General features: G+C 48.3%; 1 protein-coding gene across 2 annotated transcripts; it reads right to left on the bottom strand.

Moving 5' to 3' along the window:
- Positions 1-14567: 14567 nt before the first annotated feature.
- On the bottom strand, positions 14568-85448 carry vsx2 (visual system homeobox 2). 2 transcript variants are annotated; one of them, XM_038774115.1, is made up of 5 exons: positions 84929-85448; positions 44718-44802; positions 43499-43622; positions 21155-21335; positions 14568-17314 (listed from the first exon to the last, which is right to left on the bottom strand). In XM_038774115.1, exons 1-5 carry the CDS (start codon positions 85347-85349, stop codon positions 17001-17003), a joined length of 1125 nt encoding a protein of 374 aa, XP_038630043.1. In that variant the 5' UTR covers positions 85350-85448; the 3' UTR covers positions 14568-17000. The 2 variants fall into 2 exon arrangements, with proteins under 2 accessions (XP_038630043.1, XP_038630035.1); XM_038774107.1 differs by having other exon boundaries at positions 14569-17377.
- Positions 85449-112246: the final 26798 nt, after the last annotated feature.

Raw genomic sequence — 112246 nt, 5'->3', positions numbered from 1 at the left:
ATGGCCTCCTTCTGCACTGTATGTTAATGTTTATCCAGTGTTTATACAGTTTCTATCCAGTGTTTATCCAAAGTTTATCCAGTCTCTATCCAGTTTTTATACAGTTTCTACCCAGTGTTTATTCAGTGTCTATCCAATTGTTTATCCGGTGTTTATCCAGTGCCTATCCATTGTTTATACAGTTTCTATCCAGTATCTATCCCGTATTTACCCAGTGTCTATCCAAAGTTTACCCAGTGTCGCTCCAAAGTTTATCCGGCGTCTATCCAGTGTTTATCCAGTGTCTATCCAGCGTTTACCTGATGTCAATCTAATGTTGATCCAGTATTTATCCAGTGTCTATCCAGTGTTTACCTGGTGTCTACCCAGTGTTTATCCAGTGTTTATCCAATGTTTATCCGGTGTCCATCCAGTGTTTTTCCAGTGTTTATCTTGTGTGTATCCAGTGTTTATCCAGTGTTTTTCCAGTGTTTATCTTGTATGTATCCAGTGTTTATCCAGTGTCCATCCAGTGTTTTTCCAGTGTTTATCTTGTGTCTATCCACTGTCTATCCAGTGTCTATCCAGTATCTTTTCAATGTTTATCCAGTTTTCTTCCAATGTTTGCCTGGTATCTATCCAGTGTTTACCTGGTGTGTATCCAATGTCTATCCAGTGACTATCCAATACTTATCCAGTGTCTCTCCAATAATTAACAAGTGTCTATCCAATGTTTACCAGGTATCTATCCAGTGTTTATCTGTTGTGTACAGTGTCTATCCAATGTCTATCCAGGATCTATCCAGTGTTTATCCAATGTCTATCCAGTGTCTATCCAGGATATATCCCATGTCTATCCAGTATCTATCCAGTGTCTATCCAGTGTCTATGCAATATCTATCCAGTATCTATCTAGTGTCTATCCAGTGTCTATCCAATGTCTATCCACTGTCTATCCACTGTCTATCCAGTATCTATCCACTGTCTATCCAGTGTCTATCCAGTGTCTATCCAGTATCTATACAGTGTCTATCCAGTGTCTATCCAGTATCTATCCACTGTCTATCCAGTGTCTATCCAGTATCTATCCACTGTCTATCCAGTGTCTATCCAGTATCTGTCCAGTATCTATCCAGTGTCTATCCAGTATCTATCCACTGTCTATCCAATGTCTATTCAGTGTCTATCCAGTGTCTATCCAGTATCTATCCAGTGTCGATCCAGTGTCTATCCAGTGTCTATCCAGTATCTATCCAGTGTCTATCCAGTGTCTATCCAATGTCTATCCACTGTCTATCCAGTGTCTTTCCAGTATCTATCCAGCGTATATCCAGTGTCTATCTACTGTCTATCCAGTATCTATCCACTGTCTATCCAGTATCTAACCAATGTCTATCCAGTGTCTATCCAGTGTCTATCCAGTATCTAACCAATGTCTATCCAGTATCTATCCAGTATCTATCCAGTTTCTATCCAGTGTCTAACCAATGTCTATCCACTGTCTATCCAGTGTCTATCCAGTATCTATCCACTGTCTATCCAGTGTCTATCCACTGTCTATCCAGTGTCTATCCAGTATCTATCCACTGTCTATCCAGTGTCTATCCAGTGTCTATCCAGTATCTATCCACTGTCTATCCAGTATCTATCCAGTGTTTATCCAGTATCTATCCACTGTCTATCAAGTGGTCCTTCCGCACCCCTGATCTGCATGCTTCACATTTCACTCTGCACATGACCATCAGAGGTATTCTAACTGATTCCCATCTTGAAATGTGTCTAAACCATTACAATCGTATTTCTTGGATCTTCCGTCTAAGCCATGACGTTATTATAACTTTCTTCACTGTTGCAGCCTGAAAACTCCTCGCATTCCTCTCAACCAATCCTCTGAGCTGTTAGGGTAACTCATGCTCTGACTCTCAGCTCGATATAATAATACAGGGACAACCATCACTTCATAAATTTTACCTTAATTAGTACCAAAGTATTTCTAGTCTTCAATGAGAATACTGAAGTGTTACCTGATAGAGCTCTTTAAAATTATGAGATGGTTTGATGGAATAGATATGGAGAAGATGTTTCTTTCATTTTGCCAGAACTAGGGACTAGAAATCTAAGATAGAGACAAACCACAATGCAACATGCCTTCCCAGTGGGAGACTATCCAGTCTCAGCCTGCCATCCCATGCTGATTTATCACTGTGCTACCTGGAGATACTGAGTCCACTTTCAGTTCTCTGTTTGAAACCTGCCTGTACTTCAGAAATATAACATCCAATGCCCATCAGGGTTTGTTTCTCACAGGGGGCCGTTAAACTTTGGAAGTCTCTCCTCCAGTGAGGTGTGGAGCCTGAGTCATTCAATACGTTCAATACGTTCAAGATTTTAATCGATGAGCTAATGCAGGAAAGTGGAGTTACTGTGCGTAACTTGGCAACCAAATCAGCCATGGTCTTATTGACTGGCATGACTTGATGGGCCGAATGGCCTACAACTTCATGGTTTTATGATCTTAACATCGCAGTTAAGGAGTTAAACCCAGAGAGAGAGAGCCATTCAAAGCCACTTTCACATCCTCCCCGACAGACAGACTCAGAGAAAGCGGCGAATACGTCTTTTTAAAAAGAGGGAGTGTGAACCAAGAAAGGAGGGGTTAGAATTGAGTGAAAGCTTTCTCTGGGAAGGATGCTTTATAAATGCAACCTTTCTTTTTCTGAAAGAAAATTATGTTTGGGATGCAATATGTTGAACTTCGAACGTTCCTTCCTGCGGTACCTGTCATCATGATACACTTGGATTTGATTTACATACTCCTTATATTCTCTTGTAAAACATTGCTTGTTGCAACCTTGTTGCCATTTCTGTGTCAGTAAGCACCATTGCATTTTGTTTCAACTTCAGCTATCCCTGTCGGCACACTTTAATTTGAGAAATATTTATGCCTTACTTCTCTTTAAATTATGCACATTTTGGGCAGTATAGTGACAGAGCGGTTAGCACTGCTGCCTCACAGAGTCAAGGGGCCCGGTTTTGATTCTGACCTTGGGTGAATGTGTGGAATCTGCAAGTTCTCCCCGTGTCTGCGTGGGTTTCCTCCGGGTGCTCCGGTTTCTTCCCACAGTTTTAAATATTTACAGGTTAGGTGGAATGGCCATGATAATTTTTTGTTAATTTTAGAGTGCCCAATTAATTTGTTCCAATTAAGGGGCAATTTAGCGTGGCCAATCCACCTAGCTTGCACATTTTTGGGTTGTGGGGGTGAAACCCATACAAACACGGGGAGAATGTGCAAACACCACACAGACAGTGACCCAGAGCCGGGATTGAACCTGGGACCTCGGCGCCGTGAGGCCCGCAGTGCTAACCCACGGCGCCACTGTGCTGCCCTCATGGCCATGATAAATTTCCCTTTAGTGTGCAAAGATGTGCAGGTTAGGTGGATTGGCCATAACTTTTTATTAAAACAGTAAAAAATATATACAAGGCCAAACGGTACAAACACTAATTTTGTGTTGGAGAAACAGGGTATCCTCCCCTCGGTACCAATGTACGGGGAGGGGGGGGGGGGTGGATACTCTGATTATTAAAACAGTTCACAACACATTTCTACAAAAAACAAATGGTACAAGCACTAAACTTTGCGCTGGAGAGACCAGATATCCTCGCCTCCGTACTAACAGAAGGGAAAGGAAGGGGGTGATGGGGAGATAGGGGAAAGGAGGGTGGTGGGGAGGGAGGGAGTCGGAGCGTTGGTGAAGGGGGGGGGCAATAAGGCACTGCCTGAACTATCTACAGAGGCAAAAAAACAAAAGAACCTTCAATTATGATGTGCCAGATTACGGCAGTAAATTGCCCCTTAGTGTACAAAGATGTGCAGGTTAGGTGGATTGGCCATGCTAAATTGCCCCTTAGTGTGCAAAGGTTAGGTGGGCATTACAGGATGGGGCGGGGGAGTGAGCCTGTGTAGGGTGCTCTTTCAGAGGTCAGTGTGGACTCGATGGGCCGAATGGCCTTCTCCTGCACTGTAGGTATTCTATGATTCTAAGGGAAGACAGCAGGGAAGTGAATAGTTTTCATCTTCCAGACATCATTGATGGGGAACAGACTTGATGGATCGGCTGGTAATTTCCTGCCCGCTAATTTCTTTGTTTTTATATTTCTCACGTTACCCGTCCATTTCTGGAAATTCACGTTTAGACGCTGAGGACCCAGTTTTACCTCGGTGTGAGTGAGTGGGTTTTGAGTGAGTTAAAATCGGAGTATTTGTTGCAATGTTTGGGGGAAGTCTCTGGGAGCAGTCACTGGTGCCTGTTGCCTGAGTGATTTTTAATCATTAAGACCATGTGTGTGGCTCAGTCGGCCTCATATTTTCCCTCATCGCACAATAGCTTCTCATGTACAAGATCATTCCCCAATGTTGCTGGCTTCTTACTGTATTGTAGCTTGTGGCTGCCCCCTGGTGGAATCGCTAGGAACTGCCATGTCTGGGATTTCTGTTGGAGCGAAGAAAATAATTGCGTTCATGTAATGATTTGTCATGACACAAGAGGTCTCAAAGGGCTTCACAGCCAGTCAGGGGATTTTGAAGTGTAATCTCTGTTGTCCTGTCGGAAATGTGCCAGCCAAGTTCCGCACAGCAAGCTCCCACAAACAGCAATGTGATCATCTCGTTTCGGGATGTTGATTGAGTGATCAATACTGATCAGGACACCAAGGATCAATTCCCCCTATCTAGCCCTGTTCGAAGAGATCTCCCCTATTCAGCCAAGCAAGCACAAGAGGCCTTGATTGAACATCGCATGTGGAAAACGGCACCTCTGAAAACGCAGCACTCCCTCAATACTGCACCTGAGTGTCAGCATTGATTTTTAAGCTTAAGGCCCAGAGACAGTTGCCAACTTTGATTAAATGTATTCCTGGAGGCTTTATCACATGATTTCCCCCCACATTCCAACCATTCGTCAGCCAGCACACCCATCCTTCCCCCACTGCCTTCCCAGACCAATTGGAAAGCAAAAAATACTTATTTTCCAATTAGATTTAGAAGATAGAACATACAGTGCAGAAGGAGGCCATTCGGCCCATCGAGTCTGCACCGACCCACTTAAGCCCTCACTTCCACCCTATCCCCGCAACCCAATAACCCCTCCCAACCTTTTTTGGTCACTAAGGGCAATATATCATGGCCAATCCACCTAACCTGCACATCTTTGGACTGTGAGAGGAAACCGGAGCACCCGGAGGAAACCCAGGCAGACACGGGGAGAACGTGCAGACTCCGCACAGACAGTGACCCAGCGGGGAATCGAACATAGATGACGCTGGACTGTCAATCAAGCAGCGGGGTTTTTTGCCATTGTTAATATTTTTAAATCTGGTACACAAAAATGTTCAAAGAAAATCATTATTTTTTAATCTCTCCAGGGTTTCCCACAGCAGCATCCTGGAAAATGCAGACCAATTCTGGAGGGTAGACAACGTTGGGCCTAGAGTGGGTCTTGAATTCAGAACCTTGCGAGCTAGTGGAAAGCGTGCTATCAACAGAGTTTTACTCTGGGACATATTCACACAGCTCCAGAATACATGGGAAATGTTAATGTTTATTGTCAGTGACAATATGGTTGAATTTAAGCCCCATGTCTTCAAAAAGTCAAGTCTCTTTCAGTTAAGACTCTGTGATAAGTGTTCTCACATCTGAGTAGGAAGGTTTAATCCCCTTTCCATGGGCTTGAGCACAATGCTGAGAGGGTGCAGCACTGTCGGAGGTGTTGTTCTTTCAATGAACCATGAAGCCAAGGCCCTGGCTGTCCTTTCCAGTGAATGTAAATCATCCCATGGGACTATTTTTGAAGAGGGGTAGGGGTGTACTCTCCAGTGTCCTGACCAATATTTATCCCTCAACAGATTACCCTGACTATTGTTTCATTTCTGTTTGTGCGTGGCACGGTGCAACATTGGTTAGCACTGCTGCCTCACGGCGCTGAGGACCCATGTTCGATCCCGGCCCCAGGTCGCTGTCTGTGTGGAGCTTGCGCACTCTCCCCGTGTCTGCGGGGGTGTCACCCCCACAACCTAAAGATGTGCCAGGTAGGTGGATTGGCCACGCTAAATTGCCCCTAATTGGAAAAAAAGAATTGGATACTCAAATTTTTTTTTAAAATTCTGTTTGTGGGAGCTTGCTGTGCACAAATTGGCCACCACGCTTGCTATATTAGAAAAGTGAGCACACTTGGAAAAATACTTAATTGTAGAGTAGCAGGGGATGTCTTGAGGACATTAAAAACGCTACTGAAAACAAGTTTTCCTTTCTGATTATTCACCTTTGTTATTTGGCCCCCACAGGTTTCCACTTGTTGCACAAGTGAGAAGTAATAATTTGCCATTCAGATGGGCTCCATGAGAGGAACAGGCTACATATCGGAAATTCCCATCCAATACTGCACCTGACTGATGACACTTTCTGCTGTGTTGCTTACTGTAGCACATTCACACTGTTGCACCAACCTCCGCATCCCTGACATTTTGGATGAAGGTTTGCTGGCTTTGGCCGATGGACAATTCTCTGACTTCAGGAAGCAAGGGGTCAACAGAGGGCAGCCATATGAGGGTGTCCAGTGCTTCACTCGGCCAACGCTAGTGTTTTCAACGTAGTAAAACATCCCAAAGTGTTTCTCAGCAGCGTTATCAAACAAAATTTGCGACTGAACAACAGAAGGAGATTTTAGGCTAGGTGTCCAAAATCTTGGTCAAAGAGATAAGTATCTTAATGGAGGAGTGTGTAATAGGGGCTGTTTAGCACACTGGGCTAAATCGCTGGCTTTGAAAGTAGGCCAAGCAGGTCAGCAGCACAATTCGATTCCTGTAACAGCCTCCCCGAACAGGTGCCAGAATGTGGCGACTAGGGACTTTTCACAGTAACTTCATTGAAGTCTACTCGTGGCAATAAGAAATTTTCATTTCATTTCATTTTCAAAAGGATTTGGTGAGGGAAATCCAGAGCTTAGAGATAGGCTGCCCAAGGTATGATGGAGCAATGCAAAGTGTTCAATTTAATTAGAATAGATGGCCTGGTACAGAAGACACAGAAGGTCAAAGTCAAACAGCTAAGAATTCAACTTTATTAGAATATAGAATATTGAACATAAAGTGCAGACGGTGGCCATTTGGCCCATAGATTTTGCACCGACCCACTTAAGCCCTCACTTCCACCCTATCCCTGTAACCCGATAACACCTCCTAACCTTTGTTAGTCACTAAGGGCAATTTATCATGTCAAATCCACCTAACCTGCACGTCTTTGGACTGTGGGAGGAAACCGGAGCACCCGGAGGAAACCCACGCAGACACAGGGAGAACGTGCAGACTCCGCACAGACAGTGACCCACCAGGGAATCGAACCTGGGACCCTGGCGCTGTGAAGCCACAGTGCTACCCACTTGTGCTACCATGCTGCCCAAAGCAGTCATATATGTCAGCGTGTCCCGGCTCTCGTACCCCATCTCACAGGGATACAGGACATAGCTGTGTTCATGATTGCTCACACGACAACAGTCTCCTTCTCCTGCCCCCTCCCCACCAACCACAGCCCAACCCACCCCAGGAGCGAGGCCCCAGCCAGCTACCTGCCCACATAATGGCTGACTCCTAGAGGCCCAAGAGCAGGCCTCTGCGCCAGTTTATGGCACATGGTCTGTGGATTTGGAAGGCACGCATTCAAGGGTTTGGAAGAGGAATGGGATGTAGGAATAAGAGACAACAATTTGCACAAACAGAGGTTGTCCAGGGGTCTTGAGGAGTGGGGTGAAAACAGCAGATTTGGAAGAGAGGGGAAATTATCCAAAGAGCAAGAACCATTCATCTAACGGCATAAGGTGCAGAGAAAGAACGAGGCCCCTGGAGAAAAGAGAAAATAACACATCCTCCACACACCCATCCCAGAATGTAAAGTAACCAAGGCCCTAATTAACGGAGGCAGGCGTGTGCAAGGAATGGGTTAATTATGTGTGATTCATTGAAATTTCAAAGAAAGCTTCCCAGATGCATAAATGGTGAAATTCAACATCATCAGATTTTAAATGTAAATTAAATTTTACCTCTTCTGTTCAGAGTCTCAGAACCCGGCATTAATAGGTTTCAGCCAAGTTACATGGAATTATCTTTTTTATCATGTTACGTAAGACAACAGGTAGGTGATCAAAGGGAACAAGATAGGAGTTCCTCCATTCCGGGAGCATCTTTTATGAATTCACAATGCCCCAAGGCACTTGACAGCCAATGAACTGCTTTTGAAACATAATCTATCACTGTTGCATTATTGTAGTGATTGTATCCACCTACTGTTCCCTCAATGCTATTCCTAGGAAATTGCTGAACACACAGCTTATCTTCCTGGCTTAGCTGACATTGTTAATGCTTCTCTACCATCAGACACTGCCTGTCCCTCTTCCAAATCTGCAGCCATCACCCCTTCCTCCAAAAAACAACCCTTGACCTACCCCCCCCCATCCTTGCCCCCCCCCCATCCTTGCCCCCACCCCCCACCCCCCCCCCCCCCCCCCCACCCCCCACCCCCGTGTCTGCGTGTGTTTCCTCCGGGTGCTCTGGTTTCCTCCCACAAGTCCCGAAAGACGCGCTGTTATGTGAATTGGACATTCTGAATTCTCCTTCTGTGTACACAGACAGGTGCTGGAGTGTGGCGACTAGGAGCTTTTCACATTGCAGTTTAAGAGATGGGACATGCTGCCGCTGTCTTTGGCGGGTTGGGTGCAGTCAGTCAAGATGACGGTGCTCCCGAGGTTTCTGTTCCTGTTCCAGTGCCTCCCCATCCTTATCCCGAAGGCCTTTTTCAGGCGGGTTAACAGGAACATTACGGGGTTTGTGTGGGCACACGGGACTCCAAGGGTGAGACGTGTGTTCTTGGAGCGGGGCAGGGATGGGGGAGGGCTGGCGTTGCCCAACCTCTGTGGGTATTATTGGGCTGCCAACGCAGCGATGGTGCGTAAGTGGGTAATGGACGGGGAGGGGGTGGCATGGAAGAGGCTGGAGATGGCATCCTGTGTGAGTACGAGCCTGGAAGCCCTTGCAACGGCGCCGCTGCCGCTCCCTCCGACGAGGTATACCACGAGCCCGGTGGTGGCAGCTACCCTCAAGATTTGGGGGCAATGGAGGCGGCACAGGGGGGAGGTGGGGGCCTCGATGGGGTCCCCGATACGGGGGAACCACCGGTTTGTTCCGGGGAGAATTGATGGCGGGTTCCTGAGCTGGCACAGGGCAGGTGTTAGGAGGTTGAGGGACCTGTTCGTAGACGGGAAGTTTGCGAGCCTGGGTGAGCTGGAAGGGAAGTTCAGGCTCCCCCCCCGGGGAACACCTTTAGGTATATGCAGGTAAGGGCGTTTGTCAGGCGGCAGGTGGCGGGGTTCCCCCTGCTGCCGCCGCATGGAGTCCAGGACAGGGTGCTCTCGGAGGTATGGGTTGGAGAGGGGAGGATCTCGGAAGTGTACCAGGTGATGCAGGAGGTAGACGAGGCCTCAGTGGAGGAGCTGAAAGATAAATGGGAGGAGGAGCTGGGTGAGGAGATTGAGGAGGGGACGTGGGCGGATGCCCTAGAAAGGGTGAACTCCTCCTCTTCGTGTGCGAGGCTTAGCCTCATACAGTTTAAGGTACTGCATAGGGCTCATATGACCGGGACAAGGATGAGCCGGTTTTTTGGGACCGAGGACAGGTGTATTAGGTGCTCAGGGAGCCCAGCAAACCATGTCCACATGTTCTGGGCATGCCCAGCACTGGGGGAATTTTGGAAGGGTGTAGCAAGGACAGTATCGAGGGTTGTAGGATCCAGGGTCAATTCAGGCTGGGGACTCGCAATATTTGGGGTTGCAGTGGAGCCGGGAGTGCAGGAGGCGAAAGAGGCCGGTGTTCTGGCCTTTGCGTCCCTAGTAGCCCGGCGGAGGATTCTTCTTCAGTGGAAGGATGCAAGGCCCCCAAGCGTGGAGGCCTGGGTCAACGATATGGCGGGGTTTATTAAATTGGAGAGGATGAAATTTACCCTAAGGGGGTCAGTGCAGGGGTTTTTCAGGAGATGGCAACCATTCCTAGATCTCCTGGCAGAACAGTAAAAACAAAAGGTCGGCAGCAGCAGCAACCCAGGGGGGTGGGGGTGGGGTTGTCTCTTTGTTTTTGTTTTGGGTTGAATATCTGTTTTTTGCCAACGACGGGCGTTAATTTATTGTTTCTCTTTTGTATTTGCAGGGGGAGGTTCTGGGTTTTTTTTGTTCTTAGAATTTTCTGTGATTGTTTTCTTTTTTGTGAAAATGTGAAAATTTTAATAAAAATTATTTTTAAAAAAAACAAATGGATGGAGCTGGCAAGGGCAGGAATGCTACGCTACGTGCAGATTGGCTACCTGCACCCTTATTCTGCACCGGTGAAAATAGCTGGAAATGGGAATGGGGGTGGGAATTCAAGAATCGGGTCCCGCCTTCTGACTCGGTCTGAACCGGCTGAGTGAAAGAAAATTATTTCATTTATAAAATACCTCTCAGAACCATATGGACATGCCAAAGTATATGTTGCATCCACTTTAGTAAATATGGCAGCTAATTTATACACTGCAAAGTCTAACAAACAATCCACTTTTGTGATTGTGGTTGAAGGACCTATGTTGTTCAGGGAACCAAGGAGAACTCCCCTATTTTTCTTCAGAATGGTGACAATCCCTCGTCCAAAATGTTGACGCCTCAGTCAGTGCAGCATACCCTCGTTAGGTAAATTGGCTAATTGAAAGATGAGACGCTGTTCCTCAAGACTAATTCTTTCGTCACTCAATTTCTCCTGACATTCATCCTCCCACAGATCGTTTTGGCCTCGCCCCACCTACCTTTTGCTCAAAATGGGCGGCACGGTAGCACTGTGGCTTCACAGCGCCAGGGTCCCGGGTTCGATTCCCGGCTTGGGTCACTGTCTGTGCGGAGTCTGCACGTTCTCCCCGTGTCTGCGTGGGTTTCCTCCGGGTGCTCCGCTTTCCTCTCATGAGTCCCGAAAGACGTGCTGTTATGTAATTTGGTCAGGTACCGGAATGTGGCGATTAGGTGCTTTTCACAGTAACTTCATTGCAGTGTCAGTGTAAGCCTACTTGTGACAATAATGATTACAAATCTATTACATCACTAACCATTCCCACTTCTGATGAGTCATGGACCTGAAACTTTGGGAGGGATTTACCAAGCACCCGCTGACAGGCCCGCCAGCTGAATCTTCTGGTCCCGCCTTTGTCAGCGGGAGTTCCGTTGACTGTACCCCTGGTCCTTGGGAAACCCATGCGCCATCGTCTGGCCTGGAATATACCGCCGGCGTTAACAACCGGTAAATTCCGTCCCCTTAACTCTATTTGTCTTTTCACAGACGCTGCCGCAACCTGCTGAGAGTTTTCAGCATTCTTTGTTTTTATTCCAGTAACAGAGAGGTTTGCAGTGCGTAGGTGGAAGGAATGGGCTTGATGGGCCAAATGGCCTTTCCTTGTGTTTTTTTAAATTTAGAGTACCCAATGTTTTTTTCCAATTCAGGGGCAACTTAGCGTGGCCAATCCACCTAGCCTGCACATCTTTGGGTTTTGGGGGTGAGACCCATGCAAACACGGGGAGAATGTGCAAACCCAACATGAACAGTGACCCGGGGCCGGGATCGAACCCGGGTCCTCAGTGCCGTAAGGCAGCAGTGCTAATCACTAGCTTTCTTATGTTTTTGGTGACACATTAAAAACGCACAGGCACACACAATGGAAGACTTTCTAAGGCCAGAAATGGTTTGGCGTTTTATAAGGGGACCGGGAGATTGGAGTCTGCCTCCCTTGGTGTTCGTGTGTCTAGTAATATGAAGTGAGCAGCCTAAAAGTGGCAATCATGTATAACTGGTTCTGCTGCACTGATAATGAACAAAATGACACTGTCCTAGGCTAGAGATCGTTCATTGATTGTTGGAATGTAAGCCACTTGCAAAAATCTGGAGAACAAGACATCCAAGTTTTAATCATTTCAGTGAATTCGCATTGCACCATTTATTTTTCTCGTGTGAATGTGATCTTCTGGAGGGGTTTTTTTTTACAGAAATTTAAACAAGAAACACAATTTTAGTAACTACAGTTCAATATATTTCAATATTCAGGATGCCCCTGCAGAACCTGGGTCACGGTATGTACAATATTTACAAAGGTTTTACATTCCAATACTTTTCAGCTCCATTCAGTTAATATCACACCATCATGGAACGCATTCTGAAAATAATGGGTTGAGGAAGAGGGAGGATCGACTTGGTTCGGGAACTGCAATGAGCTGAGGGAGGACTTTGGATACCTGAGCGAGCCACCAGCCGTTGTACTCTTGTCCATCAACGTTCCCGGTTGAGCAGATGTCTTCAGCTATGGTCCGAACCCCCAGTGCTCAGCACCATCTGGTTACAGGTTTGTGGAGATTCGCCCATTTTCCCCACAGTTATACTACGGAATCCAGGCAAGAGAAAATCTGCCTGGAATCGATTTCGACCTGGGGATAGGGGCATGATCAGTCTGACAATGATCAGGTCCCCAATGTAAATGTAACTCCTTTATTTGCTTGCCATGAGTTCCAAATCAGGTCTTACAGGGGAAGGGCTGTGGTCCACGAACAGGAATTTCTTTTTCTAACTTCCTCTGTCTGGCATGGATCTGATCCGAAGCTCAACCAAGAGGTGCCCATCATTGACCAACCTGCATTCTTCCCAGAGGGAAAGAGATAGTTGCATCACCCACCTGTCCTCGGGGGCTATGGGTGAAAGTACAGCGGCCTGGTAAAATGTACCACACTTACACTCCGTGCATGTGGTTCCCCTTCACCAAAACAATTCTGATTTTGAGATGTGAAATGTTATTTTGATCTCAGGGGATGATTGCTCTTGTTTCCTTAACTCACAAACTGAGAAGTGTATGGAAATTGACTGGTGAAATTGACCTGTTCAATAGGAAGTGAACCCTCAGATTGCAATCCCTTTTGCTAATATTCAGTTCTTGTAGATTGCTACTCTCTTACCGAAGCAGCCCGGCAGGAATGTGCCCATTTCTTTGAGTGCAGCTCATTCGCCTATCAATTGACCACTTCAACACACATTAATGGTCATTAACGTGTGGCAATTAGGGGATTTTCACTTAAATTCCATCGCGGTGTTACTGTAAACCTACTTGTGACACTAATAAAGATTATTATTGTAAAAGCAAATTACTGCAGATGCTGGAATCCGAAATAAAAACAGAAAATGCTGAACAATCGCAGCTATCCTGACAGCACCTGCGGAGAGAAAAGGGAGCAAATGTATCGAGTCTGGATCATCCAGGCCTGCTCGAGTGCCACAAGAGGCGCGACAGGTCCATCTGAGGAATCAGAACTACCGCAAGGTGGGGTGGGAGTTGGCCGGGGGGGGGGGGGGGGGGGGGGGGGTGGCTGGGTGGTGGTGTGTAGATGGGGTGGGAGTTGGCGCGGGAGTGGCTGGGTGGTGGTGTGTAGATGGGGTGGGAGTTGGCGGGGGGGGCGGGGGGGGTGGCTGGGTGGTGGTGTGTAGATGGGGTGGGAGTTGGCGGGGGGGTGGTGTGTAGATGGGGTGGGAGTTGGCGGGGGGGTGGTGTGTAGATGGGGTGGGAGTTGGCGGGGAGTGGCTGGGTGGTGGTGTGTAGATGGGGTGGGAGTTGGCGGGGGGGGAGTGGCTGGGTGGTGGTGTGTAGATGGGGTGGGAGTTGGCGGCGGGGGGGTGGCTGGGTGGTGGTGTGTAGATGGGGTGGGAGTTGGCGGGGGGGGAGTGGCTGGGTGGTGGTGTGTAGATGGGGTGGGAGTTGGCGGGGGGGTGGCTGGGTGGTGGTGTGTAGATGGGGTGTGAGTTGGCGGGGGGGGTGGTGTGTAGATGGGGTGGGAGTTGGCGGGGGGGGGAGTGGCTGGGTGGTGGTGTGTAGATGGGGTGGGAGTTGGCGGCGGGGGGGTGGCTGGGTGGTGGTGTGTAGATGGGGTGGGAGTTGGCGGGGGGGAGTGGCTGGGTGGTGGTGTGTAGATGGGGTGGGAGTTGGCGGGGGGGTGGCTGGGTGGTGGTGTGTAGATGGGGTGTGAGTTGGCGGGGGGGTGGTGTGTAGATGGGGTGGGAGTTGGCGGGGGGGGGAGTGGCTGGGTGGTGGTGTGTAGATGGGGTGGGAGTTGGCGGGGGGGGGTGGTGTGTAGATGGGGTGGGAGTTGGCAGGGGGGGTGGCTGGGTGGTGGTGTGTAGATGGGGTGGGAGTTGGCGGGGGGGTGGCTGGGTGGTGGTGTGTAGATGGGGTGGGAGTTGGTGGGGGGGAGTGGCTGGGTGGTGGTGTGTAGATGGGGTGGGAGTTGGCGGGGGGGGCGGGGAGTGGCTGGGTGGTGGTGTGTAGATGGGGTGCGAGTTGGCGGGGGGGGCGGGAGTGGCTGGGTGGTGGTGTGTAGATGGGGTGGGAGTTGGCGGGGGGGGAGTGGCTGGGTGGTGGTGTGTAGATGGGGTGGGAGTTGGCGGGGGGGGGTGGCTGGGTGGTGGTGTGTAGATGGGGTGGGAGTTGGCGGGGGGGGAGTGGCTGGGTGGTGGTGTGTAGATGGGGTGGGAGTTGGCGGGGGGGTGGCTGGGTGGTGGTGTGTAGATGGGGTGGGAGGTGGCGGGGGGGGGGGTGGCTGGGTGGAATTTTGCATGGAAATCAGAGGCCCCTGCCGACCCCCATGTCATAAAGTAAGGGGCGAGCCAGCGCGCATTTGGCTGGCTCACCCCTCAGCCATTTACTGGCTATCAGCCCGTTATTAGGCTTCAGACAGACCTTCCTCCTCCATCAGAGAGGAGGTCCTGCTTTCGAGAGCGGCTGAGCAATCAAATGGCTGGCGTCCCTCTTGTTCCAGCAGCGCCATTGGTAACGGTGGCCACTTCTGGGACTGCAGTGTTGCCCAACACCCATGGGCCGATGGAACAAAGGCTTGGTCTCGGGGTCAGGCGAACGGGATGTGGTGAAGAGGAGGGAGAGCAGGGCCAAGATCAACAAAGCGGGTGGGGGAGGGGAAACACATAGGGGAAGAAGTCCTTGGGGATAGTCACAGGGTGCCTGAACAGAAGGCATCTCCATGTCCCAGAAACTATGTTGCCAGGTTTTACCTGGTGGCCAAGACACCTGGCTCTAACCTCCCCCCTGCATGGGAAAAGTCCCAGCAGTGACAAGAAGAAGCTATTAAATGGCCACTTAAAGGCTTCAATTAGCCCCCAGGTGGGTGGGTCAGCCAATCCTGGCACATATTAATGGTGAGAAGTGGAGGAGGTTTGTGCAGTGGCTACATGTGGGAGCCAAAGGTCTCCTGTGTGAACAATGGGATAAATGTGTGAGGGAAATATCTATAGTTGGACCTTCAATCCTTTTTCCTACAGTCCCCAAACACCATGGACACCCATTGTACATCAGAATGATTATTACTGAGCGCTAATGTGGCGGCAATGCTTTAATTAACTATATTTACACACCTCTGCCCATCGCTAATCTCAACCCAGTTACGTTACTAAACAGGAATCGTTATTATTTTGAAGTAAAATCTGATGGGACGTGATGTGAAGATACATTTTAAAAAATTTAGTGTACCCAATTTTTTGTTCCAATTAAGGGGCAATTTTGCATGGTCTATTCGCCTAGCCTGCACATCTTTGGGTTGTAGGGGTGAGACCCACGCAAACACAGGGAGAATGTGCAAACTCCACACGAACAGTGACCCGGGGCTGGGATCGAACCCAGGTCTTCAGCGGAATGAGGCAGCAGTGCTAACTAGTGTGCCACCGTGCCGCCCATGTACGAAGACACTTTGGCGACACATTGAGGGATCATCATATCCTAACTGAGCAAGAACACCATATTGTATCCCTTTAAAATTGGCGGCTGGCCAGATCCAATCAAATTTCCCCCCTCACCGGTTTGGGTTAAATTGCCCCCCCCCTCAACTGACCCCAAAAGTCTCTGGCTACGTTGCTAGGTACCATCACCAAATACACAATATCCATACTGAGACTGGGAAAATTAAGATGTCAGTGGGATATCAGGAACCGTGGAACACCCCTTTGGAAGAGTCATCATCCTTTCGGAAAACAAAGGTGGTGAGAGCAAACTAAGCTCAAACAAAAGACTCCAACGCATTGTGAAAATACCACTTAGCAGGACTCTTAAAGAAACCTCAGCTTTTTGGGGTTCTACTCCTTCTATAAGAAACAACCTTACTTCAATAAAAATGCAGCACATCTCAAAACCAGAGCCTGCGATGCCAAACGCCGTCAGCCCAGTCGCTAATCCCAGTGCAGCCATTAGACAAGTGAAGCTGAGCCAGCAAGGGTGAATAGATTCTGCCATCTGAATCAAACTCACAGCAGGCTAATTGCTTTACATTTTAGATCGATGGAGTTAAATACCGTAACATGAACTCAGCTGAAACATTTTTAAAAACGGACAAATTTCTAATTGTACGTGGAGGATGAGTTGGAAAGAAAAGGTTCTGAATGGGGCCTCGGCGAATAGCCTCATGTGTGTGATATTTTCATCATAAAGTGCCCCTTGTATCAACGAGGTGCCTACAATGAATCAATAGTTATTGAGGATGTGGGATTTGTTATTATTTCCAACTAAGACTAACGCTGGAACGTCCAAGTACATTCTTTCAACACATTGGGGAGATAAAACAGGGGGAAGAAAAATAAACCTACCATAATCCACCAGTGTTTCACTTTGGTGTAACTCCGAATGAATGATTATAGATGATACTTACATGACAAGTCATTATACCAACAACAAATTGTTAAAAAAAAACCCACATCTGTCAAGAGCAACCTCCGCAAAAATAAAATGGGGGGAGGGAGCTCTGAAAGTTAAGCCAGAGCCAATGTTGTGTAACCTTTGTCTCCGTTAAACAGTCTTGGGGTAACACTGCGTCATAAAAGACCGACTGCAGAGATACAAAGAGCTAAAAGTTTGTGTCTAAAGTTCAGAACTTTTCAGTCGACATCTCGTCTTGCATTGCTTTTGACTGCTCGCTCTTCATCTCCTCCGGCCTCTCCTCCTCCGTCATCTTGACTTGCCCGTCACCGGACACCGTTCCTAACACTTTGGCGCTGTGCTCCTGCGCTTTCGCCCGGAGGGCGGCTATGCTGCTCTCCCGCAGTTCCTCTTTAGAAATGGCCGCCTTGGAATCCTTGCTCTTGACCTCTCGCTCGTTGTCCTCTTGGCTGGGCTGACTGCCGTGCTCAGCTTCCACTTTCCTCACCACCTCAGAAGCCTCGAGGGACTTTTTGTGCATTCCTAGAAAGAATTGTTGGTACTCGGTTTTAGAAAATCGTCTGGTCATTGGTAAGCCATCTTGAACTGAAAACGGTAAGCAAAGAAAGATGCCAAGATTAAACTGTAGTAGGAACCTGGGAGCTAAAGGCTTCATTTAACACAGACACTACAAGGTCAGGTCAGGTCATTAGACACAAAGGTTTCACTGGAGAATAAGCGCATTTGTAAAAAGGGCGCATGATCCCCAGGGTCACACCCAAACTTGGGAAACATAAGCCCGAGAATATACTTCAAATGTCGTACATTTTCAAAAATTATCCATTCCAAGTGTCACTGTTGAGACTCATGTTCCAACCCAGAACTTTAAAAAAAAAAAATTTAGAGTACCCAATTAATTTTTCCAATTAAGGGGCAATTTAGCATGGCCAATCCATCTACCCTGCACATCTTTGGGTTGTGGGGGTGAGACCCACGCAAACACGAGGCAAATGTGCAAACTCCACACAGACAGTGACCCAGAGCCGGGATCGAACCTGGGACCTCGGCACCATGAGGCAGCAATGCTAACCACTGTGCCACCGTGCTGCCCCCAACCCAGAACTTGCTTAGCCTTCATAAATGTTCAGTAAGGAGACAGATGACTTTCTGTCTCTAAATAGGGTTTATCCAGACAGTGCAACCTACTGATTGTAGATCGGGACATTCCGGATTTAGATTGAAACCGATATTGCTACATTTGTAACATTGCTACAAAGTGCCACTGAAACCTCTCGCCTTGCAGTAATCAGGGCAAATACAAGAATAGCAGATTTCAAATGACCGCAGTTTGAAATTTGGCAGTCTTGAGTTTGTCCTGGTGGATTGTAAGACAAAAAGCTTCGGTATCATGTGTCACTTTGCAGCAACATTGCAGTTCAGTACTGTCAAGCAACTGTCTGATAAACTCTCCCCCAAGCTGAAGTGTGGGAGGCGCTGTTTATTTTGATACCACTGAATGTAAAGAGGAGAAAGGCTCCATGTTTGCCCGATAAAGATACGTTCTGCACGTTTTTCTTTTTGTTAAAACAACAGTAGCCTTTCTGAGATAAAATGCTGTTATGCCTCAACAGTGACCGAGGGGGAAAAAAACACCATGGGGCAGAAATTGGTTTGGTCCAATTTAGATGTATAACTAACGGACCTAAATGTTTTTTTCTTAGTTCTGAAAAAATGTTTATGCATTCTCAGTGGTTATAAAAACTGTGGAGGAATTGTTTACCACAGGAGATCTCCGTCCACAGTGATATCGTTGCCTCTGGAGAAAAAAACATTCGAAATAATGTAGCTGTTAAAATCCAGTGGCTGTGTCTCATGCTCTGGATTGCGAAAGGTTTTAATGGCTGCTCTCAATCCATTGAAGATTGGGAAACCCTTGTGATTAACACCTCTGACCGCCTCATGGGTGTGACTTTGATGAAGTCTGGTGGGTTTCTACAGAAGAGGTAGGGAGGGGATGGTTAAAGGGATTGCAGAGGAAGCAAAGGAAATCCAAAATGGAGAACATGCTTTTGCCATATTGTTTGGCCAGGATTTTCCAGCTCCCTCGCACTGCCGGTCAACCCATGGGACTGGAAGATCCTGCCATTGGAAGGGCTGGAAAATCTCGCCCTTTAATGTGAAATTGTTTAAATATACACAACAGCAAGCAAACAAAGCACAGAGCAAACCGCTGAATGTGAAGGCTGCTTCTTAATGTTTAAAATTGCCATACGTACGAAGATAGGAACTAGGAGCAGGAGTCTGCCCCGCCAGTCAGTAAGATCACGGCTGATTAGATTCCTGCCTACCCCCCGATAACCTTCCATCTTCTTCCCGGTCATGAATCTATTGACCGCAGCCTTAAAAATATTCAGGCTCTGCGTCCACCACCTTTTGAGGAAGAGAGTTCCAGAAACTCACGGTCCTCTGTGAGGGAACTAATTTCTCTTCATTTCTGTCTTAAATTGGGTTGGTCCCTTATTTTTAAACCGCAACCACCTGTTCTGGATTCTCCCACAAGAGGAAGCCTCCTTGCCACATCCACCCTGTCAAAACCCCTCATATGTTTCAATGGTTTTAGTTTTGTCAAACGTTTTTTTTCACCCATTGTCAGCGCATTGAGTGAAAGTCTCTCCACTCTGTCCCAGACATGTGCATAAACACAGCCAAAAACACCATTCCTACCACTGCAATAACTGTCCAATAATAAACTATTGGAGTGAGACTTAGGGCTGGTTATTTGGTTGGCATGGCTCCTTCCCCCCACCCGCCACCACCCAAACAGATAGCGGGGAACACATTGCTGCTGATTACGGCGGCCCACGGCCATTTAACAGTCCGAGGAGTGTTAGCGACATGGAGATTGGAGACTTCCAGCCCTCATTGAGAGAAAGTCCTGCCTCAGAGAGTTCCCGGCCAATCTAATTGGCTGGCAGATCTAACAGCACCATGGCAGCAGTGGCCAGGGCTGGTACTACAAGTAGTCCGTACATTCAAAGTCCTGGGGCGTGATTCTCCGAAATGGAGACTAAGTGTTCGCGCCGTCGTGAACGCCGTCGCGTTTCACGACGGCGCGAAACGGGCGTGGGGACAACGATTCTGGCCCCCACAAGGAGCCAGCAAGGCGCTGGAGCGGTTCATGTCACTCCAGCCTCCCTTCCCGGCGCCAAATGGGCGCTGCGTCAACCCGCACATGCGTGGGGGACTTTTTCAGCGCGCCGGCCCCAGCGCAACATGGCGTGGGGGTTCAGGGGCCGGCTGCGCAACAAAGTAGGACCGGGGGGGAGAGGCCGGCCCGCCGATTGGTGGGCCCCGATTGCGAGCCAGATCCCATCGCAAGTCCCCCCCCCCCCCCGGGACGGAACCCCCTCCCCCATCTCATAGGCCGCCCCCCCGACCCCTCGCGCAGAGTTCCCGCCGGCAGCGACCAGGGGTGAACGGCGCCGGCGGGACTCTGCCGTTTCCGCGCGGCCGCTCAGCCCATCCGGGCCGGAGAATCGGCGACCCGGCTGCGGACAGTGGCCCGCGTCAGGTGCTGCGCCAAATGCGCCGGCGCAAATGGCGCCGATTATCCTTACCTCGGAGAATTGTGGCGTGGCGCAGTTGCGGCGATTCTCCGGCCCGGCGCGGGGCTGGGAGAATTACGCCCCTGGAGCCCAGGACCAGGTTAAGTGTAGGGGTCTCATGGCCAAGAGGGGAACAGAGACCCAGGAGTGGGGTGGGACAAGGGGGTTAGGCATCTTGATGGTGAGGCCAGGGGAGGGCAGTGCAACCGCAGAGGTCAGACCTTGAGGGGGGGGGGGGGGGGGGGGGGGGGGGAGGGGGAGGGGAGGCGAAACACTCAATGAGGTAAAGGGGTGGCAGTCCCCTTCTCACCAGAGGCACAAGGAGGGTCACTGGCAGGCTGAAGTAAATCAGGAGAAATCATTTCCATTGGTTGGAGGCTCTGTAACCATAGGACACGGATTTGGCAAAACGACCGATGGGAGGGAGGGGGGGGGGGGGGGGGTGGGGTGGGGGGGGGGGGGGGGGGGGTTGGGGAAGAGGAGGCAGCGAGCTGATGGCGATCTGCAACTCACTGCTCAAAATGGAGCCGGAAGCAGATTAAATATTAATCCGGTAAGATTGGTTATACTTCTGAAAAAGACCTTGGTGAAGGAGGAGGGGTGTGGGGCTAATTAGATTGTTCTTTCAAGGAGCTGGCAACGACACAATGGGCTAAATAGTCTCCTTCTGGGCCATCCATTAGCCAATCCAGCCCCCCATTTTATTTATTGTTTTCTATTTAAAAACCCTCTATTTCCATCGCAACGTGTCTCCAGCGGTGGAAAAATAAACAATTACCGAGAAGCCACGGAGCGCAGGATTCCATGATCCCATCCTTTGCTGACTTCAGGATGGATTCCGGCAATGGTATGGAGTGCCGCACCATGGCTCCGTACAGCCCGTATTCAGCCATGACGCTGCTGCGGCCCCAGCACTTCTCACGCTTCCTCCATTTTGCTCTACGATTCTGGAACCACACCTGTTGGGGAGGCAGGAGAGAGTTAGAACAACGGCAAGGAACCTCCTGCCTAACGCTCAGTGGTGAACATAGCAACAAGAATTTGCAATTATCTCGCACTTGTACGTAGTTAAACCCGCACCCGAGGTGCTTTTCAGTCAATTCACAGAGGTGCGTAGGAAGAGGTATTAGCTAAAGGATGACTCAAAGAATTAGCTTTTAAGGAGCAACGTGAAGGAGATAAGAGGAGTAGAGATCGAAGCAGAAAGGTTTGGTTTGGGGGGGGGGGGGGAATTCCAGGCACCTGAACAGCCATCGCTGGTGGACCAATTAAAATTGGGCTTAGGTGCAAAGGTTGGAATTGGAGGAGTGCAGATATCTAGGCAGGCTGGGGAGAGTTGAAGGATGCTAGAGTGACCCAAGGGGTGAGGCTGTGGAGGGATTTGAAAACATGGATTAGAATATTAAAGTAGAGGTGATGGAACAGTATTATCGGTATGTGCAGCTATTTCTGACGTTATTCTATGAGCTTGCTGTGAAGCAAAGTGAGAGCCATCAGTGTGTGGGGAGTTATTTCTAGACTAGTGCTCTGGTTTCCTCAATCTATTACTCTTGGGTCACATGGGGACCAACATCAGGCCCAAGAAGCCTGAGGCCTACTGTAATGGACTCAAGACCTCGCATTACAGCACAGGACCAGCCAGTTGAGTGTTGGAGGTTCAGACAAAAACTGTGTGCATGACCCGCTATGGCTCCCGAAAATTTAAAATGTGAGGACAGGGGGGGTTTCTAATATAACTAGAGCCCCTTTGTATACTCTAGATGTCTAGAGCACAATTGAAACAGGCACACAGCACTGGAACAACATTGGAACAAAATTGGTGTTAACCAACACTATTGCTGCCACTGCCCTGTGTCCACCACTAGTCCTTCACTTTTTAAAAAGAATTAGAGTACCCAATTATTTTTTCCAATTAAGGGGCAATTTAGCGTGGCTAATTCACCTACCCTGCACACCTTTTGGGGTTGTGGAAGTGAGACTCACGAGGACATAGGGAGAATGTGCAAACTCCACACGGACAGTGACCCAGGACCTGGATCAAACCTGGGACCCCGGCGCCACGAGGAAGCAACGCTAACCAGAGCCCCACCATGCCACTCCTCCACTAGTCCTTCACTGCCACTGTCGCACCTACCCATCATCATCCTGCCATCTCCTACCTGCTGAATCTACCCCATAATGGAAAATACGGTCAGTGCTTGACGGGCAGCCAACAGCCCTTGAATGGCTGCTGGTGCTTGTACCTCCAGCAGCCACATGTGGCCGGAGCTCTCAATGGGCCTTGAGTGACAGGCTCGGAACAGCAGAGAAATATTTAAATCAGTTAACGTCAAATTATCTTCAGGTGAGGTCAGCTTATTACCACAGGTGCATGGAGAACCTGAATAACTGCCCCTCTGCTGTGGCTCTATTCATGGTTGGGCATCCCTAGAGAGAGAACACACGGTGTCGACCAGCGGCAGCAAGGTCTTCCGTACCCAATGGGCACTGCAGGGACCGAGGTACCTTATCGGCCCTCTTAATCACGTTTTGGTTTCATGTTTTAAGTTTCATTTGTGATTTTTTTTTTTTAGTGCTGTATCCCTTTAAGGGGCTGTCCCTTTAATTGGTACCTCGGTTCATCTGCTCTAGTTTAATTGGTTACTTGTTTATTTTAACATAGGAGTACCTGAATATCACAGGCACAATGCAAATTCGGCTACTGTTCCCTCGGTGTGGGTTACACTGTGCTTTAACCTCCACCTCTCCCGTCTGAATGATGGGGCTGACAATTCTGTTCCACGCAGCAACTGTCCACAGTCCAGCTCACTCCTGGGATAGATCTAATTAGCATGGATCTGAATCCCAGTTTACAGATGAAAAGCCAGGAATTAGCCCTAAAAACTACAAAAATGTTCAAGAACTATTTTTTTACTTTGTCAGCCATAACTGTTTCATTTCCTGAGCTCTTTGATGCTAATATTTTAACACTCAAGGCTGGCAGAGTGCGGCTAAAGTGCAGTAAACACAATCAAATGGGTGCCAGAATGCACTAACAGTCAAACAGTTAAAGAATCTTAATAGGATGGTCACACTGAACTGAATCTGTACTCTCAATTGTCTCAGGCATTTGGCTATTCTTCGTGATTGATAGCCAAGTGTTATACAAAACGAAAAGATAATTGCCCTATTTATCATATTCTCCCACTTTGACACATTATAAAAATAAATATCACATCGTGTCTAAATATCACAGTATTTAATTTTCTTAACTCAAACTACTGGACAATTCAATCTTTTCAGATTCAAAGTAGACTTCCATGTTTTATAAATAACAAAATGCAAAATCCTGCACATGCCGAGCATTTAGGTCAGTCAGCCATTACATCACTGGAGGTTATTTGGCCCGTCGAGTCCATGCTAGCTCTCTGCAGAGCAATCCAGTCAGGAGCCACTTTTAAAAATTATTCTTTAATCGTTGAATCCCTACAGTGCAGACAGAGGCCACTCGTCCCATCGGGTCTGCACCAACTCTATGAAAGAGCACCCTACCGAAGCCCACTCCCCCACCCTATCCCCGCAAACTCACCTAACCTGTACATCTTGGGACACTAAGGGGCATTTTAGCATGGCCATTCGACCTCACCTGCACATCTTTGGACGGTGGGAGGAAACCAGAGAGGAAACCCGGGTAGACATGGGGGAGAACATGCAAACTCCGCACAGACAGTCACCCGAGGCTGGAATCGAACCCGGGTCCCTGGCACTGTGAGGCAGCAGTGCTAACCACTTTGCACCCACGTCCGCATGGGCGGGCAAGACCATCCCTAATTGCCCTTGAACCGAGTGGCTTTGTTAGGCCATTCAGGGTGCAATTAAGAGTCAACCACGTCACTGTGGGCGCGGAGCTACATGTAGGCCAGACCAGGTTAGGACGGCAGATTTCCTTCCCTAAAGGTCATTAATGAACCAGGTAGGTTTTGGTGACAGTCAATGGGATCGCCATCACCGACAGTTGCTCTCAATTCCCAACTTTATTATTCTCCCAGCTGCCAGGGTGGGATTTGAACCCATAACACAAGAGCACTAGCCCGGGCAGGTTTCTAGATGACCACTCAGCCACCATTTCCCACTGAGACTGACACTAAAGGTGACATTTCCACTTTGCAGTGACATGGGCTATGACATGTGGCTAAGAAAAAAAATCCTATCGAGTTTCGATGTAAAAAAAAAATGCACCTAATAATTACGTTTTTAACGCCAAAATTAATTGTAGAAAGCTATCCCCAGAGGTAGATTTAACATGGGGATCAGGCTGAAGCTGCCTGACCTGCTGATGCCTGTGAAAAGTGTCAGTCAGTGTTCCTACTGGAGAGGTGTCAACAGTGAGAGATTCCACAGATATCGGCTAAATGCCTGGCGAGGCACTGCCACTTTGTTAAGCTGTTGTTGTTGCTGATGGTGACGTCGTGGTTCGGAGGGAGGAGGGTGGGTGGACTGGGGAGGGGGGTGGGGGGGGACGACTAAAAAAAAAAGCCTCTTTTGTAATTCATGACGGCTCCTTTCCCCATCAAAGACAGCCGCTGATGAAAAATCACTTCAGCTGCAAAAGAGGCAGGCAAGCAGCGACCCAGGGGGCAGCCGGAATCTGATTGAAAAATAAGTTAATTTCTGCATCAATCGATGGCACAGCTTAGCGACAGCCGCTCAAATATCACGGGAAATTAAACTAGCCTGACTCAAGGGAGAGGATGCATTGACCCGTCCTAATTACAGCCATGTAGTTATCATTTTCATCTTAACTGATCCCACCTCACAGCCTCCCGGGGGAGAGCTACATCTTCTGATTTAACTAATTAAAATGGGAAAATTGGGTGTTAATTTTGCGGTGGAAATTTTCGGAATTACCCTGTAATGGAAATGAAATTAAATTGCTGGCAGATTGATGGCGAGGGTCAGGACATAATCTTCTCCTCCTGATTGCCTGATTAAGGCTGTTATCATTTTAGAAATCACCTCGTGTCCTCGACTCCTTGATAAGTTGGATGTGAGGAATCGGTTGGTATAATTTATCACATCTCTATCTCTCTCCCTCTTGCTTGTATTTCAATCAGATGTCACTGAGATGGGGCCTGGGGGAGGGGGAGAGGAAGGGGAAGGGGAAGGGGAGGGAGGTATTGACACCTGTTTAATGCAGTTCAGCTTGAGGTCCTGCTGCTCCCATTGCCGGCAATAGTGTGCTGCCACATCTCCCTCTCGCCCTAAATGGACTTTTAAAATCATCTTTATTGTCACAAAGTAGGCTTACATTAACACTGCGATGAAGTTACTGTGAAAAGCCCCCAGTCGCCACATTCCGGCGCCTGTTCGGGTACACAGAGGGAGAATTCAGAATGTCCAATTCACCTAACAAGCACGTCTTTCGGGACTTGTGGGAGGAAACCGGAGCGCCCGGAGGAAACCCACGCAGACACGGGGAGAACGTGCAGACTCCTCACAGACAGTGACCCAAGCCGGGAATCGAACCTGGGACCCTGGAGCTGTGTAGCAACAATGCTACCCACTGTGCTGCCCACTAGACTTGACACGTTAACGCTGTTTCTCTCTCGCCACGGATGCTGCCAAACCTGCTGGGATTATCCGCCATTTTCTGTTTTTATTTCGATTTCCAGCATCCGCAGTATTTTGCTTTGATTTGATGCCAATGAGCCATCTGCCCTATCCAAGAGGAACCTGGGCTCATTTTCCTCTCTATAAACCTTGAGCGCAAATAGCAATGGTACCTACTTGCTGCCAGCCTTAATTATATTGCCTCACCCGGAGGCTTACAACACCTACTGGGAGTGCTCCACTTTCCTGGGTCTCTGCCCCCACACCCCTTCCCCTCAATACCCCCCTCCAGCAGTAGGTACTTCCATTGCGCATCACTCCCTCCAGTAGCCAGTGCCACAGATAAATCTTCAACGCCACTGCATGGGAAGATGGAACAACATTGTTTGCTGCTGCCAAGAGAACATGCCTTCAAGAGAACAAGCCTCGAGGTCCCAGGTTCGATCCCGGCTCTGGGTCACTGTCCGTGTGGAGTTTGCACATTCTCCCCGTGTTTGCGTGGGTTTCACCCCCACAACCCAAAGAGGTGCAGGATAGGTGGATTGGCCACGCTAAATTGCCCCTTAATTGGAAAAAATGAATTGGGTACTCTAAATTTTTTTAAAAACAGAACAAGCCTATGCTTGATGGTCTCCTCTTCCAGGCTGGCCCATTTTAATTGATCAAATTAAATATCCAGTGGCAGTGTGTTGGCCCTCCAGTGGCAGTTTGGTGGTCCTCCAGTGGCAGTGTGTTGGTCCTCCAGTGGCAGTGTGTTAGCCCTCCAGTGGCAGTGTGTTGGCCCTCCAGTGGCAGTGTGTTAGCCCTCCAGTGGCAGTGTGTTAGCCCTCCAGTGGCAATGTGTTGGCCCTCCAGTGGCAGTGTGTTGGCCCTCCAGTGGCAGTGTGTTAGCCCTCCAGTGGCAATGTGTTGGCCCTCCAGTGGCAGTGTGTTGGCACTCCGGTGGCAATGTGTTGGCCCTCCAGTGGCAGTGTGTTGGCCCTCCAGTGGCAGTGTCTTGACCCTCCAGTGGCAGTGTGTTAGCCCTCCAGTGGCAGTGTGTTGGCCCTCCAGTGGCAGTATGTTGGCCCTCCAGTGGCAGTGTGTTAGCCCTCCAGTGGCAGTGTGTTGGCCCTCCAGTGGCAGTGTGTTAGCCCTCCAGTGGCAATGTGTTGGCCCTCCAGTGGCAGTGTGTTAGCCCTCGAGTGGCAGTATGTTAGCCCTCCAGTGGCAGTGTGTTACCCTCCAGTGGCAATGTGTTGGCCCTCCAGTGGCAGTGTGTTGGCACTCCAGTGGCAGTGTGTTAGCCCTCCAGTGGCAGTGTGTTGGCCCTCCAGTGGCAGTGTGTTGGCCCTCCAGTGGCAGTGTGTTGGCCCTCCAGTGGCAGTATGTTAGCCCTCCAGTGGCAGTGTGTTGGCCCTCCAGTGGCAGTGTGTTAGCCCTCCAGTGACAGTGTGTTAGCCCTTCAGTGGCAATGTGTTAGCCCTCCAGTGGCAGTGTGTTAGCCCTCCAATGGCAGTGTTGGCCCTCCAGTGGCAGTGTGTTGGTCCTCCAGTGGCAGTGTGTTAGCCCTCCAGTGGCAGTGTGTTGGCCCTCCAGTGGCAGTGTGTTAGCCCTCCAGTGGCAGTGTGTTAGCCCTCCAGTGGCAGTGTGTTAGCCCTCGAGTGGCAGTGTGTTAGCCCTCCAGTGGCAGTGTGTTAGCCCTCCAGTGGCAGTGTGTTAGCCCTCCAGTGGCAGTGTGTTAGCCCTCCAGTGGCAGTGTGTTGGCCCTCCAGTGGCAGTGTGTTAGCCCTCCAGTGGCAGTGTGTTAGCCCTCCAGTGGCAGTGTGTTGGCCCTCCAGTGGCAGTGTGTTAGCCCTCCAGTGGCAGTGTGTTAGCCCTCCAGTGGCAGTGTGTTGGCCCTCCAGTGGCAGTGTGTTGGCTCTCCGGTGGCAGTGTGTTAGCCCTCGAGTGGCAGTGTTGGCCCTCCAGTGGCAGTGTGTTGGCTCTCCGGTGGCAGTGTGTTAGCCCTCGAGTGGCAGTATGTTAGCCCTCCAGTGGCAGTGTGTTGGCCCTCCAGTGGCAGTGTGTTAGCCCTCCAGTGGCAGTATGTTAGCCCTCCAGTGGCAGTGTGTTGGCCCTCCAGTGGCAGTATGTTAGCCCTCCAGTGGCAGTGTGTTGGCCCTCCAGTGGCAGTGTGTTAGCCCTCCAGTGGCAGTGTGTTAGCCCTCCAGTGACAGTGTGTTAGCCCTTCAGTGGCAATGTGTTAGCCCTCCAGTGGCAGTGTGTTGGCCCTCCAGTGGCAGTGTGTTAGCCCTCCAGTGGCAATGTGTTGGCCCTCCAGTGGCAGTGTGTTGGCTCTCCGGTGGCAATGTGTTGGCCCTCCAGTGGCAGTGTGTTAGCCCTCCAGTGGCAGTGTGTTAGCCCTCCAGTGGCAATGTGTTAGCCCTCCAGTGGCAGTGTGTTAGCCCTCCAGTGGCAGTGTGTTAGCCCTCCAGTGGCAGTGTGTTGGCCCTCCAGTGGCAGTGTGTTAGCCCTCCAGTGGCAGTGTGTTAGCCCTCCAGTGGCAGTGTGTTAGCCCTCCAGTGGCAGTGTGTTAGCCCTCGAGTGGCAGTGTGTTGGCCCTCCAGTGGCAGTGTGTTAGCCCTCCAGTGGCAGTGTGTTAGCCCTCCAGTGGCAGTGTGTTAGCCCTCCAGTGGCAGTGTGTTGGCCCTCCAGTGGCAGTGTGTTGGCCCTCCAGTGGCAGTGTGTTGGCCCTCCAGTGGCAGTGTGTTGGTCCTCCAGTGGCAGTTTGGTGGTCCTCCAGTGGCAGTGTGTTAGCCCTCCAATGGCAGTGTTGGCCCTCCAGTGGCAGTGTGTTAGCCCTCCAATGGCAGTGTTGGCCCTCCAGTGGCAGTGTGTTGGCCCTCCAGTGGCAGTGTGTTAGCCCTCCAGTGGCAGTGTGTTAGCCCTCCAGTGGCAGTGTTGGCCCTCCAGTGGCAGTGTGTTGTCCCTCCAGTGTCAGTGTGTTAGCCCTCCAGTGGCAGTGTGTTAGCCCTCCAGTGGCAGTGTTGGCCCTCCAGTGGCAGTGTGTTAGCCCTCCAGTGGCAGTGTGTTAGCCCTCCAGTGGCAGTGTGTTAGCCCTCCAGTGGCAGTGTTGGCCCTCCAGTGGCAGTGTGTTAGCCCTCCAGTGGCAGTGTGTTAGCCCTCCAGTGGCAGTGTGTTGGCCCTCCAGTGGAAGTGTGTTGGCCCTCCAGTGGTAGTGTGTCAGCCCTCTAGTGGCAGTGTGTTAGCCCTCCAGTGGCAGTGTGTTGGCCCTCCAGTGGCAGTGTGTTGGCCCTCCAGTGGCAATGTGTTGGCTCGCCAGTGGAATTGTGTTGGCCCTCCAGTGGCAGTGTGTTGGCCCTCCAGTGGCAGTGTGTTGGCCCTCCAGTGGCAATGTGTTGGCTCGCCAGTGGAATTGTGTTGGCTCTCCAGTGGCAGTATGTTGGCCCTCCAGTGGCAGTGTGTTGGCTCGCCAGTGGCAGTGTGTTGGCCCTCCAGTGGCAGTGTGTTGGCCCTCCAGTGGCAATGTGTTGGCTCGCCAGTGGAATTGTGTTGGCCCTCCAGTGGCAGTGTGTTGGCCCTCCAGTGGCAGTGTGTTGGCCCTCCAGTGGCAGTGTGTTAGCCCTCCAGTGGCAGTGTGTTGGCCCTCCAGTGGCAGTGTGTTAGCCCTCCAGTGGCAGTGTGTTGGCCCTCCAGTGGCAGTGTGTTGGCCCTCCAGTGGCAGTGTGTTAATCCCTCCTGTGGCAATGCGTTGGCCCTCCAGTGGCAATGTGTTAGCCCTCCAATGGCAGTGTTGGCCCTCCAGTGGCAGTGTGTTGACCCTCCAGTGGAAGTGTGTTAGCCCTCCAGTGGCAGTGTGTTGGCTTTCCAGAGGCAATGTCTTGGCCCTCCAGTGGCAGTGTGTTAATCCCTCCTGTGGCAATGCGTTGGCCCTCCAGTGGCAGTGTGTTAGCCCTCCAGTGGAATTGTGTTGGCCCTCCAGTGGCAGTGTTGGCCCTCCAGTGGCAGTGTTGGCCCTCGAGTGGCAGTGTGTTAGCCCTCCAGTGGCAGTGTGTTAGCCCTCCAGTGGCAGTGTGTTAGCCCTCCAGTGGCAGTGTGTTGTCCCTCCAGTGGCAGTGTGTTGGCCCTCGAGTGGCAGTATGTTGGCCCTTCAGTGGCAGTGTGTTGGCCCTCCAGTGGCAGTGTGTTGGCCCTCCAGTGGCAGTGTGTTAGCCCTCCAGTGGCAGTGTGTTAGCCCTCCAGTGGCAGTGTGTTAGCCCTCCAGTGGCAATGTGTTGGCCCTCCAGTGGCAGTGCGTTGGCTCTCCAGTGACAGTGTGTTGGCTCTCCAGTGGCAGTGTGTTAGCCCTCCAGTGGCAGTGTGTTAGCCCTCCAGTGGCAGTGTGTTGGCCCTCCAGTGGCAGTGTGTTAGCCCTCCAGTGGTAATGTGTTAGCCCTCCAGTGGCAGTGTGTTGGCCCTCCAGTGGCAGTGTGTTGGCCCTCCAGTGGAATTGTGTTGGCCCTCCAGTGGCAGTGTGTTGGCCCTCGAGTGGCAGTGCGTTGGCCCTCCAGTGGCAGTGTGTTAGCCCTCCAGTGGCAGTGTGTTGGCCCTCCAGTGGCAGTGTGTTAGCCCTCCAGTGGCAGTGTGTTAGCCCTCCAGTGGCAGTGTGTTGGCCCTCCAGTGGCAGTGTGTTAGCCCTCCAGTGGCAGTGCGTTGGCCCTCCAGTGGCAGTATGTTGGCTCTCCAGTGGCAGTGTGTTGGCCCTCCAGTGGCAGTGTGTTGGCCCTCCAGTGGCAATGTGTTGGCTCTCCAGTGGCAGTGTGTTGGCCCTCCAGTAGCAGTGTGTTGGCCCTCAAGTGGCAGTGCGTTGGCTCTCCAGTGGCAGTGTGTTGGCCCTCGAGTGGCAGTGCGTTGGCCCTCGAGTGGCAGTGCGTTGGCCCTCCAGTGGCAGTGTGTTGGCTCTCCAGTGGCAGTGTGTTAGCCCTCCAGTGGCAGTGTGTTGGCCCTCCAGTGGCAGTGTGTTGGCCCTCCAGTGGCGGTGTGTTGACCCTCCAGTGGAATTGTGTTGGCTCTCCAGTGGCAGTGTGTTGGCCCTCCAGTGGCAGTGTGTTGGCCCTCCAGTGGCAATGTGTTGGCTCTCCAGTGGCAGTGTGTTGGCCCTCCAGTAGCAGTGTGTTAGCCCTCCAGTGGCAGTGTGTTGGCCCTCGAGTGGCAGTGCGTTGGCTCTCCAGTGGCAGTGTGTTGGCCCTCCAGTAGCAGTGTGTTGGCCCTCGAGTGGCAGTGCGTTGGCCCTCCAGTGGCAGTGTGTTAGCCCTCCAGTGGCAGTGTGTTAGACCTCCAGTGGCAGTGTGTTGACCCTCCAGTGGCAGTGCGTTGGCCCTCCAGTGGCAGTGTGTTAGCCCTCCAGTGGCAGTGCGTTGGCCCTCCAGTGGCAGTGTGTTGGCCCTCCAGTGGAATTGTGTTGGCCCTCCAGTGGAATTGTGTTGGCCCTCCAGTGGCAGTGCGTTGGCCCTCCAGTGGCAGTGCGTTGGCCCTCCAGTGGCAGTGTGTTGGCCCTCCAGTGGAATTGTGTTGGCCCTCCAGTGGCAGTGTTGGCCCTCCAGTGGCAGTGTTGGCCCTCGAGTGGCAGTGCGTTGGCCCTCCAGTGGCAGTGTGTTAGCCCTCCAGTGGCAGTGTGTTAGCCCTCCAGTGGCAGTGCGTTGGCCCTCCAGTGGCAATGTGTTGGCTCCTCATTGGCCAACTCTCCTCAGATTCTACTCCCCTCCCCACCCCGCCGTAAAGCCTCTTCAGAATCGTGTGTGTTTCAATGAAATCACTTCTCATTCTTCTAAACTCCAGAGAATATGGGCTCAATTTGCGCAGCCTGATAGGTCAACCCTCTCACCCCAGGAACCAATCCAGCGAATCTACTGCCTTCAATGTAAGAACACCTTTCTTCAAGGCCACCTTCCCGCACGCAATCTTGTTTCTTGGTGGCCACCATTCACTTTACGATTGGACCAAATATTCCACAGCGCTGGCAGTCACTTTGCTCGTCTAATTATTAGGCAGCGTTTGATATGATGTATCAAATTTGAACATAAACTTCACATAAATGGGATACATTTGTTAGTGGTTCACATCGTCTGATACCTCCAACACTAATTACAACTTTAAAAAAATAAATTGAAAGTATCCAATTCTTTTTTATTCCAATTAAGGGGCAATTTGGCGTGGCCAATCCACCTACCCGGCACATCTTTGGGTTGCGGGGGTGAGACCCACGCAGACACGGGGAGAATGTGCAAACTCCACACGGACAGTGACCTGGGGCCGGGATCGAACCCGGGTCCTCGGCGCCGTGAGGCAGCAGTGCTAACCACTGCGCCACCGTGCCGCCCTCACTGATTGCTACTTTCGTGAATAAAGGATATCATTCCATTTAAAATAGGTTGGATATCACATGGTTCACATCATGTTCCTCACCCCGATTGCTGCTCACTCAGGCCATCTCCAGCCACCTCTCACTTCAACCACCCAACATCCAAGTTAATAGAATTGAAGGGTCTCTTCACGCTGCACAGACTGGCTTATAGTGAAGCTAAAGGAATGGATATGCCAATCATAAAATGCAGATGGAGCTCAAGTTAACTACACCGTAGCAGTAAATCCATTGGTCCGTCCAATTGCACAATGTGACTGCTTAGCCCATAGGTAAGTGTCTTACCTTCCCCACTTATTAAAGTTTCAATTAACTGATATTCCTTCCTGATAACAAACCTTTCGACCCTTGTGGAACTCTGTTTTGGACAGCAAAGGAATGCATTTGTGTAGCACATTTCCCAATCGCAAGATATCAAAAGCATTTTCCAACCAGTGAACTACTTTTTGAAGTATAGTCGCTGTTATAATGTGTGAAACACAGCAGCCAATCCTCACGCAGAAAGCTCTCACAAACAGCTATGAAAGTGAACATTAGATCATCTGTTTGAGGTGTTGATCAGGACACCACTGGAACTCCATTCTTCGAAATAGAGCAGCGAGATCTTTTATAAAATCATGGAATCATCGAATTCCTACAGTGAGAAGGAGGCCATTTGGCCCATCGAGTCTGCACCGACTCTCTGAAAGAGCACACTACCTGGGCCCACTCCACCACCCTATCCCTGTAGCCCCACCTAACCTGCACATTTTCTTTGGACACTAAGGCAATTATAGCATAGCCAATCCACCTAACCTGTACATCTTTGGACTGTGGGAGGAAACCGGAGCACCCGGAGGAAAACCACACAGACACGGGGAGAACGTGCAAACTCCGCACAGTCATCCAAGGCCAGTCCTATCTCAGTACTGAATGGCTTACCCTTTATTCTTAGGATGTGACCCCCTAGTTCTCAGGGGAGGATGTTTCCTCTTGTCTTGTCGGAGAATCTAGAACCAAGGGGTCACTATGTAAAAATAAGGGATCGTTCAATTAAGACAGAGATGCGGAGAAATCTTTTCTCACAGAGAGTGGTGAGTTTCTGAAACTCTGTCCCTCAAAAGGCAGCGGAAGCAGAAACTTTGAATATTTTTAAGGCAGAGGCAGATAGAATCTTTTTTTTAAATTTTGGAGTGCCTAATTCATTTTTTCCAATTAAGGGGCAATTTAGCATGGCCAATCCACCTAGCCTGCACATCTTTGGGTTGTGGGGGCAAAACCCACACAAACGCGGAGAGAACGTGCGAACTCCACACGGACAGGGACCCAGAGCCGGGATCGAACCTGGGACCTCGGCGCCGTGAGGCAACAGGGCTAACCCACCGTGCTGCCCTGGGTAGATAGAATCTTGATTAACTACAGGGTGAAAGGTCATCGGGGGTAGGCGGGAATGTGGGGTTGAGGTTACAATCAGATCAGCCATCATCTTATTGAATGGTGGAGCAGACTCGAGGGGCCGAGTGGCCTACTCCTGTTCCTAATTCGTATGTTCATATTAAACGAGTAATATAAATTCCATTGTGCGGGAATACATACACTAAAGAGGAAAATAGGAAAGATTTAAACAGGGTATCTAATATCAGGACCATCTTTCAAAAGGGCCTCAGAGTCAGAAGGTCATGAGTTCAAGGAACATTCCAGTACCCTGAGCACTGGAGAGCAATGCTGAGGGAATGGGAAGCTTTCACCATGTGATCATTCATTAAACCGTCAGGACTCAAGGCAAACTCCAGAGATATATCCATTCTCCTTCCCATAACACCAACGTTCCCATCAATCAGTCTTTCAAGGGTAATGCATAAATAACACTCAAAAGAAACCCATACAAGATTAGACATTAAAGATAGCGTTAACTGGTACCTTGTCTTGGATGGCAAAATAGGGGCATATTGAATACAGCAGGGAGTTGTGATCGAGGACAGTATGTCAGTCGGATAATCACAGACTGCCAGGTGATGTAGGAGGGACAGCAGAGCAGGGAAACATTGCAGAAGCTTCAAAGAGCAGTGAGCAAAATCAGCAATCGGGTATTATCGGATAAAGTTTATCGATGGCTCAATGGGCATTCCTAAACTTCAGCTCCGCGGAGAGTGGAGGAGGAAGGTTACGAGTGGCTTCAGTCATTCCTGGGATAGGCAGTGCGAATTGTGATCCCATTTCTGAGCACTAGTCAGTGGGTCTTCCTGGAAGGTGTGTAGGCACCAGTACTCAGGGAAGGACATCTGCAAAGTGCCCCTTTGTTTGAATAGTCTGCCAACGTTTTCTGTGGAACTAAATCCAGAGGAGAAGATTGCAGATGTGTGTCACAGGGCAGGAGAAAACTGTAATAATAATATCATCACAGATGGTAGTAATTTAATGTGACCGTCTGTCTCCATCAGGGAAATATCTCAAATAGACGATGGTGCAGGCTTTACTCACACAGTATATCACCATCTAAGCCCAATTGCACTTCTGCCTTTAAATGTCAATTTAGCCCAGCAGTTGAATTATTCCCTTAATCAGAAGGTTCAAGGTTGAAGCTGCAATCCAGGATTTAACCACGTAATCTAAAGACTCACTTGTTTACAGCACCTTTCACAAGATCAGGGTGTTCCAAAGCATCATACAGTCAATTAAGCACTTTTGAAGTACAGGGCAGAATTTTGCCAATTTAGGATGTAATTGGGAGGTAGGACCATCTCCTGGCCCTGACCCCCGTTCCTTGCCGCGTCTTGCCTGCCAGCTTAACCCGCGTGTCCGAAGTGACGAGCGACCAACAGACCCACTGTGGAGGCTTGGTGATGGTGAGCTGCGTGGGGCAGGGGGCAGGGTGGTGGGCACAATACTGACAACGGGGCTAGCTGCCAATTCCTTCAGATCCAGCACGGTCCAGCCACCCGCTGTGTTGTCACCTCCTGTGAGTTGAGGAGGCGCAGGCAAAGCAGAGAACCCCGGCACCACTGGCAACATTCTAAAATGGCTGCTGACTGCCGGGTTGCTAGCAACGACAACAAACCCCCCAATCCAAGTCTGCAGAGCCGTCTCCACCGGGCCGGGGAAAGTTTGCTCTAGTTATTGTTGGAATGTAGGAAATCAATCAGCACAGAGCAAGCCCCCCACAAACAGCAATGAGATCATAATGCGATCATGCATTTTTGGAGTGATGTTGGTTGAGGGAGCTGGTCGAGAATGCTGGGAAAATTCCCAGGCACTTCTTGGGAATGGTGCTATGGAATCTTCTGTGTCCACCTAAGAAAGCAACTGAGGCCTGTGCTTTGCGTCTGGACTAGACCAGACACCAGATGGGTTTTTTTTTTTAAATTTAGAGTACCCAATAGTACCCAATTATCTTTTTTTCCATTTAGCGTGGCCAATCCACCTAGCCGGCACATCTTTAGGTTGTGGAGATAAAACCCACGCAGACACGGGGAGAATGTGCAAACTCCACACGGACAGTGACCCAGGGCCGGGATTCGAACCCAGGTCCTCAGCGCTGTAGTCACAGTGCTAACCACTGCGCCACCGTGCTACCCCACCAGATGGGGTTTTTACAACAATCATTCAACTTTTAATTCCATATTTGATTGAATTCAAATTTCACCATCGCCGGTGGCAGGATTTGAACCTGGGCCCTCAGAGCATTACTCTGGGTCTCAGGTTAACTAGTCCAGTGATAATACCACTACACCACTGCCTCCCCAGTGCATGTTGTACATAGTGTAAATAAACTAGTTTGAAGTAAATGCCTGAATCTGTCCCTCTGCACAAGATACCAGACTTATGATGTCCATCTAACAGAACTCACTCTTGGGTATACATTCTTCTACAACTGCCACCATTCGAAGCCCAGTATTGTGAAACATGTATCTCTCTGTCAAAGATATGCTAATACTAATATCGCATTGAGTTTGGTCACTAAATAAAATGTGATGTTTTGTCTCTTTCTCAAAGTAAATTGTTAATTTTATTTTGTAGATTTAATTTGGAAGCAGGTAAATGACAAAGGTTATTTAATAGATCTCTATCCACAGGGGCTGTAATGTATCCATCCATATATTGATCCACAGTCCATCCATTATCTGCTGTGTTGGATTTATCATCCATTTATAATGTGGGGGCAATTTAAACTTGCATCGTGAACAGCAGCGAATACTGCGGTATGACCATGCCACCAGCCCGAAGACAATACTCATCGATCTGCTTCTCTGGAAGACCTTCAGCTCATCTAGCCCTATTGCCTCGGTGCACCCTGGTAACTCTGAATCCCAATTAACAACAAGAACCAGTCTCGTTTCTTCCCGAAAACCATGAAGGTTTCCCGTTCGATCCTCTAGTGGTCTGTTCTTCATACTTCATAGAATCCCTACAGTGCGGAAGGAGGCCATTTGGCCCATCGAGTCTGCACCGACCCTCTGAAAGGGCACCATACCTCTGCTCACTCTCCCAGCCTACTCTCCCACCCTATCCCTGTAACCCCACCTAGAGGCAATTTAGCCCGGCCGATCCACCTAACCGGCATATCTTTGGGCTGTAGGAGGGAACCGGAGCACCCGGAGGAAACCCACGCAGACACACGGAGAACGTGGAAACTCCGCACAGACAGTCACCCTAGGTTGGAATCGAACCCAAGTCTTTGGTGCTGTAAGGCAGCAGTGCTAACCGCTGTCCCACCATGCGGTCCTTATGGTAGAAAAGCTCCTCCTCTATTTCCCATTTTTAAAATTGTTGTCCGTAATTTGCAAATTTGACCGGCATATGACAGATAGACTGACTTGGATTCGCTTTGTCAAAATCTTTCACCATTTTAACTACTTCAACCTTATCTTGTCCCGGCCTTCCTTTTGCAGGAGAGAAAGAACTCGGAGCAGTCAATCTTTCTTCATTAGTCATTCCCTAACATTTCCCATCTCACTGTATTCCCTCCACGAACTGAAATTTCCTCCCACAGTCCAAAGACGTGCAGGCTAGTTGGATTGGCCATGATAAATTGCTCTTACTGACCCAAAAGGTTAGGAGGGGCTATTGGGTTATGGGGATAGGGTGGAAGTGAGGGCTTAAGTGGGTCGGTGCAGACTCGATGGGCCGAATGGCCTCCTTCTGCACTACATGTTCTATGCTTGGACCTTTCACACTTCAGTCTTTTTTAAACTGAGACACCGTCCCCACCGAATCTCAACGACTGATTTCTTAGGACTGTGGTGGCCAACTTTAGCATCATCTAGATGGGCCACTCGGTGAGGGTTCAACTAACCCATCACCGCCAAAGCGCTGGTCAACACCAAAAACAAAATGTCACTACACTATTGCTTGGGGTAAGCAGGGCCTTGGAGTTAGAACAGCCTGAGTATATTTGCGAGCTGACCTTCTCTCTGATTCTTTCTGGGGGGTGGGGGGGGGGAGAATTGGCTCGTTATTAGGCACCAGCAGCCTCCCATCATCTTGTCCCACCCAAGGGGCCATCGAGACCACAAGTGCGGGCAGTCTAATGATTTAGAGAGGAGTCATGAAGCACGGAGCTGGCATTGAACCTGGGACCCTCCTGAAGCCTCCGAGCCAGTATCTGTGCCCTTACTCACAAAGTCAGCAAATGGATGCGCTGGCCAATGAACCCAGGAATTTCAGTAATGAAGGATAAAATCAGGAAGGGTGTGTGGATTGGTTGAACCCATTGAATGAGTTCACTGGTTCAATAATTCTCACCCCCTACCCCGTGCATGAAAGCCTCCTCCTATTCCTGTTTCTGACTGAGCTCCTGTTAATACAGTAAAGTTGCTGCTACAAAGCCATCTCAGAAGTTTCAAATGCAAAAAGTGTATGCGTTTCACTGCTGTTTAGCCAGCACCTCCCCCACCACCCCTCACTAACCGACAGCATTTAACTGCCTACTGCAGAATGGGGACCTATGTTTTCTAACGCGTCACTGGCCAAAGAGCACTGACTATCCGGAGCTTTCCTCAGACTGTGGAGTGCGGGGAGAGGGTTTAAGAAACAGGAGCAGCTGCAGACAGTGAGTGCTACACAACAGCAACAACGCCGTTTGAGGGACAGGCCAGTGCAAAGGACAGTAGTAGCAAAAAGGGCAGCAGAGTAGCACAGTGGTTAGCACAGTTGCTTCACTGCTCCAGAGTCCTAGGTTCAATTCCCGGCTTGGGTCACTGTCTGTGTGGAGTCTGCACGTTCTCCCCGTGTGTGAGTGGGTTTCTTCCGGGTGCTCCGGTTTCCTCCCACAGTCCAAAGATGTGCAGGTTAGGTGGATTGGCCATTCTAAATTGCCCTTAGTGTTCAAAAAGGTTAGGTGGGGTTACTGGGTTATGGGGATAAAGGGGGTAGGATGGAGATGTGAGGCTTAAGTGGGGTGCTCTTTCCAAGGGCCGGTACAGACTCGATGGGCCAAATGGCCTCCTTCTGCACTGTAAATTCCACATATGAATAACTAGAATGGCACATTTGAAAATGAAAAAATGAAAATCGCTTATTGTCACGAGTAGGCTTCAATGAAGTTACTATGAAAAGCCCCTAGTCGCCACATTCCGCCGCCTGTCCGGGGATCAAACCGTGCTGCTGGCCTACTTGGTCTGCATTAAAAGCCAGTGATTTAGCCGAGTGAGCTAAACCAGCCCCTAACTATGCGTTCCAACAGACTGACAATGCCGTGCTCTTGGCTTTAGTGACCTGTTCAGTAAAACCTCAAGGTCTCTCTCCTGCTTCAATATCCCAAGAGCATTTCCATTTAGAACATGTTTATTCCTTACGTCACACCATGGACTATATTTCAAAAGCAGTTTGCTGGCTGTAAAGCACTTTGGGGCATTCAGTGGTCCTGAAAGGTGCTACATAACGAACGTTATTGATTTCATAGTCATCTAATTTGTTGATCTGAGTTTGCCTTACAATCCAGTGTATGTACACACAAACATACAAACAAGGAGCCTGTGTAATTCAGCACTTCGAACCTGCACCACCATTAGAGTCATCAAGTCTTACAGCACAAAGCCATCAAGCACCTATCTATTCTAATCCCATTTTCCAGCACTTGGTGCGTCGACTTGTATGCAGTGATTTCCTGCCTTCCCCTCCCTTCAGTAAATTGGCAAGTGAAAGTGGATTCCCTTCCTTACTGTGAGAGATCTTTGGACTGTCAGGAGACACAGGGCACCCGGTTGATCCTGCAGATGTTTTATCTGTGTTTAAACTTGATAACCTGTCAATCTGAGGAGCGGAGTCTGAGGTAAGAAACGCCTGAGCCAAAAGAATTGGGTCCAGCGGGACGATGGCGCAGTGGTTAGCACTACTGCCATATGGCACGAGGACCTGGGTTTGATCCCGGCCCCGGGTCACTGAACGTGTGGAGTTTGCACATTTTCCCTGTGTCTGAGTGGGTCTCGTCCCAACAACCCAAAGATGTGCAGGGTAGGCGGATTGGCCACGCTAAATTGCCCCTTAATAAAAAATAAAGAATTGGGTCCAAAAATTAAAGGGGCAGCACATGGCAAGAGACAGAGTGGCCGTTCATTGATTATTCATGCATTTCTATCAGAGTTCCCAGGGGGAAGATATTTCAGAGACTGCCTTTAAGAAAGGGAGAGGTTACAGTACAAAGGGGAAATCATTTACCCTTAATGATTTCCCTTTACTGATTTGATAGTAGAATAATAATGATAATGTTTAGAATAATAATCTTTATTGTCACAAGTAGGCCTACATTCACAATGCAATGAAGTTGCTGTGAAAAGCCCCTAGTCACCACATTCCAGCGCCTGTTCGGATACACAGAGTGAGAATTCCAGAATATCCAATTCGCCTCACAGCAAGTCTTTCAGGACTTGTGGGAGGAAACCGGAGCACCCGGAAGAAACCCACGCAGACACAGAGAGAACGTGCAGACTCCACACTGGGTCACTGTCTGTGTGGAGTTTGCACATTCTCCCCGTGTCTGCGTGGGTTTCACCCCCACAACCCAAAAGATGTGCAGGATAGGTGGATTGGCCACACTAAAATTGCCCCTTAATTGGAAAAAATAATTGGGTACGCAAAAAAAAAAGAAGTGACCCAAGTCGGGAATCGAACCCGGGCCCCTGGAGCTGTGAAACAACAGTGCTAACCATTGTGCTACCATACCGCCCCACGAGTAATCTTAAATCTGCATCCTGCTTACCCTTGTTAATCTATCACCCCCTTGCTTACAAGAATCTGTCTCGCTACAGATTTAAGAATATTCAGAAACTCTGCTTCAACCACCTTTTCAGGAAGTGAGTTCCAGAAACTCACCAGCCTCTGAGGGAAGGAATTTTGCCTCCTCTCTGTTTTAAATGGGCAATCTCTTATTTTTAAACAGTGACCCCTAGTTCTAGATGGATGTATATATGCTCAAATGTTCATATCTATTTATGCTGTTTTTCTCTCTCGTCACCCATATGTAATTGACTCTACCGATAAGTTTACCTATTTAGTTTAGCACGTATATTGGACTATGAATCTCCCAACCTCATCATCCAGGAGAGTTACCATTGACCAGAAACTTAAAAAAAAAACATTTTCCAATTAAGGGGCAATTTAGCGTGGCCAATCCGCCTACCCTGCACATCTTTGGGTTGTGGGGGTGAGACCCAGACAAACACAGGGAGCACGTGCAAACTCCACACGGACAGTGACCTGGGGCCGGGATCGAATCCGGGTCCTCGGTGCTGTGAGACAGCAGTGCTAACCACTGTGCCACTGTGCCGTCCATCGAACAGAAACCCAACTGGGCCAGCGTATAAATACTTTACCTGAAATAGCAGGTCTGAGGTTGGGAATTTTGCAGCAAGTAACTCACCTCCTCACTCCCCAAAGCTTGCCCACTAGGTACAAGTCAGGAGTGTGATGGAATACTCTCCTCTTGCCGTGCTGCATGCAGCCCCAACATCATTCAAGAAGTTTGACTCCACCCAGGACAAAGTAGTCCCGCTTGATCGGCACCCCTTTCACCGCCTTTTTTTGTTTTTTTTTTAAATTTTAGAGTACCCAATTATTTTTTCCAATTAAGGGGCAATTTAGCGTGGCCAATTCACCTAACCTGCACATCTTTTGGGTTGTGGGGGCGAAACCCACGCAGACACGGGGAGAATGTGCAAACGCCACACAGACAGTGACCCAGGGCCGGGATTCGAACCCAGGTCCTCAGCGCCGTAGGCAGCAATGCTAACCACTGTGCCACCGTGCTGCCCTTCTTTCACCACCTTAAACGTTCACTCCCGCCAACACCAATGCAGAGTCCGCGTTGTCCATCTACAAGATGCACTGCAGCACTGCTGCCTCAGGGTGCCGAGGACCCAGGTTCAATCTCGGCCCCGGGTCACTGCCCGTGTGGAACATAGAACATTACAGCGCAGTACAGGCCCTTCGGCCCACGATGTTGCACCGTCCTTTGATACCCTTCTAAAGTCCCTCTACACTATTCCCTTATCGTCCATATGCCTATCCAATGACCATTTGAATGCTTTTAGTGTTGGCGAGTCCGCTACTTTTGCAGGCAGGGCATTCCACGCCCTTACTACTCTCTGAGTAAAGAACCTACCTCTGACATCTGTCCTATATCTATCTCCCCTCAATTTAAAGTTATGTCCCCTCGTGCTGGACATCACCATCCGAGGAAAAAGGCTCTCGATGTCCACCCTATTTAATCCTCTGATCATTTTGTATGCCTCAATTAAGTCCCCTCTTAACCTTCTTCTCTCCAACGAAAACAGCCTCAAGTCCTTCAGCCTTTCCTCATATGATCTTCCCTCCATACCAGGCAACATTCTTGTAAATCTCATCTGTACCCTTTCCAATGCTTCCACATCCTTCCTATAATGTGGCGACCAGAACTGCACACAATACTCCAAATGCGGCCGCAGCAGAGTTTTGTACAACTGCAACATGACCTCATGGCTCCGAAACTCAATTCCTCGACCAATAAAAGCTAACGCACCGTACGCCTTCTTCTCCCTGTGTCTGCGTGGGCTTCACCCCCGCAACCCAAAGATGTGCAGGGTAGGTGGATTGGCCACGCTAAATTGCCCCTTAATTGGGAAAAAAAAGAATTGGGTACTCTACATTTATTTTTAAAAGATGTACTGCAGCAACTCGCCAAAGTTCCCTCAGCGGTTCCTCCCAAACCCGTGACATCACTCAGGCTCCTTTGACAGCACCTTCTCAACCAGCAACCTCTACCACCGAGAAGGACAGGGGCTGCAGGCACGTGGGAACACCTGCACGTTCCCCTCTAAGCCACTTGGAAATATATTGCCGTTCCATCACTGTCGCCGAATCAAAACCCTGGAACTCCCTTCCTAACAGCACTGTGGGAGTACTCACACCAGATGGACTGCAGCAGCTCAAGAAGGCAGCTCACCACCCCCTCCTCAAGGACAATTCACCCACACTCCAGCAAAGCCAGGTTTCTATTTAAAGAAATCCCATCAATGTGACTGAATTTCACGTTGCTTCCTGAGTCTTTAGCGAATGCTGCCTGGGACCTTTGACTCTTCCCAGGAGGTCCAGCTGAGGAACTGAAGTGAAGTGTTGTTCCCTGTGGATGAGGCCAGCCTTTCAAGCCAAATAGGCGTGAATGGAATTGGTTGAGGAAGTAAAGGAGTGGAAGTGTCTTCCCTCCAATCTGGATATTGTGCACCAAGGGGTTCAATTATCTCCTATGGGCAGTGGTGGTGAGTGATATCCCATCTTCAGCTGCCAAGCCTCACACTCTGACTTCCCCAGCGTTCTCCCGCACGTTCTCGAGGGAGAGTCGTGGGGTGGCCCCTCCGGCAAGAGCCACCATGTTGGTCACTGGCAATGCAGGCCCAGCAGGTCCACAGTGAAGCAAGCCTTGCCTCCAAGAGGCTGCATGAGTCAGAAACAGCCTGCCACGAACACCTGAGCTCCATGAGGCACTGCTGCACTGCCACGCTGAGGAAGCTATATCGGTCTTTCTCTCTATCTCTCCATTTGTGACTGTCTCTCTTCCACCCTCCCTCTCCCTCACCTTCTCTCGCTCTGGCCTTGCTCCCTCCATTTCTCCATCTGGCTTTCTCAATTTGTGCCTCATTCCGTCTGTGTCCGTTACCCCCTCCCCCCTCCCTCTCTTTCTCTCTCTCTTTCTCAATTTACCTGAATCCTGTCCTCTGGTAGTTCTGTTTTCATGGCCAGCATTTCCCGTGCGTAGACATCCGGATAGTGAGCTTCGTTAAACGCCTTTTCCAGCTCCTCCAACTGGTAAGAAGTGAAAATGGTCCTTAAAATTGGAAAGAAATGAAAATTAACAAGTGGCATCATACACAGATAACACTGAGAACCCCTCTGCATGCATATCCAGGTCCTACCAGCAGAGAAACATTTGGGCAAAGCTGCTCTTAAGATACAGATATCAACTCATTTGTTTAATAATGCAGCGCTCGTGTGTAAAAGGAGGGGGTGTCACATCGTCCAGCTTTTTATGAGATGCTGCAGTTTACTCTTTTCTTCATCCTAATTTCTCCCACGTCACCTTGTGGTGCTAATTGCTGACGTACCTGTGAAACCTTTGACCCTTTCTAAAGCAGCAGTGAGGCCAAAGCTGGAGTCGGGCTCCGGGAGATAAATGTGCAGGGCTACAGGGAGGGGCAATGGGACTAACTGGATTGTTTGGCAGTGAGCCAATTTGTGCTTGATGGGCTGAATGGCCACATATTCCCCCCTCTCCCCCCCCCCCCCCTCCCCCCACCCCCGACGGACAGCCTGGATAAAGGCATGGCTGGAATACGGTATGGATAAAGGGCAGCACGGTAGCATTGTGGATAGCACAATTCCTTCACAGCTCCAGGGTCCCAGGTTCGGTTCCGGCTTGGGTCACTGTCTGTGCGGAGCCTGCACATCCTCCCCGTGTGTGTGTGTGGGTTTCCTCCGGGTGCTCCGGTTTCCTCCCACAGTCCAAAGATGTGCAGGTTAGGTGGATTGGCCATGATAAATTGCCCTTAGTGTCCAAAATTGCCCTTAGTGTTGGGTGGGGTTACTGGGTTATGGGGCTAGGGTGGAGGTGTTGACCTTGGGTAGGGTGCTCTTTCCAGGAGCCGGTGCAGACTCGATGGGCCAAATGGCCTCCTTCTGCACTGTAAATTCTATGATAATCTATGATAAAATCAGCAGCTGGAATGAAGCATGGATAGGTAAACAGCTGGAATACTGTACAGACAGGTAAACAGCTGGAATGTGGCACAGATGTGTGCATGGAGTACAGATAGGCAAACACAGTTCACATAAACTATAAACACAATACAATTATGTTGTGATGACCGGTACCATTACACGGGCACATCTGGGTAGCGCCATGGCTGTGAACATCAATACTTACCTGTGACGTCTTTTCTTTCTCTTCTTTGTTTGGCTCAGATTGGATTTGGAAAGTTTCCTGTCACTCGATGAAATGTCTTCAGAATCTGAGTTAAAACAGAAAGTGGTCTCATGCATAAAATATATTTGTAAATAGCATTTCCCATGGTGTGTAACAGTATACCGTTTGGGTTGAGGGGCTGTGCAATATCAGCAGCTACCGGATGAAACACTGGAATTTTACATTTTAAAAAATTCATTCACGGGATGTGGGCGTCGCTGGTTAGGCCGGCATTTATTGCCCATCCCTAATTGCCCTTCAGAGGGTGGTGGTGAATTGGTCTTGAACCGCTGCAGTCCCCGAGGTGTAGGTACACACACAGTGCTGTTAGGGAGGGAGTTCCAGGATTTTGCCCTATTGATAGTGAAGAAACGGTGATATATTTCCAAGTCAGGGTGGTGAGTGACTTGGAGGGGAACCTCCAGGTGGTGGGGTTCCCAGGTATCAGCTGCCCAGATGGTGATGGTTATGGGTTTGGAAGGTGCTGTCTAAGGGACGTTGGTGAGTTATTGCAGTGCATCTTATAGATGGTACACACGGCTGCCACTGTGCGTCGGTGGTGGAAGATTTGAATGTTTGTGGAAGGGGGAGCAATCAAGCGGGCTGCTTTGTCCTTGATGGTGTTGAGCTTCTTGTTGTTGGACCTGCACTCATCCAGGCAAGTGGAGAGTATTCCATTACACTCCTGACCTGTGTCTTGTAGATAGTGGACAGGCTTTGGGGAGACAGGAGGTGAGTTAGTCGCCGTAGGATTCCGAGCCTTTGACCTGTCCTGGTAGCCACAGTATTAATGTGGCTAGTCTAGTTCAGTTTCTGATCAATGGTAACCCCCAGGATGTTAATTGTGGGGGAATTCAGTGATGGTAATGCCATTGAATGCCAAGGGGGGAGGTTAGATCCTCTTTTGTAGGAGATATTCGTTGCCTGGCACTTGTTTGGTGTGAATGCAACTTGTCACTTGTCAGCCTAAGCCTGGATATTGTCCAGGTCTTACTGCATTTGGACATGGACTGCTTCATTATCTGAGGAGTCGTGAATGGTGCTGAACATTGTGCAGTCATCCGCAAACATCCTCACTTCTGACCTTATGATGGAAGGGAGGTCATTGATGAAGCAGCTGAAGAGGGTTGGACCTCGGGCACTACCATGAGGAACTCCTGCAGTGATGTCCTGGAGTTGAGATGATTGACCTCCAACTACCACAATCATCTTCCTTTGTGCCGGGAATGACTCCAACCAACGGAGAGTTATCCCCTGATTCCCATTGACTCCAGTTTAGCTAGGGCTCCTTGATGCCATATTTGGTCAAATGCTGCCTTGATGCCAAGGGAAGTCACTCTCACCTTACCTCTGGCATTCAGCACTTTTTTCCATGTTTGAACCAAGGCTGTAATGAGGTCAGGAGCTGGGTGACCCTGGCAGAACCCAGACAATGACTCCTTCCATCACTTTGCTGATGATGGAGAGTAGACTGATATGATGGTAATTCATTGGATTGGATTTGTCCTGTTTCTTGTGTACAGGACACACCTGCACAATTTTCCACATTGCCAGGTAGATGCCAATGGTGTAGCTGTACTGGAACAGCTTGGCTAGGGATGCGGCAAGTTCTGGAGCACAAGTCTTCAGTACTATTTCAGGAATATTGTCAGGGCCCATAGCCTTTACAGTCTCCTGTGCCTTCAGCCATTTCATGATATCATGCGGAGTAAATCGCATTGGCTGAAGACTGACATCTGTGATGCTGGGGACCTCCGGAGGAGACCGAGATGGATCATCTACTCGACACTTCTGGCTGAAGATTATTGCGAATGCCTCCGCCTTGTCTTTGGCACAGATGTGCTGGGCTCCTCCATCATTGAGGATGGGGATATTTGTGGAGTCTCCTCCTCCAGTGAGTTGTTTAATTGTCCATCACCATTTACAGCTGGATGTGGCGGGGCTGCAGAGTTTAGATCTGACCCGTTCATTCTGGAATCGCTTAGATCTGCCGATTATTTGCTGCTTATGCTGTTTGGCACATAAGTAGTCCTGTGTTGTAGCTTCACCAGGCTGACACCTCATTTTTCGGTATGCCTGATGTTGCTCCTGGCATGCTCTCCTGCAGTCTTCATTGAACCAGGGTTGATCTCCTGGCTGGGTAGTAATGGTAGAGTGGGGGATATGCTGGGCCATGAGGTTGCAGATTGTGGTTGAGTACAATTCTGCTGCTGCTGATGGCCCACAGCGCCTCATGGATGTCCAGTTTTGAGATGCTAGATCCGTTTGAAGTCTATCCCTTTAAGCATGATGGAGGGTATCCTAAATGTAGATGGGACTTTGTCTCCACAAAGACTGTGCAGTGGTCACTTTTACCGATACTGCCATGGTCAGCTGCCTACTTTCTCAAATCATGTGTCCATTTAAAAAAATATTTATTAAATTTGCTCTTCTAATTGTTTAATCAATTGAGGAAAACTGATTTAAAATCCCTACAGTGCAGAAGGAGGCTATTTGGCCCATCGAGTCTGCACCGAAACTCTGAAAGAGCACCCTACCTGGGCCCATTCCCCCACCCTATCCCCATAACCCCATAACCATACCTGACTTGGGCATCGTTTGGACGCTAAGGGGCAATTTATCACGGCAAATCCACCTAACCTGCACATCTTTGGACTGTGGGAGGAAACCGGAGCACCCGGAGGAAACTCACGCAGACACTGGGAGAAAGTGCAAACTCCACACAGTCACCCGAGACCGTCAGGCAGCAGTGCTAACCACTAAATATGGCATGAATTCTAAAGCGGGTGCAGTAACTTCTAATTGTTTAATCAATTGAGGAAAACTGATTTAAAATCCCTACAGTGCAGAAGGAGGCTGGGGTATAAGAGCAGGTTGACAATAAAAATAAAAAAAACATTTGCAATTCTGGATTTCATCAAGCGAGGCACAGGGTACCGAAGCAAGGAGGTTATAATGAAGTTTATAAACTATTGGTTCAGCTTTAACTTTATGTCCAATTCTGGGCACTGCACTTCAGGAAGAATGTGTCCATGTTAGAGAGGGTGCAAAAAAGTATTTAAGGAAATGGTTCCAGGGACGAGGTTACGTGGAGAGGTTGGAGAAACAGGAGCTGTTCCCTCAAGAGAAAGGAAGGTCGGGGGTGTGGTGATATGCATCACTGTAAATACACAAGGGGTTAATGTAAATACACTACAACTAAGTAAACACTAGAGGGAGCACCGGAGATGTCATGACATGCAAACATGCAGCTGATGAACACTTAGAATAGGACACAACCAATGAGCAGTCAAGACACCCAGAGGGGGCATTACCACAAGGGGGCATTACACAACCCATATAAAAGGACAGGGCACACATGCTCTGTCTCTTTCCACAGGCGACACTCAGAGAGAAGGACAGGGGCAGATCAGAAGCATCACACCCACCACGTGGTTTAGAGCAGACTGGTTAGTTAGACTGAGTTCCTATAGCAAGATTAGCAGGAGAGTCGAACTCATAGAGAACTGTGCTAATGGTTCAATAAATCTCATTGAACTTACTTCAAAGTCTGAAGTATCTTTTGGTCAAAGCTGCATCGAGTTGCAGCCTGTGTTATCCCAGAGTACATAACACATCAGGGGGGAGATTTGATCGAGGGGTTCAAGGTCAGGAGGGGCTTGGACAGAGTGGATGAAGAGAAACTCTGCCCTTTGGCAAAGAAGCAGAGGGCATCAAATTAAGGTGACAACTAGCAATGGCAAAATGAGGGGGAACCCTTTTTAGTAGTGAATGGTTAGGATCTGGAATGCACTACCTGACTGAGAGTGTGATGGGAATGGATTCAATCATGGCTTTCCAAAGAGAATTGGCTGTGACTCACCGTGGAAAACAAATTAAGTAACCTTCCACTGTCAGTTTAATAAAAAGAAAGATATTTGCCGGGGTCAGTCTCGCCCTGACGCTTAGTAAACAATAGTTTTTCATATTCCAATAGAGACCACAAGATTTAAACAGATCCAGCCTTTAGAATGGAACATACTCTGTTCAATTCCATTGACCCTCCCCCAGATCAATACACAATTTTTAAAAAAAACTGCACTGCTGATTCAAATTTTAAAAAGGATCTATTTTACAGCATGGATTTTCCCTTCTGATAAATAAGAAACAAACCGAGACACAAAAGACCTCTGGGTGGATAGACTTGTTCAGAACACCCCAGTATGTCCACTCCAGCATGCCCACCCCAGCATGCCCACCCTAGCATGCCCACTCCAGCATGTCCATCCTAGCATGCCCATCCCAGCATGCCCACTCCAGCATGCTCACCCCAGCATGCCCACCCTAGCATGTCCACCCCAGCATGCCCACTCCAGCATGCCACCCCAGTATGCCCACTCCAGCATGCCCACTCCAGCATGCCCACCCCAGCATGCCCACTCCAGCATGCCCACACCAGCATGCCCACCCTAGCATGCCCACCCCAGCATGCCCACCCCAGCATGCCCACCCCAGCATACCCACCCCAGCTTGCCCACTCCAGCATGCCCACCCCAGCATGCCCACTCCAGCATGCCCACCCTAGCATGTCCACCCCAGCATGCCCACTCCAGCATGCCCACTCCAGCATGCCCACCCCAGCATGCCCACTCCAGCATGCCCACCCCAGCATGCCCACCCCAGCATGCCCACCCCAGCATGCCCACCCCAGCATGCCCACCCCAGTATGCGCACCCCAGCATGCCCACTCCAGCATGCCCACCCCAGCATGCCCACCCCAGCATGCCCACTCTAGCATGCCCACCCCAGCATGCCCACCCCAGCATGCCCATTCCAGCATGCCCACCCCAGCATGCCCACCCCAGTATGCGCACCCTAGCATGCCCACTCCAGCATGCCCACCCCAGCATGCCCACCCTAGCATGCCCACTCCAGCATGCCCACTCCAGCATGCTCACTCCAGCATGCCCACTCCAGCTTGCCCACCCCAGCATGCCCACCCCAGCATACCCACTCCAGCATGCCCACTCCAGCATGCTCACCCCAGCATGCCCATCCCAGCATGTCCACCCCAGCATGCCCACTCCAGCATGCCCATCCCAGCATGCCCACCCTAGCATGCCCACCCCAGCATGCCCACTCCAGCATGCCCACTCCAGCATGCTCACCCCAGCATGCCCATCCCAGCATGTCCACCCCAGCATGCCCACTCTAGCATGCCCATCCCAGCATGCCCACCCTAGCATGCCCACTCCAGCATGCCCACCCCAGCATGCCCACCCCAGTATGCCCACTCCAGCATGCCCATTCCAGTATGCCCACCCCAGCATGCCCACCCCAGTATGCGCACCCCAGCATGCCCACCCCAGTATGCGCACCCTAGCATGCCCACTCCAGCATGCCCACCCCAGCATGCCCACCCTAGCATGCCCACTCCAGCATGCCCACTCCAGCATGCCCACTCCAGCATGCCCACTCCAGCATGCCCACTCCAGCTTGCCAACCCCAGCATGCCCACCCCAGCATGCCCACCCCAGCATGCCCACTCCAGCATGCTCACCCCAGCATGCCCATCCCAGCATGTCCACTCCAGCATGCCCACTCCAGCATGCCCATCCCAGCATGCCCACCCTAGCATGCCCACTCCAGCATGCCCACTCCAGCATGCTCACCCCAGCATGCCCATCCCAGCATGTCCACCCCAGCATGCCCACCCTAGCATGCCCACTCCAGCATGCCCACCCTAGCATGCCCACTCCAGCCTGCCCACCCTAGCATGCCCACTCCAGTATGCCCACTCCAGCATGCCCACCCTAGCATGCCCACTCCAGCATGCCCACTCCAGCATGCCCACCCTAGCATGCCCACTCCAGCATGCCCACCCCAGCATGCCCACCCCAGCATGCCCACCCTAGCATGCCCACTCCAGCATGCCCATCCCAGCATGTCCATCCTAGCATGCCCATCCCAGCATGTCCACCCTAGCATGCCCACTCCAGCATGCCCTCTCCAGTATGCCCACCCCAGCATGCCCACCCCAGTGTGCCCACCCCAGCGTGCCCACTCCAGTATGCCCACCCCAGTATGCCCACCCCAGTGTGCCCACCTCAGCATGCCCACTCCAGTATGCCCACTCCAGCATGCCCACCCCAGTATGCCCACCCCAGTGTGCCCACTCCAGCATGCCCACTCCAGCATGCCCACCCCAGTATGCACACCTCAGCATGCGCACCCCAGCATGCCCACCCCAGCATGCCCACCCCAGCATGCCCACCCCAGTATGCCAACCCCAGTGTGCCCACTCCAGTATGCCCACTCCAGCATGCCCACCCCAGTATGCCCACCCCGGTGTGCCCACTCCAGCATGCCCACCCCAGTATGCCCACCCCAGTGTGCCCACTCCAGCAAAAAAAGAGTCCAAATCAAATAACAAAGTGAATCGACCATTCGAACACCTCATGATCACGGTGTTCACAAGAAAATGACAGCATCAACATCACCACTTCAATAACAAAACAAGCAAGTCACTCGACCATAGCAATTCCTAAAGTTTGGACTCATAAATGTTAATTGGTATTGTATAATCATCAATATCATCACAACTTGTACATGTCATCCCTTATCTACTTGTTTTGTACAATTTTCTTTAACAATGTACAGAAAATATGTAACATGAAAAAGGGGGGATGTAGTGATATACATCACTGTATATACACAAGGGGTTAATATAAATACACTACAACTAAGTAACCACTAGAGGGAACACCAGAGATGTCATGACATGCAGACATACAACCAATGGGTCATTAGAACAGGACACAACCAATGGGTAATCAGGACACCCAGAGGTGGCATTACTACAAGGGGGCATTCCACGACCCATATAAAAGGACAGGGCACACAGGTTCTGTCTCTTCCACAGACAGACACCTACAGAGTAAGACAGGGTTAATCAGCAGCAGCATCACACCCTAGCACGTGGCTGAGAGCAAGCTTGTATAGTTAGACTGAGTTACTATAGCTAGATTAACAGAGAGTCAAACTCATTTGAGAACTGTGTTAATAGTTCAATAAACACGTGGAACTCATTTCAAAGTCAGGAGCATCCTTTAGTTAAGACTGCATCGAGTAGCAGCCTGTGTTACATGAAGTAACGGAACACGACACATCCCAGCAATGTTAGCCTAGACTCTCCCAACACCATCCACACCTCAGGTAACTTCATCCCAGATCCCCCCCACCACCCTCACACCGATGCCCCATGTTAATGGCATGTTAATATTGTTATGATACACAGGTGGAGGACATTGTTTGTTTCAGTACTTGGCGTACATATAAATCGGGGACAGCTGGGACACTGGGTGTGTGGGAGGAGAACTGTGCGACTGAACAAAGGTGTTAAACTCTCTCAATAAAGAAAAGTGTTGTGTCTTGGTTTGGACTTCACCAAGTGGCTTGGCCCCTGTTTACATCCCAGCCTGAACACTCACCCACAGGGAGAGACGGTGACCCAAGATCACGCTGTCAACGCCTGGCAAATGGATTAATAAAATGGACGGGGGTTACGCAATGGAAGTTCTTGCACCTTCTTAAAAAGGAACTTGGACATCATGCAACCAAAGGAATTTTTATCGCAGTGAAATTAATCTTTCACTTTCAAATTAATTTGGATCTTGTAGCTGAGGTTATATTAATTTCTCTCTGCCTTTTCTTTTAAATCATTGCCTCACAGTGCCAGGAACCCGGCTTCAATTCCAGCCTTGGGTCACTGTCTGTGTGGACTTTGTACTTTCTCCCCGTGTCTGCGTGGGTTTCCTCCGGGTGCTCCTGCCTCCTCCCACAGTCCAACGATGGGCAGGTTAGGTGGATTAGCCATGCTAAATTGCCCCTCAGTGTCCAGAAATGTGTAGGTTAGGTGGGGCTATGGGGTTACGGGGATTGGGTAGGGTGTGATTTCAGAGAGGGATGGTGCAGACCCGATGGGCCAAATGGCCTCCTACTGCACTGTGGGAATTCTATGGTTAAACATCTCCTTCAAACCCCTCTGACACTCCCTGAAACATTATGGATTACCATCGTCTTGAAGTGAGCCAGTTAAAATGAGAGTTATTTTTACTTCAAAAACAAACTGAGGCCGTACTTTGCGTTCCTTCAACCGTAATTTGTGTCTCTCAGTTTGAGATAATGTGTTAATACAATCTGAGATCAGAGGGGGGGCTTTGGGGAATTTTTGGAGCAACCTCATAAATGTGGTTCTAGGGCAGCACGGTGGCCTAGTGGTTAGCACAACCGCCTCATGGCGCCTTGGTCCCAGGTTCGATCCCGGCTCTGGGTCACTGTCCGTGTGGAGTTTGCACATTCTCCCCGTGTCTGCGTGGGTTTCGCCCCCACAACCCAAAAATGTGCAGAGTAGGTGGATTGGCCACGCTAAATTGCCCCTTAATTGGAAAAAAAAATAATTGGGTAATCTAAATTTATAAAAAATAAATAAATAAATAAATAAATAAATAAATGTGGTTCTAAAAAACATACAAAATGTTTCTGAGTTTGTGACACAAAACAACTGGATATGTCCTGGAATCGGTTTCATTTAGGGAGAGAAACGCTGACAAGAAATATGAGCCAGCACCAATTTGTAAATAGTATTGGTATTAAAAAACAGATTATTTTGGAATATTTGACAGAGTGCCCCAAAAGCTTTCTTTTTTTGTGGGTAGCACGGCGGCTCAGTGATTAGCACTGCAGCCTCACGGCGCCGAGGTCCCAGGTTCGAATCCGGCTCTGGGTCACTGTCCGTGTGCAGTTTGCACATTCTCCCCGTGTACGTGTGGGTTTCGCCCCCACAACCCAAAAAGATGTGCAGGCTACGTGGATTGGCCACGCTAAATTGCCCCTTAAGTGGAAAAAAAGAATTGGGTACTCTAAATTTATTTTTAAAAAAGCTTTTTAAAAAAAAAAATTAAAATGCTCAATTCTTTTTTTTCCCAATTAAGGGGCAATTTAGCTTGGCCAATCCACCTACCCTGCACATCTTTTTGGGTTGTGGGGGGTGAGACCCACGCAGACGCAGGGAGAATGTGCAAACTCCACATGGACAGTGGCCCGGGACCAGGATTGAACCCTGATCCTCGGTGCAGTGAGGCAGCAGTGCTAAGCACTGCGACCCCGTGCCGCCACCCCCAAAAGCTTTCTTTACTCTCCAGCGACTTTAATTAAAACGATCACTGTAAATTGTAAAACGGTAAATTACATGGCTGGAGAAATGAGAAGCAAAATTGGCAGGGTGAGAGCGATATTTTCAAAGATGTATAAAACTATTATTCCTTTTTAATTCCTCGGCATTGAACGTGCTGTGGGATCATTCTCTTTAAACTGACAGGTGAGAATGGGGAAATTTTAGTCAGCATTAAAGTAAATGTTTTCAGGCTGGAAGATTTCTGGGGCCAGATTTTGGGTCATTTTAGATTTGTAGTCACATTCTCCCCGTGTCTGCGTGGGTTTCGCCCCCACAACCCAAAAGATGTGCCGGCTAGGTGGATTGGCCACGCTAAATTGCCCCTTAATTGCAAAAAATTAATTGGGTACTCTCAATTTAAAAAAAAATTTAGATTTGTAGAAACAGCAGCAAAGTCATCTCAATATTGCATTCCCTTAATAAAACAATATCCAGAATTATAGCACAGTTTTCCTGCTTTTTGGAGTTATAAGGCCCATTTGAACAGGGTCCTTGAGCATGGATAAATATTGTACATCGGGCATGCGTGGTCTCCAGTGAGTGCGTCAACATAGGCAGGCAAAATGCTGGGAATGCTAATATTTGCTGAGGAGTGTATCACTGTAATTAACACTGTGTCGGTAGAAGTTCTCCAGCAGTGCTTAAATATTTGCAAGGGGGCCCTAGGAGTCTGTCAAATTCCGTGATCCGAAGCCTTTCCGATTTGGGTGGGGTGGGGGGGGGGGTGATATTCTATCATATATTCCAACATAATCTATTTGTTAATATCACCGCTAATTATAAACTGGAGCTGTGTCGCAATTCTTGCCAGTATTTCTCTCCCTAAGTATAACATTCCCACGTCTAGTAATGGTGCAGGGTGATTGGTACTTGGTGAAATTCAGCCAGACCCCATTCACATATTTTAAAATAGTTTACAATCGGCCGCTATATTGATCAATTTCATTCATTTGGCAGCAGTGGGCGTGACTCCTTTGAAATGCAACATTCCAAGAGCGTCATTTTGTTAATTGCAAGACAATAGTAGGGACTGACTCCAAGGTAATCCAAACTATGATGAGAGCCACACCTGGATTTGCTCATGGGTAAACCACAAAAACATCAATTATATAGTTGAATTGCCCTGTAAACAAGCAAGCCTCCTCAAAATATATTTGTAAACCCATCTGCCTCATCTCAAACCCAGTGTAAAAACAGAGGAAACTCGTTAAAACAAGCAAAATGCATCAATGTTGTTCAATACTTTAGTTCTGTACAAGTATATCGACAAACCCATTGAAAATGGTACAGCAGGGTCCAGGGTCAAGCCAGGCTGGGGACTCGATATTTGGGGTTGGGGTGGAGCCGGGAGTGCAGGAGGCGAAAGAGGCCGATATTTTGGCCTTTGCGTCCCTAGTAGCCCGGCGGAGGATCTTGCTGCAATGGAAAGATGCGAGACCTCCGAGCGTGGAGACCTGGATCAATGACATGGCGGGATTCATTAAGCTGGAGAGGGTCAAATTTGCCCTGAGGGGGTCGGTACAAGGGTTCTTTAGGAGGTGGCAGCCTTTCCTCGACTTTCTGGCTCAACGATAGGGAACTAGGTCAGCAGCAGCAGCAACCCGGGGGGAGGGGGGGAAAGGGGGGGGGGTCTCAGGGGGGTATTGTTTAAGTTAATTTGCTTATTGTTAATTTATTTTGTTTTTTATTGGGTTTGGGGGGGGGGGGAGGGGGGTTCGTTACATGCGTTGTCATGGGTGCCGGGGGTGTTTATTATTGTTATGATTATTATTGTTCTGTTGCTATATATTTTTCAAAAAATTCCAATAAAAATTATTTAAAAAAAAGAAAAGAAAATGGTACAGCCCTACCCATACGTATCATCAAACCTGATGTTCTGAAAAATCCTACCATATATTGTAGCAAACCTATCCCAGAGCATTCTCAACACCGCCCAAAAACACACCAGCGAACCAACTCAAAATAGTCCCGGCAGCACTCCAACATGGTCCCTCAAACCCAACTAAAACTAACAACATTTAGAAAATAAAGAAATACACCCTCAAATATACCATCATGTGGACCAAAACCATTATACATTCATGAAGGAGAAATATTTGCATGATTATTGGTAAAGTGTAGGGGGGGAGGGTTAGAGCCACGTTAGTTTAGTTGAACACGTGTGGCATGGGCAAACAGAGCCGACAGGGAAAGTGCCTTATTAACATGTTTATTCTTTCCCACTGTTCATTTTCACTATGTTAAGGCTCTTTGCATAGGGCCTTTTTTCTCTCTGTAAATGTTACAAATTTGTTTTAAATAAAAAATTTCAAAGCAAAAACGTAAAGTGTAGGGGAGTGGGGCATATTGGATAGCTCTTGGAAAGAGTCAGAACAGTCTCAATGGGCTGAATGGCCTTTTACTCTGCTGCTTTATTCTATGATGCTCTTTATACACCAAATCTACCCAATGTCACTGTCACACCGATCACTGTACACTGCAAACCATTGTAAAATACCCAAGGAATGAAACCAGAAAAGCTCTAGGGGTCCAGGTGAATTCATCAGAAGTACACGTGTGCCCAAATATACCACAAAACTCCACCTGTTACACTGTCAAATATAGCCAAATGTAATGTGCATTGAATCCATACAGTTAGCCCCTTGACACCCAAAATGACACTCAGATTCAATATCCAATGCAAAACCCACCCAATACAAACCATTCAAATACACTTAGCTCGTCAACATCTGTCATCAAAGCCAAAAAACATTAAACCCACCCAATACACCATGAAAACTCATGCATATCCCATGAAACTCACTTGAGTAGATTGAACAACACCCATTTAATATATTCAGGTGTGTGCTCAAATGTATCCGAACACAGCACTAAATACATCATTTAAACTCCTCAATTACCTAATCAGCCCTTCCAATTATCATTCCAATTAATTCATGTAACCCACTCAAATACACAAACACACTTAAAAACACTTCAATCCCGACCAAATTCAGCACCTATGTCAAGGTACCCACCCAATAATATAATCGAGCACAGCCAAAGGTATTATCAAATCCATTCAAACACAATTAACCACATCAAAGAACATTATGAAATGCAGTCAAGCGCAAGAACTAACCCAAAATAACATATTAAAAAAACCTAAGCTCACCCAATGTCCCCATCATAAAAACCCATCTATGAAATATAATAAACTCACCGAAATATATCAAACACATCTCATTATGCAAAATTAAACTAAATACACATCCATGTTCAGACAAACACGCCGTAAATCAAATCAAATAACCTACGTAAAAAGGTCAAACCCAAATAAAATATTGAACCAAACAAACACCAACCTGAACCCAACACATCCACCATCGTTTCCGCCACTTATATCTCTAAACTGAGCAATTGCAATTTTTAAGCCAGCCAAACCCATTCAATTCAATCAGCAAACCGACATGAATCTATCCACCACAGCCCAATGCCCCAGAAAATCTATCACAGATAGGCTGAAATATATCGACACCTACCAAAATACTTACCTTTTTTTCCAAATGTAGTGTGTCCAATTCATTTTTTTCCAATTAAGGGGCAATTTAGCATGGTCTCACTCGTGCCTGACATTATGTCGCCCCTCACCTCCTCTGGGGAACTCCCAGAATCTGACACATCATAATTGAAGGTTCTTTTGTTTTTCTGCCTCTGTAGATAGTTCAGGCAGTGCCCTGTTGCCCTCCCCCCCCTTCACCAACACTCCGACTCCCTCCCTCCCCACCACCTTCCTTTCCCCTCTCTCCCCACCACCCCCATTCCGTTCCCTTCTGTTAGTACAGAGGTGAGGGTATCTGGTCTCTCCAGCGCAAAGTTTAGTGCTTGTACCATTTGTTTTTTGTAGAAATGTGTTGTGAACTGTTTTAATAATTAGAGTATCCACTCCCACTCCCTGTACATTGGTACCGAGGGGAGGATACCCTGTTTCTCCAACACAAAATGAGTGTTTGTACCGTTTGGCCTTGTATATACTTTTTATTGTTTTAATAAAACGATATGGCCAATCCACCAACCCTGCACATCTTTGGGTTGTGGGGGCAAAACCCATGCAAACACGGGGAGAATGTGTAAACTCCACACGGACAGTGACCCAGAGCCAGGATCGAACCCGGGACTCGGTGCCATGAGGCAGCAGTGCTAACCACTGTGCCACCGTGCTGCTCCTCCGAAATACTTACCTAAATATTCAATCAGAGCCACTTAAGGCCATCAGCCCCACACAAAGCACATCATTCCCACCCTAAAAGATTATTCTTATAAATGAACAAACAGCCAAAAAGCCTTGAAACCCAGCTGATCCAAAACACACAACTAAGGCGTAACTGATTTCAAACAAATGGAGTAACTATTTGAACAGATTCTCCGGCCTCCCTGCCGCGTCTTTCCCAGGAGCGGGATGAGGCGTGCCGTTCAGTGGCCGTGGGATTCTCTGCTCCCGCTGCTGTCAATGGGATTTCCCATTGAAGCCACCCTGCGAAGCCAGGAAAACCATGGGCGGGAGGGAGTGTGCTGCCGTCGGGAACAGAGAATCTCACCTCCAGTGAACGGACGGAGAATTTCGGCCAGTGTTTGGAAATAAATAACACCAAAACCCAACAAAGAGGAGAGACAGGAGGGACTAGCAGAATTGGGTTCTAATAGTTCCTGTTTAATTATTACCATGTGTCTTCCAGATACTAATCACTCAAAATAACATTGTCACGGGTCCATTCCTAAATGAAAAATTTAGAAATAAAATTTAAAATTCGGGTTTAGCACCGTGGGCTAAATAGCTGACTTACAATGCAGAACAATGCCAGCAGCGTGGGTTCAATTCCCGTACCGGCCTCCCCGAACAGGTGCCAGAATGTGGCGACTAGGGGCTTTTCACAGTAACTTCATTGAAGCCTACTTGTGACAATAAGTGATTATTATTATTAACTACGAGGACAGTAATGTCTGGATTACTACTCAAACCACATGCTAATTGACACAAGGGCAAATAGATCAGAAAGTAAGTGTATTATGGGAGGCTTATGTTGAACGGATGCGGTTACATTTCGTGGGACACTTCAAATAGAACAGAGGACAGGAAGGAGATGTACCTTGGTCAGGCTTCCCCCAATCCAGGACAGGAGGTAAAGTCCTCGTGGAAAGTGTAATGAATGAAATGAAAATGAAAATCGCTTATTGTCACGAGTAGGCTTCAATGAAGTTACTGTCAAAAGCCCCTAGTCACCACATTCTGACGCCTGTTCCGGAAGGCTGGTACGGGAATTGAACCGTGCTGCTGGCCTGCCTTAGTCTGCTTTAAAAGCCAGCGATTTAGCCCAGTGTGCTAAACCAGCCCCTGCAATCAGGGCTATCGAAAGGACTTTATAGCAACAAGATGGTGGGGTGGGGAGGGTGGGTGATGGAGCATTTAGGAGGAGGCAGGATGGACATAACAGAAGATAAAAAGGGATGAGAGCAAAGGTCAGGCTATGAAAAGTGATAAACATAATAGAAAAACTCTTGGTGCAAGAAACCTGGTGACATGTAACAACAAATGTCTGTTAAAATCAGGATGAATCTAAATAAGAGCTTATTAAATGGTCCACATGACAATGTGCAAAGCATGAGCCACACAAAATGTGGGGCGAGATTCTCCGTTGGCCGACGCTGAAATCAGGACGTGCGATCAGGCGGAGAATAGCTCCCCACGCCAAAATCATGGCAACGCTGGTTTGATGCCGAATTGTGATGCTCCGCCTCTTTGAAAACGGTGTCATTGCAACGCAAGCTGCGGGTAGTTGAAACCCCATTGGCATCTCATTAGTGGCCCCACCCACGATTCTCCACCTCCAACTGGCCAAGTTCCCGATGGCACGGGCCACGAGTGCTCTCAACAGTCATGAACCTGGCGTGGTGGCTGCTGAGAGAGAGAGGGCATGCAGGCAGTGTCCAGCACCGCCATACTTCACCGACATCGTGCCACAGGCCGGGGGGGGGGGGGGGGGGGGGGGGGGGGAGTGCTTATAAGACCATAAGACCATAAGACATAGGAGTGGAAGTAAGGCCATTCGGCCCATCGAGTCCACTCCGCCATTCAATCACGGCTGATGGGCATTTCAACTCCACCTACCAGCATTCTCCCCGTAGCCCTTAATTCCTCGCGACATCAAGAATTTATCTATCTCTGCCTTGAAGCCATTTAGCGTCCCGGCCTCCACTGCACTCCGCGGCAATGAATTCCACAGGCCCACCACTCTCTGGCTGAAGAAATGTCTCCGCATTTCTGTTCTGAATTTACCCCGTCTAATTCTAAGGCTGTGCCCACGGGTCCTCGTCTCCTCACCTAACGGAAACAGTTTCTTTGCGTCCACCCTTTCTAAGCCATGTTTATGTCATGGCAGGGGGGAGTAGTGGGGGATGGACAGGAGGCGGACTGTGGGGTCGGGGTAGACGGGCACACAACACCATTACCGCAGCCGGTAAGGCTGCCAATGCCGCTGGCAGCCTGCTGTAAAGCTAGTGCCCTGACTCGTATATGTGCCCCCCCCCCCCCCCCTCCCCGATTGTTCTGACATGGAACTCCACAGATCCTCTGTTGGCATCAGCACTTAGCCTCAGGAATGGAGAATCCAGCCCGTGATGTCAAACATGGAGGGGACGATTCTCTGAGCCCCGCACCGGGCCAGAGAATCGCCACAGCCGTGCCACGACCCCCCGACGCCGGTGTGCGATTCTCCGAGGTGCGGAGAATCGGCGCCATTTGCGCCGGCGCGTTTGGCGCGCCGCCGGCTGTGGGCCATTTGGAATCGGCGGGGCCGCCGATTCTCCGGTCCAGGTGGGCCGAGCGGCCGCTCCGATACGACAGAGTCCCGCCAGCGTCGTTCACCCCTGGTCGCTGCCGGCGGGACTCTGCGGGTTCGGTCAGGGGGCAGCCTGTGGGGAGGGGGGGTCTCCTTCACCCGGGGGGCCTCCGATGGTGTCTGGCCCGCGATCGGGGCCCACCAATCGGCGGGCCGGACTCTTCCCCCCCCCGGGCCTACTTCCTGGCACGGCCGGCCCCTGAACACCGACCCCATGTTGGTCGGGGCCGGCGCGCAAAAGAAATCCCCCACGCATGCGCAGGATGGCACGGCCCAACTGCCCATGCGCAGGATGGAGCTGGCCCAACTGCGCATGTGCGGGTTGGCATGGCGACCATTTGGTGCCGTGAAAGGAGGCTGGAGCGGTGTGAACTGCTCCAGCGCCGTGCTGGCCCCCTGTGGGGGCTAGAATCGTACGTCACTGGGCCCGGTTTGCGCCATCGTGAAACGCGACGGCATTCACGACGGCGCGAACTCTTGTGCCCAATATGAGAGAATCGCCCCCAGAGTGTTTTTGCATTGAGACAAAATGATGGGATAAAGGGTTTTTATATAACAGTATATGGATCAAAGGCAGGTAAATAGGGCTAAGAGGTAAATGATCAGATTGTATGGTGGATAGAAGCAAATTACTGCGGATGCTGGAATCTGAAACCAAAGAGAAAATGCTGGAAAATCTCAGCAGGTCTGGCAGCATCTGTAGGGAGAGAAAAGAGCTAACGTTTCGAGTCCACATGACCCTTTGTCAAAGCTGGTGGAATATGGTGGAATAGGCTGAAGGGCTGAATGACCTGCTGTAATCCAGGACAGTGAACAGGTTTGGAGAGACCTTCATGGGCTTTGTGAAACCCACCACAACGTCACACCGTGGCTGAAATAGCGCAGCAATCTCAGAGTTCTGGATGTTTTAAATTTGTCCACCCTAATTGTCAGCTACATTTGTTTTAGAAAACCAAATCTAATTTGGAAGTGTGTACTTTATTGAGCTTTTTTACTGGCACCATTCGATAGATGCCCAAAGCATCAGAATTGTGCTGAATGTGTACAGAAGCCAGCTGCCAGTTAGCAGGAGAATCAAATCAATGCAATGTAGCTACTCCCAGCTGAGCAGCAGTTCAATTTTAAAACGCTCATTCTTGTTTTCAAACATCGACAAGGCCTCCCCACTCCTGATCTCTCTTATCTCCTCCACCCCGATAGCCACTGCGATTTCTGCTTGTTCCCGATTCCAGCCCCTTCTGCAACGCCAATTTGTATAATTCCAACATTGACAGTCTTCCATCCCTTTGGCTGGTGGGGCTCTACAATCTGAAAGTCTCTCCCTAAACCCCCCCAACTCTCCACCTCTCTCTGTTCCTTTCAGGCACTTCTGAACAGCTAACACTCTTTGAGCAGGCTTTTGCTCATCTGTCCTATTGTCTGCTCATGCAATTTGGTGTTGTTATAACCTGCCAGCTTACCATTGGCTGGGAACTAATGACAATCCCACAATCCTGTGGGAGTATGAGCTTCCCCAATGAGGGGGGGGGGGGGAGAAATCATTAGCAGACTCTCTGCATAAATAGAGCTGGCCAGTTTGGAACCAGCAGAGAGAGAGGAGTGAGCAGCAAGGGAAGTTGCCGCTGTTGTGTAATATATATATATATAAGACTCGTGCTGGATACTTCGTGGCCCTCACAAAACTGGCGACGAGGATGGGATGTGAATAGCTGTCTACACTGCTGAAGCCACCTCCCTGGATTTTTGTTGGATACAGATTGGAAGTTGTTTTCTATTACACCATGCCTCTGTATGGACGTTTGGATGTTAGATGCTGTGCTGGAAAGCTGGAACCAGTACGCACAAAGGATGCGTTACTATTTCCGGGCAAACAATATCACCGAAAACGAGCGCCAGGTGGTCATATTGCTCACTGCCTGCGGCCTGCATACGTTTGGGGTGATTAGGAGCCTTACGTACCCAGCTATGCTGGACACCGAACTGTTTGATGAACTTGTGAACATAGTGGGGCAACATTTTAACCCAACCCCATCCACGATAGTCCAACGTTACCGGTTTAATACCGCAGAGAGGACCCCAGGAGAATCCCTTGCCGACTTTCTATCCACGCTACGCAGGATTGCGGAGTACTGTGACTATGGTGAGACCTTGTCAGAAATGTTACGCGACTGTTTGGTTTGCGGTATTAACAATGCGGCCACCCAGAGAAAGTTGTTAGCCGAGCCAACATTGACTTTTCAACAGGCCATTCAAATAGTATTGTCCCGAGAGAGCGCAGAGCGAGGAGTGCAGGAGCTACAGGGAATGGAGGTGCATGCCTTAGGGCGCTCCCCTGCACCCCTGCGGTACCTTGGGCGAGGCGACGTCCGGATCGACATCAGTGGCCGTCAGACATTCCTCTCCGAAGGGAGCCTTCTCCAGAACCAATGGATGAGGAGCCATGTCCGTGTCAGACTTGTAGGCGCCGACCCCGTCCCTGGGGGCGCCAGAGGCGCCGTCGTTCCGACCGAAACTGGAGCCAGCATTTCATTTGGATGAACCTGCGGCGACTACCCCCGGGGACGTGGAGATGGAGGACAACTGCCTGCAGCTGCATTGTGTGGCAACTCCCCGTGTGGCCCCCATTAAAGTGACAGTACGGGTCAGTGGTCACCCGCTTGAGATGGAGTTGGACACTGGCGCAGCGGTCTCCGTGATCACCCAGAGGACATTCGACCGCATCAAGCAGGGTATACAGACCCTTTCATTAACGGACACACAGGCCAGGTTGGCCACCTACACGGGGGAACCATTGGACATTGCAGGAACTACGATGACACCTGTTGTTTATGGACACCAGGAGGGGCGTTTCCCACTTATCGTGGTGCGCGGCCATGGGCCCAGCCTGTTGGGTCGGGACTGGCTGCACCATTTGCGGGTTGCAGTGGCAGCACATCCTCTAAACAGTTTCTGGAGGGTTGACTGAGGTGCTAGGACGATACCCAGATGTATTCCAGACCGGTTTGGGGAAAATAAAAGGGGCTGTAGCCCGTATCCAAGTCGAACCAGGAGACACGCCGCACTATTTCTGGGCGCGCCCGGTGCCTTATGCCTTGCTCGAGAAGGTAGAAGGGGAGCTCACTCATTTGGAGACTTTGGGTATCATCAGGCCTGTCCGTTTCGCTGACTGGGCAGCACCAATTGTACCTGTAATGAAGCCAGATGCCACAGTTCGCTTGTGCGGCAACTATAAACTTACAGTGAATACAGCTTCCCGACTCGACCGATACGCAATGCCTCGCATAGAGGATCTCTACGCAAAGCTTGCAGGCGGACTCTCATTCACAAAATTAGATATGAGTCACGCCTACCTGCAGTTGGAGCTGAACCCTGCCTCCCGGCCATATGTAACGATCAATACACACCGGGGCCTGTATGAATATGCACATTTGCCCTTTGGAGTATCCTCTGCCTGCGCTATTTTTCAACGCATTATGGAGGGCATTTTGAGAGGTTTACCGCGTGTTGCTATCTACTTAGATGACGTTTTGATCACAGGGACGTCGGAGCAGGAACATCTGGAAAATTTGGAGGCTGTCCTTAGACGCTTTTCGGAAGCTGGAGTTTGTTTACGTCGCACAAAGTGTGTTTTTCAGGCGAAGGAAGTAGTCTACCTGGGTTATCGGGTGGACCACGAAGGTTTGCACCCCGTCGCAGAGAAGGTGCGCGCGATTCAACAGGCCCCCGCCCCGACTGACACTTTGCATCTTCCTTCGTTTCTCGGCCTCGTAAACTATTACGGAAAGTTTCTCCCCAATCTGGCAACTACACTAGCCCCGTTGCACCTTCTGCTAAAGAAGAATCACACCTGGGTTTGGGGTCAGCCGCAAGAAACCGCTTTCCGGCGGGTAAAACAACAATTGTCGTCGTCTGGGTTACTAACCCACTATGATCCTGGAAAGCCTTTGCTCGTCACATGTGATGCATCCCCGTATGGTATTGGGGCTGTCCTGTCCCACAAGATGGAGAACGGAGCCGAGCGGCCGGTAGCTTTCGCCTCCCGCACATTGACTGCAGCGGAAAAAAAGTACGTGCAGATCGAGAAGGAGGGCCTGGCAGTGGTCTTTGCGGTGAAACGTTTCCACTAGTACGTATATGGCCGCCACTTCACTATCGTGACTGATCATAAGCCTCTGCTGGGACTTTTCAGAGAGGATAAGCCAATACCGCCCATTGCTTCTGCACGGATCCAGCGCTGGGCTTTGTTGCTCGCTGCATACGAGTATTCTCTGGAGCACAAACCAGGAACCCAGATAGGGAATGCCGTGCACTGAGCCGATTGCCTTTATCGACCAGCCCCATGTCGACCCCCACGCCCGGTGAGGTAGTTGCAACCCTAAATGTTATGGACACCTTGCCTGTCACGGCATCACAGATCCGTGAGTGGACCCAGACGGAGCCAGTCCTGTCAAAGGTTCGGCACATAGTCCTGTATGGTGGGCAGCATAGACAGCTCCCAGGCGAGTTGCAGGCATTTTCCTCCAAGCTGTCCCAATTCAGCATGGAAGATGGCATCCTTTTGTGGGGGACCCGTGTGATTGTCCCGGAAAAAGGACAGGAGCTGATACTGAGAGACTTGCACAATGGGCATCCAGGTGTGACCAAAATGAAAATGTTGGCCCGGAGTTATGTCTGGTGGCCAGGCCTCGACACCGACATTGAGAAGGTGGCCCAAAACTGCTCCATTTGCCAGGAGCATCAGAAGCTTCCGCCGGCCGCGCCCCTACATCACTGGGAATGGCCAGGGCGGCCTTGGGCGCACTTGCATGCGGATTTCGCCGGCCCTTTTCAAGGATCCATGTTCCTGCTATTAATCAATGCCCAGTCTAAATGGCTAGAGGTGCATAAGATGGGAGGCACAACGTCCTGCGCAACAATCGAGAAGAGGCGGTTGTCTTTCAGTACACATGGCCGAGGTGCTGGTCACGGACAATGGCACTCCGTTCACAAGTGAGGAGTTTGCGAGGTTCCTGAAGATGAACGGCATATGCCACATCCGCACTGCCCCTTACCACCCGGCTTCAAATGGATTGGCGGAGCGCGCAGTGCAGACATTCAAACGAGGCCTCAAGAAGCAGTCTTCCGGGTCGATGCACATGGGACTGGCTCGTTTTTTGTTTTCATAAAGGACCCCCCCCCCCCCCCCCCCCCCCCCCCCCCGGCCCCAATGTGGTGACTGGGGTAGCTCCCGCAGAACTCCTAATGGGCCGGAGACTTCGCACCCGCCTTAGCATGGTTTTCCCGGACATTGGCGCAAAAGTACGCTGCACACAAGAACGGCAGGGACATGGTTTTTCTCAGCATCGGCCGATTCGGCAGTTTACGCCCAGTGACCCAGTGTTCGTTCGGAACTTTGCTGGTGGTGCCCAGTGGGTCCCTGGCGTAATTTTTCGCCAAACGGGCCCTAACCCTAACCCCTAGGGAGTTAGGTGAGGAGGGAGTAAGGTGCTCCTTACATTTCATTTCCTATATTTATCAAAGAGCGTGAAGGGAGCCAGGAGTTTAGAGTACAGCTGACTGGAAGCAGAGTCGGAGGGCGGAGGTCCAGTTGGTCCACGGGGCAGCTAATTCTGTAAAGTAAGAGGGGATGGAGGCTAGGGCAGTTGCATACTCCTCCTGTAGGATGTGGGTGGTGAGGGATACCACTAGTGTCCCCGCTGACTATACCTGCGGGAAGTGCACCCAACTCCAGCTCCTCAGAGACCGTGTTAAGGAACTGGAGCTGGAGCTGGATGAACTTCGGATCATCCAGGAGGCAGAGGGGGTTATCGAGAAGAGTTACAGGGAGGTAGCCACACCCAAGGTACTGGACCAGAGTAGCTGGGTTACAGTCAGGGGAAAGAAAACTAACAGGCAGACAGTGCAGGGATCCCTCGTGGCCATTCCCCTTCAAAACAAGTGTACCGTTTTAGATGCTGTTGGGGGGGATGAACTACCGGGGGAAGGCCCCAGCGGCCAGGTCTCTGGCACGGAGTCTGGCTCTGGGGCTCAGAAGGGAAGGGGGGAGCATAGAAAAGCAATAGTAATAGGAGATTCAATGGTTAGGGGAATAGATAGGAGATTATGTGGTCACGAGCGAGACTCCCGAAAGGTATGTTGCCTCCCGGGTGCCAGGGCCAGGGAAGTCTCGGATCGTGTCTTCAGGATCCTGAAGGGGGAGGGTGAGCAGCCAGAGGTTGTGGTGCACATTGGTACCAACGACGTAGGTAGGAAAAAGGGTGTGGAGGTAATAAACAAGTTTTGGGAGTTAGGCTGGAAGTTAAAGGCCAGGACAGACAGAGTTGTCATCTCTGGTTTGTTGCCGATGCCACGTGATAGCGAGGCTAGGAATAGGGAGAGACTGCAGTTGAACACGTGGCTGCAGGAATGGTGTAGGAGGGAGGGCTTCAGGTATTTGGATAATTGGAGCGCATTCTGGGGAAGGTGGGACCTGTACAAGCAGGACGGGTTGCATCTGAACCAGAGGGGCACCAATATCCTGGGGGGGAGGTTTTCTAGTACTCTTCGGGAGGGTTTCAACTAATTTGGATGGGGAATGGGAACCGGATTTGTAGTCCAGCAACTAAGGAAGCCAATATTAAGGACGCCAAAGCACGTAGTGATGCAGTGGGGAAGGTAACACGGACAAAGGAGAGTACTTGCAGGCAAGGAGATGCGTTGAAGTGTGTATACTTTAATGCAAGAAGCATCAGGAATAAGGTGGGTGAACTTAAGGCATGGATTGGTACTTGGGACTACGATGTGGTGGCCATCACGGAAACTTGGATAGAAGAGGGGCAGAAATGGTTGTTGGAGGTCCCTGGTTATAGATGTTTCAACAAGATTAGGGAGGATGGTAAAAGAGGTGGGGGGTGGCATTGTTAATTAGAGATAGTATAACAGCTGCAGAAAGGCAGTTCGAGGGGGATCTGCCTACTGAGGTAATATGGGTTGAAGTCAGAAATAGGAAAGGAGCAGTCACCTTGTTGGGAGTTTTCTATAGGCCCCCCAATAGCAGCAGAGATGTTGAGGAACAGATTGGGAAACAGATTTTGGAAAGGTGCAGAAGTCACAGGGTAGTAGTCATGGGTGACTTCAACTTCCCAAACATTGAGTGGAAACTCTTTAGATCAAATAGTTTGGATGGGGTAGTGTTTGTGCAGTGTGTCCAGGAAGCTTTTCTAACACAGTATGTTGATTGTCCGACCAGAGGGGAGGCCATGTTGGATTTGGTACTTGGTAATGAACCAGGGCAGGTGATAGATTTGTTAGTGGGGGAGCATTTTGGAGGTAGTGACCACAATTCTGTGACTTTCACTTTAGTTATGGAGAGGGATAGGTGCGTGCAACAGGGCAAGGTTTACAATTGGGGGAAGGGTAAATACAATGTTGTCAGACAAGAATTGAAGTGCAGAAGTTGGGAACATAGGCTGTCAGGGAAGGACACAAGTGAAATGTGGAACTTGTTCAAGGAACAGGTACTGCGTGTCTTTGATATGTATGTCCCTGTCAGGCAGGGAAGAGATGGTCGAGTGAGGGAACCATGGTTGACAAGAGAGGTTGAATGTCTTGTTAAGAGGAAGAAGGAGACTTATGTAAGGCTGAAGAAACAAGGTTCAGACAGGGCGCTGGAGGGATACAAGATAGCCAGGAGGGAACCGAAGAAAGGGATTAGGAGAGCTAAGAGAGGGCATGAAAAATCTTTGGCAGGTAGGATCAAGGAAAACCCCAAGGCCTTTTACACATATGTGAGAAATATGAGAATGACTAGAGCGAGGGTAGGTCCGATCAAGGACAGTAGCGGGAGATTGTGCATTGAGTCTGAAGAGATAGGAGAGGTCTTGAACAAGTATTTTTCTTCAGGATTTACAAACGAGAGGGGCCATATTGTTGGAGAGGACAGTGTGAAACAGACTGATAAGCTCGAGGAGATACTTATCAGGAAGGAAGATGTGTTGCGCGTTTTGAAAAACTTGAGGATAGACAAGTCCCCCGGGCCTGACAGGATATATCCAAGGATTCTATGGGAAGCAAGAAATAAAATTGCAGAGCCATTGGCAATGATCTTTTCTGTGCTGTATTTCTCTATCTCTATCTCTATCTATCTCTATCTCTATCTCTTACCAGGTGCAAGCCCAGGGTCGTCACCAGCGCAAACATATAGACCATGTTCGGTCCAGAAGACTATCATTTCCAAAGATTCTCCGCCCCAGGAGCTCATTTCTACAGCCACAGAGACCAGACACAATGGAAAGTATTCCTCACAATCTTCCTCTGGTGCCTCATTCAAAGCCTGCGCAGGTCGTGACAGAACCGCGTGGAGATAGAGACGCTGAGATGACGGAGGCTGCAGACTCTGACTCCGAGATGGAGACACAAGACACCTCAGAGGGGGAATCCTCGGGCCCACGGGTCGTAGATGGACAACCGTTACGCCGTTCATCACGGAAGCACCGGTCTCCGTCTCGTTACACGCCGCCCGATCCAGCGCCTCTTGCAAATGGGGTCCGGCCTGCGGCAAAACGAGTCCGGCGCCCTCATTCGCCAGGGTCTTTGGTGGATTCCTTGGACTTTGGGGGGGGAGGGATGTTATAACCGGCCTGCTTACCATTGGCTGGGGACTAATGACAATCCCACAATCCTGTGGGAGTATGAGCTTCCCCAATGAGGGGGGCGGAGAAATCATTAGCAGACTCCCTGCATAAATAAAGCCGGCCAGTTTGGAACCAGCAGAGAGAGGAGTTAGCTGCAAGGGAAGTTGCTGCTGTTGTATGTGTCCAAAATGTTTAGTGCATTAATGTCACCACTTCGTTTTACAATGTTTCCTGAGCCACTTCCATTCCTGAACCTATCTGCGGATTTGTACAGGATGAACCAGAAAGTCTGTTTCTGGTGTAGCTAAGATAGAGTCGGCTCATTTCTCAGATTCTAAACACGAGAGAAACATTTAACTAAGTTATTACTAGCCTGTGTGTGATTATTTCCTGGCAGAATGGAGAAGCTATTTCATTTAGTTGGAAAATTCAAAACAGGTAGTGGTTGAATAATCTTTAAATCAGAGCTGTCCGTAGAATCCCTACAGTGCAGAAGGAGGCCATTCAACCCATCGAGTCTGCACCCCTATGCTCTGAAAGAACACCCTACCTTGACCCACTCCTCGGCCCTATTCCTGTAACCCCACCTAACCTGCACGTCTTTGGACACTAAGGGGCCATTGATCATGGCCAATTCACCTAACCTACACACTTTTGGACCGTGGGAGGAAACCGGGCCACTCGCAGTAAACCCACGCAGACACGGGGAGAAAGTGCAAACTCCACACAAACAGTCACCTGAGGCAGGAATTGAACTCGGGCCCCTGCCACTGTGAGGTGCGGTGCTAACCACTATGTCACCGTGCTGCCCACTAGGCCATTTATGAGGCAGCACTTTTGTTAAAAACAAAAAGGTGATGGAAATCTGCTTCTTGCTTTCCCTCAAAAGCTGGGAACCCTCCGATAATGGTATTTTCAAAGACTGTGATCAGCAGATTTATTGTTGGACAAGAGTATCCAGGGAAAGTGGAGTAAATGAAGTTGGACACAGATCCAAAATAATCTAACAAAATGATGCATAAGGCGCGAACGGCCCATGTCTGTTCCTATGTTACAGAAGGCTAATAATAATTATGGCTAGAAGTCCAAATAGTGAGAAGATATTCTCATTCTACTGGCCAGATGCAATAAATATGAATCAATCCTGCAGCCAAGATATTGGAGGATGGCTTTGCCTAATCAATTCCAGTCAAAGTTCACTTGCAGGAGGAAAGATAAAATGCATATAAATGAAACTTCAAAACTGGGGTTCTATTAAAACCATGGATTCTGTTACATTGTACTCCGCATCAGGGGCCTGCTTTAGCTCAGTTGGCTGGATGGCTGGTTTGTGATGCAGAGTGGCGTCAACAGCACAGGTTCAATTCCTGTAGCGGCTGAGGTCATTCTCAACTTTGCCCCTCGCCTTAGATTAAATCAGTCAGCTCTCCCCTCAAAGGAGCCTATGGTCATCTGGGATTATGACCATTGACTCTGTCTACACCTCCTGCTGCCTTGGGAAAGTGGGCAGCATAATCAAAGACCTGGGCTATTCTCCCTTCCAACCGCTTCTATCGGGCAGGAGATACAAAAGTCTGAGAACTCGCACTAACAGGTTGAAAAACAGCTTCTTCTCCGCTGTTACTGGACTCCTGAATGATCTCTTATGGACTGAACTGATCTTTCTCTACTTCTCTACTGACTAGATGGCACAGCGGATAGCACTGCTGCATCACAACTTGGCTGTGGAGGCCAAGTCACTGAGTGTCTTTAAGACAGAGATAGATAGGGTCTTGATTAATATGTTGACCAGGGCAGGAAAATGGGGATGAGAAACATTATCAGCCATGATTGAATGGTGGAGCAGTCTTGATGGGCCGAATGGCCTAATTCTGCTCCTATGTCTTATGGTCTATACCAGAGTTTAACAAAGTCATGAAAGTTTGCTCTCAATCCGTATAACATTATATGAAGTTCTTCTTAGATTCCAGCCTATTATTCACTCCCAGGAATCCATAATTCTATGAATGCAGAACATGTTTTACTGATGCTTGTATAGAATACTCGGATAGCTTTTCCACCTAACATTATTATCGCTGAGCTGCTAAACACCAGTTCAATGCCAAACTGCAGATTGTTTGAACAGTCATGTCAACTATCTGATGGGAAAATGTAAACTATCTAATGGGAAACTGTCCTTCAGGTTTCTCCTATGGCTGAGAAAGAGGAAACAGTTTGATTCCCTTTCAACATAGTGTGGATCAGTTAATGTGTGCAGACTTACCAGAATCAAGAGCAATCATTTTGTATTGTCAATGATGTTGACCATTCACTAACTCTGGGCTGAAGGGCTTCTTTCTGTTCTGTAAAACTCTATGACTCTCTCCCCCACCCAGGCTGTCTGGCTCCATGAGTGCCAGTTTCCAACATGTATTTTCATTGATAAGCCTGGCGAGAGGAGTGAGGAATGAGGTGATTAGCTTACATGGACTGTGATTTACTAACGCAAAGGCCAATCCACCCAACTGCACATCTTTGGACTGTGGGAGGAAACCGGAGCACCAGGAGGAAATCCACACAGACACGGGGAGGAAGTGCAAACCACACGCAGACAGTCACCCAAGGCCTGACTTGAACCCAGGTCACTGGTGCTGTGAGGCAGCAGTGCTAACCACTGTGCCACCATGTGGCCCACTGAGTTCAAACTCCACCAGCTGCTGTGGTGGGACTTGAACCCATGTCTCCGGAGCATTAGTCTGCACCGTTGATTATACCACTACACCATCATCTCCCGGTGAATTTTCTAATGATTTAAATGAGTGATGCAGATGGCTGCTTTTGAATCTAAATTAAAAACTTTCATTTGCATAGAACCTTTCACAACCACAGGATGTCCCAAGTGCCTTATGAGCCAATGAAGCATTTTTGAAATGTAGTCACTGGAGTATGGCCACCGTAATAATGCAGGAAATATAGCAGCCAATTTGCTAACAGCAAGGTCCCACAAACAGCAGTGTGGTGATGACCAGATGTTTTTGTGATGTTGATTGAGGGAAGAATGTTGAGCAGAATACTGGGGACAACCCCCTCTGCTCTTCTTAGAAATAGTGCCATTGGATCCTTTACATCCACCAGAGAGGGCGACAGGCTCTCTAGTTAATGGCTCACCAAAAGATGGCACTTCCCACTATGCAGCACTCCCTCAAAACTCCTTGAGTTTTGTGCTCAGGTCCTGGAGTGGGACTTGAATTACAACATTCGAGCTTAGAGCCAGGGGTGACACAATATATCCATATTCTATATAAAAGCAGAATGTTGGGAGGTATTAAACAAGAGCAGATAAAGGCACATTTTCTACAGACTAAGTTCGTCCTAGTGAAAACTATTTCAGGGAGGTGGTTTTGCAAAAAGCCCCAAAGCTGAAATTAGCCCAACACCTGGAATCTGTTAAGTCTTAAAATGCACTTAGAAGATCATTGTCTGGTAGGGTAGCACGGTGGTGCAGTGGTTAGCACAGCTGCCTCATGGTGACGAGGTCCCAGGTTCAATCCCAGCCCCGGGTCACTGTCTGTGTGGAGTTTGCACGTTCTCCCGGTGTCTGTGTGAGTCTCACCCCACAGCCCAAAGGTGCGCAGGGTAGGTTTATTGGCCAGACTAAATTGCCATTTAATTGGGGGAAAAAAGGAATTAGACACTCTAAATTTATTTTTAAAATGAAGAAGATCACCTTGAGATCAGACAAAATCAACATAGTTTTACGAGAGGGAAGTTTGTGTTTGACAAATTCATTAGTTTTCAAAGGATGCAAACCGTAAGTTGGATGATGGAAATCTGGTCAGTGGAGTATACTTGGGTTTCCAAACGACATTTGATAAGATGCTACATAAAAGGTTAATACACAAAGTCCAGGAGTTGATGGAAAGATATTAGCATGGATGGAGGATTGGTTAATGTATAGGGAGAAATGGGGCATTTTCAAAATGGCAGCTGTGACTTGTGGTGGAGTGACACAAGAATCAGTGCTGAAGCCTCAGATATTTATACGCCGCAATTCTCCAGCTGTTTGCTGATGGCGGGATTCTCTGGTCCTGTCGACAGCGCATCCCCGCCGGCAGGTTTCCCGGCAGCATGGGGTGGCTTCGATGGGAATTCCTATGGATAGCGGTTGGACAGAGATTCCCGCTAACACTCCTGCCACCGAATACCCCCGGCTGGGAGACCGGAGAATCCCAATAATCTATATTCAGGACCTGATCAAAGAGATTGATAGAGTGTGTCTGCCTTTTGCTGATGATACCAAAGCTATGTGGGAATGTAAGCTGTGAGGTGGATACAAAGAGGTATAAGCAAGTTAAGGAACATCATGTTGGCAGCTGGACTATAATGCGGGGGCAGTGTTAGGTTCACTTTGGCAGTGTAGTCATCTGTAGTGATTGTCCCTTTAAAGGCCTCAGAGCAGAAGAGGGTCACCTGGCTTGGGGGACCAGTTGGGACTGAGTGAGTAATCACCCCAGGGGACATCCAGGAGACATGTAGGGACTAGGTCAACGAGTGGGCAGCTCTAGGGCAGCTGTGGGGCTGCTGGTCTCTGTACAGTTTTTCTTATTGAAAAATAACTTCCGTGTTTCTAAAGGTGTCTGTGAACGTATATCATTCGAGGCAGGGTGGATAGCAAATATTTTTTAAAAGATGTGAAACTTATAAATGTTCATGTTCCGAGGGGCTTGGTTTAATTTGTACAAAGAACACAAAGCTAGCATGCAATTACAGCAAGGAACTAGGAAGGGAAATGGTGTGTTGGCTCTTAACTTGGTGATTGGTTCGATCCCAGCTCTGGGTTACTGTCGGTATGCAGTTTGCACATTTTCCCCGTGTCTGCGTGGGTTTCACTCCCACAACCCAAAGATGTGCAGGGTAGGTGGATTGGCCACGCTAAATTGCCCCTTCATTGAAAAAAAATTGGGTACTCTAAATTTATTCTTTTTATGTCTGTGGGTGTTTATTCATATAAATGTGTGTGTGTATAGGTGTGTATTTATATATGGGTGTGTGTCTGTAGGTGTCTATTTATATATGTTTATCTGTAGATGGTAAGAAGTCTTACAACACCAGGTTAAAGTCCAACAGGTTTGTTTCAAACACGAGCTTTTGGAGCACTGCTCCTTCCTCAGGTGAATCTGAGGAAGGAGCAGTGCTCCGAAAGCTCGTGTTTGAAACAAACCTGTTGGACTTTAACCTGGTGTTGTAAGACTTCTTACTGTGCTCACCCCAGTCCAATGCCGGCATCCCCACATCATATCTGTAGATGTGTATTTATATATGATTGTGTGTCTGTATTTGTAGGTGTGTGTTTATATGTGTGAGTCTGAGGGCAGCACGGTGGCGCAGTGGTTAGCACTGTGGCCTCACGGCGCTGAGGTCCCAGGTTCAATCCTGGCTCTGGGTCACTGTCCGTGTGAAGTTTGCACATTCTCCCCGTGTCTCCGTGGGTTTCGCCCCCACAACCCAAAAATGTGCCAGCTAGGTGGATTGGCCACGCTAAATTACCCCTTAATTGGAAAAAATGAATTGGGTACTCTAAATTTATAACAAAAAGAGAAGATATGTGTGAGTCTGTAAGTATGTATTTATATGAGTGTGCGTCTGTGTGTTTGTAGGTGTGTGTTTATATGTGTGAGTCTGTAAGTGTGTATTTATATATGAGTGTGTGTGTTTTTGTGCCTGCGTGTGGTCGAGTAGAGGGTGTTAATTGTCTTTTGATTCACGTTTGCTCATTAATCTCATTGATGTTTATTTCCTGCAACCTCTGGTGGAAAATGGGGAGTTGGAACCAATCCAGCAAACCCGTTTCAGTGTATTTTACAGGGTGCTGAAAAGCTGCCTGCCCCCCCCCCCCCCCCCCTCACCCCCAGAGCAGAGGCAGGGGATCTGTTTGAGTTCCATGCTGTGGGTTACCGTGCTGGCTCTCACCTGAACATAGAACATAGAATATTACAGCGCAGTACAGGCCCTTCGGCCCACGATGTTGCGCCGTCCTGTGAAACCCCTCTAAAGTCCCTCTACACGATTCCCTTATCGTCCATATACCTGGAGCAATCCCTGGCGGGGAGGGAGGGCTGGGGTAAAATGGGATCTGGGTGGCCCCTTCGCCTCTGCATGCCAATCGAGGGGGCGTTGAGACTGGATGCAGGGGCAGCTCTGAGCATCACAAGCTGGCTGCTGAACGATTCAGAGACAACTGGAGGTTTCTGCTCAGCCCTTGCTTCTTCACTGTGTCCCTTGGGTCAGAATTCAAACTTTCTCCATAAGGTGGGGAAGGGGCTGGTGGGGGGTTGGGGGAGGGGGTGAAACAAATGGATAGTTCTGTCAAAGAGCTAGCAGATACAATGGACTGAATTGCCTTGTTATGTCGTTTCTCTTTTAAAATGGGAATAAACTGAGACATTCTGGAGCTCATATTTTAAAAAGTACATTCGCAAAGGACGGAAATGTGCAGTGAGGGTGACCTAACCTGGAATTGTGCGTCCCATCTCTCCCTTCCCACTGGAAAGGAAGCCACGGGGGCAGGAATTTCGATATGGGTGGTGCATTCCTGAATTACCATTCCGCCCAGTATTACTCTCGGAAATGTTACATTGGAAATATATCCGTTTACTCCCGGTTTACTGTGTGTCGGGGAAAGGGGAGATGTTTGCCCCTATCCCACAGTGGAAGTATTATTCCAGTCACTTTTAACGCTAATTAACGACGATGTTTTATTTTAGAAAATCGTATTTTAACGATTTAAGGAAAACCCCGTTCAAAAACCCTTCTCCATCAGCAGAATAAGTCTGTGAATTTCTGGACCCCGGCAGCATTCAGGGACTCGGCAGCTCCCTGCTTGGGGAGGCTGTGGGGGGGGGGGGGGGGGGGGGCGATATAACATGAACATTTTCACCTCGTTCAAAACTATGTCAACAAGTTTGAACCCAACCTGACACCTTCTCCTGGAGAACGCTGCACTCGAATAACACTTCTCAGGGGCTGGGGGTCTCCCACACGGGCTAAAAGGACATCTTGGGGCAAGAAAAGTGTGGATTTATTTAATGGAAATGGTCTTGGCAGGACAGAATATTGTGGGTAGCCAGGGGCACGTTGCTGAAGATTTCCCTCTAACACATCACCACAAATGCAAGAGCGTTAAATTTCAAAGAATCACCGCAGTTTTGTGGAGTTCAAAATTCAGACAATCGCGGATTGTTTGAAATTTGCCATGTCTGTGTTAGTCCTGATGAGTCCAATATTTAAAAACTTTGGCAATGTGTCTCTTCAGCAATAGTAAGAGGAAATTACTCGAGTTTTTTGAAGGTGCGTCTAATTCACCTTCTACCCTGACAGGATCAGAACAATAATGGTGTTGTTGACCAGTCAAAGTAAGCAATCTCGATCAACGAGTTTACAACAGACCCAGGCAAGTAGCAACGAAAATCCCCAGAGCTGGAGAACTTTGGGAACCGTTAATTCAAATGTACCTGTTCTTTACAAGGAACTTTGCAACTCACTACAATCTAGTCTCAAATTATCCACACACCCTAGCCTCAAAATGTTTCTTAAAATAGCTTGTCCTCTTAACGAGGGAATGGTCTGTTTTCAAACATCAGCGCCCACACACACAGTGGAAGGATTCCTAGCTGATTATTAACTCGCATTAAGATCAACAAGAGCTAACGGTGGACTCGAACCTGCAGCTCCTGAACCAGAGGTCGGGACGCGACAAAACCTCCTTGTCTGTTCACTTTAAGGGGACAGATGGGAGCTGTTTAGGCAGCTTATCATTGTAGATTAACTGTGGGTAGGATCAGGATAAAGAGTAAAGCGATTTACATTTATAATGAATAAGAATGGGGCTAACAATTATAATTCATGGGATTATCCAATCCCATTCCGTAGAGAGATTCCTCTCCTTATAAATTATAAACAGGAGTGCAGATAAATTTACTGTTCCCCTCTAATGTGATGAAGCTACTGATCTGCCCAAATCCCTCATTCAATGATCAATAAATCAAGCCATCCAGTACTTTCTCTATTGTGTCAACGTGGCCCCTGGATCTCTGGTTAAACGGGGCGATGGCAGGTTCGTTATTCGAGGTTTCTTTCTTGTAGAAGCCTCTCAAGAAGCCAATCGGGTAAACGGGACGGAACGTGAGTGAGATTCCTGGTGTCACCGGGAGTACTGGGAGTTTCTGATAGAAACAGATAGAAACGATCTTCCCAGTTCAGAATCCCCAATCCCAGGAAATATCCAGCTGTCATTACTCTGCAACCAGCTCCCCATCATTGTCCCAATATTCAACCCCTGCCACTCCAGCTGAGATTCCCCTCAGTCCCTTCGTGTGCTTAGACATCTCTGTGAGTATTTCGAGGTTGCGTATCCACCCCCCCCCCCCCCCCCGTCCTGCCCTGAGGAAGGAAGTATTTATACTGCTCTCTTTTTTCCAATTTCCACTGAAATTAGCTTTATCTGAGTGTTGGATTCTAGGTGTTTCCCCAGGTTTAACTTCTGTAACAAATAACAGTCAAAGTTAAAATATCACTGTGATTTGGGAAGCGGTAGGGGTGGGTTTGATTGAACGGATATCATTGCCAGGAAAGTTGAGGATTCTCCTGGCGGACAGTAAAATGTTTTAGTGTGGATCTCATCCGGGGTGTGTGGCAGCCACAGAGTCATCCCTCCCCGACAGAACCAGTAACTCCTCCTGCAAAATCGATCCATTTCAGGATGGTTTGGTTACTCCTCCGTCTGTTCGATTCTGGTATACAAACATCCATACATTGCATGGTATACACACATCCACACACTCAGCATGGTATACAAACCTCTATACACTCAGCATGGTATACAAACCTCTATACACACTCCTGCACACCCCTGTACAGCTCAGCTATACTTTACATTCAGCATCATATACAAACCTCTATACACTCAGCATGGTATACAAACCTCTATACACTCAGCATGGTATACAAACCTCTATACACTCAGCATGGTATACAAACCTCTATACACTCAGCATTGTATACAAACCTCGATACGCTCAGCATGGTATACAAACTTCTGTACACTCAGCATGGTATACAAACCTCTATACACTCCTGCACACCCCTGTACAGCTCAGCTATACTTTACATTCAGCATCATATACAAACCTATATACATTCAGCATTGTATACAAATCTATATTCTCAGCATTAGGGGCTGGTTTAGCACACTGGGCTAAAGAGCTGACTTTTAAAGCAGACCGAGGCAGGCCAGCAACACGGTTCAATTCCCGTACCAGCCTCGCCGAACAGGCGCCGGAATGTGGCGACTAGGGGCTTTTCACATTAACTTCATTGAAGCCTACTTGTGACAATAAGCGATTTTCATTTCATTGTATACAAATCTCTATACCCTCAGCATTGTATACAAATCTCTATACCCTCAGCATAGTATACAAATCTCTATACCCTCAGCATTGTATACAAATCTCTGTACACCCAAGTTCTGCGCCGGTTTGAGTCTGTTACTCCTGCACACCCTTGTACACCTCAGCTATAGTTTCTCACAGCCATGGCACTCTCCTGGAGTATCGTACAGACCTATGGCTCCTGTATAGTCTTATTATTCCCGGATAGCAGTTACTCCGAGAGTTATTCCTGTGTGATGTACCTACGCAGCCCCTATTGCTTCAGGCTTATCCGTGTACTCCTGTGGGATATTGCTAATCACATAACTGTTACGACGCAGAGGGAGGCCATTTGGCCCATCGGGTCTGCACAGTCCCACCCCCACGCTCCTCCCGCTCCCGATAAACCTCTATTCCCAGTCGGCATTCTGGTCTTGTTATTCCCCTTCTATTTCCTGGTTACCAGCTGCACTCCCGCTTCTCCGATATCCCTTTCAATGGTATATGGAGCCCTTTCTTCCCCCAACCCCATATCCTCCTGGCTTCTATTCCTCCACAACCTTTCTATCTATACCTATGGATTTTGAAAGTGGGGAGGGTTGCTGTGAAATCTCCCTCCCCCTCCTCCCCGTGAAATCCCTGTGTTTATTACAAGAGTGGACACCCCGTACTGGAGTTGCTGACAATACCCAGCCCCACGTGTCCTGCTAGATTGTTGTACATGCCGGATTGGCGGAACCTTTCCCATCTCTAGGTCTAAATGCACAACTTTCACACCAAATAACCCCCCCACTAGTAATGAGCAGTTTCCACTAATTTCGCCTCCCCCATTCCCTCCACCCTCCCTCCCCTCCACTCAGGCCAATTCCCCACCACAAGCAGACATTTACAGCTGTGTGTGTGTGTGTGTGTGTGTATATATATATATGGTGCAATCTCGGGGGCTGCTCCCTGTTCACAGGAATATCATTTTGCTCCTAAGGCCACCGGCAACAGGTTTGTATCTGGCTCAGCACACTCGCTCATAGGATGTAACCCACCCAATAATATTCCCTCTTTACAACGGACAGAATTAGTCTGGATCCGTTTCTTGCTTCTCCTAAGATGGGGTGTGTGGTTCAAACAAATAAGGTGGTTTATCTGAGAAACGGCGTGTTTATGCTGACTGTGGGAATACAGAATGCAGAGGGTAAACAATGACTGCAACTCAGCACAACAGCATCCTTTATATAATTCTATGGATCGGGTAACCTGCACACCAACACCCTATACATGTTTATACAATCAGATTCTATAACAACCATAAACTGAAGCCCCCAATCCATCATCTTTACGGTTAATAGCCTACCAATCTCTGTACACTTGGCGTTATATACAAATCTCCATACACTCAGCATTGCATGCACATCGCTATACACTCAATACAAATCTCTATACACTCAGTATTGTACACAAATAGCTATACACTGGGCATAATATACAAATCTCCATACACTCAGCATTGTATACAAATCTCTATACACTCAACACAAGTCTCCATACACTCAACATTGTGTACAAATCGCCATACACTCAGCACCACATACAAATGTCTATACACTCAATACAAATCTCTATACATTCAGCATTGTGTACAAATCTCCATACACTCAGCATCACATACAAATCTCTATACACTCGGTATTGTACACAAATTTCCATACACTCTGCATTATATACCAATCTCTATACACTCAGCACTAGGGACCAATCTCTATATACTCAGCATCATATACCAATCTCTATACTCAGCATTGTACACTCGTTTCTATACACTCGGCATCATATACCAATCTCTATACACTCTGCATTGTATACAAGTTTCTATACACTCCACATCAATCTCTATACACTCAGCATCATAGAGAGATTTATATATACTCACATTGTATATAAATCTCTATACACTCAGTATCATATATGAACCTCTATGTGTACAGCATTATATACAAATCTCTACATTCTGAGCATCATATACAGCTCAAATATGTTATGCAACCCAAAATACACATCTTCTTGTACAGGATGTTTGGATATATAGGCCAGTAAATATATACACTCTTATCTCTGTCCTTCTAATCTCTAACCTCCAACCGCCCCCCCCCCCCCCCCCCACCCCCCCAACGACCGATTTATATTGCCTATTCGTTCCTCAATGAGCACAAATCCACATCCACAGCTAACCCCTCCTGGTCTCAATCTCTCTGCCTCTGTTCGCTACTGTAGCCCGTGTAAAATGTTGTACGATGATGTGTTGAGGGCAGGGTACTCGGCATGCGATATGTATGATATTGTAGAGTGCTGGTTGAAGATGTGCATACTGAGTAAGGCGGGTACAACTATATGTGACACAAGGGTTCCGGGAATATGGAGAATGTAACCAGCGTATGGGTAAGGGTTTACATGTTATTTTGTCTGTCTGCTGTTATGTCCTCCAATAATCCTATTCACACCCGTCTGCCACTTCAGATCCGCTGTGGGAGTTGCTGTGTCGATGTTCACTCTCCCTGGGGCAGCAGAGACAGGAGCTGCCTCCAGAACTCTCCCCAAAACTCCTTCACATCGCAGTGGCCTCTTCCGCCGCACTTCTGGTCACCTACTTCCATTTCACTCCTGATACAGTCTCACCATCCCAGTCCCCCCCCACCCCACGGGATGTTTCTGAAGACATTTTGCTGTGTTCAGTGTTTTATACCTTCCTATTTATCCAGCGTCCCATATAGCCCTTTACAAATGGTGTTCCATACACACTCACCACCTGCTACAACATTCATCAGCCCACACAATGTCAACATACACTTGCTTATGACATCTGCCCGCCCTATTCCACAGTCCTCGGCGCTCTATCAACTCAGCGACACATACAATGTACATGTTTGTCACTCTGCACAATGGACAGAGTCACCCTACCCAATCCTACAGTTGCCACCAAGTTGCAGTCCACACACGGGTCTTCAATGGAAACAAAAGGGCGAATGGCCTCCTTCCATGCTGTAAAATCTCTATGACTCTAACCGCAGGTGAGAATGAACACGCCTGAACCCTCATTTCCCCAATAACTTGTGTCCTCCTGTCCCATGTCCCGGAGTTGTCTAGCGTTCTGTGCAATGCCCTGTATTCTATACAACCCTCTCTAATCCTGCACGTCCTGAAGAGTTGTGTACACTTAATAGTATAGGAAGTAAGGTACACATTGTGAATCTTATTCATAAACCTATAGATCCAAAACCGTGTACATCCACAATCCATACTCTGGGATAGATTACTTACATTATCCAACGATTTTATACACCATGCATTATATTCAACCACTGTCAAACATAACAGCAGACAGTCATAAAGTATACAATTTCATAATTTACATTCTCCATATTCTCTGACTCCTTGAGTTGTATAAAGTGAATTGCCCCCATGCCCAATGTTAGCCAGATAGTCTTACATAAATGCGGAATACCCTTAAATTTCCATTCTCACTCGACAACATTGTATATGTATCCTATACATGTGCATCACACAATTATATGCGTCGAACACCATATAATTGGAGCGTTTTGTACCGAATGTAATTGGCATTCTGCACGTTATGCAGGTAGCGTTACGTACAATCGTACATGATCTTATTCATCGTTCTATTGCAACACGCAAATCATATATCCTGTGCAAATTTCTATATTTAATCTAATATATGCAATGCTAACACCCAGCACCACACTGTAAAGCCGGCATCATACATGGCCCCATATCAAATTGATTACGATATTCGGTGTCGCGTTCAGTTTCCTGCACATTGTTATGAACTATACTCAATGGAATGATATATGCTGTTCTATAAACTGACATCGATGTAGTCGTTTGTAATCAATGCAATTCGTCCGCCCTGCATCGATGCAATCCTATAAATACTGCACACAAAGCGAGTTTAACTGTCCAGCTCCCTATATAATTGTACTACCATCCCGGTAGCCAGATTCCTGGACAGGTTTACAAAGCCAGCACCATATGTAAAACGCAAATTCCTACAAATCCCGCCACCATGTGCAACCCTAATATCTACATTAATAGATACAATATCCCAAACACCGTGCACCCTCTATAATCTCTTGAATGCCATATCCCATATTGTCTTGAACAATAGCATTAAATACAATCCGCGTGTGTATACAAGCGAATCCACTGCATTTAGATCTCAAACAACAAAAAATATCATCTGCGACCAGGCTTCACAACCAGAAATTAAATGAAAACGTGGCGGCCCGCCAGGAATGAAGACCAAAAATTCAATACGCACATTCAAAATGTGCGCGTGTTACAGTTTGGAATAAACTGAGTGAAATCAACGGTGTACATGAAACAGCCGGAGTCCCGAGACGCCAATCATTGAGTTCTGAGTGAAACCAGAATCTCCAGACAGTTACCCCACTCCAAATCTCACAGGCTAGTGACTCTCACTCCCTCTCACTTTCTGACTTAAAATTGAGACTCCAATATTGTGGTGCAACTTTTTAAACCAGTCACTGCCACACTTGTGCGATGTCCTACTAACTGGACAAGGCGTTAATTTTACAACCCACGCTCTCGAAACGCCGACAGTATAATCTCTGACCGTGTCAATGTGGGACACACGCGTCACACCCATGTTACTACTGAACGAGATAATGAGACAATTTACAAAATCCCTCAGTGTATTTAGTGCAACTTCCAATTAGCAACCACAAAATGGGGGGGGGGGGGGGGGGGGGGCTTGCGTGTATTTGGTACAGGGCATGCCTGGCAGATAAATAGAAATATAAAATTATTGATTATTAAATAGAAACACTTCTCTTTTTGTGTTTTTTAGAGATGAGTCAATGTGTACTGGTACTGTGTATCGGTTAGGTATTTTTCGATATGCACACACACACACAATTCTCCATTTTCCAACCAGAGATTAAATCTTATCAACACACCCATGTGTTGTTATATTTATGTACAAACAAAATCCTTGAGTTTTAACAACAAGAGTGTTTGGGGAGCGCACTCCCCGCTCAGAGTTGAGCAATGTGATGCCGTCCCTCTCGGGTCCGGGAGTCAGGGCATTATCCTGTCGGTGCGAGATGCCGTTACCGTTTCAACTTCCAAAGCATTGACCCAAGACACAAAACCCACTCCACAGTTGAGAGTGCTGTCGCCAGCTTTAACGGGGAACAAGAGTTGAGGTTTATGCTCTGCAATGCAGCTGCAGATGTGCAATTGCGTGGAATTTAAAACGCAGCGATTTCAAAGCTTTGCATTTGGGCTTCGGGTTCCAATTTCTCAACCAGTTGTATTAGATATTTCCAGTCCTAAACACGTGCGGCGTTCCCGATTCACGAAGTGCAACAATATTCTAATTTACATTTATTTTCAGAATTGCCGGTGTGAATCTCCCCTGGCTATATCACCTCTGTCAACTTTTACCATTCCACCAGACCCGTCCCAATATCAGATGCGAACAGTCGCTCTCAAAAATTGCATTTGAGCAGCAGGGAGGTTCCAGGAAACACTGGCTTGATATTAGAAAGTGGGACTATCAGCAAAATGCCTGCCAACGTTTATTGACATCCGCGGTTTCTTGTTTAGTCTGCCTGTGGCGTCAATATCCCGTTCAATCATTGCATTTAATCTCATAAAAAAGTTCAACCGCTCTACACTGTGTCTGGTCAGATCGAACATGAATCCACCCAAGTGCCTTTTGGAAACGAAAACCTTTGGCTCTCAAAATAAAAAGTTTGTTCCAGGATTTAAACATTCTGCCGGCCAATGTTTTCAGTTTATCATTCAATCGCAGGAGCGGAAACTTCAAAGAGTTAAATCGATTTCGCTTTGAATAGTTCAATTGCCCGCATATTGTCAAAGTAACTATTTGTGAAATAACCAGCCATCCTATTCCCACCGAGATTCTTACTCCGACTGGATCTATTGAGGTGAGGGGGGGTGACCTCTGGGTACATCTGGAAGGGAGCAGGGATGGGGGGGGGGGGGGGGGGGGGGGTTGGATGGGAACTCTCACCTGAACTGACTTCTTGACTGGTTTCCAGGTGGATGGCCCCTCGGCGCAGAGGCTGCAGGTGAACGGGGGGACCAGGGTGCCTGATCCCAGGGTGCTCCGACAACACGTCCAGGAAGGCGGACTGCCCGTAAAAAGCCGGCAGCCCGGCGGCGCCGACCAGCCCCACCCCGGCGGGTGTCAGCACGGTCCTGGCCGCCACCAGGTGAGCCGTGGCCGGCAGCGAGTCGGAGAGCATCCGCGCTGGCGCGGGCGGCTCTTTATTCAGCCCGAGGATTTCCTGGATGCCGAATCCTGTGCACCTCGACGTGTTCCCCGAGCCAGGGGCGCCCTTCGGCCGCTCGTTGCCTACCAGGTTGTGGGAAATGCAAAGAGTTTTGGGCTTGTTGAAATTCTCTGAAACCATTTCCTCTTTGCCTGTCATGTTGGCAAATTGTTCAGCTCTGGGGTTCAATTCTCTCTCTCTCTCTCTCACTTTCTTTCTTTCTTTATTTCGTTCTCCCCCCTCCCCTCCCCTCCCTCCCCTCCCACTCCACTGGTCCCAAATGCACCGTCCAATGTGCAATGCTCACATCCCTTTAGAAATTCCCTATTTATTTAACGGGACAATCCCATCGGGCGGGCAACAGCATGAGCGACCAATCAGCGGCACGGGATCAATTAGGAATCCAGGAACACTCTCCCACCCTCCCTGGACTGAAACCCCCACTTTCACTCAGTCTGCAGAGGAAACCTTTCACAGTCCCTTCCCCGGCAGAAATCCCCGCCTTGAGTGTTTGGGCTGTTGTGAAAAATAAAAAAGTAACAAGTTCCCTCTCTCACTCACCCCCCCCCCCCCTCCCCCTCAACCACCCAGGACCCGTCCGCTCATTCTGAGAATTTAAACAACAGGGGGAAAAAACAATAACTAAATTGCAACAACCATCCATATTTCAAGCACGTCGTTTGTTTTGTTATTGGTGTGTCTGACAGGAATGCAAATGTGTGTGTTTGCCTTGTGCTGGGTAAGGGGAGGGGAAGGTGTTTGTTTATGTCGACTCGAGTAACAGAGCCCAAACATTGCAGCATCGTCCTCCTCTATCGCAGAATGTGATTTTACACCTGTAACGCTGGATATTGACATCTTCCCATAAGGTCATAGAGCTTTTACAGCACAAAAAGAAACCCTTCGGCCCATCGTGTCTGTCCCAGCCATCGAGCACCTATCTACTCTAATCCAATTTTCCACCACTCGCTCCTTAGATGCTATGGCGTTTCTACTGCTCATCTTCTCAAACGGTGTGAGGGCTCCCACTTCTATCACCCTTTCAGGCAGTGAGTTCCAGACTCCCACCACCCTCTGGGTGAAAAGGTTTTTCCTCAAATCCCCTCTAAATCTCCTGTCCCTTACCTTAAATGTATGTCCCCTGGTTATTAGCCCCCTCTGCTAAGGGGACAAGTTTTTCCCCCATCCACCCTATCCATAATTTTATACACCTCAATCAGCAACCCCACCCCAGCTATTTGTGCTCTAAGACAATCAACTCCAGTCTAACCAGACCCCCCAACCTTTTTAACAGTAAATCTACTCCGCAACACTTTGTCTCCTCTTCCACTACATATTTGGACAACTTTCTTTCGGAGCGGTGCTCTTCACAGTTTAGTATTTAATAGTTTATAATAGTAGCCATTCGGTACGCCCTCGCCCTCCGTTCCTCCAGTTCAATTTTGTCCATTTCTTCTTCGTTCTGGACAAATGCCTGCACGGGTTCTTTCAACTCTCCTCGTCCCCTACGAGTGCATTATCCAACCGTCTGAGAATAATTTCTATCCTGCACCTCTCCCCTCTCCCGCCCCCCGCCACCCCGTCCAAATATAAAGTGAAATGATCACTGGGACAAATATCGAAGCAATCTTTCAAATGGAAATTATTTAATGGAAGAAGCAGACTAAATATAATCTGTAAATGTTTACAAACCCATATAGACATGTGTATAATGTATGGACGGGGAAAGAGTGTGTTTCAACGGGACGCTAGACATCATATTCCATCTCTTTCTCTCTCTCTCTCTTTCTCATTACCCCAGGAGAGTTTCCAACGAATCTCGCACATTTACTGTATCAACAGGACACGCCAGGACCAATGAAACACACATTAATTGCAATCTGTCGGACCTCAGTCGTCATCCCGGCCAAGTATGATTTCCATTTGAACCGGACTCCTGTATCCGAGAGGCTGATGTGACACATAAACTGCACCGAAGGTACGATTTGTCTCTGCGCGAGATATTGTTTCAAATTGAGCTCGAGTCTTCCTGGGCTTTCGTCCAATGAATCTATTAGAATTCATTAGCATGTCCCCCACTCCTACCCCCACACAAACCACCCCCCACACACAAACACACACACATCCCCCACCCCCCACACACAAACCATCCCCACACATTAACACACACAAACCCCACACACCCACACACACATCCCCCCACCCCCACACACAAACCACCCTCACACACAAACACACACACACACCCCACCCCCACACACAAACCCCACACACCCACACACACATCCCCCCCACACACACATTCCCCACCCCCACACACAAACCACCCCCACATATTACACACACAAACCCCACACATCCACACACACATCCCCCCACACACACATCCCCCACCCCCACACACAGAACCCCCCCCATATACACATAACACCCCCACATACACACACGCACACACACCCCCACACACACACAACCTCCCCCATCCCTACCCCCACAACCCAAACCCCCCACACCTAATCCCTCACAACACACCCGACACCCCCCATACACATCCCACGCACACACATCCCCCCACCCCTACCCCACACAAACTACCCACACACACAAACACACACACAAACACACACACAAACCCCACACAGCCACACACACATTCCCCCCACACACACAACACCCCCCACCCCTACCCCCACACAAACCTCCCACACACACAAACACACACACAAACCCCACACAGCCACACACACATTCCCCCCACACACACATCCCACCACCCCCCACACACACACATAACCCCCCCCCCACACACACACACACAAACTCCCCCAGACACACACACACGACCTCCCCATCCCTACCCCCAACCCCCCACACACAAACACACACACACCACACACACACCCAAACCTCCCCCACAACACATCCAACCCCTCCCACAACACACCCGACCCCCCCCCCCCCCCCCCCACATACACACACATCCGATCCCCCCCTCCGCAATACACACACACATGTCCAAATGATTGTGTTCTGTTTGATGGGAGAGGTCCATTTGCCTCCGCCTTGCTCCTGTTTGATTTGTATTCCCCGGGCAGGCTGGCCAAGGTTAAACGGCGGGTTTGCAGCAACTCCAGCGATTCGGGAATTCAGACGGACTGGAATTGATTGGAGACTGCAGTCAAAGACGTATGATTGGATTTGCCGCTTTTAAAAACAAGAATAATGTATATTTTATGGTCGGCGGTGAATGTATTCGTTCAGCTCTGTCGTACCGAGAGAGTATGAACCCGACTCCCAGCTGGACACCCAGTCAATTCGCTATCTGATCAGATCTGATCCGCCGGATTCCCAGACTAAAAACCACAAAAAGTGGGAAAATGGACCTGGGACTGACTAATTGTACGAGTTACTCTTTAATAATCACACCAGTGAAATCAATAATTATATTAAAACGACTTAATAAATATAAGAATACGCCTGACTGTGTGAACAGTTAATTGTGAATATTAACCAGTGTCTGAATCACTCGCCGCCAATTTAAAAAAAAGGTATATTAATTTGAGTTCAGTTTCGAATGCTTTGCAAAATTAAATTTCAAACGATTGTCACATTTACTTTCTCTTCGGCAAAAAATGCTGCATTTTCTGACACTTCTGGGGGCGAACGAATTGGGAATTAACATTTTCATATTTGATTTCCGAGGCCATTATACCCACTTTCTAACCCTCCCCTCTCTCTCTTCTCTCTCTAGTAATGAGAGAACGTTAATCCTGATATCAATTCCTGGGGGGGGGGGGGGATTTAAAAAAAATATATGGGATAAATTCCTCCTTCTAAATGTTATGAGTAAAATCACTTTATCTTGTGGTAATTTGTTGCAGTTTAGTGAAGGGGGAGAGCGGGGCGTTCTGATGCCGAATTATCTGCTTGCTATTTATTACATTTTACTTTGCTGGGCACCGATATGCGAACCGCTTTCGTTCGTCCATTCATCCAGGAGGATTGTCCCAGGGAAAAAATAATAATTACTGCCTAAAAGCCCATATTTACCGATCAATTTCCTATTGGGAAGAAGTAGACCAGGTCTCTCTGGATCACAATGAGCCACGATGGGGAGTGCTGTTGGTACAATGATGGGAGGGTTTGTGTGTCTGTGGGGGGGGGGGTCAATTGAGTTTTGTTTCTAAGGGGGAATGTGTCAATTTATCTAAAATAACGAGATTGGAAAGTAGCGAGAGAGAGAGAGAGAAATACGAAAGAGTTATTGGGATTTTTGAGAAAAATAGATAGAAAACAGATGGAAAGAAATAGAGAAAAAAGGAGATAGAGGAAACAGAGGAACGGATGGGGACGGCAGAAAGAAACAGAAGAAGCGAGAGTTGGAAGGACGCAGAAATAAAAAAGCGAGATGGACAGAAATTAAACAGTGTAATCCACACACACGGGGAGGGTGATCTCCCTCCACGATTCGACCTGATTGCCAGAGATTAATGCCAACGAGGGAAATGCTCCCTTCCTCCCGTTATATAACAGTAAGCCCCACTAATCAGTAATTATGACATTATCTTTCATTTTATCTCTCTCCTAAAACCGTTGGCGAATAATTGGTCAGCACAACGCAGTGTCCTCGGTGGCTTTATTAAAAAGGCTCGTTCGCTTAATCCCGTTTCTCCGACGGGGTGTGGGCGGGGGGGGGGGGGGGGGGGGGGAGAGATACATGTCTGCCAAACAGAAAAAGAGGGGGAGAAATAGAGTAAACCTCGGAAAAGGATTTGATGGAAGACAAAAGCATTAATGTATCAAAATAACGTGGGTGCAGATCGAATAACCAACAGGCTGTTAAAAGGCGCTGTGACTATGTAACAGAATATAAAATACACACGGGCATTATGAGAAAATATAGACAGAGCTAATGGAAAATATATTTTAAAAATGGGAACGGAATCAAACAGGACACCAGACACGAGAAATTAAATACTAACATGGACAGGGGCACTTCAATAGGATATTAACACATGATATGAATATACCGTGACAAAGCGACTACAATAACGGGGCAATATAGAGAGCGTGAGATCACGAAACGAAAGACGGTTTGGGGAGGGAAATGAAAGCAAGAAATATTGTGAGGCAGTGAAAGAGAAAATCTGGAAGAGAGGAAGAGAGAAATGAACAAAAACAGAGGACTAGGGAGAGAGAGCAAGCCGACTGGAGTGGGTTTGAAGGTGATGGATGTGCGGGAAACGTGCAGAGTGCAAACTGCAAGGACTCTGTTAACAGGTGGGTGCTGGATGCTGGAGAATCAGTAAATCATTAGACAACCCCACAACACAGCCAGCAAGGAACGTGTTCTCGTGTCCGCATTCATTGCTCCACTGTTTATATCATCTGTCACAATAGAAATAAACACACACACACTCATGTATACACATTCATACACTCATGTGCACACACATTTTCACATTCATATAAATACTCCTGCATTCATATACACAACCTCAGACCCACATACACACACAAGGACACATGACAAACACACACACGTACTCAGACACATAGATACACAATCGCTCACACATATATTCTCAGACACTAAAATAAAAGCAAATTACTGCGGATGCTAGAATCTAGTTCTCCCTTGCTTGATGTGGAGATGCCGACGTTGGACTGGGGTGAGCACAATAAGAAGTCTTACAACACCAGGTTAAAGACCAACATTATACAGTGAGAGCAGGAATCTGGGATTATACAGTGAGAGCAGGAATCTAGGTTTACACAGTGAGAGCAGGAATCTGGGATTACACAGTGAGAGCAGAAATCCGGGATTATACAGTGAGATCAGAAATCTGGGATTACACAGTAAGAGCAGGAATCTGGGATTACACGGTGAGAGCAGGAACCTGGGATTACACAGTGAGAGCAGGAACCTGGGGTTATACAGTGAGAGCAGTAATCTGGGATTATACAATGAGAGCAGGAATATGGGATTACGCAGTGAGAGCAGGAATCTGGCCTTATACAGTGTTAGCAGCAAACTGGGATTAAACAGAGCAGGAATCTGGGATTATACAACGAGAGAAGGAATCTGGGATTATACAGTAAGAGCAGGAATCTGGATTACACAGTGAGAGCAGGAACTTGGAATTACACAGTGAGAGCAGGAACCTGGGATTACACAGTGAGAGCAGGAATCTGGGATTACACAGTGAGAGCAGGAATCTGGGATTATACAGTGAGAGCAGGAGCCTGGGATTACACAGTGAGAGCAGGAATCTTTAAAAAAAAATTAGAGTAGCCAATTAATTTTTTCCAATTAAGGGGCAATTTAGTGTGGCCAATCCACCTAGCATGCACATATTTTTGGGTTGTGGGGGCGAAACCCACGCAAACACGGGGAGAATGTGCAAACTCCACATGGGCAGTGACCCAGAGCCAGGATCGAACCTGGGACCTCGGCACCGTGAGAGAGCAGGAATCTGGGATTACACAGTGAGAGCAGGAATCTGGGATTACACAGTGAGAGCTGGAATATGGGATTATACAGTGAGAGCAGGAATTTGGGATTACACAGTGAGAGCAGGGACCTGGGATTATACAATGAGAGCAGGAACCTGGGATTACACAGTGAGAACAGGAATCTGGGATTACACAGTGAGAGCAGGAATCTGGGATTATACAGTGAGAGCAGGAACCTGGGATTATACAGTGAGAGCAGGAAAATGGGATTACACATTGGGAGCAGGAATCTGGGATTACACAGTGAGAGCAGGATTATGGGATTACACAGTGAGAGCAGGAACCTGGGATTACACAGTGAGATCAGAAATCTGGGATTACACAGTGAGAGCAGTAATATGGGATTATACAGTGAGAGCAGCAATCTGGGATTATACAATGAGAGCAGGAATCTGGGATTATACAATGAGAGCAGTAATCTGGGATTATACAGTGAGAGCAGGAATCTGAAATTACACAGTGACAGCAGGAACCTGGAATTACACAGTGAGAGCAGGAATCTGGAATTACACAGTGAGAGCAGGAATCTGGGATTACACAGTGAGAGCAGGAATATGGAATTACACAGTGAGAACAGGAATCTGGGATTACACAGTGAGAGCAGGAATCTGGGATTATACAGTGAGAGTTGAAATCTGGGATTATACAGTGGGAGCAGGAACCTGGGATTACACAGTGAGATCAGAAATCTGGGATTACACAATGAGAGCAGTAATATGGGATTATACAGTGAGAGCAGCAATCTGGGATTATACAATGAGAGCAGGAATCTGGGATTATACAATGAGAGCAGTAATCTGGGATTATACAGTGAGAGCAGGAATCTGAAATTACACAGTGACAGCAGGAACCTGGAATTACACAGTGAGAGCAGGAATCTGGAATTACACAGTGAGAGCAGGAATCTGGGATTACACAGTGAGAGCAGGAATATGGAATTACACAGTGAGAACAGGAATCTGGGATTACACAGTGAGAGCAGCAATCTGGGATTATACAGTGAGAGTTGAAATCTGGGATTATACAGTGGGAGCAGGAACCTGTGCAATGACAAATTCAAAATCAACAGGAATGAATGAATGAAGTTCTGTCACTGGACAATAGGCAGCTGATCATTTGGTAATTATTACAGTTTTGCTTTCTCTCCTCACTGGGGAAGTGGCTTAAATGCAACACAGAAAATGTATGAAATCAACCATGGAAATAATTACAATAATTAAGTAATAAAACAGAAATAATTACATGAATAATAATTTTAACTAAATAAATTAGGAGTTAGATAGACATGGGGGAGTGGGAAGGTAGGTGAAGTGTAACTGCAATGGGAAGGAATCAGTGAAGACCGGTGAGATCCCACGCAGTTACATCTGCTGTAAATGTCTGCAAATTGAGAAACTTTGGCTCAGACTGTCTTTTTCTAATTTTAGAGTACATAATTCTTTTTTTCACAATTAAGGGGCAATTTAGTATGGCCAATCCACCTACCCTGAACATCTTTAGGTTGTGGGATGAGACCCACTCAGTCACAGGAGAATGTGCAAACTCCACACAAACAGTGACCAGGGGCTGGGATTGAACCCAGGTCCTCAGCGCTGTGAGGCAGCAGAGCAAACCACTGTGCCACCCTCACTTTGGCTCAGAGTTGTTGGACTGGTGTCTGAGCTCTCGACATTGCAAGACATCAGGGAGAGAGAAAGTCACCTGGTCACTTTATTCTAAGAGACAGTTTTACCCCTCAGATACTGTAAAGTTAGTCACTGGACTGGGACAGGAGGCTGTTACTGTGAGTCAGTTATGGAGATTCATAAGGGCAGCACGGTGGCTCAGTGGTTAGCACTGCAGTCTCACAGCGCCGAGGTCCCAAGTTCGATCCTGGCTCTGGGCCACTGTCCTTGTGGAGTTTGCACATTCTCCCCGTGGTTGCATGGGTTTCACCCCCATAACTCAAAGATGTGTAGGGTAGGTGGATTGAACACATTAAATTGCCCCTTAATTGGAAAAAATGAATTGGGTACTCTAAATTTAAAAAAAGTTATGGAGATTCAGGATGTGATGATGGAGGAGCCTTGGCACGTGACCTTGTCCAATAGGTAGACATTACCTATTCCCTGTGTGGATGAGAACAAGGATGACTGGAGGATTGGCAAACAGGCCAGGGGACTGTGGTATAGGGGAACCTCGAAGTAGGGGGGAGAGAAAAGGGAATGTACTAATTGTAGGGTTGGTATGGTCAAGGGAATCGCAACTGTTCTCCCCAGCAGCGACTGGGAGTAGCAAAGTGCTGTATTACCTGCCCGAATCCAGGGTCAAGGATAGTTTGCAATGCTCGAGAAGAACTTAGAGTGGGTGAAGGAAGATTAAGTTGTCTTGGTCCATGTGGGAACCAATGACATTTCTAGCGATAAGAAAGAGGTTCTGCAGGTGGAGTTTGAGAAGCTACATTCTAAAGTTGTAACTAGAAACTCAAAGGTCATAATCTGGGGATTGCTGCTTGCGTCACGGGTGAGTTGGGGTAAGCAGATCTGAGAATTCAATGTGTGGCTCATGCTGATGTGGGAAGAAGGGGATTCACATCATGGGACACTGACACCAATACTGGGGAAAGCAGTAGCTGTTCCATTGGGATGGGCTCCACTTACACCGTGGGATCAGTATCCATGAGAATGGAATAACTGGAGCAGTGGATGTGGATTCAAACTAAAAAGAGGGGACAGTTCAGACGAGGGGAACTTTAGAAACCTAAAGAGAACAATCAAGGCATAAAGCAATGCAGCGATTTGAATAAAGAGAATTAGAGTGTGGCAGGAAGGATTGCAAAGTTTAATAGGAATAATGCAACAGGAAATAAGGCCCAAAATGGTAATAATTGAAAATTAAAGCTCTCTATCTGCAATACCGGCGTTGGACTTCAATCTATAGCCACGGTAGCACAGTGGTTAGCACTGTTGCTTCACAGCGCCAGGGTCTCGGATTCGATTTCCGACTTGGGTCACTGTCTGTGTGGAGTCTGCACGTTCTCCCCGTGCCTGCGTGGGTTTCCTCCGGGTGCTCCAGTTTCCCCCCACAAATCCCAAAAGATGTGCTTGTTCGGTGAAATGGACATTCTGAATTCTCCTCCGTGTACCCGAAGAGGCACTGGAGTGCGGCGACTAGGGGGTTTTCGCAGTAACTTCATTGCACTGTTAAATGTAAGCCTACTTGTGACAATAATAATAAAAAAGTTTATTAAATAAATATATTTTTTCTCTTTTTTAAAATTTAGAGTACCCAATTCATTTTTTCCAATTAAGGGGCAATTTAGCGTGGCCAATCCACCTACCCTGCACATCTTTGGGTTGTGGGGGCGAAACCCACGCAGACACGGGGAGAATGTGCAAACTCCACACGGACAGTGACCCAGAGCCGGGATCGAACCTGGGACCTCGGCGCCGTGAGGCAGCAATGCTAACCACTGCACCAGCGTGCTGCCCAAGTTTATTAAATAATGATGATCATTAAAAGATTGGATGAATAGGAGGAAGCAGTGATATAGTGGTATTGTCACTGGAGAAGTAATGCAGAGACCCAGGGTTATGCTCTTGGGAAAGGATCTTTTTTTAAAATAAATTTAGCATACCCAATTCATTTTTTCCAATTAAGGGGCAATTTATCATTGCCAATCTACCTAACCTGCACATCTTTGTGTTGTGGGGGTGAAACCCACGCAGACACGGGGAGAATGTGCAAACTCCACACGGACAGTGACCCAGAGCCGGGATCGAACCTGGGACCTCAGTGCCGTGAAGCAACAGGGCTAACCCACTGCGCCACCGTGCTGCCCGTGGGAAAGGATTTTACGGGGTGGACTGATCAGAATGTGATAGAATTTCAGACTAAATTTGAGAGTGACGTATTTAAATTTGAAACAAGTCCTAATCTTAAATAAAGTTAATTGCATAGGTATGAGGGACTGGTTAGCTACGGTTCATTTTGGGACAACAATATGGTAATATATAAACAGCGGCAAACATTTAAAGAAGTCATTCCCAACTCTTAATGCATTTCATTGCTTAACAAAATTCCACAGGAAAAGTGACGAATCTGTGGGTGACTGAGACAAAGGGATAGAATTAGATTAAAGGAATAGGCTTACATGTTGTGAAGAATAATAGTGAGCCTGGGGACTGGGAGAGATTTAGAAAGCAGCAAAGGAAAAGCAAAAAAAATGATAACAATAGAAAACATCAATTGAGAGTCAACCAGCCAGGAATATTAAAATAGATGGTTAGAACTTCGGTGAACATCACAAAGAATGGAAATAGCAAAAGTACATTTTGTGATGGGAGAAATTATAATTGGGAATCAGGAAATGGCAGAGACATAAAATTAATATTTTACCTTCAATTAATATTGTCTTCTAAGCTGAAAGTACAAAAAACATGCCAAAAAATGAGGAACCAAGAGGCCAATGGGAGCGAGGAGCCTGATGTAATTAACAGGAAAAGTGCTAGATTAACTAATAGGACTGAAAACCAAGAAATGCCCTCAACCCGATGATCATCATACTGAGTTCTGAAAGAGCTGGCTGGGGAGATCATGGTACATTGTTTGCAATTTTCCAAAATTCTTGAGATTGTTGAACAGACCAACGATTTTAAAGATAACAAATATAACACTGCTATTCAAGAAAGACAAGGCGAGAGAACACAGGGAAATAGGAGGCAGTTGGCTGATATCAGTCATCTAGAAAACACACAACTACACATACACACACTCAGACACATATAAACATACAGACTCAAAAACAGCTTCTTCCCCGCTGTTACCAGACTCCTAAACGACCCTCTGATGAACTGCCCTGATTAACACTACACCCTGTATGCTTCACCCGGAGCTGGTGTTTATGTAGTTACATTGTGCACCTTGTGTTGCCCTATTATATATTTCCTTTTTCTTTTCTTTTCATGTATTAATGATCTGTTAAGCTGCTGGCGGAAAAAATACTTTTCACTGTACCTCGGTAGACGTGACAATAAAGCAATCCAATTCATGTGTACACATTATTAAGGAGATTCTAACAAGACATGTTGGCCCAGATTTTCAACACAATGGAGAGACTTTCCTTTATGGTAAAAATAGCAAAAATGTTTGAAAATCCTAAGTGCCATCCCCAAACATGTAATTTCCCATTTTTGCAGGATCGGGCCTAGAATTGAAATGAAATGAAAATGAAATGAAATGAAATGAAATGAAAATGAAAATCACTTATTGTCACAAGTAGGCTTCAATGAAGTTACTGTGAAAAGCCCCTAGTCGCCACATTGCGGCGCCTGTCCGGGGAGGCTGGTACGGGAATCGAACTGTGCTGCTGACCCGCTTGGTCTGCTTTAAAAGCCAGCGATTTAGCCTTGTGAGCGAAACCAGCCCCTGGTTTCTTGCATGGGATTCTTGCATGTATGGTTTAAGGCAGGCATTCTCAAATTCGGGCAGCACGGTGGCCTAGTGGTTAGCACAGCTGCCTCACGGCGCTGAGGTCCCAGGTTCGAATCCCGGCTCTGGGTCACTGTCCGTGTGGAGTTTGCACATTCTCCCCGTGTCTGCGTGGGTTTCGCCCCCACAACCCAAAAAATGTGCAGAGTAGGTGGATTGGCCACGCTAAATTGCCCCTTAATTGGAAAAAATAATTGGGTAATCTAAATTTAAAAAAAAAAAGGCATTCTCAAATTCGGGGGCGCGACCCGCGTGTGGGTCGCGGGCGGGTGTCGCGGAGCCGTCCGTCGCTGCGCTCCAGACTGCGCAAATCTGCGCGCAACAGTCGGCTGTTAATAACGCTGGCTGCAAGCGGCCTTCAAAATGGCCGCAAACATGTTAAAAAAATGTGGCCGCACTGCGCATGCGTGCCCGATCATCGACGCGCATGTGCAGTGCAGCCGTTTTTTTTTAAACGGTCGCAGATTTAGTTTTACACGTTCGGGGGGGGGGGGGGGGGGGGGGGGGGTTATTAATTTTTTTCATTTATTTTATTCATTTTACTTTTTTTTTACAAGTTCGGGAGGGTCTTATTTGTTAAAAGTTTACAGGAACAAAATGCAGAGCTTTGGACAGATGGAGACTCCATACTTTCCAACAGCAGAAGGCTTCACCTTCATCCAGCAGGCTCCATTGGAGGAGCGTATACGAGGGTCAAAGGGACCCAAAACCATTTCCTCCAATTTTGTCAGCAGCAAACAAGGTAAGAGAAAATGGTGGGTCGCGCAGGTCGGCGGTGTGGGTCGCGAAGGTCGGCCAGTGTGGGTCGCGAAGGTCGGCTGGGTTGGGTCCCGAAGGTTGGCCGGTTGGAAAAATGGGTCCCTGGAAATAAAGTTTGAAGAACACAGGGTTAAGGAGCCATTTAAATCATCAGCTGCTTCCACTTAAGTGAGATTTTGGTAGTCAGGGGGTGAAATCTGGCATGTACAGATTACACCAAAAGAGCTGATCTAAACATGATGGATTCATTTGGATAGCCAGGGTACCCCTTTTGAGAGGTAAGGTACCCCTTTGGATATAGTCCTGGGACTAATCCCTTATGGAAACAAATATTTCTATCCAGTAGCCACTGGGAGCTGTCAATCAAAGTGCTCACTTAACAGGCATCCCACTGTGATTATGTTAGCTTGAAAAATCAGTCATTACAGCACAAATCCTGCGATGATAGGATTTATATCAAAAGCAGAATTAAACATTAGGCACAGATTTTTTTTTTACTCTATATTTTTCTCAAATTTAAAACCCAACAGAGGTAAATCCGTTCGCAGTTCAAATTAGTTTAGACAGTTCTTTGACAGTTTGGAAATTCTTTGCCAGCATGACAATTGTTTGGTTGTGTTGACAATACTTTTCCCGCTTGACAGTTATTTGACGGCTTTGAGACTTCTTTGGCAGCTTGGCTGTTCCAATGAATTAATCTACTTATTAAGATAGGCTTACAAGTAGGTTTACATTAACTTTGCAACAAAGTTACTTTGGGATAGGTACGGCACCCTTTGGGACTGTTAGAAGTGAACATGATTGTGTTTTCACAGTAACTTCAGGAGACAAAATCTGGGCCTTAGAAAATCTTAAAATGATTAAATAGAATCAACCTTGTGAAAGAGAAATGATGGATGACAAATTAATTATTATCAGAAGTGAACGAGAGAGTGGATAAAGAGGAACCAGTGGATGGAATATATTTAGATTTCCAAAAGGCATTTGATAATGTGCCACATCAAAGGTTATTGCGCAAGATAAGGGTTGGAGTCATATTGTGGTATAGAGGATTGGTTAATGGACAGAAAGCAGAGTTCAGGCATTTTCATGTTACCAGGTTGCATCCAGTAGGGTACTACAAGGATCAGTGCTGGATCCTCAGCTATTTACAAATTATATTAATGACTTAGAAAAATGTACTGTGAGTAATACGCCCAATAATTGCCAATGCCTAGCACTGGGAAACAGTAATCTCTGAGGAATATCCAAAGAGGCTGCAAAGCGACCTGACAGGGTAAGTGAGTGGGCAATGAGATGGAGTAAATGGAGTAGGTAAGGAGGTCTTGTGACCCAGTGGTAACACACCTACCTCTGCACCAGAAGCTCTGGGTTTGAGTACCATGCCAGGACTTAGAATCGTAGAATCTCTACAGTGAAGAAGGAGGCCATTTGGCCCATTGAGTCTGCACCGGATCTCCGAAAGAACACCCTACCTACGCCCAATCCCCTGCCCCAGCTCCATAACCCCATCTAACTTTCGGACACTAAGGGGCAATTTAGCATGGTCAATCAACTTAACCTGCACATCTTAGGACTGTGTGAGGAAACCGGAGCACAGGATATCGCTGTATGTGGACGACCTGCTGTTATGCATTTCGGACCCACTGGTCGGCATTGGGGGCATCCTGGGGATTTTGGAGGATTTTGGCTGGTTCACCAGATACAAGGTGACCATGGGAAAGAGCAAGGTGTTCCTGATTGAGACCAGAGGGCAGCAGAGGAGGTTAGGGGAGTTGTTGTTTAAGGTAGTGGGTGCGAGCTTTAGATACCTGGCCATCCAGGTGATGTGGGGTTGGGCGCAGTTGCATCAGTTGCATCTGACTCGGTTGGTGGAGCAGATGGGGGGGGGCGGACCTTTAAGAGAAGGGATGTGCTGCTGCTGTCGCTGACGGGCCGGGTGCAGACAGTGAAGATGACGGTGCTGTCCAGGTTCCTGTTCGTGTTTCAGAACCTCCTGATCTTTGACCCGAAGTCATTCTTTAAAAAGGTCAATGCGCTGATCCCTGGGTTTATGTGGGCAGGGAAGACCCCACGGATCAGGACGACAATTTTGGAGTGGGGGCAAGGAGGGTGGGGGTGTGTGGGGTGCTGGCGTTGCCAAATACAACAAACTTTAAAAAACATAAATTGGGAGGACCCAATAATCTTTTTTATAATTATGGGGCAATTTAGCGAGGCCAATCCATCTACCCTACACATCTTTGGGTTGTGGGGGCGAAACCCACGCAAACTTGGGGAGAATGTGCAAACTCCACACGGACAGTGACCCAGAGCCGGGATCGAACCTGGGACCTCGGCGCCATGAGGCAGCAGTGCTAACCACTACTACTGTGCGACGAACATCACCAAGGTTAGGAAATGGGTAGTCGGGGAGGGGTCGGCGTGGGGACAGATGAGGCGGCTTCTGTAGGGGAACAAGCTTGAGGGCATTGTTAACAGCACCACTGCCATTCTTACCAGCCAGACACTCCATGAGCCCAGTGGTGATGTCGGCATTGAGGGTGTGGGGGCAGTGGAGGCAGCATTTGTGATAACCATAGATTTGCACCAGGGAGCTGGATGTTAGGTTTCGGGGGTGTCGGCAGGCGGGGGCCAAGTACTTCGGAGACCTATTTATAGGGTGCAGTTTTGTGAAATTGGGGGACCTGGAGGAAGAGTATGAGTTGCCCGGGGGAATGGTTTTAGGTACCTGCTGGTTGGATTGGATTGGATTGGATTTGTTTATTGTCACGTGTACCGAGGTACAGTGAAAAGTATTTTTCTGCAAGCAGCTCAACAGATCATTCAGTACATGGGAAGAAAAGGGAATTGAACAGAATTCAAGAAAATACATGAGAATACATAATAGGGCAACACAATATATATAATGTACTACATAAGCATTGGCATCGGATGAAGCAGACATGGGTGTAGTGTTAATGAGGACAGTCCATAAAAGGGTCATTTAGGAGTCTGGTGACAGTGGGGAAGAAGCTGTTTTTGAGTCTGTTCGTCCGTGTTCTCAGACTTCTGAATCTCCTGCCTGATGGAAGAAGTTGGAAAAGTGAGTAAGCCGGGTGGGAGGGATCCTTGATTATGCTGCCCGCTTTCCCCCGGCAGCGGGAGGTGTAGATGGAGTCCATGGATGGGAGGCAGGTTCGTGTGATGGACTGGGCGGTATTCACGACTCTCTGAAGTTTCTTGCGGTCCTGAGCTGAGCAGTTGCCATACCAGACTGTGATGCAGCCCGATAGGATGCTTTCTATAGTGCATCTGTAAAAGTTGGTAAGGGTTAATGTGGACATGCCGAATTTCCTTAGTTTCCTGAGGAAGTAAAGGCGCTGTTGTGCTTTCTTGGTGATAGCGTCGACATGAGTGGACCAGGATAGATTTTTGGTGATGTGATGGTTTTGGTGATGGTTTGGGATTTTGTGAAGAGAGGGGTGCTGTCCTTTCCTGGGTTACAAGGATGAGTAGGTTTTTTGAAGGGGTAGATAGGTGTGGGAGGTGTGTGGGGAAGGCCGCGAATCGCGTCCGCATGTTCGGGCATGTACGAACCTAAAGGGGTTCTGGCAGGGGTTTGCGAACGTAATGTTCAGTGTTGGGAGTAAAGGTGGCTCTGAGTCCACAGGTGGCGATATTTGGGGTGTCCGAAGATCTGGAGTCCAAGGGGCAAGAGAGGCCGATGTCTTGGCCTTTGCGTCCCTGGTAGTCGGAGACGGATCTGGCTTGGATGGAGGGACTTAGAGCTGCCGAAAGCAGGGGGTGAGTGACCTGGCGGAATTCCTGAGGGGGCCGGTTGATGGTTTCGCTTGGAGGTGGAAGCCGTTCTTCAGGAGGATTGGTGAGTCAGCAAAAGGGGGGGTGGTAGGGGGTTAAAATGGGGAAGGCAGGATGAGAAAAGGTGAGGGGGGGTAGTGGGTGTCGGTTATTTATGATGCTGTACGATTTTGCTTCTGCTTCAGTTTGTTTTTATGCCTGAATAAAATATTTTTTCTTCCTTAATCGTAGTTGCCCACCCACTATGGTTGTCAACCATATCCGAGACATCTCCCGCAACTCTGCTCTCACCTCTACCCCTCCCTCCTAGAACCAGGATAGGGCCCCCCTAGTTCTCACTTTTCACCCCACCAGTCTCCGTATTCAAAAGATCATCCTCCACCAGGTCCGCCAATTCCAGCATAATGCCACCACTAAATGCATCTTCCCCTCACTCCCCCGGTCGGCATTCCCCTGCTCCCTCCGGGATGCCATGGTCCAGTCTTCCAGCACCCCAACACCTCACCCTCTTCCCACGTCACCCACCCATGCAATCGCAGAAGGTGCAATACCTGCCCCTTTACCTCCTCCCTGCTCACCATCCAAGAACCTAAACACTTGTTTCAGATGAGGCAGCGCTTCACGTGCACCTCCTTAAATCTGGTCTCAAATGCGGCCTACTCTACATTGGAGAGACTAAACGCAGACTGGGTGACCACTTTACAGAACATCTCCGGTCCGTCCGCAAGCAGGACCCAGACCTTCCTGTCGCTGCCATTTCAACTCACCATCCTGCTCGCACGTCCACGTGTCCGTCCTTGGCCTGCGGCAATGTTCCAGTGAAGCCCAGCGCAAACTGGAGGAACAGCAACTCCTCTCCCGATCAGGCACGTTACAGCCTTCCAGACTTAACATTGAGTTCAACAACTTCAGACTGTGAACTCTCTCCTCCACCTTCACCTTATTTTTATTTCAAAAAAATTATTTTTATTTCATCCATCAATCTGTTTTCCCCTCACCATTGTCCCCCCCTCTCCCACCCCACCCCAGCTGGGTCATGTGTTTCCTGTTCCAGGTTGTCCTTTGACTCACTGCTCACCTTTGTTCTGCCATTAACACATTCTGATCTCTTTATGTGCCACTATCAGCGCCCTTCTTAGCCTTAATCACCCCTTTACATTCCTTTTGTCTTTCTACCCACTACATCTTTGTCAATCTCCATCTGTCGCTGGTCTTCTATCCAGCCCCACTGCTCCACTCCCCCCCAACCCCACACACACACACAACAGCATAATAATATTTATTGTCACCAGTAGGCTTACATTCACACTGCAATGAAGTTACTCTGAAAAGCCCCCTAGTCGCCACATCCCGGCGCCTGTTCGGGTACACTGAGGGAGAATTCAGAATGTGCAAATTACCGAACCGCACGACTTTTGGGACTTGTGGGAGGAAACCGGAGCGCCCGGAGGAAACCCACGCAGATACAGGGCGAATGTGCAGACAGACAGTGACCCAAGTCGGGAATTGAACCTGGGACCCTGTGCTGTGAAGCAGCAGTGCTAACCACTGTGCAGTCATGGCGAAGCAGGCTAGACGGGCTGAATGGTCTTCTTCTGCTCCTATTTCATATGTTAATCTGTACTCCAGAGGATAGTGCGTGCCCTCTCGTTGACAACACTCAAGACTGGAATTGATAGATTTTGGGTCTGGAAGGGAACCATTAGATACAGGGATCAAGTGAGAAGGTGGAATTGAGGTCAAAGGCCAGCCATGGTAATGAGGAATGGTGAAGTAACATTGAAGAGCCCACTCCACCTCCTCTTTCTCCTGGCCATGTACGCACACACACATATGTAACACATATATAAACACACACACATTTGTATGTATATATACATGCTTGGACACACAACCACATTTACACAGATGCTACAGCGCAGAATGAATGAGCAGAAGCAAATCAAAAGGACACAAAACAAGGGGCGGCGCAGTGGTTAGCACTGCTGCCTCAGCGCCAGGGACCTGTGTTCGATTCTGACTTTGCACGACTTGTCTGTATGGAGCCTGCACGTTCTCCCCGTGTGCGATGGGACTGGTTTAGCTCACTCAGCTAAATCGCTGGCTTTTAAAGCAGGCCAAGCAGGCCAGCAGCACGGTTCGATTCCCGTACCAGCCTCCCCGGACAGGCGCCGGAATGTGGCGACTAGGGGCTTTTCACAGTAACTTAATTGAAGCGTACTCGTGACAATAAGCGATTTTCATTTTTTTCATTTCATTTCTCCGGGTGCTCCAGTTTCCTCCCACAGTCCAAAGATGTGCAAGTTAGGTGGATTGGCCATGATAAATGATCCCTTTGTGACTAAAGGTTAGGTGGGGTTACGGGGGCAGTGAGGGGGAGTGGGCCTTGGTACTTTGCTCTTTCAGAGTGTTGGTACGAACACGGAGGGCTGAATGGCCTCCTTCTGCACTCTTGGGTTTCTATGGTTCTGAGTGAAATTCGAATGGACTGGGAATACCAAAGCGGGTGTACGATTTCCCACTGTAATTTACAGAGGGCGAGTGCCGGCAATGTCTGTGCCTCCCTCCAGTGGATTTGGGTTTACTTGTGGCAGCACCCTGGCAATCACAGGGTTAATGACACAGGGTTTAGGGATTAAATCCCGACCTAATCTGATCTGAAAGTTTATGGTTGATTTTAAACACTCCGCCCTGAAATTAAAATGACTTGGTCTTGATTTACATGCAGAAGGAGGAATCAGTAATAATGTGGTAGATTATGCAAAGATTTAGCTTGCTCTTTGTTCTATCCTATTCCAGGGCAGATCTAACCATTAGAGATTAAAAAGCAAACAGCTGTTGCTCGATTTTGTTCCATGGCTATTTTTTTTTTATTGAGTCTCATTAACATTGCAATCCTGCAGCATCCGTCTACTCTTAAATCGGCTTTCCCATCGTTATTAGGGAAAGTTCCTCAGCTCAAATTATTCACTGACGCAGTTTGCCTTGAACCCCTGATTTACGTTTAAAGTAACAGTGTCCCCCCCTGCTAGCTCTCCCAGCTTGGCCATTGGGCTGGGAGCAGTCAGATTAATGCTCCCAAACCTGTGCTTCTTCACCCTTAAACCATTGCTTCACTTTCTAATCTCTCCACTCTCAATTCAGGCAGTGAGAGTAAATCGCGCAATGCCCCTTGGAAATATTCTTGGCCCCTTGCAGCGCCTTTAACGACTTAGAATCATAAAATCCCTACAGTGCACAAGAAGGTCATATCGCAAATCACGGGGCGGCACAGTGGTTAGCACTGCTGCCTCACAGCGCCAGGGACCTGAGTTCAATTCCGACCTTGGGTGACTGTCTGTGTGGAGTTTGCACATTCTCTTCGTGTCTGTGTGGGTTTCCTCCGGGTGCTCCGGTTTCCTCTCACAGTCCAAAGATGTGCAGGTTAGGTGGAATTGCAAGGATAGGGCAGGGGAGTGGGTCTAGGTAGGGTTCTCTTTGAGGGGTCAGTGCAGACTTGATAGGCTGAATGGCCTCCTTCTGCCTGAAGGGGTTCTAAGGTTCTTTGGCGTCTGCATCAACCCTCTGAAAGAGCACCTGACCTAGGCCCACTCCCCCGCCCTATCACCGCAACCACACCTAACCTTTTGGACACTAAGGGGCAATTTTATCAGGGCCAATCCGCCTAACTTGCACATCGTTGGACTGTGGGAGGAAACCGGAGCACCCGGAGGAAAGCCACGCAGACACGGGGAGAACGTAGAAACGTCACACAGTCAGCTGAGGACGGAATTGTACCTGGGACCCTGGCACTGTGATGCAGCAGTGCTAACCACTGTGCTGTGGCACTTCAGGACTCCTAAATCCTTAGCACCTCATGTGGTACTTCTCAAGGAATAGTCACTGCTGTGATGGGAGGGTGGTAGCACAGTGGAAATGTCACTGCAGTAGCAATGCAGAGGTCCCGGTTCATTCACCCAGGACATGAGACCAAGTCCTATGAGTGAAACAGTCTTGAAGACGAGTCATGCACGGACTCGAAACACTAACTCTGTTTCTCTCTCCACAGATGCTGCCCTCACCTGCTGAGTTTTCCTGACATTTCCTGTTTTTATCCCAGATGATTCCAGAACAAAAACAGAAACTGCTGGCATTGGACTGGGGTGAGCGCAGTAAGAAGTCCAACAGGTTTGTTTCAAATCACTAGCTTTTGGAGCACTGCTCCTTCCTCAGGTGAATGAAGAGGTAGGTTCCAGAAACATATATATATAGACAAAGATGCCAGACAATGCTTTGAATGCAAGCATTTGCAGGTAATTAAGTCTTTACAGATGCAGAGATAGGGGTAACCCCAGGTTAAAGAGGTGTGAATTGTCTCTAGCCAGGACAGTTGGTAGGATTTCACAAGCCCAGGGCAGATGGTGGGGGATGAATGTAATGCAACATGAATCCCAGGTCCCGGTTGAGGCCGCACTCATGTGTGCGGAACTTGGCTATAGGTTTCTGCTCAGCGATTCTGCGTTATCACGCATCATGAAGGCCGCCTTGGAGAACGCTTACCCGAAGATCAGAGGCTGAATGCCCTTGACCGACTGGAAGGGAACATTCCTGCCTGGTGATTGTCGCGCGATGCCCATTCATCCGTTGTCTCAGCGTCTCTCTGGAGAGAGAACTGAGCTAAAGTTTAGAATTTGGATGACTCTTTGTCAAAGCTAGAGGAGCTGGAAAAGGATGAGATTTATACTGTTGTGTGTGTGGAGTGGGGGGGGAGACGTGGGAAGGGGGTGGATCGGGGAGGGGGGCGCGGGGGGGGGGGGAGCTTGGAGCAGTGGGGCTGGATAGAGGGCGAGCAATATGTGGAGATTGACAAAGATGTTGTGGACAGAAAGACAAAGGGAATGTAAATGGTGGTGATAATCATCATTAAGGGATCGGAATGTGTTAATGGCAGAAGAAAGGGAAGCAGTGTGTGAACGGACAACTAGGAATAGATGGCCCAAGTGGGGTGGCGTGGGGGACAATGGCGAGGCAAAAACAGAACAATGGAAGAAATGCAAATGAGTTGATGGAAATAAAAATGGTTTGAAGATGGAGGGGAGAAGTGTTCGAACTCAATGCCAAGTCCAAAACGCTATAATGTGCCTAATCGGAAAATGAGATGTTGTTCCTCCAGTTTGCATTGAGCTTCACTGGAACATTGCAGCAGGTCGTGGATGAACATGAGAGCAGTACGCTGAATTTAAGTTGTCAGCGACAGGAAGCGACAGGTGAATCCAATCCTACTTGCACTCAGCCTCCATCTCCATGGGGATATACACTCATTTTCCAGGTAAAGACACACATAAATCAGTCCCAATCACTCATGGCCCCTCTGCACACTGTGCTGCATTGGCATCTGGAATGGTAATGTATCAAGTCTAAAATTTCATCCTTGTTTTTGAACTCCCATAGCCTGCTCTATCTCTGTAACTACCTCCAACCGTCTAAGAACACTGCACTCCTCCCATTCTGCATATCTGTAGTCTTCATTGCTCCAGCTTTGGTGGCCAGGCCTTCAGCTGCTGAAGTCCTAAGATCTGGAATTCCCTCACAAACCTCCACCCCTCTATCTTCCATTCAGATATTCCTTAAAACCTTTGGTCACATGTTCTATTGTCTCTTTGTTTGGCTCAATGTCAATTTGTTGTTTTGAGAACACGCCTGCGGAATGGTTTGGGTCGTTTCACTGCACTTCCGATGCTAATATAAATGCAAGTTGGTTGTTGTAATTGATCAAGGAACAGGAGAAGGAAAGCCAGCCAATCTCCTCGCTCCTTAGCTCTGGACGGCTGTAGCCAATTGCAGGGCCCTACCATCTCCCCCCAAATTACTATTCCAATGATGCGACATCTCAGCATGGACCAGCAAAATCAAACTGCAACCTTCTGCTCCCTTTAGCTTTGCATTGCAATGGCTGGTGATTAATCTGCAAGGAAACTGGGGAAGTCGATCCTAGACCATTAAAGGGGGCACCATTGTTCCCATGAGGCAGTTTGGAGGCCGAATGGCCTTTACCTGCTCCTATATCTTATGGTCTATATCATATGGAGCAAATTGAATTGGCTGAGGGCTGGAATCTGTGATGTTGGGGACCTCAAAAGGAGGCCAAGATGGATAATTAATGTTTGTGATGTATTTTCACCACCACGGCTACGTGTTCCCGTTCGATTTTTGATTTGGCAAGAGGTAACTACACTGTCTGAAAAAACTCTGCATCGTTTTCAGCATGGAGAAACTTGAAAGGCTCATTTTCTGGACTTCATTCAGGCCTCGGCTGATGAGTGGTAAGTAACATTTGCACCACAGAAGCACCTAGCAATGACCATCTCCAGCAAGAGAAATCCTAACCATCTCCCTATGACATTTGATGGAATTACCATTGTTGAATCCCCCATCATCAGCATCCTGTAGTTACTATTGACCAGAAACCTAACTGGACCATCCACATTAATACAAACGGTGACTGCAAGAGCAAGTCAGAGGCTAGCAATTCTGCAGAGAGTGACTCACCTCTTGACTCCAAAAGCCTTTCTACCATCCACAAGGCACGAGTCAGGGGTGTGATGGAATACACTCCCCATCTCTGAATGACTGCAGCTCTCGCAGCACAAGAAATCTGATCTCACCCAGGAAAAAGAAATTCCTTGCTTATGGCCCCATCCACCACCTTCAACATTGACACCCTCCGCCCCAGGTGGACAGTGGCAGCAGTGGGTACCATGTGGAAGAGGCACTGCAACGACTCACTTCTTTGACAGCACCTCCCCAAGTTTGCGACCTCTGCCCCCTGAAAGGACAAGAGAAGCAGATGCATGCGATCGCCAGTACCTCCACGTTCCCTCCAAGACACACGGTCCACCCAGCTTGGACATATATTGGCTGTCCCATCAATGCCTTTTGGGTCAACATCCTGGGGTTCCTTGCCTAAGAGCACTGCGGGGTTTCCTGTACCACATGGACAACAGCAACCAAGAAGGTGGCTCACCTGCACGGCATGGACGGCAGTGATTCAAGAAGATGGCCAACCACCAAGGTTAATTAGAATTGGGCAAGAAATGTTGACCTTGACAGCGACACCCACATCCTGCCAATAACAAAATGATGGCCAATTTTCATATTGGACAATTCTGAACACAATACTCAAAAACTAGATTGTCCTCCCCCTGGGCTCAATCACTCAAAAATAAAATGATGGTAATCCTCTTCAAATTCCACTTCTGTTCCTTCACCCTTCTTGTCCCTGACTTCTGTTCTCCGCTGCGTCACTTTGTAATTTCATCTTTGAAATTGCTTTCTTTACAAGATTAATTTTTCTAGTTGCCCTAATTCTTTTAATATATATTTCATTTGGAAAAAAAAAGGTTTATTTCAGATAAATTAGTTTGAGTCCAATGAGGGATCACGAACACAGTACTGGACTGAATTCTGAGCTAGCCTCTGTCAGCCTGTCTATGTATTATTGTCTTTCAAATTCATTCACGGGATTTGGACGTCGCTGGTTGGACCAGCATTTATTGCCCATCCCTAGTTGCCCTCCAGAAGGTGGTGATGAGTTGCCTCATTGCACTGCTGCAGTCCCTGAAGTGTAGGTGCAACCACAGTGCTGTCACAGGGGCTGATTTAGCTCATTGGGCTAAATCGCTGGCTTTTAAAGCAGACCAAGCAGGCCAGCAGCACGGTTTGATTCCCGTATCAGCCTCCCCGGACAGGCGTCGGAATGTGGCGACTAGGGGCTTTTCACAGTAACTTCATTGAAGCCTACTCGTGACAATAAGCGATTTTCATTTTCATTTCGTTAGGGAGGGAGTTTCAGGATGGTGCCCCATGACAGTGAAGGAGCGGCGATATATTTCTGAGTCAGGGTGGTGAGTGCCTTGGAGGGGAACCTCCAGGTGGTGGGGTTCCCAGATATCTGCTGCTCTTGTCGATGGTAGTGGTCATGAGTTTGGAAGGTGCTGTCTGTAATAGAGCTGAATATCTGACCTATTACAGAGGAACTAGATGAGAAACTTACCCTCGGAGCCAACAGTCCTGTCTGTTCTCTCATACTGGTTAGAGCAATCCTATTGCACTTTCTCAAAGAAGAGAAGATGAGTTCTCCCTTTGTGGTCTGGCCAACCTTTGCCCTTTAAATATCTCTAAAAATAGATTGTCTGGCCATTAACACATTGCCACTTGTGGGAGCTTGCTGCCACGTTTCCAACCTTCCTGGGGTATTGTACACAGTCTTGGTCCCATTATTTGAGGAAAGATGTAATGGCATTGGAGGCAGTTCAGAGGACGTTGACTAGGTTGATTCCAGAGATGAGGGTTTGTCGTATGAAGAGAGATTGATAGAAGAATGAGGGGAGATCAAATTGAGGTATACAAGATGATAAAAAGTATGGATAAAGTAGACGTGGAGCAGATGCTTCCTCTTTTGAGGCATTCTAGAACGCAAGGTCATAGTCTCAGGATTAAGGGATAGCAAATTTAAAACAGAGTTGACGAGAAACCACTTCTCCCAAAGGGTTGTGAATCTGTGGAATTCGTTACCCAGAGTGCGGTGGATGCTGGGACAGTGAGTAAATTTAAGGAGGTGTTTGACAGATTTTAAATGGGTTGAAGGTAATGGAGAACTGGCAGGATGGTGGAGTTGAGGCCAGGGTGAGATCGGCCATGATTGAATGGCGGAGCAGATGCGATGGGCCAAATGGCCTAATTATGCTACTATATATCTTATGAACTTATGAATATTACAACAGTGGCTAAACTTCAGATATAACTCATTGGCTGAAAAGAATTTTGGGATGTCCTGAAGTCGTGAAAGGTACCATGAAAACGCAACGTCTCCTTCTAATGTAAGGTAAAGGTAATCATTTATTGTGGTGACGCTCAGACATTTTTGATAAATGTAAAGAGCAAACTTTTCATTGCATATAAAGAAGTACACTCACCCCAGATGCAGAGGGAACAGCCATAGAGCATTGGAAAGCAATAGAAATAGGGACAACATGTGTGCATCATCAGTGACACGGAACAATAAGAAACCCAGAAGCACGTTAACCACTTTTGATGGAGGTAAGTAGAACTAGACCCAGGGATTGAGCCTGCCTTTGTTTGTTTTAGGGTCCCGTACCTTGTACTCGAATGGCTGACCCCTTATCCTGGCTGTAGACTGGCTAAGAGTTGTAAGCAAAGCGTTAGAGTGTTCAGCAATAAACACCACCGAAAAAAAGCAGATTAATTAAGCATTCATTCACTGTTTGGAGGCCCTGGTGGTGTATGAATTTGCAGGCTAGTTTTCTTTTTTTTAAATTTTTTTTTTAAATTTTAGATTACCCAATTATTTTTTTTTTCTATTAAGGGGCAATTTAGCGTGGCCAATCCACCTACTCTGCACATTTTTGGGTTGTGGGGGCGAAACCCACGCAGACACGGGGAGAATGTGCAAACTCCACATGGACAGTGACCCAGAGCCGGAATCGAACCTGGGACCTCAGCGCCGTGAGGCGGTTGTGCTAACCACTAGGCCACCGTGCTGCCCTCAGGCTAGTTTTCTAACAACAAAATAGCGACTGGACTGCGGACATAATTCATTGACTTCTTTTTTTATAAATTTAGAGTGCCCAATTCATTTTTTTTCAATTAAGGGGCAATTTAGCATGGCCAATCCACCTACCTTGCACATCTTTGGGTTGTGGGGGCGAAACCCACGCAAACACGGGGAGAATGTGCAAACTCCACACGGACCCAGAGTTGGGATCGAACCTGGGACCTCGGCGCCGTGAGGAAGCAGGGCGAACCCACTGCGCCATCGTGCTACCCTTAATTAATTGAGTTTGAAACACTTGGATGTGAAAGGTTATATAAATCCAAGTTCTTTCTACAAGTGCTGGTGAAAAGAATCAATATTCTAATTGTGGTTTCAATGCATCCTTAAAGAGGTCACCAGAAGGTATTGTAGGAAGGGTGTACGGAGGTGATGCAATGTCATTGGGGGTGAGATAAGCATTTAGTTTGCATCTAACGCCGGGGTTGTGTTTACCTCGGAGGGACCTTATGAAAATGTTCGGCCTACTACCTCATACACTGTACCAGGCAAACGTACCACTGGATCCACTCAGGATTACTTTTTGGGGGTAATTTCATGGCTTGCATGGTCTTAACACAATGCGTTGGATATTTCTTAGGACATCAGGAAAGAAAGACAGATTTGCATTCACATCCCAGAAATGTCTCGAAACATTTCATGAAAACAGAAAAGCTAAGAGCAGGAGTAGGCCACACGATTGATCTTCCACATCAGCCCCATATTCCCGCTCTATCCTCTCATCCCTTGATTCTCTTCATGCCCAAAAATCGATCTCCGCCTTGTTTTCCGAGCTTCACAGGAGCATTTCAACAGTTCATAACAGTGAAGGAAGTTCTGATCTCAAAAATGGCTGACCCTTCCTCCCTCATCCTGAGACTGATTGTAGACCTTCGAACCAGGAAACAGCCTCTCAGATCTA

This window comes from Scyliorhinus canicula, chromosome 2 (assembly GCF_902713615.1).
Source record: "Scyliorhinus canicula chromosome 2, sScyCan1.1, whole genome shotgun sequence".
NCBI lineage: Eukaryota > Metazoa > Chordata > Chondrichthyes > Carcharhiniformes > Scyliorhinidae > Scyliorhinus > Scyliorhinus canicula.
Note: the sequence above shows the minus strand (reverse complement) of the source record. Positions and strands in the feature narration are given on the sequence as shown.

What these genes read in the sequence shown, in the direction of transcription:
- vsx2 (XM_038774107.1), bottom strand. Translation starts at nt 85,349, where the DNA reads ATGACAGGCAAAGAGGAAATGGTTTCAGAGAATTTCAACAAGCCCAAA. An exon ending in AGAAAGAAAAGACGTCACAG is followed by an intron (nt 43,623 to 44,717) that starts GTAAGTATTGAT and finishes TCCAATTTTAAG; the next exon opens with GACCATTTTCACTTCTTACC. An exon ending in TACCAGAGGACAGGATTCAG is followed by an intron (nt 21,336 to 43,498) that starts GTAAATTGAGAA and finishes CCTCCCCAACAG; the next exon opens with GTGTGGTTCCAGAATCGTAG.